At 38.1% G+C, this 144,179-nt stretch overlaps 1 protein-coding gene and 1 long non-coding RNA gene across 3 annotated transcripts; one reads left to right on the top strand and one right to left on the bottom strand.

Moving 5' to 3' along the window:
- Nucleotides 1-40,623: 40,623 nt before the first annotated feature.
- LOC145978606 (putative serine carboxypeptidase CPVL) lies at nucleotides 40,624-96,893 on the top strand. The gene is made up of 6 exons (XM_083111328.1): nucleotides 40,624-40,912; nucleotides 61,431-61,614; nucleotides 61,967-62,113; nucleotides 67,887-67,961; nucleotides 94,466-94,632; nucleotides 96,162-96,893. The coding sequence occupies exons 1-6, from the start codon at nucleotides 40,637-40,639 to the stop codon at nucleotides 96,711-96,713; spliced, it is 1,401 nt and encodes a 466-aa protein (XP_082967454.1). The 5' UTR covers nucleotides 40,624-40,636; the 3' UTR covers nucleotides 96,714-96,893.
- Nucleotides 96,894-120,216: 23,323 nt separating this feature from the next.
- Nucleotides 120,217-133,127, bottom strand: LOC145978701 (uncharacterized). Of its 2 annotated transcripts, none has more exons than XR_014440740.1 (3): nucleotides 132,969-133,127; nucleotides 126,310-126,405; nucleotides 120,217-120,475 (listed from the first exon to the last, which is right to left on the bottom strand). It is a non-coding gene; the product is annotated as an uncharacterized LOC145978701 (long non-coding RNA). The 2 variants fall into 2 exon arrangements; XR_014440739.1 differs by having other exon boundaries at nucleotides 126,306-126,405.
- Nucleotides 133,128-144,179: the final 11,052 nt, after the last annotated feature.

The following is a 144,179-nucleotide window of genomic DNA, read 5'->3' on the forward strand; positions in this document are numbered from 1 at the left end:
AATTGGCAGTTGTTGAAAATTTGCAACAAATTGTAGCTAATATCAAGCAACAGCTAGGGACCATGGAATCCAATCAAGCAAATGCTCTGTCTGTTTTTGCCACCCAGCTTCAAGAGATTGTGCAACAATACAAGAAACTTATTGTGGACATAAAAATCAAGCCAGGCCATGATGATGTTGTTAGGACCATCAATGAGCATCTTGAATCTGTAACAAGCAGATTGCTTACAGCAGAAAAAGAAATAACAGGCATAATTGAAAATCCTAAACATACAGTAATTCTTGAATTGTACAGCATCCCCAACAAAGAATATGATTCACCATTTACACCAGGTGGCAAAATATATATGCTGTCCCCTGCACAATTTTATTATCAATTTTTTGTTGGGGGCACATTGAGACCAATCAAGATCAAATATTGGCTTCAGCCACAGGTACACCACTACCCTACCTTATCAATAACAAATGCTGATAACAAAGTGACAATCACCAGTGTAGAATTAGAGGATTTTACAGACCCCAATACATTAGAAACAGCCTATACTGAAGATGATGGCTCTCTGGAATTTAAAATACAAATTGGAGACAAATTATATTTAGAAAATCCTGTAGTATCAGCTGCTGAACACCCCATAGTTGCAATATTCTTGTTTACATATTATGTCTAGACAAATTATTGTTGATGAATTACACAGACAAGCCAGGCATAATTTTAGAGACTGCCAGTAGTCACAAAGGGCATAGATGATTTATGGCAGAGCGACTTGATTGAAATGGCAAGTGGGCAGTTGAAAAACTTAGACAAAATCAACAAGGGCTACAAGTATCTACTCACTGTCATAGACACATTTTCAAAATTTGCCTGGGCTGTGCCACTCAAATCCAAGACTGGGGCATGTGTTACAGAAGCCATCAGGACAATCATTAATCAGAGTGGAAGATCACCGCGCTATTTGCAAACAGATAATGGCAAAGAATTTTATAATTCTGTGTTCCAACAATTTATTAAAAGCCAGGCAATACAACATTATTCGAGTTACAGTGATCTCAAGGCCTCAATTGTAGAGAGATTCAACAGAACCTTAAAAAATCTTATGTATAAACAATTTACACTTCAAGGTAATTATAAATGGCTTAATATTCTTCCAGAACTTCTACATAAATATAACAACTCGGTCCATTCCACAATCAACATGAAACCCTCTGAAGTAACTTCATCTGATGAGCAAAAATTGATCAGGACTGTTTATTATCCTAGATACCAGCCAACAACAAGAAAGGCCAAATACAGGGTGGGTGATCAAGTAAGAATCAGCAAATATAAGCACTTATTCAAAAGAGGCTTTACAAGAAATTGGAGCACTGAATTATTTACAGTGGTTCAAGTTAAACCCGGGACCCTTAACACATATATAATAAAGGATCACCGAGGAGAAATTCTCAAAGGCAGGTTTTATGAACAAGAGCTCAGCAAAACTAAACAGCCTGACACATATCTCATAGAAAAAATTATCCGCAGAAAAGGCAAAAAGTTACTTGTCAAATGGCTAGGACTTCCAGAACACAGCTGGATCGATGCAAACAAAATAATAATATGAGCACCTGGGATGTTATAAAAAGGCTGCCAGAACCTGAACAGCAGAATAAAAGAAATGGCAAATTGCTGCCTGATAATATTAGGTGTCTTATTGTTGGGCCATCTGCTTGTGGTAAAACTACACTAATGGTTGATAATTTTTTATTGGCACCCAACTGGTTAGACTGGAAAAACAGGCACTTGTATATCTTCTCTAAGAGCTTGGAACAATTAAAATATCAACAGCTGATGAACCTATATGATGGATTGGATATAGCCACTTTTGAACCAGATGTTAAGCCACTTGATGAATGTCTCGATAATTCTGTTGTTGTGTTTGATGACATTATATTGGATAATCAAAACAAGGTTAGAAATTTCTTTACACAGGGCCGGCACAAAAATATTGATTGCTTCTACCTGGCACAGACTTTTTCAAAAATACCCAAGCAACTGATCCGGGACAACAGCAATTTTATATGTGTGTTTCATCAAGACCATACCAACCTCAAACACATACATGATGAATATGTAGGTGGGGACTTGAGCTACAATGATTTTTCCAAATTTTGCAGTAGGTGCTGGAACCAGGACAGTTATGGGTTTGTCACAATTGATATGACAAGAACACCTAACAGTGGCAAATACAGAAATAAAATCAACAATTTTCTAGACATTGAAACATAAATAAATAACCATGAAAAGGCCAATCATTGATGATCTTAAGTTAAGAGATTATCTTGTAAAAAGATTTAAGGGATGGAAATCAGAGAACCGGGGAATTTATGAAAAACACAAACAAACAGAACAGCATATCATTGATGCTATTAGTGAATTAGGTAAAAATATCAAAACTGTTACAGAGCAAAATCAAAATTTGATCACAGAGCTTGTACCTGTAGCTGCTAGGAACATATTAGATTATCCATTCACCCCACTTTCCAGTATTCATACACCTAGTCCTATTGCTCCTAGAAGAATTGAAGCTACTCAGGATCCTATTGAATTGGGTCTTCTTGCTCAAAAATATTTAACCACACCTAAAGACAATAAAGATGAGGTTTTTGGCTTATATGCTGACACAGAGCGGGATGGTAGCATCATACATAGAATTGGCAATTTCAGAGTAACATTTATGGGAGATGATATAATTGTATATTCAGAATCTCGTCTCGGAGAAAAAGGTGGTTTTGATAAGTACCCCGGCACACCTGGATTGTGGGAATTGATGACTAGGAAAAGACCTGGCAGCTATACAGATCAAGATTATGAGGATTACAAAGAAATATTAATAAAATCAGATGCTCTATACCAGAACAATGATCCCACACAAAAAAGAGTCAAGTCTAGCAGTGGAGCAAAATACAACAATTTAATCAAGCCCATATGGTCTCAGATCAAGACTGGCAGTGGAATCAAACAATACAACACCCTGCCCAAAGAATTTGTGTGGGTTGATGATGTCAGGAAAGTTGTAGATAGGTTATTGGTGATAGCTGGGGAGGAAAATGCTGGAAACCACAATTTTTACAATGAAAAGGTTGGAATTATGGACATGATAAGCACCAAATTGTCTAATTTTATAGTGAATGACACTAAGGGGATTGGATATCTTATAAAAATTATTAACACTCTACCCCCCAAATTTTGGAATATTTCTGAGGGTCGGGGGTTGGTTAATGACATTATAAACAAGCTGCCATTTGAACTACATATTCCAGGTTATCAGTATTGTGGTCCAGGCACAAAATTGGATCATAGATTAAACAGAGGGGATCCTGGTGTAAATCCCCTAGATGCTGCTTGTAGAGACCATGACATAGCATACAACACACATTCTGATCTTGACAAGAGACATGTTGCAGACAAGAAATTAGAAGAGACTGCATTTGGCAGATTTGTAAGCAAATATGCTTCTTTGAGTGAAAAAATAGCAGCATTGGGAACCACCATAGCTATGAGCACCAAACAAAAATTGGGGTGGGGGTTGTGAATATGTATATAATAAACCTACAATGAAGGCCAAGGGTGTTATGTATCAAATACCTTATGCAGGTCTCAAATCTCTTAAAACTATTGACAGCCTTTTAACCAAAAAGCAGCGCAAGAAAAAAAATTCTTGTATTGCAAAGGGACATGGTATGAAATTGTTGCTTAGTACCCCCCAATTAAAAAAATTACAACAATCAAGAAAAAAATCACATGTGGGGGGTTTCATATTTACCATCCCTGCCATCTTAGCAGCACTTGGGGCTGTTGGGAGCTTGGCTGGGGGATCAGCTGCCATAGCAAAAACAGTAATAGATGCCAAGAAAAATAGGGCAGAATTAGATGAGCAGAGGCGCCATAACCTGGCCATGGAGAAACAAGGCAAAGGTGTTAAGAGAGCCATGAATAAGTTTAAAAAAAACAAGAGCCGCTTACAAACCAAGATATTGAAGCTTTAATCAAGCCACTGGGCATCAAAAATTTTAGAGGTGTGTACATGTCTGATTCTTTGCCAGAGCAACCACTCAACAAAGAGTGTGGCATTGTTAATTTGGATAAGTACAAAAATCAGGGCACTCACTGGATTTGTTATCTTAAATATTTAAACAATGAGGCATTTGTGTTTGATTCATTTGGAGGTGTTCCACCTGAAAATTTAGTAAAATATTTAAAATCACCTAATCTTTATTACAATAATGCCCGTGTTCAAAATTTCAAAGATGTTAATTGCGGACATTTGTGTTTATCAGTTCTTAGATATATGTCTCAAATAAATAAACCATCAATTGAAAATTTTCAAAAAGCCCTGTGGTATCTGAAACATCATGGGGGTATTCCATCTCACCAGCCAAAATTCAATATTGAAACTCAAATTACATGATGATATAGTATATCCCAAAACAATAGCTCTCAGAGCATTTTATGGCATGTACTTGATCCCTAATATTACACACCACAACAACAAAATTGCAGTTGGGGATCAAAAAATTGTCATCACTCCAGGGCAATATAATCTATCCACTCTAAATGCTCAATTACCCAGAGGTATAGTATTAACTCAAAATTCTGTCACTCACAGAGTAGAGATTGTATCTGCTACAGAAACAGTGGATCTGGACACTGTAGGAGAGCTGTTAGGCTTTGAGAACAACACAAAACTTGAACCAGGCATCAAACACACTGCTATGAATATACCTAAATTCTTAGCCATAGAGACTCTGAATATTCACTGTAATGTGGCTGAGGGTATGATCACCAAATCAAATGGCATAGGCACTCACAAACAAACTGGGATCATTGCAACATTTAAACCTAATTCTGAATTTATGGAGCCAATCATCTACACTCCATCCCCAACATTATATTTTCCTGTGTGCCATAATAGAATAGATAACATTGAATTGATGGTCACTAATGAAAAAGAAGAATTAGTTGATTTTGCTGGAGCCACAACAACTGCAATCATAGAGATTAACATTTAAATAAAAATACATACAATGGAAAATATTGAGAGTTATGAGCTACAATCATTCCCCCCAAACAGGAGGACATTTGCAAATTTAAATCAACCCAACACAGAGATTGAGGTTGATCTTGATGTAGGGGATGGTTTTATACACCCCCACAGAGCAGATCTATACATCAAATTTGATGTTGTAAAGCTCGATGGTACAGATTATCCGGCAAATTCAAATATAAGATTGGTAGATAATTTTGTGCCACATCTATTCTCTGAAATTGAGATCAGAAAGCATGGCGTTGTTATAAACAGAGTGGATTATCCCGGCATTACCTCCACAGCTTTGGCCACACTAAAATTATCCAAAACCGAGGCTACTTACTACAAAATAGGTGGATTTGAGGCTGGTGATAAAATATTATCTAAAAACCACACAGTGCTGTTCCCGATGCGCCTATTGCCAGGATTCTTCTCGGATTTCAAAGATATTATGTGGAAAGGTGGTTTAAGAATCACATTTAGAAGAGCTGCCAATGATAATAATGCTTTGATGAGGTACAGCACATTAAACTCTACAGGGGAAGCTCTGCCTAATACCCTACCTGATGAGGGCAAATGCATTATTCAGACTATGGAGTTAAGAATCCCTGTTGTTGAGTATGAGGCCAGTTATGCTCTTAAATACAAAGCAGATATAATAAAAAATCCACAGGTTCCTCTACAATTTTATACATATCAATGTGTACAGAAGCCCGCAACTGGTGCTTATTATGAATTTGATGCCACAAATTCATTCTCCAGCATACAATTTGACATGCCTGATTTTGTAGTGGTACTGTTTCAGACTGGAAGAAACAACAATCAGGAAAAAAATTCAAGTAAATTTGATAGCTGCAACATCAAGAACATATATCTTAAAAATGGCAGAAATGAGGTTTTTCCTAGAGAAAATTACAATTTAGACATGTCCAAGAATGATTTCCTTAAATTATATGAGGCTTTTACGGCTTTCAAAAGGGTCACTACTGGCAATACTGACATGTATTACACACCAGATGAATTCAAAGCACAGAGACCCATGTTTGTAATCAACACTTCAAAAAGGAAACAGGTTGTGGTGAATGACAGGACAAATATTAAAATTATCTGTGAATTCCATGAGGCATTACCTGATGACACCATATGTAGTGTTATTCTCATAGGTGAAAAATCATATGTTTATGATGTAAGAAATGAGAGGGTCACAGAGCAATTCTAGAAGATATTTGCTCTATTATCTTGTTGTACAACACACAAATCTCAACTGTATATCAGCTAGCAGTAAATATCTAATATGTGGGCATATTATTTTGTTGTATGTATTTCAATCTTATACATTTTATCAGAACTCAAACCCAGAGCCCCTGATTACAAGGCAGCAATATTAACACTTTTCCATATGGAATATATCCATATTTTACTGGGTTCTGAGACCCTTATACAGACAAAATTGGATTTTGAACTGTGATAATATTCTCCAAGTCTTGCCTATGTTCATATTATCAGAAAAGAATTGCTTTCAGCATGAAGGGCAGTTCATTGCCACTATGTCAGAAAATATGTATCTTTATCTCAATAATCTTTGTTATATTTTTACATGTTGCACAGAAAATGTGTATCTTTATCTCAATGATCTTTGTTACACTTTTTCCCCTGTCGCACAGAAAGATTAATGGCCCCTTCAGTGAATCGCACAGAAAAATCATTAATGCTCCCTTCTAGCTGTGTAGATTATATCTCTTGCGTGCCGGCATGACATGCAGGCAAAACATTAGTCTTTTGATAGATTAATATCAATTCATGCATTTCCGAGCTATAATTGCTTACCCCAAGCAATAGAATTGATCAGAACTATGGACAATATGCCAAAACAATTATAACAGCAGTTAGTGGCTGATCTGGTGATCCCCAATATAAAATAATTTTGTTCTTTTATGCTGTTGTACAACACTTTTTACCAGGTTTCAGATCTGGGGGCCATCAACTAGCAGTAATTATTCTCAAAATCTCACGCGTGGACATATTATTTTGCCACATGTATTTCAATCTTACACATTTTATCAGGACTCAAACCCGAGCCTTTTGTTTACAAGACAACAATATTAACACTTTGCCATCAGGGGAGGCTTCACATTTTATCAGGACTCAAACCCGAGCCTTTTGTTTACAAGACAACAATATTAACACTTTGCCATCAGGGGAGGCTTCACATTTTATCAGGACTCAAACCCGAGCCTTTTGTTTACAAGACAATAAAATCCATGGGGCTATGCACCACACTCCACTGGGTCTCAGAACCCAATAGATATGAGCTTTATATCAATTCAAGATTCCTGGGATTTTGACAGAAAAACACACTATAAACAATAAGATGATAAGAGAACTTGGCATAGTTTTAAGTATAGGCAAATCAATCTGAGGGGGCTCTTCCTTTCACAGAAAATTCCCGAGGGCATTTTTACAAAAATCTTGGATTAGGCAGGGTTCCACACTTGAGCAAAAAGCTCATATGGGCATGTTGAGCTAGTTTTAAGTATAGCCAAACCTGCTTGAGGGGGGCTCTTCCTTTCCTGGGTTTATAATACAGTCAATACAACTACTGTCCAACACACTTCCACGCGCCTGAACCCAGAACTCGGATTAGTTGGAGAGTAATTATTTGTGGGGCGTAATACAGCATAGTTTTTATTATAGAATAGTTATAGGAAATTTGCTATCAGATGTAGGCATATGTGTTGGTTTTAGATGTTGATAAGTATAGGGAAAGAGGAAAAAAAGGTTCTGAAAATGTGATTACATTAGTGATTTTAAATTGTATTCTTGGGGTTATATACACACTTGAATTTTGAATTTCTTCCCGAGAAAATTTATATATAAATACCAGAGCTGAAAAAATATTATAATTATAATTATTGTCTTTTAAGTTATATTTTATCAATTATCATAAGTTTAAAAGTGTTGTTTTTTCTAGTAAATAGAATTTTATTAAATTTTGACGATTGTGCGTTTTGTATTTTTCCCCGAGAAAATTTATATATAAATCTTCTATTTTAAATAACATCTTGTAAAAAATGACAACTTGTATAACTGACTTGCCACTTGAATTTGCTGTACAAGATTTTTCAGTATACAGGTGAGGATGTTGCGAGGCTCGTTGAGTTAAGCAAAATAGTGCCTGAATTTTATCCACCGTGCAAGATGATTTTTATGGATATTCTTCAAAAAATAAGTGGTATGAAAAACCTACAGAATCCCGAGAGTAGATCACAAATGTGACTCCCATGACAAATCTGATTTCTTGACCAAACGACCACCAAAACCTGAAAAACTCACTTTCTCTCCACGTTCCGCGCCTCATTTATTGCGCTAACGATGTTTCACAGCGTAGAAAAGCAGTGATGAGTGAATTTCACTCTCTCATCCTCTCATCCTTTGAAGGATGAGTGCACCTTATCGTAATTTTCCAAGTCCGGGACCAAATGTTTATATATCGTGACCTTTGTAAACCTCTCTCTCGGGGGAAACGATGTGCCACACACACACACACACACACATGCGCGCGCGTATGCCTCTCATTATTTTCCGTATTGTGACGCAAAACAAACAAATAATAATAATTGTTTTTTTTTTAGGATCCCCTGGCCCCTATATAACCTCGCCAGGGGTGCGTGGTGCCCAACCAAAAAAAAAAGTAAAAGGTTCTCTAACGGCTGCGGTTATAGATTACCACACCTCTATAGAGTTTCACGTGTTTGTTTTTTTTTCTCTCTCAAACTTCCATGAAACTCTACAGAGGACCTCCGTAATTGCATGTAACGTGTACTAACGACTCTAGTGTTATTTGATGTTGTAATATTTTTTGGATATAGAGTTTTATTGTGAGATAGATAAAAATAATTATGTTTATTATAATATTTTCTTGATGAAGATGGAGAATATGTGTGTGTTACAAATAAAGTTGCATGCTTTTTTTTTCTAGTTTGTGTATGTGTATGTGTTTTTTTTTTATGTTCGACAGCATCTGAAACGATAAAAAAAGAAAGAATTTTATTGTTAATTTTCTCGTGTAAAAAATAACAAAAATTTTGTGCAAATTTCTGATTGTCTCGTGCTATAGTGATGAAAAAAAAGATATTGTAACTGATAACTGATGAAATTGACATTGTAACTGATCTGAACTAGTGAAATTCGTATTGTGCCATTGTAACCAATTGTGCTAGTACAAAAAATTCCTTATTGTGCAAGAAAAGATGTTAAAAACCTGTTAAAACTGCTCTCTGACCCTCTCCTTCTTCACGTCGTGGACGAAGGACTTCTCTGCGAACAGGATGACGCTACATAGGGTATCGGCAGGCAACGGACTGTTGAACTCGCAGACGATCTTGATGTTGGTTCGATCGTTGACCACCACCTACTTTCTTTTCGTGGTATTGATGACGAACATGGGTCTGTGGGTTTTGAATTCGCTGGGCGTGTAATACATGTCCACGCTTCCCTCGGTCACGCGTTTGTAAGACGTGTAAGCTTCGTAAAGTTTGAGATAATCGTCTTTGGTCATGTCGAGGTTGTAATTCTCGCGCGGGAACACTTCGTTCCTACCGTTCTTCAGATAAACGTTCTTGATCTTGCAGTCGTCGAACTTGCTGGAATCTTTTTCCTGATCGTTATCGCGCCCGGTCTGAAAGAGCACCACGACGAAATCTGGCATGTCGAACTGTATGTTGTTGAACTGCGTCGTCACGTCGAATTCCATGTGACTTCCCGACGCCATCTTCTGCACGCACTGGTAACCGTGAAAGTGAATCGGCACCTGCGGACTTTTCAAGATCTCCGCTTTATACTTGAGGGCGTAATTTGTTTCGTATTCCACCACCGGCATTCTCAATTCCATGCTACGGATGACGCATTTCGCTGCTTCGGGTAAAGTGTTGGCTATCGGCGTGCCGTCGGCGTTCAAGTTGGTGTATCGCATCAGTGCGTCGTTGTCGTTGGCCGCTCTTCGAAACGTGATCCTCAGTCCTCCCTTCCACATGATCTCCTTGTAGTCGGAGAAGAATCCCGGAAGCAGACGCATGGGAAAGAGCACCGTGTGACTTCTCGTCGTTATTTTGGTTCCCGCTTCGAACCCCCCGGCCTGATAGTATGCTGCGTCCGTTTTGGATAATTTCAACGTTCCCACTGCCGTCGACGTGATGCCTGGATAATCGATTCTGTCGATGACGGTGTTGTGTTTCCTCACCTCCACCTGCGAGAACAGGTGAAGCACGAAGTTGTCCACGAGTATCAAATTTGCTGCTGCGGGAAACGCGTCTCCGCTTTCCTTCTTCACCACGTCGAATTGAAGGTAGAGGTCCGCTCTGTGAGGATGAACGAACCCGTCCCCTACGTCCACGTCGTATTCGATCTCCCGGTTCGCTTCGTTCAGATTGGCGAACGTGCGACGGTTGGGAGGAAAAGATTGCAACTCGTAACTTTCGATTTGTTCCATTTTCACTAGGTGTGTTATTTATTATACGTTGATCTCCACGATGGCAGTGGTCGTTGCACCTGCGAAATCCACCACCTCTCCTTTCTCGTTCGTCACCACCAACTCTATGTCGTCTATGCGGTTGCGACATACTGGAAAATAGATCGGCGAAGAGGGCGTGTAGATGATCGGTTCCATGAACTCGGAACTTGGTTTGAAAGTGGCTATGATTCCCGTCTGCTTGTGACTTCCTAATCCGTCCGAGGATTTCGTGATCATGCCTTCCGCCACGTTACAGTGTACGTTCAGAGTCTCGATGGCCAAGAATTTAGGAATGTTGGTTGCTACGTGCTTGATGCCAGCTTCGAGTTTTGGGTGGTTGTTCTCGAAACCTAAAAGTTCTCCCATGGTGCCCAGGTCCACGGTCTCCGTCGCCGATAGGATTTCGACTCTGTGCGTGACCGAATTTTGAGAAAGGTACGTGCCTTTGGGTAACTGAGCTTGCAAAGTAGAAAGATTGTATTGTCCTGGCGTGACGACGATGTGTTCGCTTCCGACGCTAATTTTGTTGTTGTGCTGCGTGACGTTAGGTATGAGGTACATGCTGTAGAATGCACGCAGAGCCACGGATTTAGGATAGACGATGTCGTCGTGCAGCGTGAGTTTCAAGATCGAAGATTCGCTCGTGAGATGGAACACGCCCATCGTGTTTAAGGTTCCACAATGCTTTCTGGAAATCTTCCACCTGTGGCTTATTTATTTTAGAGAGAAACGCGAGCACGGAGAGGCAGAGATGACCGCAGTTCTCGTCTCCGAAATTTTGAATGCGTTCGTCGTTGTAGTATATAGAGGTTTTGTTCCTTTTCAGATAATGGACTAAATTTGTAGGTGGAACACCTCCGAAAGAATCGAAAACGAATGCTTCGTTGTTGTCGTTTTTGTGGTAACATATCCAATGCGTGCCTGGATTTTCTTGACTGTCCAAGTTGACTACTCCACATTCTCTTCTTTTGACGGTTGAAGGTAACGAGTCGGACATGAAAACTCCTCTGAAGTGTTTGATTTGTAATGGTTCGATCAGAGATTCAATGTCTCGGTTGGTGAGTGCTGCTGTTTCTTTTTTTTAAACTTTTTCATCACGCCCTTCCCCCCTTTCTTCTCCATGGCCAGGTTGTGACGTTTCTGTTCTTCCAACTCGGCCTTGTTCTTCTTCGAGTCGATGACGGATTTCGCGATGGCGGCGCTTCCGCCGGCCAAACTTCCAACGGCCCCCAATGCTGCCAGGATGGCCGGGATGCTGAATATGAAACCTCCGATCTTTTGCTGTTTTCGCGAACGCTGCAAGCGTCTCAATTGAGGTGTGCTGAGAAGTAATTTCATTCCGTGTCCTTTGCTCAAGCAAGAACGTTTCTTCTCGCGTTGTTTCTTGGTGAGTAACCCATCGAGGGCACCTAGATTTTTCAGATTAGAGTATGGTATCTGGTACACGACACCCTTGGGCTTCATGTTGATGCTCTATATATTTTTTTTTCACGGTATGTTATTTATATATATAAATGTTCTGAGATTTTTTTTTTGTTTCGTGTAATTTTTTTTTCACGGTATGTTATTTATATATAAATGTTCTGAGATTTTTTTTTCCCCTCTCTCGTGTAATTTTTTTTCAAGGATATACTCCTCGCAGTCGTTACACAAATTCTATTACGTGCTTCGTTTTCTTACCAAGAAGTTCCTTTGTCCCCTTGTACACGATTCGAGTTTTGTTCTCGATTAAAATAGATAGCTTCTCGTCGGATAACATGTTAGCGTATCGATCTGGTAAAAATAGACTGTATTGTCCGTCGAGCAACAGACGCACCTTGGGACCATACTGGGTAGAAACGATTGAACCGAAAGTTATCGTGTAGGGTTTGTCGACTTCCAATTCCTGAATTTTTACCTACTCGACAGACAAATTTAGCATTTGTTTTAATGCTTGGAGATCAGTCATTTTTTTTTCAGTCATATCGAAGGAGAAAAATTTTCAGAATGTTAGAGAGAAATTTAATTGTTTTTTCACGATGTGTGTTATTTATATATACTTTTTTTCACGATGTGTGTTATTTATATATCAAGTTTTTTTTGACACGTATATATTATTATTTTTTTTTTAACAGAGGAAGAAAGTCCGTGCTTCGGAAAACGCGATGATGTGCGTAATGATATCTTCCGTCTCCTGCTTAGACTTGCGCCAATCTACTGTGTACCGTCTTCTTCCCTGCCTTGCCTCGTGCAATTCATCTGACCTATCGTTTAATTTTTCCCCTGCAGCCAAAAGAAGTGTGTCGAGATCACCGCACCTCAGGCCGCTGATCTCCCGAAGACGGTTCTTGACGGCCATTTCACACGGAATTCGAAATGCTGGCGTCGTTCTTGCTATTATCAAAAGTTTTCCTATATCTCCGTTTACTACCTTTTTGAATATTTTAGATAGTAGCTCGGGTGGCAAATCGGTTATATGAGCCATGTTGTTTTTTTTTACTGTATGTTATTTATTTATACACCCCACCCAAATTTTTGTTTCGTGTTCATGGCGATGGTGGTGCCCAGTGCTGCAACTCTTTCACCCAACGATGCGTCTCTGCTGACGAATCTTTCGAAAGCTGAGTGCTCTAACTTTCTGTCTGCTTCGTGACGTGCATCCAGATCCGTGCGAGTGGTGTTGTAAGCGATGTCGTGATCTTTGCATGCGGCGTCCAACGGATTCACATCCTTGTCTCCTCTCTCCAATCTTTTCTCGAGTTTGGTACCCGGTCCACAGTACTGGTAGCCAGGTAAATGCATCTCGAAAGGTAACTTGTTGATGATGTCGTTTACGAGTCCCTTTCCTTCGGCCACGTTCCAGAATCTCGGAGGCAGCGTGTTGATAATTTTGATGAGGTAACCTATGCCCTTGTCGTCGTTCACGATGAAGTTGGAAAGTTTCGTGCTGATCATGTCCACGATGCCAACCTTCTCGTAGAAATTACGATTGCCTGCATTCTCTTCACCGGCTATCACCAACAATCGGTCCACGAGTTTCCTAACGTCGTCCACCCAAACGAATTCTTTGGGTAACGTGTTGTAGCGTTTGACGCCGCTGCCTGTTTTGACCTGGTTCCAAATCGGTTTGATGAGATTCCTGTACTTCTCGCCGCTGCTCGATTTCACCCTATTCTGCGAGGCATCGTTGTTCTGGTACAAGGCATCCGTCATGATCAAAATTTCCTTGTAACTTTGGTAATCTTCGTCGGTGTAATCTTTCGGCTGCTTTTTTGCAACGAGTTCCCACAGTCCCACCGTACCCGGATACCTGGTCCAACTATCCTTCTCGCCTAAATTGACTTTAATGTCGTTGCCTTCGAAGGTCACCTTCGACTTTCCAATCTTCCACACCACACCACCGCCTTCGTTGCTCTCCATGGTGGGATACAATCCGAACACTTCATCCTTGTCGAACTTCCCCGTGCTCAGGTAGTCTCGTGCCAAAAGTCCCAACTCGATCTTATCCGAAGAAGACGACGTGCTACCTATGGCTCGACGTCGTGCCGGTACGTCCTTCAGTTCGAACGGCGTCGAAGGAATGCTCGAAATGGGCGTGGGTACAGCGTAACTTTTAGCTGCAAGTGGTACGAGTTCGTTGATCAAATTTTTATTTTGTTCCGTGACACTTTTAATTTCTTTACCTAGACCGCTGATGGCATCGATCACAGGTTGATCCTGACGTTTCTTCTCTTCGTAGGATCCGCGATTCTCGGATTTCCAACTTTTGAATCGTTTCACGAGGTATTTTCGCAAGTTGAGATTTTCGTCTTCTTGAAATTGACGTTTTGACATTTTTTTCTATATACGTTGAAACGTTTTTGAAACGTCGAATTCTCAGCCTATACGTTCGGTTCTCCTAGTTTTCTGCTGTCACCCGCTTGAGACTATCCATTTTTTCTAACACTCACTTTTTGTTGTAATGGTTATTTTATATATGCTTGTCAGACGTTTGAAAAAAAAGAACGTTTTTCAAATTTTATTTTTTTTAGATTCTCACGACCTTTGATTTTTTTTTTGGATTTTTTTCGTCTTGTTGCAAATCTGAAATTGTCCTCTTGTTAGCCTTTGAGACGTCTAGATAAACGTTTATTTTATTCCTATATTTTCCTTTCGTCTTCTTGAAATTGACGTTTTGACATTTTTCTATATACGTTGAAACGTTTCTGAAACGTTGAATTCTCAGCCTATACGTTCGGTTCTCGTAGTTTTCTTGCCGTCACCGCTTGAGACTATCCACTTTTCTAACACTCACTTTTTGTTGTATTGGTTATTTATATATGCTTGTCAGACGTTTGAAAAAAAAAAGAACATTTTTCAAATTTTATTTTTTTAGATTCTAACGACCTTTTGATTTTTTTTTTTGGATTTTCTACTTGTTGCAAATCTGAAATTGTCCTCTTGTTAGCCTTTGAGACGTCTAGATAAAAGTTTATTTTATTCCTATATTTTCCATGGTTTGCTTTTCGAGTCATGTCAATGGTCACGAATCCGAAATCACCTTGGTTCCAACAGTGGGAGCAGAATTTAGAAAATAGATTGTAATTTATGTCAGCCCCTACGTAATCATCGTGTGCGTGTTGTAAATTGGTGTGGTCTTGTCGAAACAAGCAAATGAAATTAGCGTTGTCGCGTAGCAGTTGTTTCGGAACCTTGGAAAAAGTTTGTGCCAGGTAGAAACAATCTAATCCTTTGTGACGACCTCGAGTGAAAAAATTACGAATCTCGTTTTGATTTTCCAAAATCATGTCGTCGAACACCACAACGGAATTCTCGAGACAATCGTCCAGTGGAATGATTTCAGTTGCGAAAGTTGCAATGCCCAGTCCCTCGTACAGTTTCATAAGTTGCTGGTATTTCGCTTGTTCGAGACTTTTCGAAAATACGTAGAGGTGTCTGTTTTCCCAGTCTAACCAATTGGGTGCGAGGATAAAATTATCAATGAGCAGTGTCGTTTTTCCGCACCCCGAAGGTCCTACGATCAGACATCGTATGCTGTCGGGGAGCAATTCGCCGTTCCTTTTCTTCGTTTGATTTTCCTAATCAGGTAAACGCTTCACGACATTCCACGTACTCATAGAATCACTTCGTTTGAATCGATCCATCTCGTGTCCGGAAGTCCCAGCCATTTCACCAAAAGTTTGTCGCCTCTCTTGCGCAAAACTTTTTCGATGAGGTACGTGTCGGAGTATTTAGTTTTAGAGAGATCCTCCTCGTAGAAGCGCCCCAATAAAATTTCACCGCCACTGTCCTTTATTATATACGTGTGACGGTTACCGGGTAAAACACGAACTACGGTAAAAAGTTCCGTGCTCCAGTTTCGTGTGAAACCCCTGTCGAACGATCGCTTCAATTTACTGACTCTCACCTGGTCTCCAATTTTGTATTTAGGTTTTTTTGTCGTGGGCGTGTACTTTGGACAGTAAACGCTGGAAATTAAGCGTTGCTCGTCGGACTTGGTAACGTCAGCTGGCTTCATGCCTATCGTTCCGTGCACCGTGTGATTATAGTTGTTAACGAGTTCCGGAAGAATGGCGACCCACTTGTAGTTTCCCTGAAGCGTGAAGCGTGACCACATGCGCGATATCAGAGTGCGATTGAATCTTTCCACGATGCTGGCCTTGACGTCACTGAAGGTCGAGTAATGTTGAACGTTGTGTTTCCGAATAAACTTTTGGAATACGGCATTGTAAAATTCCTTCCCCTTGTCCGTGTGCAGAAACCGAGGTCGTCTTCCGCCGCTTTCGCGAAAAATTGTCTTGAATGCTTCCGTGACGCATGTTCCTGTTTTCGCCTTCAAAGGTAGAGCCCATGCGAATTTCGAAAATGTGTCTATGACGGTGAGGAGGTACTTGTTGCCCTTGTTCAATTTATGTACGTTTTTCAACTTGCCGCTACTCATCTCCACGAGGTCGCTTTCCCAGAGGTCGTCGATTCCCTTGGTTACCACCGCCAAACGTTCGTAGTTGCGGCGTGCAGGTTTATGCAATTCTTCGACGATGGCTTGCCTAGACATTTTTTTTTTTAGAGATTACGTTTGAAGAGAAGCACCAGCGTGATGGGATTCAAAGAGGGTGGCACCTCGCTCGTGTTTTGAATGATCAGCTTATCGCCGGCACTCACGTCGAAAATGGTAAGATCTTCGTCTTCGTGTATTTCATATATGTTGCGCGTTTCGTTCCAACGTGCCAGAGGAATGTTTCCTGCTTTCTGGACGCCACGATTCGATATCAAAGTCATGGTGGGGACGCTGGCTTTTCTGCCGAGAGACCAGTACGAAAATTCGTTTATCTGAATCGTGCCATCGAGGAGAAACTTGTAGTACGGATGATAAGGATGCAACATGTACAGTTTGTTACCTTCGACGAACGTGGAGATTCTCTGCTGATTGGGAACGCTGTTGATTTCGATGGCTTGCAAGGTGAACAATTTGGCGAATTTAGTGTCGACGCCGAGCAGATTACTGTGAACGTGTCCAAGTTTATTTTCGATGGGCAACAAATGTCGATCATTTCCTCGGCCTCTATTCCACGCCCGGTCAGGGTGTGGTGTGTGAAACGGGCGACCCCCAGCACAAAACTCAACCGTGCCTGAAACGAAACATGTAGACGCCTCGTTTCCTGCTTGTGATTCGATTGTTATCGGGGGATGTGGTGGATTCTTTATTCATGACCGTGGAGGCGGAAAGGACGTGAATTCTACGATGCTTGCTGTGGTCATTCGATTATCGCACGCCGAGGCTAACGTGGGATGTACATCATCATTGTTATTTAGAAACACGATCGTCTGCAAAGGTTTCTACAAAAACGGGGGCGATTGCCGCATTTGCTAATTTGATCAAACTTTTCACGTCGATGCGGCGGGATGAAAAAGCGTCGTCTATCAATTCGGAAATATATTTTATATATGGTTGAGGTTGGTAATATGTATGACCAGTGATCGCAACGCCAGATGAATAAATCGACCAACTTGTTGATGGCCGAAACTAGATACGAATAAACGATCTATTTGATAGGCCGGTTCGTGTGTTCGTAGATGTTGCGAGTGGAGGATAGCCCAGATGAAAATTGTAAATCGTGTAGAATTTAATATCAAGTGAGGCCTTTCCAATTCTTCCAAGAGAATTATTCTCGCATCGGTTCTTCGTACTCTCAACGGTAAAGGATTGATTGCGATTCTTAAATTATTTTTATCGGATACTACAGTCGACAACATTCTCTCTCTACTCGCATTATATTATTTTTACGAAACAGCGGTGGTAATTTTTCTTGGATCGTTTTGTGATCGATATCGGCCAAACGATCTAATTCGAACAACATGATCAAATGCGGCACCCATTGACGTATAGGAAATTGATACGAACTTAAAGCATCGTACCATCTACGCAACGGACGAACGTGAAATTCTAAAACGATACGACGACCCAAAACACGTTGAAATTGGGAAGTAGATGTGGGTGAAAATTGAAAGTTAAATTGTGTAGTCTCGAAAAGAGTGCTGGTAGATTTTCGATTTGAGCCAAATCTGTTTTCACGAGCGTTTCAAAATAAATTCGATATTCTCTTGGAACACTATCATTTATTATTTTTTCGTTTGAATGTGTCGCTTCCAGACAATCTAAATTGAAATGATCTGAGATTACATTTCTAAGCAGCACGGGTGAATTTTTAAACGGCATAACTTTGGTGAGAAAAAACGCAGCCGTTAGAGAACCTTTTACTTTTTTTTTTGGTTGGGCACCACGCACCCCTGGCGAGGTTATATAGCGGCCAGGGGATCCTAAAAAAAAAAAACAATTATTATTATTATTTGTTTGTTTTGCGTCACAATACGGAAAATAATGAGAGGCATACGCGCGCGCATGTGTGTGTGTGTGTGTGTGTGGCACATCGTTTCCCCCGAGAGAGAGGTTTACAAAGGTCACGATATATAAACATTTGGTCCCGGACTTGGAAAATTACGATAAGGTGCACTCATCCTTCAAAGGATGAGAGGATGAGAGAGTGAATTTCACTCATCACTGCTTTTCTACGCTGTGAAACATCGTTAGCGCAATAAATGAGGCGCGGAACGTGGAGAGAAAGTGAGTTTTTCAGGTTTTGGTGGTCGTTTGGTCAAGAAATCAGATTTGTCATGGGAGTCACATTTGTGATCTACTTACGAGTCTCTTTTTCGGGCTGCAGGCAAAAAGTTAGCTGATAGGATGGACGAGCTTCATGAGGGGAGGGAAGGAAGGAGACGGTATACGGATGATTGTTATAAGTCAAATGCTGAAACAGACATAATTATCACACAACTTATCGCTTTGACTGAGGCACGAACTTTTTTTCTAACCTGACATGATATATAAATAAAATACTATTACTAAAAAGGAGATAAATGGATTAACTTTTGCAAGCAAATCTTATGAAATATTGATAAAAGATATTAACAAATGAAAATTATATTAAAGAGGAAATAAAAGGTAGGCCTATTTCAGGAAATGCATGTTATTTCTCTCTAAGAAATTAAAAGTTAAAATATACAAAACAGTAATTCTGTCTGTAGTATTATATGGATGTGAAATTTGGTCTATTATATTGAAAGAGAAATATAAATTGAGAGTATTTGAAAATAAGATTGTTAGGAAAATATTTGGACCTAAAAAAATAAGAAAACAGGTTAGTGGAGAAGGTTACATAATTTATATTTATGTTTAGATTATATTAGAACAATTAAATAAAGAAGATTTAAGTGGACAGGTTATGTGGTATAAAGCCCGAATGGAAGAGGAAAGAGGAGTTTACAGGATTCTTGTTGGGAGACCTGATGGTAAGAGGAGGCCAAGACGAAGATGGAAGGATAATATTGAGATAGACCTAAAGGAAATTGCTAGGGATGGTTAAGAATATATAAATGGATAGATGGAAGGCCTGTGTTGCTGCAGCTACAAACCTTTGGGTTTAAGAAGACTAGAGAGTTAGTTAGTTATGAAATCACATGGCACTATAAAAAAATACAATCCCTGGCAGTTAAGTTGAAGTTAAAGATGCTAAAAAGATAAATTATTCGAATTTAAAATACCTAAAAATCTTGTTAATATGTCTGACAAATATACAATTTATGAAATGTTATAAAACAAAGATGCATCATATTTATTGCTTTCTAATTTTGCCTTTAAACTAACGAAGTACTGTGATTCAACTGCAGATGATGTAAATACAATTAAGAATAATGCTAAAATATTTTTCAAAGCATCTAAGGAAGTTAGCACAGGCCGAAACCAAGTGATAATTACTCGATTTTTGAACCAGTTTCCAAATTCAAGTACTTAGGACTAATACTAACAAATGAAAAGTAGGATTAATTCGGAAAAATGCATGTTATTTTTCTCTTCATAAATTTTTGTATTTTCAGTTAATATCTAAGAAACGAAAAGTTGAAGTATACAAAACAGTAATTTTGTCTGTGGATGCGAAAACTTGATCCCTTGAAGATAAATTGGGGTGTATTTCAAAATAAGATTCTTAGGAAAATATTTTAGCCTAAAAGGGATAAAGAAACAAGTGAATGGTGAAGGTTTCATAATTTAGAAGTACATAATTTATATTTGTTTCCAAAATATTATTAGATTGATGATTAAATCACGAATATTTAGGTGGGCACGAATGAGAAAGGAATAAAGGAGATTTTACAGGAATATTGTTGGGGAAAACCTGATGGTAAGAGACCAAAACGAAGATGGAGGCAAACCTTAAAAGAAATCGGTAAACATGGAATGGAATATATAAATCTTGCTCAGGATAAGGACAAATGGAAAACCTATATTGCTGCAGCTATGAATTTTCGGATTCAAGAAGGCTAGAGAATTAGTTAGTTAATTGATATTCAATGTAATATAATTTAACATATTTCAGAAACCAAAAGGCAGCAACATGGTATTCATATTGACAAGGGAATTCCTACAAAACTTATTTTTTTGCTGTATTCGTCTAGAATCGCGTCTATCTCTCTCGTTCCTATATAAACGTTTCAACGTTCTATCGGATGCATCAACATCGTTTACCGAAACGTTTCAAAATGTTCGAACCATGTCTCAGCTCCTTGTAACTTATTTAATTACTTACACTTGTGCTTGTATTAGCTCTCTTCGAGTTTAAGATGTCTAGAGAGTTAGTTAGTTAGTTGTTTTTCACTGCACTATTTGAATTTTTGAATAATCACATGTTAGTTATGAATGCATTGTTGACATCCTGCCTACGTCAAGCAAGTTACATGATCCTCTATCTCTTTTTTATAGAGAAAAAGAAATGTCACAACCTTCCCAAGCTAAGAAGTTGACGTCACATCTACACACACGCACGCACACTCGGCGAATGTTTGGAATGCAAAACTATTGATTTTGTCAACAACTAGGTTAGATGAGAATTCTTGCCAACATTTCTGTGTTGCAGAAGTTTCTTTGGAAAAATAATTGCATTTAAGAAATTATTAGACCCGTCTAGTTCGATATACTTTTAGACATATTGTGGAATGCAATAGTAGAACTGTGTTTTTTTGAACTTCTGCAACTATAAAAGAATTCTTATGCAATAAAACTGGAATTTGAACTCTTGCGTAAAACAAATTTTCAGTTTTTAAACTTGTAAAATCAGCTAAAATCATGATTTACACTAAGAGAGCTCACTATGAAATTGTTAGATTTTGGGGAGGGGAGGATATTTACTCGTACCCCCTTCTCTGACTACTAAGGAGCACTAGAACAACACCTCTATACTCTTCAACTATTCTCACAATATTAACTCATCTGTAATACGAAAACTATTTAAATAGCCTAAGCGCGGCCCGCATCTGAAACAGTAAGCCAATCAGAAAACACCACAGTAACCCACAGGTGTCTGTCAAGTAAGCCGGAAGTAAACCAGAAGTAGACTAGAAGTGAACCGGAAGTGGACCGGAAGTGGACCGGAAGTAGACCGGAAGTGGACCGGAAGTGGACCGGAAGTAAATATGTGTAGGTAGGTAAGTGTTGGTGTGTGTGAGTGGGTGTGGGTGTGTGTGGGTGTAGCTCATAAGAGCATCTTGGATTAGTTTTTAGTGTAGTTAAAACAATATCGAGAAAAGCCATATTTTTAACAAATTTATAAACAGCAATTTTAGCAAATTTAGGTTTAACCACATCAATTTGAGGGGATCATCATTTCTCGGAAGCTTTTTTTTACAAAAATCGTAGGTTTTACACAGTAACAATGAAATTTTATAGACATTTTGCCTTAGTTTTAAGTATTTCTATTGAGTCAAAACACCTCATCATTTCTCGGGTTTATATTATCGTAAATCACACTACTTCACTATCATCGAAATTTTCTATATCTATTGATGCCCATTCGAATTCCCCGTAAGGAAGTTTCTGTACCATGGCATGTCCGTAGAGATTATTAACGTCGGCGTAGAAGATGTAATTCGATGCTCGATTTGAATCATAATCTTCTTTCATGTGCACGTTGTTGGCTTTTGCATATCTCTGTACACATTGTACCATCCCGCCCCGAATCCCCCTCTCGATGAAAAGTAACATGTCCACGTCCGATATCAGTTCCAGCTTGACCTTTGTCTGGAATAACATTGCCGACCACGCTAATCCCGGTAGGCTGTAGAAAAACGCTGGATCTAATTTATAAACATTCGTTGCCGTTTTCCTGAACGCTTCAAAAACATCCGCGAGTATCGTTACGTCTAATTTTAAGTAGGCATCGTGGTAGTCTCCGAGTGTCCTACATTCTAATTTCTCCCACATGAGTTGCGCGTGTTGGTATTCTTCGTCCGTAATTCCTTTCTCTCTGAGTCTGCTGTAAAATTCTCTTGGAAGTGGGAGAGCGTCGTCATTGAATTTAGAATTATCACTAACATATTCGTAAGGATGAATCCCTTTACGTCTAACGAGTTCGATGTCTACGTTGGGAAAACTAGCTTTTGTAATTTTGAATTGTTCGCAGGGACGTCGTTAGGGGGGGGCTGGGGGGGCTTTGGCCCCGGCAGTTGTAACTCTGGCCCCCGCAAACAAAATTTTGATCGATTAAAAATTATCCTAAATTAATACTACATATTATTTTCTGGTAAATTTGTAGCAGAGTTGGAAACACTGTTCCGAAGAAAGTCTTCGGAAGCAAATGGAGGACAGCAAAATTCCACCCTTTCCTTGCTTACCAGATTATAACCAAGGTCATAAAATTTGCCTGCTTCGAGGTTATTACCCTTGCCCTAAGTTCCTGGAAACCAGAGATCCGACCCTTTTGTTGCAAATGACCCTCCCAATGCAGATGGAATCAAAGACTCCGCCGTGGCCGAGCGGTCAACAGTAGGTGGTCGAGCGACATAGGCTATGGAGAGAGTTCTCCAGTACTGACATTGTTCTGAGAGTTAAAATTGCTGTATGCTTCAGCTTCAGAGCCACAGATTAACTTTGTAGTTCTTGCTTGCGAGGAAGGTCTGCTATCGGGTTCCTACGGTCACTGTGTATTTGTTCGTGTGTGGGAAGAGTTCTAGCGTTGTTGTGCATTTCCATCTTGAATGGATAAATTTATCAAAACCGGATATTTTAAAACTATCTCAAAACATGTGGAAGATGACGGCAATGAAGAGGGTGTTGGTCCAAGTTCTGACGTTCCAAAGTTAGACAAAGCAAGTGAATGTACTAATGTGAAAACAATTACTGATCTTGGGGTAGATAATCCTAGGCAACCTCTTTTGCAAAACTATCCAAATACTACGTTCGGAAAGCGAAAGCGGTCATTTCAAAAACACTGGTTTGCATCTGCGCCGTGGCTAGAATATAGTGTGGAACTTGACACATGCTTTTGTTTTCCATGACGTAAATTTGGCACAGATTCAGGATATGCAGAATCAACTTTCAGGAAAATAGGGATTCGCAACTGGAAGAAACCATGTGAAAAAATTAAGGAAAACGAGGAACGTCCTATCATCTAAAGTGCATGGAACTGTGGGCGAATTACAAAGTGAGTACCAATCAGTTTTGTAAAACAATTATATGTGTGTGTGTGTGTGTTCGTAGTTTAACTTAAATAATGAAATATGTATATGTCTGTATATCGAGTGTTCAAATTGAAAAAATGCTGAGGAGAAAAGTCATATCAGCTTCCCTTTTCAAATTTTGAGATTTGTACCTAAAACATACGGACTGATGGTTCAAAGTAAATAACACAAATTTTCCAATTAGGTAATGTACAAGAGTTCAGTAATCACAGATGTCGTCTCAGTGGACTTTTATTTCATATCAGAATTATTTTTCTTAGAGGAAGGCAAATTAATCAGGAAATATTTTCTCATCAAATACATATTGTAATTTGCAAACCAACAACAGTATTAATTTTAATGTAAAATTCAGTACAGAAACTGACAATTTATATGCTGATATTAATGTAATATTTACTTGAAGTTGAAAGAAATGATTACGTCAAATTCTTAGCAATAGCAAAATATGATCGAGAATATTTAAGAGGAAAATTCTTTACCTGGTCAGGAGTTAAATTAAAAATTTCAATTTGAACACTGGATGTACTTTGATTTTCGTTTCCTGATTTTACATTACTTTACTGACACTTCTAGCTAATGTCAAAGACATGCCTGGGTTCGATATCTACTGGACGCACATAGTGGTTTGGATCCAACTTTAAACTGTACGTCCAGTCCCGATTGGCCTATCTGTGCATGAAGAGGACTTAATACAAAAACTCACGGACTCGAACTTAGATCAATTTGGGACAAAATCGTAATTCGGTAGCTAACGTGCTCAGCCACTGAGGCGGGCGGCTAGAATTCAATAGGTTTTCATTTTGGCTATTTTACCTTTTTTCCTACCTCGCAGGTTAATTTTTACAAGTCGATGTGGATGGATGAATGATGGACGGGTGGAAAGGTGATGGGAGCATAGACAAACAGAATGAGTAACCAATGGCTGGTGGAGGTTTGAACATGGGATCTCTGATTCCGTAGCCCTTTACGCTTACCACTCCGCCACGAACACTGGAATAAATGAAATAAGTAATGCCATTGTTTAGAATGGATGTCGGGGAGAGTGGAAGCCTAGCTAATAACAATGTACACTAATGCATTGTTGGCATTGCTAGCAGATGTTAACGGTCTACTGATACCTCACACAACGGAGAAATAATCTTTACCTATATTTGCATTGTTTTAAAAATATATATAGCACTGACGAACGAAGGAACAAAGCTAATCTTTATGGTGTAGAGCAGGAATTTCCAAACTTTTTCGTTTCGCCGCGCCATTAGTGTTTCAAGATTTTTCCACGGCGTCCAAATCAGAATGTAGGCCTATCTAATACTTGCTTTTATTGATTGATTGATTGAATTGATGTTTTAAGTCCATTTCATGCACAATAAGGCTAATCGGAACTGAACCTACAGTTTAAAGTGGGATCCGAACCACTATGTGCCTGCACCGGGTAACGAACCGTGACCCCTTTATTACAAGGTGGTGACTCTAACACTACGCCACCGGGGAGGCCCTATCTAACACTTGTAACGCTCTGTTAGTGTGCATAGGTTGCTTTCCTTAAGTTAAAAAATAAACATACGGTATATTTCAAATTCCGAAACATTTTTTATGTAAAATGTTCTAAATAAGAACATGTATTTGGAACAATCATATCAATGACTGAATTTCAGTGAAAATATTGGAACATCTTGCGGCGGCCCCGTACGCCTACCAGGGCGCCCCAGGGTACACTTTTGGAACCACTGGTCTAGAGATTACAATTTCTGTAAAACTGAGTCTGAGGTTTGAATCCTGAAGGAGATATTATTTTCTTTCACTATTACAATAACTGATCCCATTGTCGTCGTAATCAAAAATAGTTTAAAGTCCATTTTATGCTCAAATAGATTAATTGGAACTGAATTTATGATTTAAATTTGACTCCGACCCATTGTGCAATGCGTCTCCATCGGGACTTGAACCTGGCACTCTTTGGTTACAAGGCAACGTGGTAAACCACACCGAGGAGGTCCGCCGTGGTAAACGTGACGTTATAATAAATATGCAATATAAAGCAAAAACATGAATTTATTCTTGAGAATGTTAAAAAACAACAACAACAAGAAACAGAACATTTGAGTCGCCAATAATATTCTGCATATCACATATCATAATTGTGATGGCGATTTGTAAGTTTTCCTTCATTAATTGCCATTTATGATCGTCAACATTGCGATTAACTAAAAGTAACAGAAAAGCGGCACAACATTTAAAAAAATATAATATACGTAGAATAAAAAAAAATAGGTGTGAAACTGAAAAAGAAAGGTAATAACAAGTTGATATTTACTACCTATTTTTTGTGCTTTTTGAAGTTGTCAAATTTTGTCATTTTTGGCGCCAATTTACCTGTCTATTTAGCATGCTTTGTGGCTATTATAAACCCTCTCCCTACTGATAACACGAACTCAAGACAGAAATAAACAAGTGTGAAAACACCTACTTCAGTATCTTTGTGCATGATACTTGCACAAACCATCAACGTTGTTTTGGGAGAATGCAGGGTGCAAGTTAAGAGGTGCACAATTTTCGAAATTGCCGCAAAAAAAGTGGCACGCATCTATTTTTCCTACTACATCTCGAGGCACTGGTGTACACATGGGGGAGCTGATGCGGCTATAACTCTCCCGAAATTTCTGTCTTTGAGCAACTTTCAAAAGGAAGCTTAAAAGTGGTTAATTATGAAATATGTTATACTGTCTCTTCCCCTCCCCTCTGAAAAAAAAACCTGCACACGTTAGTGTCTAGAGGAGAGTTACAAATCACTCGCATAATTTAAAGTGCTGTTTGCGCTGGAATACTACTAAATGTGCTAGAATTTAAATTTGACAATAATTTCAATGTTAAAAGCGTCATTATTATTATTATTATTATTAATGTTTTTATAACGTCCTATTATTGTTATAATTACGTCCCTGCCTAAATTCACAGCGATAAATAAGATTGATTGATTGATTGAGTTGTTTTAAGTCCACTTTGTGCACAGTAAGGTTAATCGGGACTGGACCTACAGTTTCAAGTGGGATCCGAACCACTATGTGCCTCCACCTGGTATCGAACCCGGTACCCCTTAATTACAAGGGAACGACGGTACCACTGCGCCATAGGGAAGGCCCAGAAATTAGAATAAAACGCGATCTTCTTTCTTCAGGAAAGCAACATCTTGACAGGCGGCCCTAAGACCAGCACAAAGCTTGAATGGAGACAATACAACAAGCTTGTTCAACAAATGTTGGCGAGATGGTTGCGGACAACCAAAGGCGGCACTGCGTCCCAAATACTCTCTGAACTGCCCGTCATAAAATGTTTCTGCGAGACCTATTTCTAATCTGTGGTCGTCACTGTATGACTAGACCCCTTTGTGTCGAACGTGACAAATTGCAGGGAGCGGTCTTTCTTGCTTTAAGGGATTAAGGGAAGGAAATGGCATTCAAATGGCAGGGAAGACTCATCCCTGGGTTGTGTTATTGTACCCCTGCTGTTTCAGTGCATCGTTTCTGTAAGGCAATACAGTAAACCTTTGTTTTCGATTCATTTTGTTCATTCTGCTAGATTTTGCTTCTATCCAGGGTGCCAAGTACCAGAACAGTCCAATGACCTCGCTGCCTTCGAGCAAGCAATAACTTTAATGAGGAGGTAGGAGGGCTTGGGGAGGGAGGAGGGGCAGATGCAAGAGGACGAAGAAAATGTAGCAGTTTACTTACATGATGACTCGTGAAAGTAAAATTGTTATTGCCTGTTTGAAAGAATGAAAGGTATGAAATTAGTAATATTTTTCTTGTTCGCTTCGCTTTCAATATAAGCATTTCTAATAAGTAACAAGTTATAATGGTTACCCCAAAAAACTGTGTATATGTGTGCGTGTGCGTGTATGTAATATGATTTGTTAATGATGACGTACTGGATACCAAATAATGAAAAGAGTAAAGTAATGTGCTCCCCTGTGCTTTTCGCTATGCCATGAAAGCGTATAGGGGTGTGTAGTTAGGGCTCCACACTTTCTTGATCACGGCCGAAGGTGGAGGTGATGTGATCAATCAGCACCACGTCCCTGGCCTCGTTTACCTGCCAGAGTTTCCTCCATGTACCCACTTTATACGTACGACGCTGGGTGGGCACCGGAGCCGCTCGAACAGGTGAAAAAAATTCCCGGTATCCTCCAGAATGAATAGGAAAGATCCTACACAGAATAATTTATCAGTTTAGCACTTCCACAGAGGATATAGTGTCGATAAAAAAGAAGAGGTTGTCATTGAGACAAGCAGAAAGTAAAATACATTAAGGAAAACTGTAAAGTAATAGTTTAATAGTAATTACATAAATTGATTTGCTTACTGAAAATTGTTGAACTCTAATTTTTATTTGACCTCCAGTATTCACATATACGTATATTATATACACTTCTTAGTAGTTAAATATACAAATGCACTATATATGTAGCAATATTATAATGTAATATAATATTATATATATATATAATATATAATGTACACACACACACACCACAGATATATATATATATATAAATATATATATATATATATATATATATATATATCTGTGGTGTGTGTGTGTGTACATTACACACGCAGAGTTTTTTACCTTTACTGTCTGGAAATATTTACATAGGAACAAATTTCATATTTGGCCCCCCCGAACTGATCAACCTAGCTACGTCCCTGATTGTTCGTCTAAAAGTTTGCTGGCAAGAGCGTCCAGGCTGGCAGAGAGAAATCTGTATGAATCCAGAAACCTCATCTCGATGGTATTTTTAGTCTCAGGAATCATAACTTTCTTACTTATAGAGATGTATCGTTCTTCGTTTTGAGCAAGAATATCTATTTTTTGAGCGTCGTATCCGAGTTTCCTGATTAAAGGATGGCTTCACCCAGCAACAGGGAGCAGCGCTCGGCAGGTAAGGGGACCCCAGCCCGGTACTTTCACTTCCTATGCATGGCTTTAATCTGTGGGGACATACAAGTGAATCCAGGACCTGTTAAAACGTTGGCAAATTTCTCTGTGTATTACCAAAATACACAGAGCATTAAGAACAAGCTTTCTGACTGTGCTGCTTTTGTGTGTGAGCTAATGACATACGATTGCTTGATATTTACGGAAACGTGGTTAACTGAAAATGTTAGTGACAGTGAACTACCATTCGCAAGCCATTTTAACATATATAGAAAAGATCGTGCGACTCGCGGTGGTGGTGTAATGATATGTGTTAGCACAAAATGGCCCAGTAAAGTACGCAATGACCTAAAGCGGAACTGTGAATTACTGTGGGTCGAGGTTTCAGTATCCAATGCAAATAATCTTCTCCTTGGTTCGTACTATAGACCGAAAAAAAATAGTCCACTGTACCTTCTCGAAGAATGTCGAGATTCGTTACTTGCAGCAATTGCCTTGGGGGACGTTGCACTTTTCGGAGACTTCAACCTGTCTATTGAGTGGCAAGATCCTGGTCATGGAATCGCGAAGTGTGGAAATGACCAATGGTTCATCGAAACTTTCATTTCTGGTTTAAAGCTAAGGCAGCATAATTTATTCAACACCAGGAAGGACAGTAATCTAGATTATGTTGTGTCCACATTGAACAATGTAAACATTACGCCGCGTAAGAATCTCCTCAGTTCTGACCACGATAGTTTGGACGTGTCCATTTCCATCCCCCCACCTACTAAAAGAGGTCATCGCCCATCGATCCAGAAGAAGCGCCACCTATGGAACCGAGCACCGTGGGAGGAGATAAGACGTACCCTCGAATGCTTCCCCTGGGGGCTTTTGGAAGACGGGACAGTCGACGACGCAGGTGAGCTATTTACAGCTGCCATTCATGCAACGGTGAACGACCTTGTTCCTTCGGAAAGAATAGCATCTCGCCGATTTCCAAGTTGGTTCGACTCCGAAGTGCGTGCTGTACTGGCTAACAAGAATCGAGCCTGGCAAGTTTGGAAGGACTTCCCGAGTGAACACACAATACTTTCGCTGTTCTTCGACGGCACTCAAAGTACCTTCTCCGAAACAAATACAAAGAATACATAAACAGTATCAATGCAACAATCCAGGAAAATCCAAAGAACTTCTTCAGTCTAATAAACTCGAGAAGAAACAACAGCAGAATTCTTCTTGAAATTACACACAATAGTGAAAGTGCGAAAGGTGACCGAAGGGCCGAACTCTTAAATGCTTATTTCCACGGCAACTTCTGTCCGCCTGCCCCCCTTGCAACGTTGCCAAACGTAAGATCAGTCTGTTCTTCCTCTCTAACAAAGCTTGCCACTACAACCGATGAAGTGAAAAGTCTATTGTCGTCTCTCCCAGCTCACCGTGCTCTAGCGCCGGACAATATCACCACCATGTCCATGAAGAAAACTGGGGAATCCCTTTCTTATCCCCTCTGCATTCTTCTGAATAGATGTTTCGCGGAGGGCGTCTTTCCTCACGCTTGGAAGCAAGCTAACATCACTCCCATTCACAAAAATGGCAACAAAAACCGTGCTTCTTCCTATAGGCCAATCTCGTTACTCTCTCCTCTGTCCATCATTTGTGAAAAAATCATCAAAGACAGGATATATAAATTTGTTTCTCCGTACCTTAGCTCAAATCAACATGGTTTTCTTTCTGGTAGTTCCTGTCTTACGAACCTGTCTGTTTTTCTCTCACATGCTATGAAATGTATTTCAAACAATTCACAACTGGACGTTATATATTTTGATCTAGCCAAAGCTTTCGATACTGTCAGTCATCGTCTTTTGATTCATAAATTATGCAATAGATTCAACATTCATGGCAACTTTCTAAACTTGCTCACAGATTACCTTAGCGATCGCCAACAACGTGTAGTCCTTCCAGGAACTCTATCTAACTTTCTTCCCGTCCTTTCTGGAGTACCACAGGGCAGTCTTCTAGGACCCCTATTGTTCATATTATTCGTCGATGACCTTACCGACCATCTCACAGCCGCCTCTAGTAATTACCTTCTCTTCGCAGATGACTGTAAGATCTTCAGAGAAATCTCCACTTCCAACGATGCTCATCTTCTCCAGAATGACATAACAACGTTTTTTTCATGGTGCCTGACATGGAAACTTACTTTAAATCCTGAAAAATGTACTACTCTCACCATCTCTCTCAAAAAGAACCTGTTAAAGTCATCTTACTCCATCTTTGGCAATAACATCAAAGCAGTATCCTCTCATAAAGACCTAGGCATTGTTTTCGACCAAAAGCTCACATTTGAAGAACATATTACAGGCACGACAAAAAAGGCTATGCGTCTCTTAGGTTTACTCTACCGTTTCACCGAAATTAGTGACATCTCAGCCCTCACCTTGTACTATAAATCATTCATCTCCCCAATAATAGAATACTGCTCTCCCGTCTGGTCCATGGCATGTCAGACTCAGCTCTCCAGAATTGATACTGTTCTTAACTTTTTCCTGGCTATAGTTCGTTACAGGGTTCCCTCATTACGCAACTTTCCAACACCACATCTCCTGGCCTTTCTAAACCTACAGACTCCCTATCAGCGCCGTTTACTGAACGATTTTAGGTATCTTTACAAAATTGTCAATGGCAAAATCCGTTCCAACACGCTCCTCCAGGAATTCCACTTTCGAGTGCCTATGCGCTCAACACGCAACACAAATCTATTTTACACAAAAAAGCCAAGACTGGAAATTCAAAAAAGATCGCTCTTCCACAGACTTCCCACTCAATATAACCACCTCCCATCAAGTGCTGATGTATTTTCCACAGAATATGCCTTTCGGTCAACCATCAGAAGATATGTTGCTAAATAATATTTAATTGTGCTATCTTGACTTATTTATATTAATATTTTGTCTTATTTTGCTATTTTTATTTTTGTTCTTTTTTGTTATTTTCATTGTTACTGATTTCAGTGTAAAATGGCTACGTGCTGTATCTGAATTTTTCTCAATAAATAAATAATAAAAAAAAATCGTAATTAGAACCGTTATGAAAGAATATGGGGACGAATTTTGGTTTTTGGATTTTGAGGTTGCATGCATTACAGATTCCGCTTATGAAGCGACCGTCCGTATGCGAATGGTGAAACACTTTACGATTGTCGTCTGTGAAGTGGTTATCGCACACAGGACACTTGACAGTGTCATAGTAATTTTGAAGTTCGATAGCAGATAACGGAAGCATCGGTTTCGATGTTCGCAGCATGCATCCAATTTTCCCAACCTCCTCGATCATCTTTTCGAAGAAGCGTTCGATTGCATCGGATCCTCGGTATACGTACGGTTCATCTATTTTATCCTGTCGCACGACAACGTAACCGAAACTGTTTGGTTCGTGAAGCTGGTAAGGTGTGGTGGAAGAAACTTCGGGATCCGGATCGCAGTATGAGAGTGGTTTGAGGAACGCCTCGAAATCAGCAACGATGATGGCCGGATGTTCCAACAATGCCTTGTGCATTTTGAATTCTTCCACTTCGTTCTTTTCGGGCATCAACATTCGAACCGGTCTGTTGTTGCCGCAATATAGTTTATGTTCGGCAAGTTTATGGATAGCAATCTGACGTCTGGTGTAATTTCGATAATCGACTTGTTTTATATCGTTGAATGTGGTTAGACATCTCGGGCAAACTTCGATGTTGTTTGCATGCTTGGTTGATTGACTTCTGACCAAACGTGATACAGAACGAATGAGACAGTAATGGTGAACACTGTCGTTTGAAATTAGAAGAAGATTAATCACACGAGCATCATCATCGTCGACATCGCTTATCCTGACGGGATGCACGACATGTTTATCCAACGTATAGGAATACACGTTGATGATTAAGCGTTTTCCTTCTGCATCTCGTGCTCGTGTTTCGAATTTTGATATATCAGAAATGGTCACCGGGTATTCGATGCCAGCCATTGCATTTTCCAGTTCAGGTTCATGCTGCTTGTAATGATAAACCTGTTCTGGATTATTTGACCAATGAATCGGCTGAAGTTCCGCCAACACACACCAAAGAAAACATTTATCATCTATTTTTTGAATATTCAGCACGGCTTTTTTATTTTTAATATCCACTGGAAGAGGAACGTAGCTGGATGCACGAAGAGGCGAGAATTGGTTTACGTAAACGATTAACGTGTGAGGACTACCACACAGAGACCATCCCGACCCTGTAGCCTCGAAATCGACATGTTTCTTAACCAGTTCATTTGAAAGATCAGAATAAAATTCGTCCAAATTATCGACGTCCGCCAAATGAAGAGCCTGGTTTTTTGTTCGATGATAAAAGACTCTTGTTGTACCATCGACTTTTTCGTATTCGGAAAATAGATCAACGTATACTTTTATGGAATTATTTTCCAATTAATTTTTTCGAAAATTTATCAGGTATGTTATTTTATAATAGAATTTCTTGGGGTGATTACAAAACTCAAAAATTCAATCTACTGTAAATAGAATTTCAGGTATGTTATTTATATAGAATTTCTTGTGTGCGAATACAAAAACTCAAGAATTCAATCTACTGTGAATACAATTTTCAGGTATGTTATTTTATATAGAATTTCTTGAGGTGATTACAAAACTCAAAAAAATCAATCTACTGTGAATATAATTTTCAGGTATGTTATTTTATATAGAATTTTCTCAGGGCGAATACAAAACTCAAAAATCCGAGACAGTTCAGTTTTAACGTGTTCATATTTGAAAAAAAAAAATGCAAAATACGCCTTGGAGATTTCTACCAATCCACACTTTACTAGATTGGAGAAACTCTAACTATTGTCATTTGGAACCTTTAATTGCCCCCCCATTGTTATTTTTGGATCAATTACCTTTTCCAAATTAACAACAGGACTGAGTCGGTTCCTAAATGACAATAGTTAAAGACATATTTTAGCGAATTACGCCGGCATAAGCTAAGTACGTGTTGCTAGAAGGCCTTCGTCGTTGCAAGTCACCTAACCCATTCACTAAGAAATAAGAAAAAAAAATATTGACGTACTGAAAAAAGTTGACTTGTGTTCACCGAGTTCGCAGATGTTTACTCATTGATGACTCCGTCGTTGTCGTCTATCAAAAACCTAAGTACCTTATCTGTTCTTAGATATCTGTCTCAAATAAATAAACCATCAATTGAAGATTTTAAAAAGGCCCTGTGGTATTTAAAACATCATGGGGTATTCCATCTCACCAGCCAAAATTCAATATTGAAACTTAGATTACATGATGATGTAGTGTATCCCAAAACAATAGCTCTCAGAGCATTTTATGGCATGTACTTGATCCCTAATATTACACACCACAACAACACAATTGCAGTTGGTGATCAAAAAATTGTTATCACTCCAGGGCAATATAATCTATCTACTTTAAATGCTCAGTTACCCAGAGGTATAGTATTAACTCAAAATTCTGTCACTCACAGAGTAGAGATTGTATCTGCTACAGAAACAGTGGATCTAGGTACTATAGGAGAGCTGTTAGGCTTTGAGAACAACAAAAAACTTGAACCAGCTATCAAACACACTGCTATTAATATACCTAAATTCTTAGCCATAGAGACTCTGAATATTCACTGTAATGTGGCTGAGGGTATGATCACCAAATCAAATGGCATAGGCACTCACAAACAAACTGGCATCATTGCAACATTTAAACCTAACTCTGAATTTATGGAACCGATCATCTATACTCCATAACCAACATTATATTTTCCTGTGTGCCATAATAGAATAGATAATATTGAGTTGATGGACACTAATGAAAAAGAAGAATTAGTTGATTTTGCTGGAGCCACAACAACTGCTATCATAGAGATTAATATTTAAATAAAAATACATACAAAAAAAATGGAAAATATTGAGAGTTATGAGCTACAATCATTCCCCCCAAACAGGAGTACCTTTGCAAATTTAAATCAACCCAACACAGAGATTGAGGTTGATCTTGATGTAGGGGATGGCTTTATACACCCCCACAGAGCAGATCTATACATCAAATTTGATGTTGTAAAGCTCGATGGTACAGATTATCCGGCAAATTCAAATATAAGATTGGTGGACAATTTTGTGCCGCATCTGTTCTCTGAAATTGAGATCAGAAAACATGGTGTTGTTATAAACAGAGTAGATTACCCTGGCATTACCTCTACAGCTTTGGCCACACTAAAATTATCCAAAACCGAGGCTTCTTACTACAAAATAGGTGGATTTGAGGCTGGTGATAAAATATTATACAAGAGCCACACAGTGCTGTTTCCCATGCGCCTGTTGCCAGGATTCTTCTCAGATTACAAAGATATTATGTGGAAGGGTGGTATAAGAATCACATTTAGAAGAGCTGCCAATGATAATAATGCTTTGATGAGGTACAGTACATTAAACTCTACAGGGGAAGCTCTGCCTAGTACCCTACCTGATGAAGGCAAGTGCCTTATTCAGACTATGGAGCAAAGAATTCCAGTTGTTGAATATGAAGCCAGTTATGCTCTTAAATACAAAGCAGATATCCTAAAAAATCCACAGGTGCCTTTACAATTTTATACATATCAATGTGTGCAGAAGCCTGCCACTGGTAGCTATTATGAGTTTGATGCTACAAATTCATTCTCCAGTATACAATATAACATGCCAGATTTTGTGGTGGTACTGTTTCAGACTGGAAGACACAATAATCAGGAAAAAAATTCAAGTAAATTTGATAACTGCAACATCAAGAACATATATCTTAAAAATGGCAGAAATGAGGTATTCCCTAGAGAAAATTATAATTTAGACATGTCCAAGGATGATTTTCTTAAATTATATGAAGCATTTACAGCATACAAAAGGGTCACTACTGGCAATACTGACATGTATTACACACCAGATGAATTCCAAGCACAGAGGCCCATTGTTTGTCATCAACACCTCAAAAAGGAAACAAGTTGTGGTTAATGACAGGACAAACATTAAAATTATCTGTGAATTCCACGATACACTCCCTCATGACACTATATGTAGTGTTATTCTTATAGGTGAAAAATCATATGTTTATGATGTAAGAAATGAGAGAGTCACAGAGCAATTCTAGAAGGCCTCTGCATATTACATTGTCTTAGTATTAGATATATGAGTTGAACCTGGTGTTCAATTGAACTTAAACCGGAAGTAAATATGTGTGGGTGTGGGTGGGTGTGGGTGTGCATGGGTATAGATGTAGCTAATAAGATTACATTTTACAGGGTATTACACTAAAAGCAATAAGCTCATATGAGCATTTTTGGCTTAGTTTTAGGTGTAGCCATAACAATATCAAGAGGGGCATATTTTTAACAAGCTTATGGACAACAATCTCACAGATGTGGCTTTTGTAAGTGTAGGCAAATCAATCTGAGGGGCCTCATCATTTCACGGGAAATTCCCGAGGGCATTTTTACAAAAATCTTGGATTAGATAGAGTACCACACTTGAGCAATAAGCTCATATGCACATCTTGAGCTAGTTTTAAGTGTAAGCAAATCTGCCTGAGGGGGGCTCATCATTTCTCGAGTTTATAATACCACAAATACAACTACTTACATGCCATATCATGATTAATTATTATTGATATTTTGATTTCGATATTGAACAATTATATATCGGTGTATAGGGATTTCATTACTTGATATTTGGGCACGCTATTATTTCATGTTGGAAAGCATAATTATTTTTGTTGACATCTTCAAACAACTGATAACATGAAATAAATAATGTTTGTGTTTGCAAACATATTATGCTATGTCATACTTAGGACAAATAATAGATATATGTTGCAATCAATTGGTCCCAGGTAAGATTCCTGTACTAGGTACAGGGCCTCCCTGGTGGCGCAGTGGTTGCCTCGCCACCTGGTAATAAAGTGGTCCCGAGTTCGATACCTGGTGAAGGCACATAGTGGTTCGGATTCCACTTTAAACTGTAGGTCCAGTCCCAATCTGATTAGCCTTACTGTGCATAAAGTGGACTTAAAACAACAATTCAATTCAATGTACTAGATACATTGCACACTAGTACTTAAAGATCCGAAAAGGAATGGTAATTTCAGTGCCGATTAGCCTGTCTGAGCATAAAATCAACGTTTGAAAAAGACCTCGAGAGCTCTTAGGGCTGCTGCAATTTTTTAATTAATACAAAGTAGTGAAAAACACAAAATGAAAGTGAAATCATGTATTCTTGAAAACAATCACACTGAATTTTCGTATTTTCATTTATTTATTAGCGTTTAGGTCATACGTCTAACAGGCTCATCTTTCTAATTTATTACCAAGAAAATATTTTAAATTTACTAGCATCTTTGACATGCTAATTTTTTATTCATTTTGAATTCGTTGTGTTACATATATCACTTTCAAGGAGAAATATAAGTAGTCAGATGCATATGTAAGATTTCGGTAACAGTTCGTTATCGCATGGTTCGTACTTACCAATTGTGTATTGCGTAACATAGTTTAAAGTGCCATTATGCTTTTTACACGAAAACAAACACAATTTTTCACATACAGTGTGTTCTTCGCTTCCGGAACATACATTATGGTGGGCATATTTTGACTCATGTTGTGGGTATGCAGTGTATCCAACCTTCTTCACAGAAAAATACCTACTCTCCTGTTCGTCACGTGAGAAAATTTTACATTATGCACGGGTAGCTGACAGACAGCCCCACGAACCATTCACGGATAGCCCCACAAACCATTCCCAGATAGCCCCACAAACCATTATGCACGGTAGCTGACGGTTATCCCCACGAACCATTTCCAATAAGGTTAGGTTAGGCAAGCATAGCGAAAAAAAGGGGGTTGGAAATACTGACGGGTGCTTACGTCAAACGTACACAGCATGCAGCTAACATAGAGAAAGCAATGGCAATTCTGCGTCGGTGAGATATTTCTCTTGACAAATACATGATTTCCCGGTCAAATATATTCCACGATGAAGGAAAATACCTTGACGAATGTTGGAAAGCTTGAAGAAACTAATTTCAGTAAGTAGTTTCTTCTGTAAAAATGGAGAAATGTGTCTCCGATATAACGAACTGTTACCAAGATTTCTCCTGCAAATTAAACATACAACTTATGAGCTATGCCCACATTTGCTACAAAACTATCCATTGCGTACAAATTCTGAATAAGAATTCACTAAATAAACTTCAATAAATTTTAGGAACATTTTTCTACAAGGTTTCTATAAATATTTTGAAGCCGCTGATTTGTTTCCTGAAAAAATGTACAAATAATTATGTACCATCTCACGATTTACATCGAAACTTGTAATCAATTGATTTCATTTACTAGGTGTCTTGGCATGGGAATTGCAAATTATTCAAATTTGCCAGAAGCAGACATTATTCCAGTAATTTACAGTACTACTCATTGATAAAATATTTACCATAAAATATTCCAAGTATATTTATGTTGCTTTCTCTCTCGCAGATAGAAAAATGAAACGCAAATCAAAGGACGTACAAGAATTATTTGAAAGCTTCACTAAGTTGGAAAATTTAAAGATTCATTTTACGATTTAAATGAATGGATTTTATTTTCTACTACCTACAGTTACCTTCCGATGAACGTACCATCAGAATAAAAATACGCATTTTCATTAAATTTTTAAAAAATAGTGTACATTTTACAATTCTCATTAGGCTACGTTTTCAACAAATACATCGTGTGGCTACAGAATACAGGTCTTGCTTTCAAAATACCAGCAGAAGACAAGTGTTGTTAAGTCACTTCCGCCAAGTCGACCAATCAGGAGCAAGTATTATTCCTCCTATGCTGAACTGAGTGGGATGCGCGAATATGCATCCGGAACTGGACGCTCGAAGCAGACGACAAACGAGCTCTCCCTAAGAAGTGACGTAGTAACATGGCGGCGGCGTGTTTTCAGCGCAACGCTAGCCTCGCAACTTTGGAAGTCTCGTTTCTGCCTTAAACTGGACGCAGAGAAACGCGAGAACTTGCAGGGGTAATTTTTTCAGGGTGTAGTATTTAAATATGCTGTAAAAAAATTGAGTGGAAATGTCCATTGTAACGTAGAACATAGTAACGTTTGGTAAAGTAAGTAGAATGTTCAATTGAAACAATGAGATATCCAGTGACTTTTTTTACTGTATTATTAGCATTTTACCAACTAGGACAACTTTTATAAACAATGAAGTCAGTGGCGGCTTGTAACTACACATTCGCAATTATCTCGAAAACGGCTCGTTTGCAGACCCATGTTTACTGAGTCTTTTTTCCTTCTATTATCGTGTACTTTCACCTGTGTCAGTTTGCGCTATTACTTATGATACACCCTGTATAAACGATGGTAATAATATAAATTATAAATATTAACGAATAAAATGTTTTCATAATCTACCTCTATGAGTTTGAAACGCTTACATTCTTCTCAAAAGCAGAGTTGACTCAAGTTTGAAGCTGCTTGATTACACTGAACATATCAAATCTGACATTAATAAAAAATCATTTACTATTCCAAAATGTTGTAAATATGTGTAGGTTTTCCTTTAAAAATAACAACTATTCACGTGTGCAGACAAAACTAATTTGTAGGACATAAGGTAGATTTATTCTTCAACTAAACTTAAATTTCATTCTAGTATATCAATTTAAATTACACACACACACAAATGTAGAGGTTTCTACCTTTGCTTAGAGCGTTCAAACTCAAACTGTCTGCTTTGAGACTTCTTAGAGGATGATATTTAATCAATATAAAAGGTAGAAAGATAAGCTAGCGTAATCTTACACGATAGTTAGTCCAAAACGGATGTAAAAGTTTTGAAATGAAATGTCTACGTTAAACACGAATACCTAATTCCTACTCTCTTCTATACTATGCTTGACATAAGCCATAACACATCTTTAACAGCACAAAGCTTAATCACAAAACCAATAACCACTGATTTCCTAAAGATACCGAGAATAGAATAAGGGGAATCGAAGAAGCTTAAAATTATCCGCAATGAATCCAAATTGTGGTTCATAAAGTAAAATACAGCTACACTAAATGGAAATGTACTTATAACAAGAAATATGTCCTTGCTCTCCGATGCGTCACCACAGGTTAGTCAATAACCAACTTTGAGAGTAGTGAAGTGCGTCACAATTTTCCATGAAAGTGTATAATCTTTACAACAGCTTTATTAAAAGTTCCAAGTGCTTGAATATACACGACGTAACGCAGTACCACAAAAAATGCTATACAAATATGCTTTATAGTGCAAATCTTGAATTTATGCGATCGTTTCATGAGTTAGCCTCTGGTCATGGACATACAGCAAATCTTGTCAGGGCAGATCCCATTAATTGTCCATCATTTTAGGGATGTTAGTTTTTGTCCAAACAGTTTGTGATGGCGCTAATCACTTCCGTCTCCAACGGAAATGCCATAAAGCTATAGCAACTTTCGTATCCTCTTAGTGATTTCCCCGTTCGCCATAGATTATGAGACTTTCTTATCCTCTTATATATTAAAGGTTTCAGATAAGGAGATTTTCTTCGCACACATTGAAGAGTGCAAAATGCCTATGCACCCATAAGTTATAAATCAATCGATCAATCTGTACATTCCGAATCCATATTAATGCATGCTTCTTGTATTCGTTGATTCTCCCCATCGTTCGCTTTTAGCAAAAATAAATAAATAAGAAAAAACAAATAAATGTGCTACTTCAAATATAAAGCTATCTTATCACCTGATACTAGGTATCAATGGCAATTATAAATCGAGACCTTACGTTTTCTAATTGTGAAGTTCAAGAAGGTATTCGAGTGCAATGAGAGATAAGGAATAGTTGGGCGAAGAAGTAAACACAATGGAAAAGGAGATAGCCATAATCAAATATACTCATTTGAAGATCAAGAGGTAGAATCGAAATTTGCAAGATAACCGTGATTCTCCTCTATTACATAAGAAAGACAATTACATGAGAATTTCTCTTTTCTGAAGTCTGTTTTATCTGAAGTAGAGCAGGAGACACCATGTACAGAGAAATATTTGCCCTCGTTTTGGCCTCCACTTTCTTCACTGGAGAATGCTACTGGAGAAACATATACCCGACTTGGGAACCTAAACTTGTGGAGGGAGAGGTGGGGGAACCTCTCATTCTCACCCCCTACCTGGAATCTGGAGACTTCCAAACGGCTCAGAACCTATCTCGTGTGGTTGACTTTTCTGAAGTGGAAAGCTATTCTGGATACTTCACCGTCAACAAAGAATTCAACTCAAATCTTTTCTTCTGGTTCTTTCCGGCTGAGGTAAGTTTTACCCACATACAATATGTACCCTTACTTGCATGTATCTTTTTGCTACTATGTTGAAAAGTGGCTAGTAATTTTCTATTTTCAACGTCTCATTTTCCTTTTTTACAGTGTAGTGATTCAACCTATTCATTACAAGCCCTTCAATGTTCATTACTTTAGGTATTAGAAATTGTATGTATGCAATATGGCGTGAAATGCAATAACTTAAATTTTTATTTGCTTTTTGGTGTTGTTGTCGTGGTAACTTATTGTTGTAGGTTTTGTTTGTTTCAAGTTCGTGTATGTTATAAATAGACTCGAGCATTTTTAACGAGTCCGTTGGTCACGTCTTGTTAGCTCACAGATTTGACCTCTCATGTTAGAGATGGGGTTGCTTTCATGGAAACGAATTCAATAGTGACACCAAACTGGGAAAGCAATATTTACTTCTTTTGGCATTTGCACAATTTTAAATTGATTTCCGTCATTCCCCGCAAATTCCTTCTTTGCCTAAGAAATTGTGAAGCTCATATTTTGAAATATGAAAATTCAAATATCACTCGCGACCTTAAAGTAAAAGGGTTTAATCTGCAATTTTATGCGAAAATGAGTTTGTGACCTTAAGCAGAAAACTGGGTTACATTCCTTGTATTCCCTAAAGATATATTGATTGATTGATTGATTGATTTGGTGTTTTTAAGTCCACTTTATGCACAGTAAGGCTAATTGGGATTGGACCTACAGTTTAAAGTGGGATCCGAACCACTATGTGCCTCCACCGGGTACGAACCCGAGACCCCTTGATTACAAGGCAATGACACTACCACTGCGTCATCGGGGAGGCCCTTGAACTCCGTAAAGATCATGCTTTGACTATGCTAGTTTCGAAGAAATCAACAGGGTAAGAAAGTACTATTTGCAAATGAGGTTTTAATTTGGGGTAAAAAAGTTATATCTGCTTTGTTTCCTGTCTTTATCATTACCAACAAATGGCACAACGTTCATCTCCTACCTATCCATTTATTGGAACCTCCAACGAAGAGAGGAAGCAATTGAGTAAAGAAAATGTGTCAGATCTCGCTTATATGATGAAGTGGATGCCGGCTGTGGACAGACGTTACTTTGCTACGGTGCTGAAGAGAAACATATAAGATACTTTTTTTTTCTATTTGTTAACAATCTTGTTGTCATTAAGCGATATCTACTCTCAATGAGTACAAATACTTTTCATTTTCTGATCAGAAGGATATGCCGTAGCATGTTATGTTAAAATGAACGTTTTGTGTTTCCGCTGGGATTATATACTGCAACACTATTTACAACATGGTTACTTTTTTCAACTGACTCACTTTTCAATAATTTCTATTAAACTTTATTTCAAAATCCAATCTTCACACTCTTACGTAATTGGTTTATACGTAATATTGGATGAAACAATTTGAATTAAGTTTGTACTCTGGAGCACCTTTTACATCTTATTTACTTTAACACATAGTTCATGCAGAATATAGAATAACTACCTAATATATAACTAATTTCTCACCTTTCTTTTTTTGCCAAAAGTTTGAATATTTAAGGGATAAAGGTTCTAACTACAACTTCGTCGTTGCAATAACTGAACATTAGTAATATTTTTTCATTAATTTTCCTCTATATATTCCAGTGGGAGGGATCACTATACAAATGCCAGAGGCACAACTTGTTGGAATAATTAGCTTTCCCTGTGCACATAGTCAAATCTTTAACTAGCTCTCCTGAGAATATTACGACTTGGCAGATAGAACCTTTTTACTTTAAGGTCGTTACTTTCTCACCGTAGTTTGCAGGGTGGAAATAATATTTTTTTTATGTTCTCTAGTAACGTCTGTTTCCAAGGTTAACAAGAAACATTGTAAAAACGATAGTTTTACATCTCTAAACATTTCATTAAAGAGGCATGGTGTAGATATTTTCCTATCTTCAGTGCTAAGTTATACATAAAGATTATGCAATCTGTGCACTGAATCTAATTAATTAGATGTCACTCTTGTTCTAGTCCATTTGTAATCTGTAATTGTAACATCTGCGCGTACATTAACCAGTGCCATTCACAAACATCGAAACATCTGGAATAGATTTTTCGTTATTTTAGATATGTAAATTAATAATTTTGCAAACTCTTTTGGCATCAGAAAAATATTTAAAGAAGTTATGCCAATTCCAAAATTTATTTATTTTTACGTCGAAGTTGTAAAAGCCTTGAGGAAAAAAGTTGGATTTTTAGCCCCTGGAAACGAACGTTAGTATGGACGTGAAGAAGATAATTTTCACCCATTAAAAAGGGCTACGTAAACGATTTATGAATTTTCTGGGTTTCTTGGGACAATTTCCTAGGGGCTTCCTTTAGAGAGAATCTTTATGTTAGTGAATGAGTGAGTTAGTGGTGGGATTATGGATTAAAGTATATTATATTCGCACACTTTCGAGGTGGTCAATGCCAACGTCTTGTCCGCTCGCAGACGTGACTTCCCATGTTAGAGATGGCGTTCATTTTATGGAAACGAATTCAATAGTGAAACCAAAGTGAAAAAGAAAGAAAGAACCGAACAATACAAAATTAGCACTAAAATTGATTAACATCGTAAAAATAACGTTTTCATAATGATGACAATAGTTTTGTACTGTGTGAGTTAATCATAATTTTTATATTTTTGGGGGGAGGCAACATTTGTTGCACTTGTCGAATCTGTATATTTGTAAAATGTCATTGTAACATCTGCCCCGTAAATTAATCAGAACCATTCACAAAAATCGAAACATCTGGAAGAGATTTGTTTGTATCTTATACTGATAATTAATTATTTTGTAAATTCGTTTGGCATTAGAAAAATATTTAAACAAGATATTCCAATTTCAAATTTAATTATTTTATTTAGAAATTGAAAAGCATTGAGGAAAAAAATGTCGAATTTTCAGCCCTGGAAACGAACATTGCTAGGGATGTATGAGAATTACATTTTCAACCTTAACCCGGGAGAACACGCGTGGCTGGGATTTGACAGATTTTTTTTCTTTGCTTGCCTTTTTGCGCACGCGTGTTTCGTTCCACACCCCACGTTATCCATGATGGACATGTAAAAGACGCGCTGGCCGGCCAACAATATTTAGAGTGACCTTATACCATTCAAGACACTGAGTTTACTTTCTTGTGCTGTGTTTTTTACCGCACGCGCCTTCTCGTGTTATAGATTTAACAACAAATCTTTATTGGATTTTCCGTTTTCATTATGAAGAAGATTATTGAATTGATAGACTTCTTGGAAGAGTTGGGGAGAAGGAGAAACGTGATAAAGTGCTTGAAAGGCAATTGGAATGACGCCTTTTTGGCGACGAAGAATGTGAATCAGAAAAAGAAGGAACATACAAGCTGACCGCTCAGGAGAAGATCCCTGACGGAAGTGGAGTGACGTAGCAGCAGGCGACTCCACAATTAGTCGGGGGTGTGCATCCTGAGTGAAAAACACATGTGGGCTCGCTGCAGTCGGTGCAGCGACGCAAGTCGTTTAGGGTTACCAGAAGTTCTCTTTTACCCGGACAAATCGTGTTTTTCGGGTACTGAAAATACTCCGGGCGGGTTTTTAAAAATTTGGAAATAGCGTATTTTTTGTGGTATAGACAACTGCTTAACTTTAAGATTAGTAACAAAATGTTATTTGTAAACAATTGTTAATATTCTTTCCGTTTTCAATTTCAAAGCAAAGAAATACAACACTCTCAGTTGCAAGCGCAAAGAAAATAAACTTTTCTTGCAACAAAGAAAAATTCTTGGACCTTTACGTCTCTTCTGTTGTTACCGCCGCGCCACGTGAGGTTTTGATTTCAAAGCATTTGTGACATAATATTTACCACGGCTCTTGGTGAGCAGCAAGTTTCTAACAATAAGTAAGAATGTGCAATTCGCCGCGGCTTACTTTGATTTGAGTTTCATGCCAGAATTCAGAAATAAACAGTATTTTTTAACTGCCGTACTCTTAGTTGTTACATGGCAGTGGAGAAGTGAAATTCTGTCGATCAGCTATCTGAACCATGTCAGAAAGCAAATGTGTTTTTAGTAACGTCTTAAAAAACGGTTTCCTGACTTTAGGCCTGGAAGAAAAAAGATTCGAGGCAGAATGTCAATTTATGTTATTCTTTTAAAGTAAGAGACCAAGCTTCACAACCGTATAATATTAGGAGCATAGTGAATAAATATTAGAATATTAACTCATTTGCCTACAATGAGGCCTATTATTAGTTATACGGAAAAGGTGTAACATTATTTTACAGGGGTCTGTGATCTATAAGCCCATCAAAACACTAGTAAGCACAAAACGTGTGTCTTCGTCTAAAGTTAACAACATTTTACAATCTAAAAATGCCTTCTTTTTTAAAGTTTGTCATGTGGTAACCCTAAAGTCGTTGCCGTATATTCTTCTTAAAAGTCTTTGAAATGCAGTCTACATAATGCACAAGATAAGCAATACAAAGTATTCTGGCCACTGAAAGAAAAGCAGGAAACTGCTGTTGCGGACACACGCTCTGCGTAATTTACACAAATCAACTCCTACGAGTAGAATTGGCCGGAGATCTGACCAAACAATAGACCCTTTAATTGACATTAATGGCTTTTTTTTTCATTTTCGAGGGGTGACGCTATTGTTAATTAATCTAGTGCCACGTGTCGGGGATGGAGGAGGAGATGAGTCATCGATGACTCATGCACACGTGTGAGTTTGAAATTAATGGTTTTCCATTAGTGCACAAAAGATACTATTATTTATTCCGTTTTTACCCTAACCTAACCCTATTGTTGTATTTTATATATGCGTTTCTGCCGGATACGAGTCATGGGTGCTTTATGCACACGTGGGAACTTGGAATTAATGGTTTTTCCATTAATGTACAAAAGACACTATTATGGAGTTCGTTTTTTTACCCTAACCTAACACTATTGTTGCACTTTATATATGCGTTTTAGCCGGATATGAGTCACAGATGATTTATACTGACGTTGGAGTTTGGAATTAATGGTTTTTCCATTAATGTACAAAAGACACTATTATGGAGTTCGTTTTCGGACTATTCTAACTCTATTGTTGTACTTTATATATGTGTTTCATCCGGATATGAGTCACGGATGATTTATACAGTCGGGGTACTTGAAGTTAATGGTTTTTCCATTAATGTACAAGCCATTTGATGGCGTCAGGCAAGGTTTCCAGGCGTCGATGACGTCATGTGGCGACGGTGGTGGATTATATTAGCTATAATTAAGGATCTGGATTTACCCGAATTCAACCGGTGCCGATGCGATCGGAGGTAGAAGATATTATAACACAATATATGGCGTTATTCTATGTTCGCTTTAAAGGCGAAGAAATTGAACGATGTAGCCTATATGAAAACCAAGTATACGGGCAGAATGCATGTTATTAATAATAATTGCTTTTAAAAAAAGGGATTCAGTAAACAAATAAAAACAAACAATAAAGTTAAAAAAGGATAGCACTGACGTCAAACAACCTAACTCAGATAACAAGCAGCAACAAGGATAAACAGAAACCAACATGGAATTCAGAAAGGGACATCAAAGCCACAGTCATAGCAAAAATTATAGGTAGTCGAACAACCTAACTCAGATAACAAGCAGCAACAAGGATAAATAGAAACCAAGATGGAATACAGAAAGGAACATCAATACCCACAGCCATAGCAAAAATAATAGCTAGTCAAACAAGGTAACTCAGATATGAACCAGCAACATACCTCAGATATCTAGCAGCAACAACATAGAATAGAGTAAAACAGGGCATGCTTATGGAGAAACTCAACAACATAAGAATAAAAGGGACAGCCAAGGCTATTTACAGTACAGAATTATAATTACCCAAATACGCTACATCATACATAGCACCTGCGAATAGGAAATTAACAACATCAGCTGTAACTACTTATACCTGCTAGAACAACTAAGCGACTATAGTTAATCAGAAAAATACATATTTTCACGAACTGATTTACCTCTACGTTAATAATACTGTACTAGCAGAATGCTAAGGCTTCAAAAGATAGCTCCCAGAACAAAGTACAGCGTGGAGTATAGGGCCCCATGCAAATGATTATTCAAAGGAGCTTCGTAGATCAATAAGACAATAGCGATTATTCTAAGTACTGCAACTTGACCGAAAATAGGAAACCTACACAAGAACATCAACGCAAGAAGGAAAGATACTTACTACCATTACAGCAGCCACTCAATATTACAAAAGACCATGCAAAATATTCTACAACAATCTGCTTCATAACATAAAAAACTGCTAAGTTCCCAAAAAGTATCCAATCAATGAAAGAAAACTGCTTGAAAAGGGAGAACTCTCTACAGTCTCGCAGAATTATAGGAAAATAACAGCAAAACTTGGAAGCATACACACTCAATAATGCTCAATATGCATACACTTCACATGCAATCCACTGCAAAAGGCACATAGCAGACTCTCATCTGAACTTGGACACCAAAAAAACAGCACTTTGGGATTACTAATACTCATAAATACTACATTGCCTGCCCTTGTTTGAATAGTGTCGATGCAAACTTCATAGCAAAATATTGAAAAACGTCAGATGTATGTTCGTATAAGTGAGTAAATTAGTGTGTGTGTAGCGTGCGTGTGTGTGTGTGTATAAAAGAGAATATATGTGTATTTACCAGAGTGTGGTCTTACATAAATTGATAAAAACAGCAATATAGAACCTAATAGAATAGGAAATAGTAAAAAATAATGTTTTTAACATGCCAAAGTAATTAGTTTAGTTTGTTAATTATAAGAAACATAAGTTAATTACAAGAAATATAAATGAAATGCGCTAAATAAGTACAATTGTTTGGTTTGAAGGTGGTGAACATATCGAATTTGTGCAAAGATTGCATTATAACCAGTAAATTAAACAACGTTTGCCTTAGAATAGCACAAAATAGCATACTTATTAGATTAATAACAAACTTTCTGATGCAGTAAAGTATTGACTAGGGTTGAATGATTCAATTACTGTAAAATATTAGTCTCAGATTTAAGTAAATAAAGTGCAAACAATACCATTTGTTTGTAAAATTGGGTTGTTAATTCCTCTCATAGCAGAAATATCAACTTGTACACAGTAAATTTGAGAGTTTTAGCAATATTTGTCCTGAAATGAATATAAGTGTAACTTGTTAAGCGTGCCAAATACAAAATATTTAAGAAACAGTCCAGTATAACCTCAATTTTGAAAGCTAACAGTACCTTAGTGTTTCTACATAGGCGTCTGTAGTGGTAAAATACATCCAGTCCTTAAGATTTTTGGCCATCCATTCATCCTCAGCGTCACGATTTGTCACAAAAGCAAAAAAAGCGAAATCTTGTGGTTGTTATAATTTCTACTTTTCAAGCAATCACCTACACTATAGTACTAAGTTTAGTGAGTAAATTTGGTCGTCTTCCTGATTGGACTGTTAAATTTAGTAATCAATAAAAATATACTTACATAGAAAAAATCCTGATATAGTTGGATTCTCAAAAGTATGTACAATCAGTGTTCTTGCTACATTTAGCACCTAATAAAGTATAAATTGAAGTCTAGTTAGTGTTGGGCTGTAAAATGTTCTGGTACATGTAGTTACTTGAAATAGCAAATATTGGCTGTGTAACTGGTAAAGCACTCAAAAAAAATCAACTTCGTTTCCTCGTAGTACTCCCTGAAAGTTCTTTTTGCACGCCAATAAGGCTCTGGCGTGTGTTCCTATGCCTCCTACTAGCCTCTGTAAAATTCATATTGACCAGTGCTTAACCATTCAACATGCTATAGAGCCTAAGCTTTAAGCCTCAGTCAGTGGAATTTAGTTCTCAGGGACATATAGTGATTGTAGAATAAAAAATAGAAGCCTCGAATAATACAGCATAACAGATACAAATAATCCCTGGTATTACTAAACACTCAAAAAAGTCAATAGTACTTGCAACGTACCCCGAATAAAAGACTATAAGGGTAAATAGCATGGTAAGAAAAGTTTGGCAGGTGGACTTAAGAGCCACGTAGTCATCTGCTAACATCGACTTGTCCTGTGATTTGTCATTATATTGTTAAATAGTTATATTAAAGGGATGAATAAAACAATATTAATAAACATGCAGTTATAGTACTCTTGGTAAAGGGGTTTCAGTGCCTAGAGACATAATAATTTTAGTAACAATAAAAATTTGGCCTCTTATAAGTGCAAAAAAGTACAAATATTAAACATTTCATACAGTTTATCTAAAATGCAAAAGCAAAAATACAATAACTGCGCAACATACTTAAAAATTAACCAAGCCGTGATATTCTACTGGCCCATAATAAGTCTAAAATATACTCAAAAATACTCTGACATAAGGTTGACGGTTATCTGAGATCGAAATTTTAAAACTTTCTCTCATGCATAAAGTGGCTCTAGGAATAACTAAGCCTCAATAAAATGGAAACATGCAGTAAAAGCACTTGGAGAGTTGTGGTGATCACATCATATGAAAAACATGCAAGAACAAGAATATATGGAACCCTACTCATATATTTAGGAAACTTTACCTACCCTAGCAGTAAGAAAATACCGAGGAAACTCTAAAATAAACAAACTTTCCTACGAAGCAAACCAAAAATAGCGTAGTGGAAGTCAATAAACCCTAACAACAACAACAAGATTCAACAACTACATCAAAACAAAAACAACAACAATAATAATAATAATAATAATAATAATAATAATAATACAGTTTGTGGGTACAGTTTTATTTAAAAGAACTTCTTCCTTAGTGAATAGAGATTTTTTTTTAAATAAAGTACAAAACTCAAAGTTAAGAATTAAAAAATATAAGATACAAAAGGCAATAAATAAAAAAATTAATAAAAGAAGTTGAAAAAATTATCTTTGCAAGTCTAAACTGGAATAAACACTCCTGCCAGAATAGATGAAATTGTGATATTAGAGTAAAAAATGGAAATAAACTTTTAAAATAGCAAGTTAAAAGTTGAAAAATGTCTTTGTGAGTCCAAAATTTAATAAAAAATGTTGCCTGAATAGATGAAATTGTGATATTAGAGTAAAAAATAAACCTAAACTTCAGCTAAAGTTGAAGAAACACAGTTTGTGTGTCTAAATTGCCATGCAAACTCTTGCTTGAATCGTTCAAATAGCGTTTTATGAGTAAAAATACACAAAAAATGCGAAATATTGGCCCTAACAGTAAAAACATCTGGTCAATTTTACGTGAATCCTAATGTTTATAAGTCAATAATCGAAGGGTCCGTGGTTTGCAACCTAGAAATAAGGGCAAATAGTGGTTCGCATCCACTTTAACCTGTAGATACTGGAACTGATTGTTCCTAGTTCAGCCAAATTCCTTACGCCTTAGGTCAAATAGTCTTTGCAATGTTACGAAAGGCGGAAGAAAAAAGAAATTACTTCCACAAAATAAAATTGGAACCTCAAAGAAAATCAATACATGCGTGTAAAAAATTGGCGGCACCTGTCTGCCTACCATTCAGCTCCGGAAAAAGACCGATGGGGGACATAACAATAGAGTCGTTTCTCCCCTCACGCGTCAATGAACGCTCGCGGTTTGGGGTGACGATGAGTGCAAGCTCGTAACAGGTTCTTGCGGTATTGTTCCCTTTTTTTTAAAACAATTATTATTAATAACATGCATTCTGCCCGTATACTTGGTTTTCATATAGGCTACATCGTTCAATTTCTTCGCCTTTAAAGCGAACATAGAATAACGCCATATATTGTGTTATAATATCTTCTACCTCCGATCGCATCGGCACCGGTTGAATTCGGGTAAATCCAGATCCTTAATTATAGCTAATATAATCCACCACCGTCGCCACATGACGTCATCGACGCCTGGAAACCTTGCCTGACGCCATCAAATGGCTTGTACATTAATGGAAAAACCATTAACTTCAAGTACCCCGACTGTATAAATCATCCGTGACTCATATCCGGATGAAACACATATATAAAGTACAACAATAGAGTTAGAATAGTCCGAAAACGAACTCCATAATAGTGTCTTTTGTACATTAATGGAAAAACCATTAATTCCAAACTCCAACGTCAGTATAAATCATCTGTGACTCATATCCGGCTGAAACACATATATAAAGTGCAACAATAGTGTTAGGTTAGGGTAAAAAAACGAACTCCATAATAGTGTCTTTTGTACATTAATGGAAAACCATTAATTCCAAGTTCCCACGTGTGCATAAAGCACCCATGACTCGTATCCGGCAGAAACGCATATATAAAATACAACAATAGGGTTAGGTTAGGGTAAAAACGGAATACATAATAGTATCTTTTGTGCACTAATGGAAAACCATTAATTTCAAATTCACACGTGTGAATGTGTCATCGATGACTCATCTCCTCCTCCACCCCAGACACGTGGCGCTAGATTAATTAATAATAGCGTCACCCCTCGAAAATGAATGAAAAAGCCATTAATGTCAATTAAAGGGTCTATTGTTTGGTCAGATCTCGGGCCAATTCTACTCCTACGCACTTCTAAAAGCCATAGCGGAAGGCTTTCTGCTACCCTAAAATCTGTAAATGGACCGGTCCTTTCCTTCACACCCGCTCACCGTCTACCCTCGTTTGGGGATCTTCTCGTAAGCGGTGAGCTGTACATCCACTATTCATTCTGTATCTACGGTGAGCACATGTTTTTTTAATGTACGGAATTTGCAAATGGAAATCTTGATTGCAATGAAGAAGATGTGTAGTAAAGAGGTGAAATAAGTAAAAAATAGTAGAAGTAAACGTAGAAAACATATAATTGTAAATACCATTTAGTATCACAATTGTCTTCTTTCTAAAACCTTTGCATCAAGGGTATGTACAATTATCATTTTTTCATAATTATATTGTATTCTTACAATAAAAATAAATAGAAACAAAATAAATTTTGGTAAAATCGTGTTTTCTTTGCCTATTATATTTTTACAGAAGGAACAAAACTTTTTTAAAAGTGTGAAAATTCATACTAGTTTTCCTATATTGTATTAAAGAATGAAAGTTAATGTAAAAGATACAAGGAAACAAAAAAATATATAAAAAACTCATTAAAAATATGAAACTAGCCCAATAGACCTAAATATTCGATTGCAGTCATTTTGACCGCGCGCGCCTCCTCCCGTAAGATGTCGCCGCGCGCGTGCTCCCTGGTTAAAAGAGGGTTTAGTATTTTTTTTAATTTTCTCTGTATTTTGGGACAATTTCGTGTGGTGGTCGTAATGAAGCATTTTTTTTACCTATCGGGCTTCTTTCATCCAGAAAATTTATTTATTTATTTAATTATTTACATACATGAAACTACAGGCAAATGCCCAATTACAGTGTTATGTGTTATCACATTGAGTGTTACCCAGAATATACAATCAATAGAATCAATGAGGTACAACAATATGATAATATGTGTTAAAGTAATATAAAAAGTTATATAAAATTACGTCAAATCTTGTTTTGAAAGTAAGTTTCAATTTCCCTTTTGAACTTTCGTATTCTTTCGAAGATGCTCAGCATATGATTTTGCAAGTTCGTTTTACAACGTACACAATTTGCGAGTGGGTGCCGCATTGGCTGACTTTGTTAGAGCTCTCGGTACTTGAAAAAGCTCTCTCCGCGATCTTACCTTTCTATATGCTATATAAAAAAGATTTCTTAGAGCAGTTGAGAGGAGTATAATGAGTCGTTCAGAAGTTTATGTAAAATTAGTAACTGATGTACATATATTCTATCATATAGGGATTGTACGTGGAAGTATTTTTTAAGGGTGTCATAAGGAGTATACTTAGGGTAAACACCGTCTATTTTCAGTTTTAGGAATCGAAGGAACTTGTTTTTAACATTCTAAATTCTGTTGGTATTGTTTATATTTTGTGGGAATCAGACGATAGACACGTATTCTAATTTCGGCCTTACGTAGGTATTGCACAGCATTTGGAATGTTTCTGTCTTCTTGAAGTCGTTTCCAATTCTCAATATAAACCTAAGGTTTCTGTGCCCTTTTGCCACAATGCGTTGATGTGGCTTCAGAAACTGTTATTTTCTTTAAACTGAACACCTAGATCTTTGTAGCTTGAGACTTTGTCTAATGTGTGGTCACTGTTTGTGTAAGTGTGCATATAGGTTTTTTTCGAGTGAGTCATAATTTTACCTTTGCTAAAATTGAATTTTAGCTTGCTTTCAGTGAACCATTCTACGAGATTTCCTCTTGCAATTCCCAGGCATCGTTATCGTTCGTTATAGCCTTAAATTATTTTCAAATCGTCTGCGTACAGGAGTTCTTTTGGATTACAGCATTCATTCTGCGAGATCGTTAGCGATCACAATAAATAGCAGGGGTCAAAGGTTTGATGCTTGCGGGACACCCGAGGAGATCTCAAATACAGTAGACACGCTATAATCGTATCTAACATACGGATTCTGATCTTTAATTGATTGATTGATTGATTTGCTTTATTTTACTACGCTTTTTGTGCCACTTATGGCTAATTTGCAAAGATGAGGATGAGTGATGACATGATGAAATTGATGAATTGACACTCACAAAGATCCATGCCAAGTCGAGATTCGAACCCGAGACTCCTGGCGTCGTAGAGAGATGTGCTAACCGCTCCTCCACAGGGGCCGGCTTCTGATCTTTGAGATCGGAGCAGAGGTATTAGGAAGTCTTCCAGGCTGGTAGTAGCTAATTTGTTTCGTCACTTGTTAAATAATCTACGAAAACCTGTAGAGTTCTTTATTAGCTAATTAGCTTTATTCGTTAGAGGAGGGTAACATTTCTCGTCGCACACCTTCATTGAATTGATCGGTTGGAGAAATTTGATCAAGTTTATTCAGTGTTACTAGTTTAACCTCTATCCGCCAGACCTCTCGAGCTCCTGTATTTTCATTTACGCCAGAGCCCTTTCAAGCGCGGGCGTTTCAAACTTTCCACGAAATAAAAAAAAAAAAAAATCGTAACTCGATAACATATTCACATTGAAGTAGACAGATGACATTGGTCTTGTTTTCTTTGTTAAACACAGCACTTTTAGCTAAGGTAAAGTTTATACACATTGTTCTCCTAATAATTAGTGTTAAATGAAGAAGAAGAAGAAGAAAGTTGATTTAAAAGTAATTCTTGAAGCTTTCCTAGCGGCGAATGATGAAGTTCTCTTGGGATTCAATCCCTGAAGATGAGAGTGACGTTAGCTCTCGAGAGCTCGGAAGGCTATCCAGAAATCACCTGGCTGATATCCTGAGAGAACTTCTTCATCAAAGTTCATTTTCTTTAACGGCATGAGTGTACCCTCCTCAATAAACCGAATGGAATGTAAAAAGATCGGGATATAGTACATTTCTACAACCTTGCAAGATTTCGTTGAAATGAGACTGATAATTCTTGAGTGAAAAATAAAAACATTATATAAAGCGGAAGTGTTGCTAGCTTCGTGATAATGTTCTGAATTTTGCATTTAGCGTCGGCCCAATGGAAGCTGGATAAACCAATTTTCGAGAGACGCACGAAAGAAGACCACTCTATGAGAATATGTAATGCACGTGCCCCAAATTTGAGTAATACTAGAAATTACGATGTTTAAAATTTTTGAGTAATTACGGGAAATTTATAATTTTGATCTTTTATCCCCGCTTCTACCTGGACCCTTTATGGTGCTTTTTAACTCATTCTTGCGTTTATATTTCAAATTGTTCAAAAGAATGCAGAGGATGAGAAATTACAGTCACTTATATTTAATTTATCTCATCGTAGCAAAAAGGGAATCTAAGTGCTTTTCCGAAAAACGGTCGATAATTATGGTTACAATATTAAATGTATTGTTTTGTAATTCATAATACCTTTAGGCGTAAACTAATGAACAAAAAAGACGGAATTGGAATGTAGTGTATAGTTTTAAAGAGGTCGCGCTTTAATTGATGCCGTGTGCTAAAATGTGGTCGGAGGAAATTTCGACAATCGGACTTTTGCCCCGGGTAACCCCTGAATCCTTAATTGACGGACGTTTTTTAAAATGTTGGTTTTTCTTCATTCTTGTTGCTGAAACTTCTTTCTTTAAAATACGAAGTAGTTTTGAATATATAGAGTCATTCCATGCGAAATCAACACAGGCCCCAACCTGACCATCTCCGATTTTCATGAAATTCGGGGAGTTGAAACTATGCATGGAACTTAGTAACAATGACATTTTTTTGTCTCGTGCGTCTTGTAATTGTTAAGTTATTCAAGGTTAAAGTTCACATAAATTTGCCCTTTTCGAGCCCGCTTAAATATACTAAATGTGCTGTAACTCCGCCACTATTTTGCCTAGGAAGCTCAAATAAAGCTTATTGTACAGGGAATTGAACATGCTTTCCAGTGATATATAACAAGCCTACCTTTGGATACAAATATAAGTTTGTCACGTGACCTTGACCTTTGACCTTGAATATCTCAAAACATGTCATCACCGAAACTGGTGAAAAAAATATATTTGGTCCCTCATGCCATACTATAAAACATATCAAAAAATCGTTCTGGGACTGCAATGGGATCAGAAGGTACAAAATAATATGTGTAACTATGTGACTGATAAAAGCCTCATTACATGAACTATGACGAGTTAAATGTCCTTTAAAACCCCCTACAAAATGTAAAGGAGTTAACCTGGTGGTGAAAGAAATAGGTTAGGCACAGGGAGATCGCTAGCTGTGTGTGTCAAGCACAGGTCCGGCATATTGTTGACCGCCATATTGAATTGGACGCAAAAATTTCAAAGGGAAGGGGGTGATGGAACATATCAAATCAGGCTAGAATTTCACGAGAAATGAAGCGGCGAAAGTATTTCTAACTTATCTTGAGCCAGCAAAAAGTTATTACTGCATTCTTGTAACCATTTTTTCCTTTTCGAGGTGTTAAAAGCAAAGTATTATGAATGCTCCTAACGTGTTAGGAACTCGTCGAGATCACGCTGACATCTCGAGAGAGAAAGAAGCATACGCTCCATTGCATATGATTTTAATCAGCAACATTCATCAAATTCTTGAATAGTGAAGAATGTTGGGAAAAGTATCTCAAACAATTACGTGACACTTCCTTTGGAATGAAAAATTCTTCAGTGACGAGGCTAATTTTTTATTTTCACGGTAAAGTTAATAAAAATTATGTGCAATACCTGTGATTTGATAATCTACAGTAGACAGATCCCAGCCGAATGGTTGTTGCTGGTAAGCTAATGATGTGGTATAGTGTATGGAGAACGGGAATGGTTGGGCCATATTCAACAACGGAACCTTAAATGGTGAGGGCTTCTTGGATGTGTTAAGTAAACAGGTTTTTCATCCTTGCTTGCAAGATATGTCACTTTTCCAGAGTTTTGAAGCCGGACAGTGTGTGACCACACTATGTGAACATTTTGGAAATTTCTTCATGGTAAATTTCTAGGTAGATTGATGGGCAGACGGGGATCTATTAAGAGGCCTGCACATTCTCAAGATCTAATATCTTAAAAGGACCTTTACCGTCAGAAACATTTGAAGAGAATGGTGCATGCACTAAAAGTCCCTGATATTGACCATCTGAGAGAAGGCATAGTTGCTGCTTGCGATGATGTTGCACCTGCTACATGGCCAAATGTTCTATGAGAGTGTGAGAGACGTCAACGAGTGTGCTCACACGAATATCGACAACACTATAATGTGCATATATCGTAAGTGAAAGATATGCGTATAAGGTTTTGCTGCCTAAAAATAAGTTGGAAAAACCTTCGCTGCTTCATTTCTCGTGAAATTCTAGCCTGATTTGATATATCACATCACCCCTTTTCCTTTGAAATTTTTGCTTTGAATTCAATATGGTGGTCAAAATATGCCGGATCTGCGCTTGACACACACAGCTAGGGATCTCCCTGTGCCTAACCTATTTCTTTCATGACCAGGATAACTCCTTTACATTTTGTAGGTGGTGTTAAAGGACTTTTGACTCGTCATAGTTAGCCCCCCCGATGGCGCAGTGGTAGCGTTGTCGCCTTGTAATCAAGGGGTCCCAGGTTCGATACCCGGTGGAGGCACAAGTGGTTCGGATCCCACTTTAAACTGTAGGTCCAGTCCCGATTATCCTCACTGTGCATAAAGTGGACTTAAAACAACAAATTAACAACAACAACTCGTCATAGTTCATGTAATGGGGCTTTCATCAGTCACATAGTTACACATATTATTTTGTACCTTCTGATCCCATTGCAGTACCAGAACGATTTTTTGGTATGTTTTATAGTATAGCATGAGGGACCAAATATATTTTTTTCACGAATTTCGGTGATGACATGTTTTGAGATATTCAAGGTCAAAGGTCAAGATCAAGTGACAAAATTACATTTGTATCCAAAGGTAGACTTGTTATATATCACTGGAAAGTTTGTTTAATTCTCTGTGCAATAAGCTTTATTTGAGCTTCCTAGGCGAAATAGTGGCGGAGTTACAGCACTTTTAGTATAGCTATGCAGGCTCAAAAAGGGCAATTTATGCGAACTTTGACCTTGAATAATTTAACAATTACAAGACGCACGAAACTAAAAATTTTTATAGTTACTAAGTTCCATGCATAGTTTCAACTCCCCAAATTTCATGAAAATCGGAGATGGTCGGGTTGGAAATTGCACATATCTGTGTTGATTTGGCATGGAATGACTCTATAGCAACTTTTAGAAATATATCCCATAACAATATGGTGGTTACGATAACAAGCAAAGGGAAACAAAGGACTTTTTCAAACTTCGCTTGTTAATAGTAGTAACAATGGGTATATTGTTTTGTAAGTCGAGCATGTTATACCTTGAAAGATATACTAAACATGAAAGAGATAGATCTGAAATATAATGTATAGTTCTCAAGAACTGGCACATTAATTGTGCTGGTGAAAATATACACCATCCTGCAATAAGGGGATCATATGTGGTGGTCGAAGTTTCTACTGTCAGACGTCTAATGGTCAATAGCTCTTTTTGTACATAAGTTTGAGTTTTCGTTTTCTTAGAATGTGAACATACTAAGTGTTTATAAGTCACTTGTCAATATTACGATAATTATCTTATGTTAGAAACACTATTCTAAGGTACAGTCATAGGCAATGAAAATGGAACACCTAGATCCTGAAACACTCGTTTCCTGCAAGGCGTTATGTGTGTTGCCTAACTCTGCGGCGGTAGTAATAGTTGCCATTAAAAATTTGCTATTAAAAATCCACTTATCGCTCTAGAGTTAGGCAATACACATAACGTATTGCAGGGAAGAGAGCATTTTAGGATTTATGTGTCCCATTTTTAATGTCGGTGACTGTAAATAGAACCGCAAGGGAGGGTTTAGTTTACTAACATAGGTCGTAGCATGTACCAATTTGCATACACACGAAAAACCTACCTCCGAATTGAAATCACAATACACCACTGTGTGTACATCCCCACCAAAGCGAAAAGCTTAATTCCCACACTAAATTTAGGTATCTACACTTTTGGTTAGATTCAAATATTGCCAATTTCCGCAAAAAAAAATCGTGAAACTTCTAGCTGCACCATTAGCAAACTGACGCCTCAGTGGTAAAATGGGTTGGGTAGTGAGAGTGCTGATAAATGGGATTCATTTATCAATTTCATGAAAGTATCATTGTATTCTGACTTACGACTGGAGGAAAGTGTAAATATCCGCCATGCAAAGTACAAAAAATACAACGTCTAATTACATCTAAGTATCTCATTCCGATATAAACTATTTCAAATTCACTGCATGCTCATGTAGACAAATCGTCACTAAGCCTAGAGTATAATAGTCGAGGAATGATAATGTCGTCTGGGAAAATAAACAACAGAAATAAAAAGAAATGCCCTTATAGTACAGTATAGGTAAGGAATCCGATTTTATTATTATTATTATTATTTGTTATCTCAATAGGGTTACAATTAATCCATACAACATTTCATTTAGAAGAATATTAATACAAATAATGACTTGATGCCTCGTACCTGGGTACAACTGGAATTTTTCATTACACTTGTTTTCGGAATAATAGTGACACAATTTACCCCTTCATGGTCTACGAGTCTCTTGTAACGAATAATAGGTAATCTTTACAATGATGTTCGTCACACATTAGCCAACCTGTTTCTTTACCTTGTGGTTTAATATGAGAGAATACTCTTTCATAATTCAGTTCCTATTGGATGAAAAAGCGTGCGAACGTTGTTTACACTAAATTAGTAAGGCATGATATGAAGAGTCTACCACTGTCTGACCTGTAGGTTTGCCACCATCTTGAAAATATGACGCCTTAATTCACATTGAAATGTAAAAAAGAAATCTTCAAAACCTGCGCATTGTACACCATACGTTAAGATATCCAAAATCAAAGAACAGAAAATTTCCCAATGTTCACCTCCGTAGCCAACTGCAGAGCATTGTCGTTTACGGCTGTTGGTCTTCCAGCATGTGAATCTCCCAGAGATTCATCGCCGACCTTGAGTTATGAAACCAACCAACTTTGCACTGCCTGCTCATTTTCAAAAGCCTGGCATATTTTCTTTCCGCGGGCTGTCGCGTTTGTTCCAATTTTAAACTCATAGAGAATACAGGCTCCTATCATGTTGTTAGAAGTAGGCCTACCCATGCTTCATCTGTACTTACTGGTGTTAACATTGAACTTTACTGACCATAATAACCCGCTGTTGGAATGTGTATATGGCCAACCAACAACCGACAGTCCGGCCTTAAAATTTGTAACATTCAGAGTGTGTGAAGATTGACCTCATCAGAAGCCGACAGATTTTTATTTATATATCTAATAGTTCGTAACCACTTTCGAATGTACTTAAAAAATAACTCAATCCATAACTTGTATTAAATATCTCTTCGCTAAGGAAAACTTTGAGCGTACGCCCACCGCATAATACGAGGGGCGTATCATGAAGAATTACACTGTATTGTATTCGATACATACAGACATAGATACATTTAATCGGCTATATGCACTTTCTCAACATAGTCCCCCTGGAGCTGTAGACACTTACGCCAGCGGTGTGGAAGTCGTTCGAGACCATTTTGAAACCAGTTCTTTGGAGTTGTGTGCACCCATCGTTGGACAGCCTCATGGAGTTCCTCACAATTGTTAAAATGGTGACCACGCAGGGGCTTCTTCATAGCGCAAAACAAGTGAAAATCGGACGGTGCCAAATCGGGAGAGTATGCTGGATGTGGTAACACCTTGAAACTCGGTCGGTCAATAGCAGCTGTTGTTTCACGACTGGTGTGCGGCCGGGCATTGTCATGTTGGAGAAGCACACCTTTGCCCCATTTGCCTTGCCTCTTCTTTTGAATTGCACGACGCAATCGCGTCAGTGTTGTCACGTAGACTGCACTGTTAACGGTGGTTCCCCTCGGTAGCCAATCAATGAGGATGATGCCATCACTATCCCAAAACACAGTGGTCATTTGTTTCCCAGCCGTGGGCGCTGTTTTGAATTTCTTAGGTGGGGGCTACCCTTGTGTTTCCACTGCATGGATTGGGATTTGGTTTCCGGTTCGTGGTAATGCAGCCACACTTCATCACCTGTCACAAGCTTCCCCGTGAAATCAGCTGGATTCTGGTCGTAAAGTTCCAAAAGCTCCCTGGAAATGTGTACGCGTTGTTGTTTGTGGCATGCGTTAAGACATTTCGGTACCCACCGAGCTGACACTTTACCCATTTTCAAGTTACTTTGCATAATGCGTTGCAGGGTTCGTCTGCTTAATCCCGTAATCCTCTCCAGTTCCGTAAACGTCACACGTCTGTTCTCCAGTATGACATTTTTCACACGCGCGATGTTTGCGTCTGTTTTCACACTCACATGTCGCCCTGGACTCTTTCCCTTCTCCGTCGACGTTTGACCGTTTTTCCAGCCAGTTACCCAATTATACACCGTTTTCCGTGACATTGCATACTCGCCACACACGGCCACTAACCGTCTATGGATACGTGCCGTTGTTTCCCCTTCCTTCCACAAAAACCAACTCGTCCATCGTTGACCACGTTCATCTTGTTCCATGTTGTCCGCAACAGCACTCGTGACGTTGTGCTTCGACGGCTGTACAGGCCACAGACTACGCACTGTCACATGGTGCTGCCACCTGGCGGTAGATAAGGTACCTATGCGCCCATCCTGCGCAGTGCGTGGAATTGCGCCATTTCATTTTGCATTGAAACAATAAAGTGTATTTCTTTATGATACGCGCCTCGTACAACTTTACTATCCCAAATATGTATTACATGCGCCTGCCTCTATGTCCTGGTTTCCTCCAGTCTATAATATGTTCCGCCATAAATGTAGTTGTTTTTCAAACAAACCTTGTGCCATCCTCTACACATCATGCGTTTAGAAATATATGGAAAACATACTTACACGTGCGTTTATGTATACATGAAATTGTTATTTTCAGAAAGATCCTGAAAATGCACCTGTTCTACTGTGGCTACAAGGTGGCCCTGGCTCCTCCTCAACCTACGGCTTATTCATGGAAAACGGGCCTTTCTTCGTGAATGCGGATCTGACCCTCTCACCCAGGGAATACTCGTGGACTAAGGTTTTCTCCATGCTGTACATAGACAACCCTGCTGGCACAGGTGAGCATTAAGTTTCTAAAAAACAATGATTTGAAACATATATTAAATGGAATTATCAAAAGTATTTTGCGACATGAATTATTTCTCGTACCTGGATACAACTGGAAATGTTCATTGCACTTGTTTTCGGAATAATATTGACACAATTTACCCCTTCATGGTCTACGAATCTCTTGTAACGAATTAATAGGTAATCTATACAATGATGTTCGTCACACATTAACCAACCTGTTTCTTTCCCGTGTGGTTTAATATGAGATAATATTCTTTCATAATTCAGTTCCTATTGGATGAAAAAGCGTGCGAACGTTGTTTACACTAAATTAGTAAGGCATGATATTTCTGTTTTCAGGATTCAGCTTCACGGACAGCGAGGAAGGTTATGCTAGAAATGAGACTCAGGTTGGGGTCGATCTTTACGCGGCTCTGCAACAGTTCTTCACTTTATTCCCAAATCTTCAGGACAATGGATTTTATGTCACCGGTGAATCCTATGCAGGTAAACAGTTGAGAGAAGCTTTGTAGAAATTAAAATTCTTTTCACTTTTATCAATTCTTAATGCCCATTTCTTGGCAAAGTTATCAACGTCAAATTTGCGTAAGTGTGCAAGTAAATTTATCTTGTTTCTCAGTAGAGCGTGCACTTTATCCCTAGAACACTCCCGTACGTAAAATTTACGTATGCCTTGAGATCAAATCCCTCCCCCACGTCCCACCTTGCACCCACTCACCCCTCCACCTAAATGCCTCGGGCACTCTGTCAGACTTGAGGCAGCACTGTGGTAAGGAGGGTGCAGGCGCTGATCGTCTTGATTTGGTTTCTTATCCATTTTACGGAGCTGTAGTAAAACGAGAGGAATCTTTCACGTAATTTTGACATTCGTAAATTCGATTTGGATAGTTAAATTTTGAAAACAGAGGTTTAGAAGCATGCACTATTTTATTGTAAGACTTTAAAATTACAATCGATCTTTATTTACAGCGTTATGAATATTATTATTGTTTGTTTTTCATTGTTCGAACTTTTCGCCTTCATTCTTAATGTACGTACGGGCTTGTCAATCAAGATATTCTTCTAAAATATTCAATGTTAAATTAAACCATGTTTATACATTTTAAAATGGAGAATAAAATTCCAATATAAGGAAATTAAAGAAAATAATGTTCACAATGAATCGTCATTTTTTTCATGATGTAGAAGTTGTGTTAAAAATGGATTCCTTCATGTACGTAAAATTTATGTAGCGCTAGTTACACTGTAATATTGGAACACGATAGTGTTCGAGTGTTAAGAGACCGATAAACTTTTACGGCGCGTAGAAAACCCAGGAAGAGTTTTCTTGCAACGCTCCATTCATTGAAAAATAACATTTTGTGTCCTGTGTATGTGCTATCAGATTCGTGCATTTCATAGACATCTTTTGTCTCTGTGGGAAAACCTTCTAAAGGGAATTAGGTTTTGTTGGAAAATCATGATTCCAAGAAATAAGCCGCCAGAGCGTAGGTTCAAATTTCATGCCCCTTCCCTTAAATGATTCGTGCAAATACCCATAAAAAAGTTGCATATATAAAATATTGTATTTGCATTAATCCGCGAAAAGTGATGCTTAGTTGGTCCCTGACGATTTTTGACCAGAAACGTTTTCTTTGTTTCACCCATTCATGACGCATTTACGTATTCCACACTAGTTGGCTAAGGTCGGAAATAGCCCTTTCTTAAAATTCAAAATCATAGCTGCCTACCGTGATGGACTGGTCTGGTGATCACAACGCGCTCCGACGCCAGTAGTTCCGGACCCAAATCTCAGTCTTGACATGTATATTCTTTGAAAGTGTCCTTCCAACAATTCATAATATTAACACTCATGCTCATCGCCACGATTAGCCAAAAGTGGCAGAAAAGCTAAGCAAATTATAAAAAAAATCAACATACGCACACACGCGCTCGCGCGTAAATACACATACATTTAACTTTACACGAAAATGAATCGTTTATTTCAGGAAACCCTATTGACCACTTCTGGCGAAAACAATATTGTACAGCTTCACATAGCTCTTGTCAAGACGCATTCTTTGATGCAGAAACCGCTCATATAACAGCGTACCAAACAGTGGTTTTTAAATATACATTTACTGCAAAAACCTCTCAAGCGCTGCCACATAGAGGCTTTCTGAAATAAATACCTAATTTCGGTTGGTACCAACTGATTAATCGCACGATCCGAACAGTTGGCAATATTGTGTTTTATCCAAGAACGACCTACGTAGAACTCAAGCATTCCATTGTTTATATTCGGTGGTGTTCTCCCATGGAGTGGTGTGTTTAGCATTGTCGTGAATTGTTGCCTGTACTACAGCCAGGAAGGAATAACCTGGAAGTGACGTCACTCCCTGCTAAATCAGCGTTGCCAACTTCTATGGCACGAGTAAGAGTACGAGGAGTAAAGATCGCGGTGCAAACTACCAATCTTCAATGTAATGTTAGCACTGCTAGATGTTTATTTTATGTTTGTTTATTTTAATTATTTCATATAATTCGGCTTTCAGCAAACGTTCTGCATGCGGAATTTTGTGAGATGACAGCCACGACTTCATTTCATTCTTCTTGCTGTTTGATGTTGGAATTTCTTCCATTAGTTTGTTTTGGTACGGAGCATTGTCACACACAATAACAGAGTTTGGGGCAGATTGGGAAAGCTGTTCTTCGTACCACAACATAAAATTGTTAGTCCTCAGAAGTTGTTTTTGAAAGGAACACTAACTTCGCCCATCCACAAATCCACTTTCACCACCGGCATGCACAATAATAAGCCTGGGACCCTTACCTGTTGGCACTTTTAACCCCCCCCCCGACTCTTTGGAATCCAGCCAAACTTTGGGGACAGTGTGGTGTATGTTCACGAAACATTCATTCATGTAAATGAAAGATCGGTGTGGTTACTCTCTGCGCAGTTCTTCAACTTCACGCAAGAATGGTCGCCACAACGCAACGATCCTATTTCGTTCAAGGAGTAGCTTCCTGCTACTTACACTGTGCTTTTTAAATCTGAACCCTAATTTTCTGATGATCATACGCAACGACCAGCGCGAACCCTTAAAATTAATATTTTCTTGCAGTTCATTCGTCAGTTTATGTACGGTGACAACAATGCTTTTCGTCTATAAATCATGGATTGTTCGGCACACGACTGCTTCATCAAAAGAATCCAGATTTGTGACACGTTGCTGGGCATTCGGTCGGTTTTTGCCCGACGTTTAAAAAGGTTTCCCGCTCGTACTCGCAATACTTTTGTCTTTGGCCTTCAAAATTCTCCACACAGAACTTTCACTAACACCTGTCGTCACAGACGTTCTGTGAACAGCTGTGGTTTTGTTTTTCATCGCAATCAAAGTACTTGTAAACATTGAAAACTATTTATCTTGCAACCTTTCTTTACGCTACTGCTCATTTGTACAACAATGACAAAACCAGCAAAAAAAAAATTACTAACAAAGAAACAAAATAGCCTGCAATCACTCGCTCGTAGCTGCGGTTTGTTTCGAAAGACTAATGTAGCAGTGTGGGGGTTTGCACGCCTGCATCATCCCTCTCGGAATGATTTCGATTGGTTTGCACGTCACCTTGTCGTCCGCTCTAGCGAATGCGCCTTCGCATCAGGAAGGAGAGGGGAAGGTGGGAGATGACGTCACTGCCAAGTTATTCCTTCTGCGCTGTAAGTTCCTCCTGAGCTACCCTCAACAAAAGCTTACCCAGCAGGAAAGGTTCTCATAAACAGGAAGAAAGTAGACGATATTCTTAAGTTGATGGATTACACACGCGGATATGAGAACATTATGCTCTGGCCAACAACAGATGCTGAATGCTTCAACTCGGGCTATGAGGAAGATTAGGAAGACCGTTAATATACTACTTATTTTGTTATTTGAAAATTATTTTTTTTAAATTTTTTAAAGTAGAAGATTTTTGTATTTTTCCCCCTGAAGTTTAGCTCAAATATTTAAAATAATTATTATTCGAAAGAAAACAATGCATTTCTGTTCTCAACCGTTATCATTTTCTTTTCTTCACGCTCGATGGCATGTATTATATTTAAAAAAATGAAGAAAAGTCTTATTTCTGATTCGTTTCGATTTTCCTCTTCCGTAAAGAAAATAATAATATTATTAAATCGCGCAGATAATGGCTGAAAACAAATGTACAAAAGCAGGTTGCGAAAATTGGAAAAATAATATTCCCCAGTACTAGATATCGGAAACTCTCAAAAGCCACGAAAAAATGTTTGTACAATGGGACGTAAGTTTGGCCAATTTCTTTTACTGCGCTCAAATATTATGTGGGGCAAGAGCACATCGTTTTTTGTTGTTTGCTCATAAACGATATTTTTGGAAATAGAGCTTTCTGAAATAAACGAATCAAATGTTTTTATTTTTTAAAAAAGATTTATAAACGACGTGCATTGACGTTGAATATTCATAATCCTTGATAATATTGCGGACACAAAATAAAAATAAATGATTTCAGGTGAATTCAAACAAAAAGTAGAATCACAAACGATTCATTATATGATGCCATAACATTTTACTATATCGTAATTTTCTTAAAATGAAGTTTAGCTTATGTGCATTGCCTAAACTACATCGCATGATACAGTGTGTGGCAAAATGGGATACTTTAAAATTTATGTCTAGTATAAATACGATCGAGAAGCATACTGAAACACGGAGTCAGTGGTGTATCCTGGATTTTCATAAAGGACATGCTGTACACATTTCTTTAAAACATATATAATTTGGAATGCAGGATAGCATTATACTTATTCAATAGTTGACGATTTGCGCATTAACATTACTAAATATTGCATAACGTATAAAGTAATGAAATATGGATAATAAAATTTTGAAACTTCAAAGTTTCAACACCAAACAATAGATAAGGCTAACAGAATAACCTCGCAACCTGCTAACCAGCTAGTTTCCTTGTATTGCGTAGCTTGCAATTGTCATACATACTCCTGTTTCTTATCCTTGTGATTACTACACAGGCCTGTTAAAGAAGGGCAAGGTCTAGCATTTTTAACTATTGTTTTTCAGAGAAAGAGCGAAAGTTGAATGGTTTTTTAATTGGGTCCTGTATCACACCCTCTTTTTCATGTTACATTATTTTTTAAAAATATTTCAGGAAAATACTGCACTAAGTCATGTAGAGCTTTGAAAGAAGCATAGAAATAAAAATAAACTAAAGTTTAAACTAAATGTGCATTGCACTGCACCTCCAAGGAGAAAAATCATTCCCTGCCACTGCTCTTTGTTCAACGAAACAACAAGCACACTCTTCTCTGTAGCTGTCACCTCACCGCATGCAGCCAACGCGATATTCACGCATTGTGAGGGGGAAGAAGCGGAGAGGGGAGGGAAGGAGCACGTGAGCAGCACTTGCCCACGTTAAAATCTTCCTTCTCTGATATGGTACATTCGATAGCTTGCTATGCGACGACATTAATGATCATTTCTACATTCTAATTTCTTCATATAGGATTGATTGATTTGGTGTTTTAAGTCCACGTTATACACAGTAAGGCTAATCTTAGTTATTTCAACGGCAGACCTACTGAATCCAGATTAAATACCAGTAATAAAATGAGCCTTAATACTTTGCTGCGCAACTCACGGTGGCTGGTTAATAAACATTAAATCAAAAATGACATAATACGGAACATTTATTGAAGGTGACCAACTGTCCTGAAGGAAAAGGAAGTACTGGCAATACTTCGAGATAATATGGAAACAGTGAAACCACAGAGCACATTTGACAGTCGGACTAGACTGCCGGACTACGCAGGTTGTGCAGGACATAAATCTCAGATTTTGACTGTTTTGGAAGTGATGTGATCTGTACAAACGTATATTCGCCATTTTAAAATGAATATGTCTTGGTCACAAAGGGAAACTTTGCTGAAACACTGCTAAACTTACCCTTACTAATTTTAAAGAACAGTTTCCTGAAACGTAAATCTTCCATGACTACGTGATATTACAAATTGCGATAGATATTATTTTAATTGATTTAAATATTTTTTTCTCATATCAGCTCAACGAGTTAATATGATTAATATATGCATTTACACATTAGAGTAACAGTAGATATTCTTATAATTAAATCAATCAGTTCTTTATAATAGATGTGCATGTTTACATTTTATGTTGTTTGTTATGTACACATAAATGTTCATTCCTGAACTAAAATACTTCTCTAATAAATAATCGTTTTCCAGGTAAATACGTTCCTGCCATAGCATATAGGATTAATTTAGAAAACCCAAGTGCAGAGCTAAGAATCAACATGAAAGGTATGTAACTATTAGTGGAATTGTTGTAAAGGTAAAAACATTTACTGTAAATTACTTTCGTTCCCTTCTCTGAATTCATTAAAATATAAATTACATCCTTAAGATCTTAGTTGATCTTTGAGCTGTGAGATAATTCAAATCAATTAATTCATATTTAAGTGTGATGAGTAAAAGTTTATATTTTGAATTTTCGAAGTGAACACGCACAAAATAATATTTCGTTGAAACATTAGGTCTCTGGAATTTCCTTTTCAAAGAATTATAATGTTAAGATATTGAGAAACGAAATCATACTCAGATACTGATTCATAGCTATGCAGTATAAGTTTTCCTTAGATTAAAATTAGTTCAAATACGTTATAAATGGATTAACATCTTATAGGAAATAAACACTTCATTATGTCATTAAAGCAACCTGTCTTCAATTTTCTAATATCCTTAAATAAATATTTACATATTTTTGTTTTTTAGTAATTTAGAAAAAAATACATTTACAAATCATTTATACAAACGCACATCATTAACTTGAGGTTTGTAGTATATCTAACCAGAAAGTTAAACCTATATCTCTGGGCATATATGTAAGCCTAAATAGTCATTGACGAAGAAACAAACAACTTACCTATAAAAGATTTAAAGCAGTTTTCATCATACATATTCTAAGAAATTTTTAAATAGACCATTGAATATTTTTGCTTGCCACAAGAACAATAGTCGGATATCCGCCGACAACCAGAGATTATCAAATAGAAACTTGTCGTTGCTACAGTAGTCAGTTCGTTAAAATATTCAAAATATGAAATATAAAATTGATAAGTTCTGAGTAAGATAAAATTTACACACTGAAGACATCTCGAACATATCGTAACGAACCTAGAAGTTCGTGGGATCTTATGAATACCTAAACTGTTAATCAATTAATCAAAGGGTGTTTCTGACTACTCATCATTGATCCTCTTGATGAGACCACTCGTCATTAGCATGGCGAGTTATCGCTTGGCAATGCGAAAGGTACAAAGTTACACTAAGGAACTAGACTACAAAAAATACAATGGTCACTCGTTGGGTTTTGCGAACCGTTGAACCTGAATCATGGCTGGGTGTAGGATAATTACCTGTCTATCTGAAATCTTTAGCTGAATCAAAATAACGAAGTCCTCTGTAAGCTTCTCTCCTATGCTGACCAAAGCGTCCTTCCACTTCTCACCTACTGCCTTGCTGACCACCTTCCTCTCTCAACTCAATCCCAAAAAGTCAGTCCTCCCTCAGCTTGTCTCACCTCTATATTCCTAGGCCATCGAGCTCTTCCTCAATGCCGAATCGTGTTTATTATAATTGCTACCATGCAAATCGCCGACTCCATAACCAGAAGTATTACCTGTTTCCCGAATGCTCAGGAGGTTTGCATGGCACAACACAATGCATTGTAAACATGCCTAAGAGGCTTGAGACAGCTGAGAAAAACAAGTGAATGCCCTGGTCAACATGAAGCGTTCAGAGAGACTTAATAAAATAACATACAATCTTAGGGATTGTTACGTTCGCCCGCGCGGAGAAAAAATTTCCCTTTTGAAATTTTAAAAGTTAAATCGCAAAGCTTGACATGACCCAGGTTCGCCAATTCCATGTATTTTCTTAGAAAAACACACACACAAAATATATAAAAACAACACCAACAACACATAGCTTTCTTTTGATTCCCTAAACATTACAATCAATAAAACAAGTACGCACGTCGATATAATATAAAAAAAGCAATATTATGTATGTAGGTGGCCGCGGTGGCTCAGTCGGTAACGCGTCTGACTACCATACTAAAGTTCCCGGGTTCGATCCCCGGCCGGTTCAAATCCGGGAACTTTTCTAACGATGGAAGCGGCCCCGGCGCCCACCCAGCGTCGAATAACATGGGTACCTGGGGGAAACCCTGGGGGGTAAAGGCGGTCAGGGGCGTGATGCTGATCACATCACCTCCACTCACGACCGGTTCAAGAAAGTGTGGGGCGTTACCCCCACACCCCCTATACGCCTTCATGGGGTGGTGCTATGCACAGGGGAACGCTTTACCTTTTTTATATTATGTATGATTTTATGATTAATAATTACAAAATTTATGTCGTTAAGTAATATAACTTGCGATTGAACGCAATTGTTCGTGCGTAAATTGTTTTGATGTAGAATTGCTCGTTTTTACAAATCACAAGCGCGTGGTCAATAGTCTGTGCAAGGCGTGGCTTGCCTTGTAAACAAAACCTGAAATGGCTGCTGTTCTTACCAGGAGAGCTGGTTCCCAATGTTTCTATACATTGGAGCCCGTACAGGACCCTTCAAAGAAACTACAAAACCTTAAAAAGGTGCACAAGTAAGTAGAAACGTAAGTAGGCATGTAGAACATTGTCACAAAATACACATCTCACTGTTTTGCCTGTGTGAAAGCCTGGTGATACCAAAGTGTAATATGTTTTGCTGACTGCATAGCCACTTCACTCCTGACGGCGTCAAATATATGAACTTTCACTGGCTATGTTGCACATTCCGATGTATTATTATACAATATTCGATGCATATAATTAGTTACACTGAAAACTGTCGCTGGTAAAGACGTAAATATAGCGTTCAATTTTCTTCTCTACGTTAATCTGTACACTGTATACATATATATGGCTTGGTGAATACCTTTGTATGACTGCACACACACAAAAAAATAATAACCTTGCAAGTATCTTACCAACTGTCTACTCTGATTGTAAATATCAGAAAATGTCCGGTGTACAATTGTATTATTTACTATGTACCATGTTGGTGAAATACAAGTAACTGTTTGGAAGAAACATTTGCATAAAACATTGGCACTAAAGCATGCTTTCTAAAATGTTCGAAAGTGCTGTAGTTATGTTTATTATTGCTTGCATGTCTGTTTGTTCATCCAAATTGCAAATTTCTTCTTAAAATTTTTACACTAGTCGTTGCTAGCGCTAGTTAATGGACACAACTGGCGCTTGTCGCCTCCTTGTAGTAAGATAAAACCATAATGCATGTACAAAACTGGCTAACATGCATGGTACTGCACTGAACATTGGAAGAAGGGCTATGGAAAACTATTCTTTCCCATAATCCATGTGTATATGTTGAAAACCACTGTAGAACAACTGGAATAATAACTCTGTAGTTGTTGTTGTTTTAACAAAACTGCTGCTTGTGGGATATATCTTCTTGCTGCTTCTCTTCTTGTATTAGTGTAGGGCAATGTAAAAAATGTAGGAAATTACCCGTAGAACTTGGGAAATGGGAAAATTTATCCCAACTGAAAACAGTATGGAGGGAAATTTTTATTTAATTCCTTCACTAGGTGTCGTTGATAGTCTGGAATACATTGAACTGGAAAATTCTTGGTTGAATATAGCTTTCTGGGAAAAATGTAGTCCTCGTAGAGTAGAAAATGTCTGCATGTCTCCCTCGTAGAATGGTGATGAATCTTTCTGTGTAGTAATAGCCTGTCTGCGAATTGTCCGTCATCAAAATATCCATGGATGGTGTAGGCATTGCTTGTCCACGTCGTTCCGTATAGACAGGTTAGGTTAAAAGAAGGGAAAATTATAATAAAGAAAGGAAATTGCAAAGGATGGGTAGATATAATTCACGTTTTTGCACAGAAAACCAAACTCATTTCCATTGCCTTTTCTTAAAATTAAATTAAATTGCCTCATCAAAATAAAATAAATTAAAATAAATTGATTAAATAATTGCCACAACTCTTTGAAAATAAATAAGGAAAATACACAAAATATACAACCGTAATTAAAATATTAATATCCATGATTGATGTGTTGCCTTATATTATTAATTATTACTGTGCTGCTCTGAATGAACCTGTTTAGAAAGCTGATGATGCTTATAAAAATAATACGCAAGTGCTGATGTTAATAAAACATTCCAAATAACAAAAACTAATATAGACATGGGCAAAGGATTTAAAACTAATTCCTGAAATGAAATGCCCTTACTAAATGATTAATTAAGTTGCTTTAAAGCAAGTTCAAGCGGAGTCCATTGGGGAATAGTGAAATCAGATAAATTCTTGGGGATATTAAGTAATAACTCAATTTCCTTCATTTTTACTTGTTCGAAAGCTAAAATTCTTGTATGTAAAATTTGTTGATCCACAATAATCTGAGAAAAATCCTGATAATTAAAAAATATAGATTGCCCTTCGTTAATCTGAATTGATCTGTGGGTGTTCAAATTATTATTTAAATTTTGAATAACAATAAATTGACCTGAACCTGATATTAAAATACCATTACGTGTTCTAATAAACTGAAATAATTTATTGTCAGTAATAGATTTCACTTCAAAATTACAAAATGTAGAATTAATAAACAAAAGTAAGTGTTGCAAGCATGTTCTAAATTCTGTTTAAATTTAAAAAATTATGTTGTGAACCCTTAAAATAAATATATAAAATTTGCGTTGCGCAAAGCAAGCTATTAGTGCCCTAAAAGGTTGCTTTGGCAAGCCTCTAATGGCCTCCTAATAAATAAAAGGCCGTGGTTCAATATTATGCAATAAAAAGCAATAAATTCAGTAAATGCTACTTCTGACTTTCGTTAAAACTCCAGGTGATAACAAATATAGCATCAGGAAATTAAAAGGGTGAACTTCAAATTTTAAACACAATAAAAATAATAAAAAAACTTTCTCAATTTCAAATTTTCTTTAAACAAAATAAATTTTACAACTCGGTGCGTCAATCCCTTAGGTTTGTCCAAACAAAATAGATCGAGAATAGTTATGCAATATATTAGAATATAAATACAAATTACTAATATTACATACTGTACTAAAATTAACATGAAGTTAATCAGTAAGAAGTAATGAAGTTCATTGCTGCATCCTCGAATAAGGTGCAAATTGGGTAGATAAACTAAATTTCCTAATAATAAATATTAATAATAATAATAAATTCTCAAATTCTAACATTTGTGGTAAACCACACTGTTTAAATGTGGAAAGGCTAACGATGCCGTGGCGACTTTTGCTGCACATGCCTGTGCCAATCACCGAGGCTTAGCCTTGGCATGTTGCTGATAAATTTGATTACTCTATGTGCATAAAGTACTAAAATTGCCCTTTTGTAAAAAAATTCCTGATTTTATCGAAATTTCATATGGCTTTATCCTGATTTAAACCAAATGTACGTCGATTTCCCAAAAAAATTACTTACTATAAATATCTCTATAAAAAACGGGAAAATTTGCGAGAAAAACACAAAAAAAAATCGTCTTGTTGTTCCTTTGTAAAACTTATTGGTCCTGATTAACCTGAAGTACATAAATGCGATGTTTTATGGCAAAAAAATTACTTATGTAAAACAAAATATCCCTAACATTGTTTACAAGAAATTCTATCGTGAAAATCAAATTCGGATGGCTATATGCTTAGCTAAACTGGTACCCTGAAAATTTTAATGAGCGAACGCCACTGGTTCGTTGTAATTCCATGTTAAGTGTTTCTGAGCTTCCAACGTGCTCAAAGTACTCGGGAGAGCTACAGTTCGGAAAAAGGAATTCGCTGACAAAGTTCCTGCAAAGTTGCATTTTCGTGGTCGCTTGGAAGGACTGAACTAATTTCTCTACATCGAAGAAAATCGTAGGCTCGCTCGTCGGCGTGTTCGGGCGACATCTTCGGGTACGTTCGGGTGCCGTCGGAGAGGTGGAGGGGGAAAAAATTGTTGCTTCGAGCAGCGGGCAGAGGAACGGAGGAAGAAAATGCAATGCAATGATTCGCTGACTAGCAGCATGACGCGTTAATGTTTACAAAACTTTAACTTACTACGAACAAGGTTTAGTAAGACCTGCGAGAATCTAAATAAAGTCAAGGACTTTTAAAATTACGTCATAGGCGGAATGGAAAGAGAAAAAATATCGTCGCGCTTGCGACAGCGTGTTTACTTGAACACTTCCGTGCTCGTACAATAAGAAAACTTGGGAAGCTGCTAACAAAATAAATGACTAATAAACCTTGCATAAAGTATACTCAAACCTAAAAAATGAATTATACTTAAAATTTGAATCGTAATGAATATAAAAAATTCTAGGCGAACGTGTAGTCGTAAAAAATATGATCTAGGAAAGATACAACAGGTTCGGAAACTTGAGAATTTGGCTTACTTTCTGCTTTTGAAGTGACATTTAAAACTTTCTCGACTTTTGCTGGTGACTGATTTACAAATAAATCTTTAACTTTTTACAACTGGCTGAACACAGGGTGAAATAGGCAAATCAATTTCCATTATGCGGCTGTTTTGAACAAAATTAGGACCCTTGCTTGCGGCAAATTTCTGAACTCTATCTTTAACGGATACAATATTCTTCGGCAAATCTAAAATGTCGTCTTTAGTGACTAAAATATTTCTGGATACATCTTGAACTCCTTTTTGTACACTATGTTGAATAATAACAGACGGAGGAAGGGTTGGGGGAATTGGCGGGTGACTCGTTTTCAATGGTACTACTTCAACCATCGGTACAACATCGTCGTAAATCTGGTCTATGGACGGTGAATCATTATTAAGTTTGCTTAACGGTAATTCGTTGGTACACTCATGGTCATAAATAATAGATTTCTTGCGTTGACATTGACAGTTACAAATTATGAAAATTATAAAAATACTAATAATAAATGTTGTTAATAATAAAATTTTAATTATATTATAAGGATAGTTAAAGGACTTGTTCAACAGATAAATAAAATTAGAAGCTTTTACGTATGGAAGAAATCCGTTTAAAATAGCTAAAATCGCAATACGTACTTTAAGCCTGCCTAGTCTAATTAGTAGATATTTTAACTCAACTTTTAATTATTTCTGACTCTAGGCTCAAATTATCTGCGTAATTTATTTATTTGATATAATTTATTTATTCTCTAAATTTATTAGCACTGTTTAACTTATCATATTTTAAATTTTACTGCAAACTTATCTTATTTAATTTCAGGTGTTAACTTTATGTTTAAATACTTAAAATCAATCGAACCGTACTGAGGTACAAGGTAAAGGAAAAATTGAGACTGATTTACTCCTGACTACCTGAAATAAAATAATAATTATTATTTATGCGATCTTTAAATGCATTAAAATACTAACATCACTAAAACTTGAAGAATCTTTAATTCTCTCAACTCATTCTAAAATATGCTTAGCATATTATTGTGGCAAAGTTAGAAACTAAAACCGTTGTGGTTTAATCATTATCATTCTGCGATGGCAGAATAGATTTCCAGGATTATCGGTTGCAATCCAATATCCGCAGGAAAATACTTGTTATTGGGGCGCAAAAAAATCTTCACGTCGACGTATACATATTCATATAATATAAATATTCTCATAATTGGCGCTTAAAATAAACTTTGCTAATATAATTATATACCTTCTTCTGAAGAGTAACTATTAAAATTCTAGTGATGTACTCGCTGAGCTAGTATTATTACATACTGCAAAAACTTTTGTGCCTAAGGCACATTATTAAATAAAAAGTCTGCTCTTAATCTTTAATATTATTAGTGCCATTTGATGATAAATTATTATTATGTCACGCGAGTGGATTTAAAATATTAGACCTGTTTCACTTTAATAAATGCCATAACTTGGAGCAAAAATATTAATACTTATAAAAATTTAAAACAAACTACATTTTAAAGTTTTTAACGTTCGAAGCTACAACGTGCTAAGGATAAATATTCAACTGTCAAACAAAACATTGTTTCGGACAAGAAAAAAATATATAAATATATACTAACAAAAAAAAATTCGTTAATATGTGAGAAACGTCCACGCCATGTGATGCTCTCCTAATCCTCTTCTAGTTATTCAAAATAAGTTGGCTGTGCCTAACTTTGCTTAAAGCATATAAGTATATGTATATATGTGTACGGATTCATTCTCGTCACAACTGCTTACCTGTGTACGGACATCTCTCGTCACTGCAGCCTAATTATACATCTATTACTTCTCAACTAGAACTTTTAATTAATCGGGCGGTTTATATCCTAAATCACGGTACGAACATTGTACAGCGTGTCGAGGAATATAATTAGCGTTTCGTCTCTTTACATATTAACATGGATTAAAATTTTCAGGCAATGTATGCGTAAGTTAAGGTGACGTAAGGCAAGTGACTATCTCTTATAAACTTGACTATCTCCTTAATCTAAGCTCCCTTCATGAGGTGCTAGGAGACTTCAGTCATTAAGAATATAAATGAGTGGTCCTCGGGGCCTTATTCGTTCCCAAAACTATATATATATATATATATATATATATATATATATATATATATATATATATAAATGTAATATCCTCGTTGCAATTATCTTAGCAGTTATAGTTCAAGCATTCTAAATCAACAAGTTACGGTCAGTTTTAAACCAAATTTAAATTAAACTTTTAAGGAAATTCAATTAATAATAATAACAAAAACAAAATATTGACTCAAACAAGCATACTCTGTGCCATGACTCGTTAAAATGCACCATAGTGCTACTGAGTCAGAGTCAATAAACTCTAATTTATTTTCCTCATTCATGATATAACTTTAAAATCCACTTTTAATCCACGTTGTTAATTAAATAAAATGTTAAGGATAAAAAATCGTTTACTGTTTACTCTAGCTTACTGCATCCTCATAACCAACGTTGTAATAATTTTCGTATCCAAGATCATATAAAAAAATCTACCTTTTACGTTCTAAAATCACTGTCAATGCAAGAAATCATCAAATCTAAATGCCTTATCCTTATTTAAAATTCTGGATGGTAAAAAATTTCCCAGGTGGGAATTTGTCGTAGCCATGGTTCTACCAGGAGCGGATTGATAGGGAAACGTCAGTAGTGCAATTTAGCCGGTTCTGCAACCGAAAGTGAGGCTCGGTGAGGCTCACAGTGTTGCCAACTCCATACTCGAAAAAATCACCAAGGTTTTTGTCGGTCTAACCTAACCTAAAGCAAGGAGCTGGTAATCTTGCTTGAGAGTTCACAAACCGGAAGTGAGGCTCGGTGAGGCTCGCAGTGTTGCCAACTTCTTACTCGAAAAAATCACCAAGGTTTTTTTTGGTCTAATCTAACCTAAAGCAAGGAGCTGGCAACCTTGCTTGAGAGTTCTGCAACCGAAAGTGGGACTCGCAGTGTTGCCAACATCTTACTCGAAAAAAATCACCAAGGTTTTTATCTTGGTCTAACCTAACCTAAAGCAAGGAGCTGGCAACCTTGCTGGAGGCTTGTTTTACAGTGCATAAAGCAAGGTTGCCAACCTTCTGGTACTTTTACCATGGCTTTTTACAAAAGAGAGAGGAGAGAGAGGGAAGAGTTAAACAACCGACAACCTACCTACAGCTTTTTTTGGTCTAACCTAACCTAAAGCAAGGAGCTGGCAACCTTGCTTGAGGCTTGTCTTACAGTGCATAAAGCAAGGTTGCCAACCTACTGGTACTTTTACCATGGCCTTTTACAAAAGAGAGAGGAGAGAGAGGGAAGAGTTAAACAACCGACAACCTACCTACAGTTTTTTTTTCTGGTCTAACCTAGCCTAAAGCAAGGTTGCCAACCTTCTGGTACTTTTACCATGGCTTTTTACAAAAGAGAGAGGAGAGAAAGGGAAGAGTTAAACAACCGACAACCTACCTACAGCTTTTTTTTCTGGTCTAACCTAGCCTAAAGCAAGGAGCTGGCAACCTTGCTTGAGGCTTGCCTTACAGTGCATAAAGCAAAGTTGCCAACCTACTGGTACTTTTACCATGGCTTTTTACAAAAGAGAGAGAGGAGAGAGAGGGAAGAGTTAAACAGCCGACAACCTACCTACAGCTTTTTTTACTTAGCAAAAACTACTATTTTTTTTTTTAGGCTTAGCCAATTTATATACTGGCGTAATATACACACACTAAACAAGGAGAGCCGGCACTGCCGTAAAAGAGAGAGAGATTTACGGCTGGCAACAGTGACGAGCGAATGCGCCATATCGTAATTTTCCAACTCCGTATATCGTGATCTTTGTAAACCTCTCTCTCTCTTGGGGGAACGACGTGCCACACACACACACACACACGCACACACACGTACGCGCGCATATGTATTGTAACACAAACAAACAAACAAAATAATAATTGTTGTTTTTTTAGGAGGCCTGGCCCCTATAACCTCGCCAGGGTGCGTGGTGCCCAACCAAAAATGTAAAAGTTTTCTAATGGCTGCGGTTATAGATTACCGCACCTCTGTAGAGTTTCACGTGTTTTTTTTTTCTCAAACTTCTTATATATTTTTTTAAATTTTTTTACAGGGTTTATTAAAGCACATATTTGAGGAAAACAACGCCACCCATATATAAATAAACCCCTCAAACTAACACTAATTAGAATTAGCCTACAAAATTTTTCTCGTAAGGCATTTTTTTTGTAAACACTCTACCACCAACAGATCACATATAAATAAACATACCCCCAAAAAAATGCGCTCCATGAAAAGTTGTCCTGTGTGCAAAATAAGCATATCAAGCCAAAATTTTGCAAGACATTGTCGTACCTGCGTGCCAGGCAAGCATTTGGCTGCCACTGAACTGTGTTCCGGATGCAATAAACGCTTCACAATTGCGTATGTCAAGAATCATAAGCTTACTTGTCTAAGCAAAAATACATCTGGGGCCCAGCCTTCGACCTCCACCAAGAGGAAGGCAGAAGCAGCCTCCATCAATGCACCATCCGCCAAACGTGTCAAGTCTGTGGCGAAAGCGAGCCAGACTGCTTTCGAGCGGCTGTTAGAGGACTTTGTCCTCACTTCGGAGGGCTCATGCGACGTGCGTAGCTTTTTGGAGAACGTGCGAGCCAAAATCATTTCCATCCTCGGCGATGCACTGGCTACGCACTCCACCAAATTCTACGCATCGCTACGTTGCCAGTACAAGAAGCCGTCCGATGAAATTTACAGCTTCTGCCACAACACCAAGGCGAAGACGCTGCATCTGGCGGATGTCGACAACCTCGAGGTCATCTACAACCAGTTTGCTGATGAGCTGGTGGCAAAACAGGAGGAACATCAAGCTAAAGGCTCGGGGGGTTCGCTGTGTGGCGAGCCTCACGAACTGTGCGTCAAACTTTGTAAGTTCGCGCCTCTCTCCGCCTCCAGCTACGTCCCCTTACCACCCACCATTGTGGCAAAGAAGGCTGTCCTGAACATTCAGAACAATGACGCCAAGTGCTTCGTATGGTGTGTTCTGGCAGCGTTGCACCCTGTCGACCGGAAAAACCAACCACATCGGGTTAACCACTACCTACCCTACGAGGCAGAGCTGGAAGTTGCGATGGCTGGGATCAACTACCCGGTGGCGCTTTCGGACATTCGAAAGTTTGAGGTTCGTGCGCGGTTGGCTATCAACGTTTACGGTCTCACTGACGAAAATGCGGTGTACCCCATCAGGGTGAGCGACGTAAACGTTGATGGTACGCAGGAAATTCACCTTCTGCTCATCAAGGACGAGACCCATCACCACTACACCCTTATCCGTTCCCTCTCCCGGTTGGTGTCGAGCCAAACAAGCAAACACGAACACCACATAGAAGTTTGTCGCAGGTGCCTGTCAACTTTTGACAATCAAAAACAGCAGGATTATCAGCACATCAAAGGTTCCAACATCGCTGTCGAGAAGCTTGCCAGCCACAAGTTCTACTGTAGTAACAACGAGCCTGGTGTGGCAGTCTTGCCCAAACCTGGCACCGTGGAGCGTTTCCACATGCACGGTGTCATGGTGGAGCATCCCGCTATCATCATCGCGGATTTCGAGGCCTTCCTCAAACCCCTGTCCACTTGCAATCCTGACCCTGAAGTTTCTTCCACCACCCCTTACCAACTCCACGAGGCATCCAGTTTCGCATACGTTGTGGTGCGACGAGACCAGCATATCGCCCCCGAGCCCTATGTGTACCGTGGTCCCGACGCAGCCAAACACTTCCTCGAGAGGATGGTTGTCGAGGCCAACGAGATAGGGAAGGTACTGTTGACCCCCAAGTCTATGCTCCCACTGTCTCCCGACGATCAGCGTAGACACGACGAGGCCATCGCTTGCCCTGTCTGCGTCAAGGAGTACACCGCCAACAACCGTAAAGTCCAACACCACGATCACTTTACCGGTAGGTATGTTGGTCCATGGTGCAACGGATGCAACCTCATGGCCCGGGACCCGCGCTTCATCCCTGTGTTTTTTCATAATGGCTCGGGATACGACTTCCACCACCTCGTCAAGCATCTTGGGTACGACGACATGCGAATCAACGTCCTGGCGCAGAACGAGGAGCGTTATATTAGCTTGAGCAAGTGGGTGCGAATCTCAGGAACACACTCTACCGTCGAGCTTCGCTTCCTCGACTCTCTGAGGTTCCTCCCGGCCAGCCTCGATGCTCTCGCAGGGAAGCTTAGCGACGAGCAAATGCTCATCACCTCCGCGAACTTTCCGAACTTGGACGCAGGTCTCTTCAGGCGTAAGGGTGTCTACCCCTACGAATACGTCACAGACCCTACCAAGTTCGCGGAGACGACGCTACCTCCTCGAGCAAACTTCTACAGTCAGCTGCGAGGCTCGAACATCACCGACGAGGAATATCACCACGCCCAGTCCATGTGGCGCGAGCTGGGCTGTCGAACTCTCGGGGACTACCACGACGCGTACCTCAGACTTGATGTGACGCTCCTCGCCGACGTGTTCCAGACGTTCCGTGCGACCGCAATGAAGATCTACCAGCTGGACCCTGCCTACTTCTACAGTCTTCCTGGACTGGCATGGTCAGCCATGTTTCTGGTGACGAAGATCGAGCTGGAGCTTCTTTCGGACGTGAACATGATGCTGTTTGTGGAACGTGCCGTGCGGGGTGGAATGGTCCAGGTGTCGCAGCGACACTCGCGCGCCAACAATCACCACATGTCCACCGGCTACGACCCCTCACAACCGTCCAGCTACATCATGTACACGGACGTCAATAACCTCTACGGACACTCCATGATGCAGCCACTCCCCTTTAAAAACTTCGAGAGGGCTGACCCTTCCAACTTCGACATCGAAAGCTTCGACGATTCGAAACATGGGTTCTTCGCCGAGGTGGACCTTGAGTTCTCCGAGAAGCTGCAGGATTTGTTCTGCGATCTTCCCCCTGCACCCGAGTTCAAGTGTCCACCCGATTCCAACCAGAAGAAGCTCGTCATGGATTTCGAGCCCAAGAAGAATTACGTCCTGCACTACCAGAATCTCCGGTGGTTGATGCAGCGAGGGGTCGTGGTCCACGAAGTTCACCACATCCTCAAGTTCGAGCATTCTCCATGGTTGCGTCCATATATTGAAGTCAACACCAAACACCGCACCGCAGCCACGTCCGAGCTTGATAAGGATTTCTTCAAGCTTATGAACAATGCGGTGTTTGGGAAACCATGGAGAATGTACGGAATCGCATGGACATAAAATTGGTAACGAGGAAAGCACAATGTCGCAGGCTCGTAGCAAACCCATTATTTAAATCGAGGACTATTTATAATGAGCAGCTTGCTCTGGTGCATATGAGGAAGAGTGAGGTGAGGCTCGACAAGCCAATTTATGTTGGTGCCTCAGTATTAGACCTGAGCAAGCTGCACATGTTCGAGACGTACTACGACATATTACGTCCACATTATAGCCACAACATCTCGCTTCTCTACACGGACACGGACAGCTTGGTGTACCACGTCCACTCAGCCGATGCATACAGGGATATAGCCACAGTTCCATCTTTGGTTAACCTCTTCGACACCTCGGGCTATCCCCAGCAAAACAAGTATGGTATCCTGGCCCGCAACAAAAAGGTGCCTGGCAAACTCAAAGACGAGAAGGACGGTGATGTAATTCTCGAGTTTGCAGGTCTTCGCGCCAAGGCCTATGCCATCAAAGCCGAGGGCAGCGTTACCAAGAAGGCCAAGGGTGTCGGCAGACAGGTGGTTCGGGAGCATCTCGCATTCGAGGACTTCGTCGATTGCCTCAAGACCAGGTCGTCGGTTCTAAGAGAAGAACAGCGCATCCAGAGCGTCGACCATGTGTTGACCACAAACAAAGTTAGAAAAATTGCCCTGGATCCCAACGACGATAAGAGGTGCGTTCTCGAGTGTGGTATTCACACATTGCCGTGGGGGCACTATCGCTTAGCAGAAAGCAAAACCTGCAACATATGCCCAACTTCAACAGAAGATTCATAAAAACAAAACAAAACAAAAAAACAAAAAAAAAAAAAACACTGACTGTCATTACAAAAAAAAAACTTTGACTGTATTCTTAAATAACCAGCATGCCTATGAATTTGTTCGGTTTCAAAAAACAGATCATTATGGAAACCATACCAGATCATGAAGTCTTACCTTCCGTGTTACCTAAACTCAACGGTCTGTTGATCATTCACCTCAACAGCATTTGGACGAAACTGAATGACGATGTGGGCAAGATGTTTTATGTTTTTAATAACAATTTACATTTCTACGAAATTCCGATCGACGGGAAACTTCAAATCACCGTGAATCCGGAAAACGCAGGCGAAATCAAAATTTCTACCGGCAAGAACATTTTTCGAATCAAGCACGACAAGATGCTTTCTAACATTGCGTACGATGTGTCTGCAGGAGATTACCTGTACGTGGAACTCCTCGGAGATTACGACAAACTTATTCCTCTTTTTGTAGAATTACGAATCGTCTATCCTATTATAAATAACCGTTAACCAAAATGCCTAACGACATTTTCGGCAACACCAAGCGTGTAGACCACGCAGAAGAGATTCTCATGTTGGACGTTCGTGTTAAGAAGTTGAGGACCGATTTGATCGCTTTGCAGGAGACCTTAAACAAAAGTTTAGAGTCGGAAATCGCTACGCTCCAAACGCAATGTCTCGACCCCATTCTGAAAATCGATTCCGAACTGAAAACACTGATAAAAAATTATGTCGACGTACCTTCTTACGACAGCGTTCAAAATATACAGTTGAGTGTGGATTCGCTTCAAAATGATTTGGCCAAATTACAGCAATTTCAAGCGAAAAATGAAGATTTGGAAAAACTGAAACTCGAAATCGAAGAACGAACTTCCGCAATCGAAAAGAATTTCTCCGAACTTCAAACCGTGGTGAACGATATTGACGTAGAACGCTTGCACGTCGTCGTTTCCAAATTACAAGAAGAATTCACCGGCACGTTGGAAGAAATTAAATCCAAGTTGCAGACTTTGGAAGATACAATGACGAACCTACCATCGTCGGACGAACTGCAGGTCATCGGTAAAAGCGTCGCGAACATAAAAATTCAATTGGAGGCGTATCAAGATTTCGAACACATTCAAACCACCATCGCTACGCTTCAGGCGTTTTTGGAATTGATCAACGAAGAAATTAAAAATATTCACGCTGAAGCGAGAGCGTTGACGAGCATTCAAGACGCATTGAGCACGGTTCAGCATAAAATCGAATATTTAGAAAATTTAAACGTCGAAACGAATCTCGCTCATTTTCATCACGTACTGGACAACATACAGGGTGACTTGGAATCGTTACGGACAAGCGTGCCTTCGAGCGAAGATTTGGAAAAATTGAAAACGGCGGTGACGGCACTATCCGATTCGAACGACATCAAAAGCTCATTGAGCGATCTCGAGAGTAAAGTGGCCAATCTCCCCACCTCCAAAGAATTGCACGCTTTGAAAAGAAACATATCTCGAATGCTGAAACGACTAGAAACGGAAACGGCGAACGTGGAAGAGATTCGAGACGAAATTAGTTCGCTGGTGTCGACGCTGCCCACTTCGCAGAGCGTCGCAGACCTTCACACGCAGTTTACAGAGATGCGAAGCATCGTGAACGATCTTACCGAGAAAAGCTCGAAATTGAATCAAGTCCAGAACCTTCAGAACATCGTCGTCAACATCAGAGATCAAGTCGGAGTGCTGGAATCCACGCAGGAATCGACGCTGGCTTCTTTCGGTGCCAAGTTGCAAGAACTCAACGAAAACTATAAGCAGTTGAACGTGGAAGTGAAAATCAAACCGTCGTTGTCTGCCGTAACGGATACCATAATCGAGCATTTGCTACCCATCGAAAATAAACTCGGACACGTTCACAGTAATCTGCTCGGCGTCGACACTAAATTCGCTAAACTGCATTCTCTGCAAGCCATCGAAATCAACAGCGTACCCAATCAACAGAGAATCTCCACGTTCGTCGAAGGTAACAAACTGTACATGTTACATCCTTATCATCCGTATTACAAGTTTCTCCTCGATGGCACGATTCAGATAAACGAATTTTCATACTGGTCTCACGGTAGAAAAGCTAGCGTTCCCACCATGACTTTGATATCGAATCGTGGTGTCCAGAAAGCAGGAAACATTCCTCTGGCACGTTGGAACGAAACGCGCAACATATATGAAATACACGAAGACGAAGATCTCACCGTTTTCGACGTGAGTGCCGGCGATAAGCTGATCATTCAAAACACGAGCGAAGTGCCATCCTCTTTGAATCCCATCACGCTTGTGCTTCTCTTGAAACGTAATCTCTAAAATAATAAAATGTCTAGGCAAGCCATCGTCGAAGAATTGCATAAACCTGCACGCCGTAACTACGAACGTTTGGCTGTGGTAACCAAGGGCATCGACGACCTCTGGCAAAGTGACCTCGTGGAGATGAGTAGCGGCAATTTGAAAAACGTACATAAATTGAACAAGGGCAACAAGTACCTTCTCACCATCATAGACACGTTTTCGAAATTCGCATGGGCTCTACCTTTGAAGGCGAAAACGGGAACGTGCGTCACGGAAGCATTCAAATTAATTTTTCGCGAAAGCGGCGGCAGACGACCACGGTTTCTGCAAACGGACAACGGTAAAGAATTTTACAACGCCGTATTCCAAAAATTTATTCAAAAACACAAGATTCGACATTATTCGACCTTCAGTCACATCAAAGCCAGCATCGTGGAAAGATTCAATTGAACCTTGAAAACACACATGTGGAAACGATTCACGCTTCGTGGAAATTACAAATGGGTCGACATCCTGCCGGAACTCGTCGACACCTATAATGATATGGTACACAGAACGATAGGCATGAAGCCAGCCGACGTTACCAAGTCCGACGAGCAGCGTTTAATTTCTACAGTTTACTGTCCAAAGTACACACCCACGGCAAAGAAAGCTAAATACAAAATTGGAGACCAGGTGAGGATCAGCAAATTCAAACGCACCTTCGAGAAGGGGTTCACAAAAAATTGGAGCACGGAACTCTTTACGGTGGTTCGAGTTCTACCTGGAAACCGACACACGTATATAATAAAAGATAGTAGCGGCGAGATTTTGAAAGGAAGATTTTACGAAGAGGAACTCTCTAAAACGAAACACCCCGACACGTACCTCATCGAGAAAGTATTGCGTAGGAAAGGTGACAAACTGTTTGTCAAATGGCTGGGACTTCCAGAAAAGAGTTGGATCGACGTGAACGAAGTGATCTTGTGAGTACGTGGAACGTGGTGAAGCGTCTACCGGATCCGGAAAGTCAAACGAGAAAAAAAAAGAACGGCGAGTTGCTTCCCGACAGCATCCGCTGTCTGATCGTAGGTCCTTCGGGGTGTGGGAAAACAACACTGCTCGTGGACAATTTTCTCCTCGCACCGAATTGGTTAGATTGGAAGAACAGGCACCTGTACGTGTTCTCGAAAAGTTTGGAGCAATCCAAATACCAGCAACTGATGAAACTGTACGATGGTCTGGACATTGCAACATTCGCCTCGGAAATAAAACCACTCGACGATTGTCGTGAAAATTCAGTCGTTGTGTTCGACGACGCCATCCTGGAAAATCAAAATGAAATTCGCAACTTTTTCACGCAAGGTCGTCACAAAGGAATGGATTCCTTTTACCTAGCTCAAACGTTTTCCAAAATTCCAAAACAGTTAGTGCGCGACAACGCTAATTTCATATGTTTGTTTCGTCAAGATCACACCAACCTCAAGCATGCGTACGATGACTACGTAGGCGGAGACATGAACTACAATCAATTTTCGGAAGGCTGCTCTACTTGCTGGAACGGTGACGATTTCGGATTTGTGACGATCGACATGACGAGAAAACCTAACGATGGAAAATACAGAAACAAAATCAACGACTTTCTAAACGTTGCAACGTTGTGAGAAACGACGTGTATAAATAACGTCATGACGAAACGAAAAATCGAAGACGAAAATCTCAAGCTTCGCGATTACCTCGCGAAACGCTTCAAAGGTTGGAAATCCGAGAATCGCGGATTCTACGAAGAGAAGAAACGTCAGGATCAACCTGTGATCGATGCCATCAGCGGTCTAGGTAAAGAAATTAAAAGTGTCACGGAACAAAATAAAAATTTGATTAATGAACTCGTACCGCTCGCAGCTAAAAGTTACGCCGTACCCACGCCTATTTCGAGCATTCCTTCGACGCCGTTCGAACTGAAGGATGCACCGGCACGACGTCGAGCCATTGGTAGCACGTCTTCGGATAAAATCGATTTGGGACCTTTGGCACGAGACTACCTGAGCACGGGGAAATTCGACAAGGATGAAGTGTTCGGATTGTATCCCAGCATGGAAACCAGCGAAGGCGGCGGTGTGGTGTGGAAGATTCGGAAATCGAAGGTGACCTTCGAAGGCAACGACATTAAAGTCAATTTAGGCGACAAGGATAGTTGGAACAGGTATCCGGGTACGGTGGGACTGTGGGAACTCGTCGCCAAAAAGCAGCCGAAAGATTACACCGACGAAGATTACCAAAGTTACAAGAAAATTCTGATCATGACGGATGCCTTGTACCAGAACAACGACGCCTCGCAGAATAGGGTGAAATCGAGCAGCGGCGAGAAGTACAGGAATCTCATCAAACCGATTTGGAACCAGGTCAAAACGGGCAGCGGCGTCAAACGCTACAACACGTTACCCAAAGAATTCGTTTGGGTGGACGACGTTAGGAAACTCGTGGACCGATTGTTGGTGATAGCCGGCGAAGAGAATGCAGGCAACCGTAATTTCTACAACGAGAAGGTTGGCATCGTGGACATGATCAGCACGAAACTTTCCAACTTCATCGTGAACGATGACAAGGGCATAGGTTACCTGATCAAAATCATCAACACGCTGCCTCCGAAATTTTGGAACGTGGCCGAAGGAAAGGGACTCGTGAACGACATCATCAACAAGTTACCTTTCGAGATGCATCTACCTGGCTACCAGTACTGCGGACCGGGTACCAAACTCGAGAAAAGATTGGAGAGAGGAGACAAGGGTGTGAATCCGTTGGACGCGGCATACAAAGATCACGACATCGCTTACAACACCACGCAGACGGATCTGGATGCACGTCACGAAGCAGACAGAAAATTGGAACATGTAGCTTTCGAAAGGTTCGTGAGCAGAGACGCATCGCTGGGTGAACGGGTCGCCGCACTAGGCACCACCATCGCCATGAACACGAAACAAAAATTGGGGTGGGGTATATAAATAACATACCGTAAAAATAATAATAATAACAACATGTCTCGTATAACTGATTTGCCATCCGAGCTACTATCTAAAATATTCAAAAAGATAGTAAACGGAGATGTTAATAAACTTCTAATCATAGCAAGAACAACGCCGGAATTTCGCATCCCTTGTGAAATGGTTCTCAAGGACCATCTTCGGGAGATCAGCGGCCTGAGGTGCAGTGATCTCAACATTCTGCTTTCGGCTGCAGGGGAAAAATTGAACGAGAGGTCGGACGAACTGGACGAGGCAAGGCAGGGAAGAAGATGGTACACAGTAGATTAGTACAAGTCTGAGCAGGAGACGGAAGATATCATTACGCACATCATCGCGTTTTCCGAAGCACGGACTTTCTTCCTCTGTTAAAAAAATAATAATATATATACGTGTCAAAAAAACTTGATATATTAATAACACACGTCGTGAAAAAAATAATCTTCGGTATATATAAATAACACACATCGTGAAAAAAACAATTAAATTTCTCTCTAACACTCTGAAATTTTTTTGATATGACGACTGAAAAAATGAGTGATCTCCAAGCATTAAAACAAATGCTAAATTTGTCAGTCGAGTATGTAAAAATTCAGGAATTGGAAATCGACAAACCTTACACGATAACTTCCGGTTCAATCGTTTCTACCCAGTATGGTCCCAAGGTACGTCTGTTGCTCAACGCACAATACAGTCTATTTTTACCAGATCGATACGCTAACATGTTATCCGACGAGAAGCTATCTATTTTAATCGAGAACAAAACTCGAATCGTGTACAAGGGGACAAAAGAACTTCTTGGCAAGAAAACAAAGCACGTAATGGAATTTGAGTAACGACTGCGAGGCCTTGAAAATATATAAATAACATACCGTAAAAAACTACACAAGAAAAAATCTCAGAATATATATATAAATAACATATCGTGAAAATAACACATAGAGCATCAACATGAAGCCCAAGGGTGTCGTGTACCAGATACCATATTCGAATCTAAAAAATCTAGGTGCTCTCGATGGGTTACTCACCAAGAAACAACGCGAGAAGAAACGTTCTTGCTTGTCGAAAGGACACCGAATGAAATTACTGCTCAGCACACCTCAATTGAGACGCTTGCAGCGTTCACGGAAACAGCAAAAGATCGGAGGTTTTATATTCAGCATCCCGGCCATCCTGGCAGCATTGGGGGCCGTTGGAAGTTTGGCCGGCGGAAGTGCCGCCATCGCGAAAACCGTCATCGACTCGAAGAAGAGCAAGGCAGAGTTGGAAGAACAGAAACGTCACAACCTGGCCATGGAGAAGAAGGGGAAAGGTATAACCAAAAAACAAAAAAGCAACCTCGATGCTTTGAAGAAATATAAAAAAAAGAAGAAGCCCTGTCCAACTTCGATATTGAATCTCTGATCGAACCGTTGGGAATAAAAAACTTCAGAGGTGTTTTCATGTCCGATTCTCTACCCTCTGCTGTGAAGAAAAAGGAGTATGGCGTGGTCAACCTGGACAGTTACAAAAATCCTGGTACACATTGGATATGCTACCTCAAAATTGACGATAACAATGCATTTGTTTTCGATTCGTTCGGTGGCACACCACCTGCCAGGTTGGTGAAGTATCTCAGTGTTGCCAACCTCTACTACAATGACAAACGCATCCAGGGTTTCACCGATGTTAACTGCGGCCACCTATGCCTTTCCGTTCTCGCATACATGTCTAAAATAAATAACCCGTCGGTGGAACATTTTCAGAAAGCATTGTGGAATCTTAAACACGATGGGCGTGTTCCATCTCACGAGCGAATCTTCGATCTTGAAACTCACGCTGCACGACGACATCGTCTATCCTAAATCCGTAGCTCTGCGTGCATTCTACAGCATGTACCTCATACCTAATGTTACGCAGCACAACAACAAAATTAGCGTCGGAAGCGAACACATCGTCGTCACGCCAGGACAATACAATCTTTCCACTTTGCAAGCTCAATTACCCAAAGGCACATACCTTTCTCAAAATTCGATCACGCACAGAGTGGAAATCCTATCCGCGACGGAGACCGTGGACCTGGGCTCCATGGGAGAACTTTTAGGTTTCGAGAACGACACCAAACTCGAAGCTGGCATCAAGCACGTGGCAACCAACATTCCTAAATTCTTAGCCATAGAGACTCTGAACGTACACTGTAACGTGGCGGAAGGCATGATCACGAAATCTTCGGACGGATTGTTAGGAAGTCACAAGCAGACGGGAATCATAGCCACTTTCAAACCAAGTTCCGAGTTCATGGAACCGATCATCTACACGCCCTCTTCACCGATCTATTTTCCAGTATGTCGCAACCGCATAGACGACATAGAGTTGGTGGTGACGAACGAGAAAGGAGAGGTGGTGGATTTCGCAGGTGCCACTACGACGGCCATCGTGGAGATCAACATATAATAAATAACCATACATGTAAAATGGAGCAAATCGAAAGTTACGAATTGCAATCTTTCCCTCCCAACCGTCGCACGTTCGCCAATCTGAACGAAGCGAACAGGGTCCGGACGGCACCACGCCGATAGCCAACACTTTACCCGAAGCAGCCAAGTGCGTCATCCGGAGCATGGAAGTGAGAATGCCGGTGGTGGAATACGAAACGAACTACGCCCTCAAGTACAAAGCGGAGATCTTGAAAAATCCGCAGGTGCCGATTCACTTTCACGGTTACCAGTGCGTGCAGAAGATGGCGTCGGGAAGTCACATGGAATTCGACGTGACGACGCAGTTTAACAACATACAGTTCGACATGCCAGATTTCGTCGTAGTGCTTTTTCAGACCGGGAGGGACAAGAATCAGGAAAAAGATTCCAGCAAGTTCGACGACTGCAAGATCAAGAACGTTTATCTGAAGAATGGACGCAACGAAGTGTTCCCGCGCGAGAATTACAACCTCGACGTGACCAAAAACGATTACCTCAAACTTTACGAAGCTTACACAGCTTACAAACGCGTGACCGAGGGAAGCGTGGACATGTACTACACGCCCAGCGAGTTCAAAATCCGCAGGCCGATGTTCGTCATCAACACATCTAAGAGAAAGAAGGTTGTGGTCAACGATCGAACCAACATCAAGGTCGTCTGCGAGTTCCACGATGCCTTGCCCGAGGATACCCTATGCAGTGTCATCCTGATTGCAGAGAAGTCCTTCGCCTACGACGTGAAGAACGAGAGGGTTACAGAGCAGTTTTAACAAGTTTTTAACATCTTTTCTTGCACAATAAGAAATTTTCTGCACTAGCACAATCAGTTACAATGGCACAATACGAATTTCACTAGTTCAGATCAGTTACAAATGTCAATTTCATCAGTTATCAGTTACAATATCTTTTTTGCACTATAGCACGAGAGACAATCAGAATTTGCACAAAAAAATTTGTTGTTGTTTTTACATGAGAAAATTAACAATAAAATTTCTTTTTATCGTTTCAGATGCTGTCGAAACATCAAAAAACACATACACACACACTAGAAAAAAAGCATGCAACTTTATTTGTAACACACACATACATTCTCCATCTTCATCAAGAAAATATTATAATAAACATAATTATTTTTATCTATATCTCACAATAAAACTCTATATCCAAAAATATCACAACATCAAATAACACTAGAGTCGTTAGTACACGTTGCATGCATTACGGAGGTCCTCTGTAGGGTTTCATGGAAGTTTGGGGAAAAAAAAAAAAAACACGTGAAACTCTACAGAGGTATTGGTAATCTATAACCGCAGCCATTAGAAAACTTTTACATTTTTGGTTGGGCACCACGCACCCTGGCGAGGTTATAGGGGCCAAGCATCCTAAAAACAACAATTATTATTTTGTTTGTTTGTTTGTGTTACAATACATATGCCCGCGCGCGCGCGTGTGTGTGTGTGTGTGTGTGTGTGTGTGTGTGTGTGTGTGTGTGGCACATCGTTCCCCCGAGAGAGGTAGGTTTACAAAGGTCGCGATATACGGAGTTGGAAAATTACGATATGGCGCATTCGTTCGTCACTGTTGCCAGCCATAAATCTCTCTCTCTTTTACGGCAGTATATATTTGTTGCCGGCTCTCCTTGTTTAGTGCGTGTATATTACGCCAGTATATAAATTGGCTAAGCCTCAAAAAAAAATAGTAGTTTTAGGCTAGGTTAGACCAAGAAGAAAAAGGTTGTAGGTAGGCTGTCAGTTGTTTAATTCTCTCTCTTTCTCTCTCTCTCTTCTCTCTTTTTTTTTGTAAAAAACCATGGTAAAAGTACCAGTAGGTTACCAAAAATTGCTTTATGCACTGTAACTCAAGCCTCAAGCAAAGTTGCCAGCTCCTTGCTTTAGGCAAGGTTAGACCAAAAAAAAAGGCTGTAGGTAGGCTGTCGGTTGTTTAATTCTCTCTCTATCTCTCTCTCTCTCTCCTCTCTCCTCTCTCTTTTGTAAAAGGCCATGGTAAAAGTACCAGTAGGTTACCAAAAATTGCTTTATGCACTGTAAAACAAGCCTCAAGCAAAATTGCCAACTCCTTGCCTTAGGTTAGGTTAGACCAAAAACCTTGGTGATTTTTTTCGAGTAGATGTTGGCAACACTGCGAGTTTTACTTTCGGTTGCAGAACTCTCAAGCAAAGTTGCCAGCTCCTTGCTTTAGGTTAGATTAGACCAAAAACCTTGGTGATTTTTTCGAGTGAAAAGTTGGCAACACTGCGAGCCTCACCGAGCCTCACTTCCGGTTTTCTGAACTCTCAAGCAAAATTGCCAACTCCTTTGCTTTTTAGGTTAGATTAGACCAAGAACCTTGGTGATTTTTTCGAATAATAGGTTGCCAACACAGCGAGCCTCACCGAGCCTCACTTTCTGACGTTGAACCGGCTAACCTGCACTACTAACGTCCTCGGACGTCCCTGGCCGACCGCATTTTTGGCAAAATGTGACTGCCTAAAACCCGACATCGAACCTTCCGCCACGCGGAATGCCGGACGCTCCTGATACCAAAGCGCCAGCCCGACGCGGGTAACCGCGACGGAGCTAGGGCGCAGGTTCCTCCGCATTCTACATTTCGCTGATTACCGACCCAAACATGAGGTCGATAAATTTCATCGCATTCATCCTCATGTTAGACTAAACATCTATCATGGCATATAAATTCTTCTCCCCCCATGAATGTAAAAAAACTTTAATCCCTATGTATTTTCAAAATCAAATATGGCAAGGACATACTACAAAAAAACTAAACAAATGAGCAAAATTTTTGGGGTGGGTAACGAACTTAGGGGTGGTATTGAATTCTAAACTGGTTAACAAACTCTTTTCATTTCAAAAGAAAAAATGAAAAAGCCTCAAGCACTCCACTACGTGTCTAAATTTGGTGTGGGGTTAAATTTAATTAAAAACTGGTTAACAATTTCTTTCCATTTCTGGAAAAAAAAATGAAAAGACCCGCTAATCTTCACCACGTGTCAAGCTTAGGGGTGGGATTGATTTAAACTGCTTAACAATTAACTGCAATTCCACTACGTAACGAGCTATTTTCTCATCGCATTTCCGAAAAAAATGCATGAGAAGCCCCAGCAAATCCACCACGTGTCATTCTAAAGAATGAAGGGATCTGAACCAGTTGTTTATGCAATTAATTGCTGGGGTGATGTAAATTGGTCGTCATTCATTCTTGATGAAACCACTCGTCATTAGCATGGCGAGTTATCGCTTGGCAATGCGAAAGGTACAAAGTTACACTAAGGAACTAAACTGCAGAAAAGGCAATGGTCACTCGTTGGGTTTTATGAACCGTTGAACCTGAATCATGGCTGGGTGTAGGATAATTACCTGTCTATCTGAAATCCTTAGCTGAATCAAAATAACGAAGTCCTCTGTAAGCTTCTCTCCTATGCTGACCAAAGCGTCCTTCCACTTCTCACCTACTGCCTTGCTGACCACCTTCCTCTCTCAACTCAATCCCAAAAAGTCAGTCCTCCCTCAGCTTGTCTCACCTCTATATTCATAGGCCATCGAGCTCTTCCTCAATGCCGAATCGTGTTTATTATAATTGCTACCATGCAAATCGCCGACTCCATAACCAGAAGTATTACCTGTTTCCTGAATGCTCAGGAGGTTTGCATGGCTCAACACAATGCATTGTAAACATGCCTAAGAGGCTTGAGACAGCTGAGAAAAACAAGTGAATGCCCTGGTCAACATGAAGCGTTCAGAGAGACTTAATAAAATAACATACAATCTTAGGGATTGTTACGATATTTGTTTACAGTGCAGTTGTATAAGCATTATTTGGTATAATTGGATATACACAAATATATAATAGTTTGTAAAATTATAATGTGACACTACTTACAGTGAAATTGTTAATTATGAAGAGAAGTGTAATAATTTAATATCAATGTGTGATTGTGGATTACCCTGTATTTAGTGGCAGAAAGTGGTAGCTCGTATAAACTTTGTTAGAAGTATCGTGTTAAAAAGTAATTTCTTATATAAAGATTCAATTGTTCAAATTCGTAACTCATGGGTGCTGGTTAAAAAGCACGTAAAGTCAAATAATGCAATTTTATAGCAGACAGTTAATTATGTTTATTCTCTTAATAGATAACAATATAGACACCATATGCGTGTTGGATCTTCACTGTCTATAATTTGTACTAATGCCCAATATAAAAATATACGTACAACATTTTAATTAATTTTATCAGTGTGATTTAAATAACAGCAAACAAAAATTGCAGTTTCTGACTTATGTGTTTATTTCCGAACCCGCTAGAATAATATCCAATATTTAAAAAAGGGGTTCATTATTTTGACTGAACTTAAATAACGATGTCATATCAACACACAGAAGAGCATAATTATATATGTTGATGGTTTCCATTGTGTTTGAATCGAATATGATAATTATTTGTTTTGTCAACAGGTGTTGTAATAGGTAATGGCTTGTCCGACCCCGTCAGCATGATGAATTACTCAGCCTTGTTGTATCAAATTGGGTTGTTGGACATGAATGCTAGGGACTACTTCCAGGAGAAGGAACATCAGATCATAGACCTCATCAATGCAGAAAGTTACAATGAAGCCTATCAGGTATAATATAGCAACTGTGCTTATTTAACGAATCGCTTCTGTTACTTTGATATTGTGTTTATGTGGATGAATGATGAATAGGTTAAATGGAGGAAGATAAATCACTAACCCACATTAACAAGGTCGAGAAGAGGGTCGAAAGTCATCTTCCCTTACATCCTATGTGTGTATGTTGTGGGCAAATGTGTGGATAATCATATATTCAAAGGGTAATTTTTCTAGTTTGAGGCAGTCGACTCTTCTCGATTAGATCAACATTTCGAATTTTTAAAGCATATGTAACTTTCCTTTGCGGTATTTGTTATGTCTGGTGGTTGCAGCCCCGCAGGAGAACTTGACCTCACAAGGGAGTCAAAGCCTGTCTGTCTGGTAGTTGAACTGTCTGCGAACCAAGTGCACTAGAGCTAGGAGCCGTGGTAAAGGAAACATGTCCTTCATCAAATAACTGTGTTTATTCTATTATATTAGTCCCCGAATAGATTAAAATTGGAGATGGAGAAATACGTAACATTCAGCCAAATCTTTGGAGTACCAGGTCCAATCCTCTTCTGCAATGGTCAGACGGATATAATCGTAGCTTACGTGCACACTGAAGGAGTTCCTGTAAATTCTGAAGTGGAGCGGAGCTCAAACTCAAGAGACATTTCCACCCTCTAATTACTCTGCTCTCGGAAAACTGGCACTTTTCCATTAAACGCTCTGTTTTTTGACTTTACTGTCCTATTACACCTCATATATTAGTATTGCTGACTGCTTTGCACTTTAATTTCTCTCGAAACTATACTCCGAATATGCCATTATCTACCTAATGTTCACAACATATACATACACTAAACAAATATGCACACATATGTCACATTCCCAAATAAAGTTCCTATCTATAAATCCATGCTTCCACCATGGATCCTTGAAAACCCTTCTATCCCGAATGTATGCAAAACTTCAGCCAAAAATGAAGTGTTCAGAACATTTGTTTTTCTTTGGCAACATGCTAAAACCATTAATAAGCTGCAGAGACATCTTTTAAAAATATCCTGGGTCACTCACATATCTTTGTTAGAAAGATCTTCAATTTCATGCTTCCAGTTACACCATGATTTCGTAATATTGGTGCACGCTCCTTTCATCCCTTACATTCGTTCTTAAGTATTTCTGTACTTTAGTATCAAGTATCACGCACAAACTTGAAACTTATGGTTTATATATTTTGCTCCATTAACATAAGATAATAAAGGTTGTACGATTAGTTATGGTGCCTTATTTAAATTCCATTCTTCAAATGTTATATATTTCTCGTACAGAAGGGTAAGTAACTGATAAAATAAAACTATTATACGTACATATAATGTATTTTAATGTGTTTATTGTCAGAGCCGCCTAGATTACCGAGAGAAAAGTACTGTAATTAGAAAATTCTAGGTATACTAATACTATTTTACACTCTACTTATGTATAAGTTAAACGTTCTGAACATGAATTACAGTAATCAAATATACCCCATAACAACTTAATTTATTTCCTAATTGCAGATACTTGACGAATTGATAATGGGAGACTTAACACCGTATGCAACATACTTCTACAACCAAACTCATTTCCATCAATACTTCAATTACCTTCGAGCAAACTCGGACGACAACGAGAACAACCATGTTGAACTGATTCAGCAAGAGAATTCTCGAATAGCGTTGCATGTTGGGAACACCAGTCTGGGCAACGGAGCGTTGGTGGAGAGGTATCTGTACGACGATATGCTGAGATCCGTAAAACCATGGATTGAAGAGTTGCTGGAGAATTATTCAATCCTCTTCTACAATGGTCAGATGGATATTATCGTGGCTTACGTGCACACTGAGGAGTTCCTGCAGACTCTGAACTGGAGCGGAGCTCAAGCGTTCAGAAACGCTTCCAGGCAAATATGGCGGTCTGCAGACGATGACGTAGCTGGTTACAGGAAGTCTGCAGGCTTTCTTACCGAAGTAATTGTCAGAAATGCTGGTCACATGGTGCCAACTGACCAACCACAACGGGCCTTCGAGCTTATATCAGACTTCGTTAACAGTATCGAGGGAAGCCGGTAAGTGTGGGCGATACATCAGACATCGCACTGCCCAGATATTTATGCATGAAGGTAGTGAAAATGAAGAACTCATTCACCAAATATAAAATTGATAATAAATAATAAATGCATTTTATGCTTTGATTCATTGTTAAAATTTTCACATTGTTCTGGTCACGTAATATCAAAACTAAGAAATCTTAATTTAGTTGTGTGCATGCGTTGTATTCACTGTGTATCCATTGTTAAATGTTTCTGTGGATGCTCATATGTACAGCCAATAGCAAATAAAATAGAATGCAAATTCTCCATTGCAGTTATCTTTGTGTTTATTCTAATTCCTCTGCTACTTTAAAGGGATATATCATTATTTTGAATCGAAGCAGGTGTTGGCCTATACTTGCTGACGAACTTGCCATCACAGTATGGACAACAAACGGAATGAAAATTTTGATGGACAATTTGCTTATTGTTTCATTGCCGCTGGGTGTACAAGAAAATAATACCATTAAGAAGCTGATTGCCTTATGTGGCAAGAGTGAAGTATTGTTCTATAATGGAAATTTATTCCATTTTGGATTAATCTTTAGTAAAGACAACAGCTGATTTTTACAGTAACTAATAATATAGAGGAAGCTTATTACTTTTAAAATGGGCAAACCACTTTTCAAGTTATTGGAGTCACTTCACGTTATTTCAGGTGACGACTCTAGAGACGATATTTTGAACTTAGGTTCTATGGGGTAAGGAGCATTCCTTGGAAAATGTTCAGCAATAAAACAGAGGAGTCGCGTGACATTGAAGTTTGATGGGATCATTAATTTATATAAAAATAAAAAATTAACGTTTTTCATATTTACTTCGCCGCATCTAATGAGTGTAAAAAATATGATTTTGTAAGGAAGGAACAATATTATTTAAATTTCATGAAGTCACTGGGATTATAAATGATCGAAAATTATATTTTATACATTGTCTTTTTCAGACCCAAATTCAATGTTACATGAGGTATGCAACAAAAACTCAAATAAGGTTTAGGGGTGTTAATTTTTATATGGTGATATAGCTTTGAAAATCATTGCTTAACATACTAGAAATCTATACACTTATCCATCGACATCATTCAATAGTTTGAATATTTCCAATACACATCGTACACTTAAATTTTAGACATGGACATTTTAAACGCAAGGTATTGGAGGGTTGAGTTTAAGTCAGGCTTAATTTCGGGATTGAAACATAATAGATATGTGTGCAATACGCGAAAGGAATCAAACTAAGCATTATATTTTTAATTTTCAGAACATAATTATTTTTATATCGTAAATCTGAAAATACTTAATGAAAGAAAAAGAGTTCCTTAATTTAAAGGAAATCCATTATTTCATCGCCACTGAGTCAATACAAGGAGAAGATTAGAGGAAAAACAAGGAGAGGGGAGAAAATGAGAGGAAATGATAGCAGGGGAGGCAATAGCAGAAGAGAAAAAGCAAAGGAGGGTAGAACGAATAGCATAGAATAGAATAGAAGAGAAGAAGTAATGAGAGGAAGGGACAAAGGATGTGAAGAAGAGATAAGGAAAAGGGTGAAAAGACAACAGAGGAGAATTAACGAGATGAGAGGAGACGAATTGAGAGTAAAGTAAAATAGAAGATAGGAATAGGATGAAGAGGAGGGGGAGAAGAGTGCAGTGTAGTTGGGAATTAAAGACAGGAGAGGAGATATGAGGAGTGGGGAATAGCGGGGTGAAGTCAAAAAGCAAGAACAGGAGGCGGTATGAGATAGAAGCAGAGGAGAAGGAGAAGAGAGAAGGAGATGAGAATATGATAATACAGTGGAGACGAGAGGAGAAAAGAGATATATTCAGAAAGTATCGTTTGTGCGTTCGGAATTGATGCATTGGTCAAATTAAATTAACAACGTGAAGCAACAAACAGCATTTGTATATGGTGATCTAATATATTCTCAGAGCGAAATGTATCCTAGTCGAATTCAGAGTAAGATAATATAATCCGTGCCAGATTTTTAATTTGACGTGCAATGCACCACTAAAAACCTTAATTTTCATTTACATATTTACAAGGAGTATCCAATTTTTCCTCTGTTCAGTTCGTTGAAATGGAGATTTTTATTCTTTAGTATTTCATCGTTAATGACAAAATCATTCCATTTCGCATGGCGTGGACATTGAACACTATGGCCATAAAATGGACGTAAATTTTGAACCTACGACCATTAGGTTGACTATACTGAACAGTAGTCACTACCCTATCAGCTATCGTTTCTTTCGCTAATGCTTCAAAAATAGAAAGAGTTGACTAATGTAAAATGTGAATGCAACTCGCCTCCGACATGTATTCTATGAAGAATACTTTATTGTAAAAAAGAAAACGAAGGTAGTATGAAATGACGTAATCGGTTAATGGAAATTCGAAGATCGTGAAAACTATTCATTCGGTATTTGCATTTAACTCGATTGGAGAAAGGGGTTAAATTAATATGATTAAATTACAACAAACCTAAATTCTTAATTCATTAATTTGTGTCAATAACTTTGAATGCGAATACAATTATCATCAAAGTGTCATAATCACACAAAGTGCCCATGGATACGATCTTTTCAACTTGTATCAATTCATTATTTTATTTTAAGGAAATGCCAGATGCAGAACATTGTGGTCATTTTGCTCTGCGCTTATATATAATGTTATAATGCTCGTTTTAATAAAAGGAGACATATTAAAGAAGAAATAAAAATCTCCGATCGAGGATAGAATCTGGAATCCATGTTCGATCCTCGATAGGAGATGTTTTATTTTAAAATATTTCTCCTTTTATTAAACGAGAGCATTATATCATTACATATGACAGGAATGTTATGTTCCATTTGCAACTTTACAATAGAAGTTCTGCTATATGTGGTATAGTTCGGAGAAGCACAAGGAGAAACAAGATTTCAGGATCTAGGTTTCGAAACAATTAAAAAAAGCTTCCCAAAAAAAATAGCCTGACAAGTTATGTCCCGATATGCGCAAATCCCTGCGGAGCACTTCCTATTACGTCATCCTCCCCACCACTCTTCTACGTACTGGTCTGGCTTTGAGACTACGAGTGGTGCCAACTCATCAAAATTAAGCTAAAACAAATATGACAAACTATTTTCACTGTTTAGCGTGACGGTGCCGGCTCATATTATATCAGTGCTTCATTTGATTTAATCCGGTCTTTGAAAATGTGTGCGGTGCGCGGATCGTAAACTTTAGTATTACGTACGCGCGTTAACGTTTATAACAAAGATAAACTACTGGGCTAATGACTTCATTTTCTGAAGCAGTGGCCTGTTTTGTTTTGTTTGTTTTTTTAAAGCTGAGTGGGGTGGGGTTATTTTGTTTATCATACATCAATCACTACGAGAAGGCAATCTGATAACACGCTTGCCTGTGTTGTTTTTTTAAAGCACTGAAATGTTCTTGCTCTTTACTCTTGGCTGCATATTTTTGAAATGCAAAAATCAAATCATGCCGGGTCCAACGAAATCCACAATCTGCTCTGGAAAGCCTCTTAGATGACAGGCCAGAGAAATTGTTTACAATGTTGCAACATATTTGCAAAATCAGAAGGAGTTACATAAACTTAAGTATAATGTTGTCGATTCCACAAGCACCGCCACGGGAGTATCTCAATATATGGTTTCTCAAGTTTTAAAAGAATTGGATTTGATTGATTTGTTGTTTTAAGTCCACTTTATGCACAGTAAGGCTAATCGATACTGGACGTACAGTTTAAACCACTATGTGCCTCCACCTTGAATCGAACCCGCGATCCCTTGATTACAAGGCGACGACGCTACCACTGCGCCATCGGGAAGATCAAATTTTAAAAGAAGGAAAAGAGTCGTTGGCGAAAGATTAGCTGAAGTTCTGTACTCCGACAGGTAGAAAACAGCCCAGGAAAAAACGAATACAAATTTCGTTAAAAATCCTCAGACCATTCTGCTCCCTCCAGGTTGCAACACTGCGAACCAACGTCGCTCCGAAAAGTGGAGTGGGGAAATGTGGTGTGAGCTGCGCAACAGCTATTTGCAGCGTATAGTTTTTAAACTTGTCAAGTTATAGTGTAAAGACGTTTCTTTTTATTTACGTTCTATTGAATGTTATTCATTATAGCCATGAGGGTCTTTTTTATATAACTTCTGATATTTGCAGAGTGAACGTTGATGCATCAATTACTTCGTACTTTAACTTCCTGCTTCTGTTTGACTTTTACATTCCTAGAATATTTCGTTTCGCCAATACAGTGCAAATCAAATAACTAATTTATGACAGTTACTCTAGACTTAGAAAATCAAGAAATATGAGGTTGGAAAACTAACTGCGCAATTTACAAAAAAAATATGCAGAGGATATTTAATTTATTATCTTGAGTGGAAATTATTTTAAAGTTAGCAATATAATTAGCTCAGTTGGTTGAGTTAAAAATAGTTTCCAGCAATACGTAGTAAGAACTGAATTCATTATTTTTTGGAAAGAAATAAGCTGTATCTTGCTTGTATATGTCTCCGTTTCTAATAAACCTCTATATTAGTCTATAGAGAACTTTTTCCAAATTATTTTGAACATAATTACCAGCAGGATTAATTTCCTACTTGCGAAGTAAAATGCCAGAAAGAAAAATCGATGAGAAACCGACAAAACTTGGTCAACTTAACCCACTCAAGTAAGTCTATATTAGGAGAATTCCCACACAAGTAAACTTTATTGGTGTGTCATAAATTTAATTGTGGTGATTAACTAAATAATTGCTAGTTATGAAAACTACGTATATTTAACTACTTAAAAACAGGACGAAACAGCATGCTTGTGTTTCCTATTTGTGCAAATGCATGGCTAAGCAAGAGACGTGATTGTTTTAGGTCAGCAGGCAAATATTCATCAGCCTTAGTTGTTGAACAAAGATGTATTAAATATAATTAGAAAGAGTATTATGTGATATCGTAGTGCATAATGTGTGAATACTGAGTGTAGCTCAGGTGAATTTTTGGAAAAAATGTTTTGAACAAAATCCCGCCAAATGACATAAGAATGAAATAGAGACTGATTGTCACAAGCAAGGAAACATGGAATGAGTTTATTGAGAAATGTTCACACCGAAAGTACCCCTGAGGGGCATTGGTGTGTATATATTATAAAATACAACATGTTCACATCGTACATAATATATATCTGTACATCATTTGGGCAGTATGTTTTTATAATAATATAACATAATATAATAGTAAAATCATACAATGACAAATTATATATTTAAGTGGATTAGTGCTGTAAATGTACAAGATTATATAGTGTATATAATATAAATTTATTTTATAAAGTTATTTAGTTCCTGAAATTCTTTAACTGAATATAATTTATGTTCCAATAGATATTTTTTCACCTTACTTTAAAGACCATGTTTTTTTTAATTTTAAAATTATTTTCACTATTTGGTAACATATTGTATAACTGAATACCTGTATAAAACGGTCTTCTTTGGTATGCAGTTAGCCACACTTTGGGAATATGGAAGTTATTATCTTGTCTGGTATTATAATTGTGAGTATCTGTGTTCTTTGGATAGTTCGATTTTGTTTCGTGTATGAAAGTAAGTGTTTCAAGTACGTACAAACTTGGAAGTGTTAATATGCGAAATTGTTTAAAAGGAGGTTTACATGTTTCAGTTTTTGTGTGCTTTTGCCAAAATACACAATGCTCTTTTTTTAATTTTAAAAATCCTCTGCGAATGTGCCGAGCTCACCCAAAATTGGATACCATATCTCAAAATACTTTCGGATTTTTGAGAAATAGATATTTACTGTAACATACATACCGTATTTAAACTATTTTTGAGAGTTTTTAATTTGTAATATACGGTGTTTAGGCTCTTTCATAAATGATCTATGTGAACTTTCTAGTTTAGACACTAGTTTATAATCACTCCAAGAAATTTTGTATTGCAAGTAGATGTTATAACGGCATGCCCTTCTGTGAAATTATCTTGCTTACTCGTAGAAGAGTCTTTGGCTATAGATACACCAAATTTTATTATATTAGTTTCTTTCATTGTTCATAGAAAGTTTGTTTGCTGAGATCCAGCTTTGTAGTTTAGTAAGAGCTTTTGACATTTTTTGAATTTACATCCTTAAGAGAATCTACTAAAGCTGATGTATCATCAGCGAAAAGAGTAACTTTTGCGGTTTCAAAGTTTACTGAAAGGTGATTTATGAACAATAAGAAAAATAAAGGTCCTAGTATCTATCCTCGGTGTATTCCAATAACAACATCTTTCAATTCCGAGAAATATGTTGTTTGTGTCCCATTATTGGATAAGCTATTTATTACTACCCTCTGTTTTCTATTCGTGAAATAGGATTCTATTAATTTGTTTGATAGCCCGCGGAGTCCGTATTATTTTAATTTCTCTAGTAGTATGTGATGATTCACAGTCAAACGCTTTGATAAATCGCAGAAAATTCCAACAACAGAATACACTTTGTTTATGACGGAAAGAATATTATCAATTACATTTAAAATGACATTTTTTTGTTGTTTTCGATTTCACAAACCAATTTTTTCTTGCTTTATGGGTATCTTTTTATATTCTACATGCCCTATCATCCTATTATAAATTAATTGTTCGAAAAGTTTTGAAAAAATTACAATAAGATTGGTCTAAAGTTTTAAATTTTTCCTTATTTCCTTCTCTATCTAAGGGTATTACATTTCATACTTTTACACAGTCTGGAAAGCAGCTATTTTCTATACACTCGTTACATAATTTAGACAAAGGCTCGTAATGTATGTGCAAATATCTTTGATGACGTTAATCGGAATTGAATCTAGTCTCGTTGACTTTTTGTTTTTATATTGCAAATCATGTTGGAAATTACTTCGTCTGTGGTAGGGGTCATACGCGTATATAAAGAATGTGTGAAAGATCCTTTCATGTAATTTAACTTTTCTTTGTAGCTGTGTGTCCGTTACGCTGATGCTTCGCTGCCGGTTTAGTGATACATTAACAAAATAATTATTAAAAGTAATAGATATTTTTTGCGGATCTGTCTCTATTAAATTACCTGATTCTAATATAATATCTTGATTCGTATACCTTGTTTCACCTGTTATATGATTAACTATTTTCCAGAGTTCTGCACCTTTATTTTCTTCATTATTCAACTTTTTATCTATATATGACTGTCTGCAATGTTTTAATGTTTTCTTGTAATTTTTGTTGAACTGTTTGTAATAATCTTTAATAATCTTTAATGGTATGACTGATTCATATTTACACCGTTTATGCAATGATCGTTTAAATTTGCTAAGACTTTTAATTTCCTTGGTTATCCATGGACAATTGGTTTTGCTGTGAACTCGTGATATTTTAATGACAAAACATTTATTTAAGTGTTATCTTATAGTATCAAGAAATTTTCCAACATTTCTTCCTGATTAATAACTTTACCAAAATCTAGTATTGAATTGCAGTCGTGCCAGAATAATATTATACGAACTACTTGGAAGACATGGGGGCATGAGGTGGGGAGGCGCCCAAGTCTGTAACGTAAGAGAGGAGTGAAGTGAGATTGCACTCGGTAATTAACTGGAAGCGGCACGCGGCAACTCACCTTTAAAAAAAAAGGTTCGAGACCCGCTCTTCACGTACAAGTTATATTCCTCCCCTTTGTGAGTCGTACTTCCCGCACAGTGACGCAGGAGTTTACGGGCAACGGGTACAGGAAGCACGAGACAAAAAAAGGAAGGAAACCTGAAAACAAAGAAACTCACGTGCAGCACGCAACGTGCACCAAATTGTTTCAAAAGGGTCCAACAGCGAATAGCAACTTTAGCCTTCTTCACTGTAATCAATATCAAAGGAGTATTCCTCCAACGTAACCACCTTTCTCGTTCCTCTAGCTACTGTAACCTATGCAAAAAAATCAAATACATGTACGTCCGCCCCCTTTTTTTTTTGTTATGTTAAATGTAGGATTGTTTCGTAACCATTTCTTTATCGGGCAATTCTTACTGTTCAGAACGTGTCACCAGAAATTAAGATACCACACAATTCAATTAATAAATATAATTGTATTCAAGATTGTTACCAAGTACATTATTTGAATACTACAACAAACCCAAAGTATTTATTCTGGGAGTGATTTCAATAACACATTAATTAATTAACAGTTCGGGCGACCGGCGCTCCACTTTACTATATTACATAAATTCCCCATTCAATTTTAACAAACAAGCGGGAATTTAAATGAAGGCTTCCGCTTAACAATCTTGTCTCTTTACCAACTGACACTATGTAATGAATTTACTTGTAGGAGAATTCATCTCCTAAAAATAGTGTACATTGTATATTCAAGTAAGAACGTCCCGTTCTTCTTTACTCAATCAAACAAAAGACCAAAACGGCCCTAATTTTTAACTTACTCCACGTATTTTTATTTCTATCGCGTGTCCCCCATTTCTTAATGCATCATTTAGTGCTACCTCTACGCGGACAGGATTGCTATTGGGATATAAAAGGCAGGGGATCGCGATTATTCCATGTCCTTTTGTTTCATTTGATTCAGGTACGAATGCGCCCACATTTGCCGTCACTTAAAAAAAGGGTAGTCCCACTTAGAACAACGAGTTCCACTGTAAGGGTTCAAGTTCCTATTTTTGCCCAATGGCACTTTACCAAAAAGGGTTCATTAACAATTGCCCCACGATCTTCTTTGTAACTTTCACAAACGCCAAATTTAACCCAAAAAGGCTGGTTCGCGTAAGTTATACTAAGTCCACACTAGCACGAAAACGTACGCTGATTTACGGCGCTACAAAAATGTTCACCGTGCAACAAGCCAAAAAAAGAAAGTGGGCAAGTCATGGGCACAAATAAATGGGGGAGGAATATATTGATCTTCTCGCAATTTCACTTATTTCAAAAGGTTGTGCCAAGAGAACGTAGTAACCAAAACTTTCGCAGCGAACGGTAAGGAAATGACCTTATTCCCACTTTCACGATCTAGAGATTGTTTGTACATACCTCCCCACGAATATTCTCATCACGTAGAGCTGCAATGCCTTCCTTTCGCTAGAGTCACTGTACTCATTCCATTCACCTTCTCCCCATTCAGCGGTCAGCGTGGCAGACGTCAGTTCAACAGGTCGTGGTTCGGGTACTCTCTTGCCGGCGGGGACTAGATGACGAGCACCGTACTGGATGCGAGCTGTTGGAAGCGGGCGTGCGAGGTTGAGAACGAAGGACGAACTGAACTGCCTGGTGCAGCGGAATTTACGAGCGGGGGTAAGCGGCAAAAATATGTCGCCAGGGGCAGCACCAGAGAGCAATCGTGAGGCGTAACGCCCTCGATGGCTAAAAATTGAACTTGCAATTTTTAATTATGTAAGGTTTGTAAACACGCAAAAGAGACAAACGTTACAAATACCCCCAACAAGCGAAAACCAAAACCCCCCATTAACCAAAATAAGGCAAGGCTCTGATCCCAAGAAAATAAGGGCACCAATATAAGCCCATTATAATCAACCACATTATAATATCCAAAACACATTAAACTATTGGTACAACCCCCAAAAATTCATCAATACACCAGAAAGACATACACGTAATCCAAACCACAGAGCAGAGATTGACTCTAATAATTTTCGAATAACACACTAAGTCTCTATAAAAACCAAAGCTGTTGTCGTTGAGCACGTAGGTCACAGGACATCGTGTACGCCTCCCGGTCGATACACCTGGACTCCTGATAAATGTCGACACTGCTTGTAGAAAAACGATCACACCACTGAATTATGTCACCTACATGGTCTTTGCAATAGATATGAATCTTATGGCTACGCTGAGTGTAATGGAAGTTGTAAACCATTGACTTTTCGGAAAACGCACTCGTAGCACATCCATCCTCGCAGAAGTAAAAACATAGAAAGAAAGAAAAAAACAAGAATCAAAAAACGAGAAAAGTAAGAAGGAAGATGTAAGAAATAGGAAAGGAGAGGAGGAAAATTACTACGAAGAGGAAAAGGAAGGTAGCACTATTACAAAAAAATGCAAAATCAGGGATAACCATAGGATGCATGACATAAACAGCGTCAATTCTCAATAAAGCATAATGAGAAATATTAACAAATAACTGGACAAGGGTATGTACAAAACTACCCATAACTAGAAAAAAAACTGATTTTAAAAAAAATTGATACATAAATACAAATAATACACTTGCAAAAAAGGTACATAATATGTATATACAATGACAATGTAAGGAGGAGAGCCAGGAATTACGTTGGATGAAGTAGACCTTACATGTAACAATATAAAAAAAATATCATGAACGATTTACAGGGGAAGACTGAAGCGTAACTGCAACCTCAGAATCCGATAAATCAACCGGTTGGGGATCAACTTCCATATCTCGAATGATGTATGGCTTGACGTGAGAGACATGGGCTTTTCGGACCATTTGCTGGGTATCTGGGTCAACCAACATAACGGTAACCGGACCCAGCATTTTAAACACCTGGGCCGGACCCGACCAACGCTCCTGAAGTTTAGAAGATATATGAAGCAAGGCATTACTATGGGGAAAGGTACGGTAAAGTACCATATCTCCCGGCTTCAGAGAAACCTGGGATCTGGAGGGGTCGTATTTAAGTTGGCGAGAGCGCCAAGACTTTAATAGATGTTGATAAGCCTCACCCCAGCGATGTGCTCGCTCCGGCGAAGGAGGAGCAGCCAATTCAGAGTCGGTTTGTAGTTCCCAAAAAATATTCATCGGGCCATCTATATCTCGACCAAAAATAATTTTAGATGGGGATGTATGAGTGCTGTCATGATGGGCGGTATTGAAGGCAAAGGCTATGCTTTCCAGATGAGCGTCCCATTTGGAGTTATCCTTAGAATGGTAACAAATCAACGAAGCCTTAAGGTTCCGTATGTATCTCTCCGCTAAGGAAGGATTGGGATAATAGGCACTAGTGTAAATATGGCGAATATTTGACTCAAATAAAAAATTATTGAAGAGGTTAGAACGAAAATAGGAGGCATTGTCCGAAACCAACTCACATGGGGCACCAAACAATAAAAACAAGGTACGTAGTTTGTCAAGAATATGATGGGACGTCGCCGACCGAAGCGGAAACAAGGATACCCACTTGGAAAAGGCATCCACCACCACCAAGATATACACATTACCCTTAGTGAAACGAACGAGAGGACCGACCAAATCGATATATAAACGTCGAAAAGGGTGTCGTATAACCTCAGAAGACAATAAGCCCGGAGGCTTACGGATAGCAAGTTTGGCCCTCTGACAAATGTCACAAGAACGGACATAATGGCGGATATCTGAGAGATAAGTAGGCCACCAGAAAAGCGACGCTATTTTCTTGATGGTTTTATTTACGCCTAAATGCGCACCACCGACAGGGGTGTCGTGATAATAACGACATATTAAATGTCTAAGCACTTGAGGAACAACAACTAAAGAAGTGGAACGAGGCGGCTGCCAAATCAAAAGATCCTGATGTAAATGATAATGTTTAACCTGTTGATTATTCTTCAAATGCGTAATAATAGGTGACAACTCTGAGTCCTGAACCTGAAGAACCGCAATATCTGATTTATTAAAAGGAATGATATTGAACTTTGGAGCCGCACAAGCCGAACTGGTACAAGGAGGTGACGTTACCGCAAAATCATCTGAAGAATGCATGCGGGAAAGACAGTCGGCCACAGGATTTTTAGCGGAAGAAATATGTTCCACATGGTAAGAAAAACGAGACAAATACAAAAGCCATCGACCAAACTTACCAAATTGTTCAGGATATTTTAGAAGCCAAGACAATGCCTGATTATCTGTTTGAAGAACAAAATGTTTGGAGGTTAAATATGTTTCAAATTTCTTGAATCCAAACACCACTGCGCAACACTCCGCTTCATATATAGATTGCTTACGCTCCAAAGTTGTACGCTTCCTCGAGGCAAACGCAATAGGACGCAATGAGCCATCCAGTTCTCGTTGGTTTAAGGTAGCGCCTAGTGCTAGACTTGAAGCATCCGTTTGAAGAACAAACTCTTTTGTAAAATCTGGCAAGGCAAGAACCGTATGTTCAATGAATGCAGCTTTTAAATTATCAAACCGAGTTTGATCTTCGGGAGTCCATACAAAGGGGGTGTCTATCTTACGTTTATCTGTTAGAAAAGACGTTCGATCAGCGAATTGGGGTTGAAACCGGGAATAGTACGAGAGTAAACCCATGACGTGAGAAACACCCTTCTGGCTCTTAGGAGCGGGAATATCCTGTATAGCTGAAATCCGATCCGGATCCATAACCATCTGGCCTTTACGAATGATATAGCCGAGGTACTTAATCTCCGGCACCATCCAAATAGATTTTTCCGGGTTGACAGTAAGGCCAGCCGATCGCAAAACTTGAAGAACCTCTTTAAGATGTTCCATATGGAACGACTTATCGGGTCAATAGATCAATAAATCATCTGCATAGTTCAAAAGGAACTTGTATTTAAACTTTCCCAATACCTCGTCAAGAACCCTTGACAATATCTGAGTTCCAAGATTGATTCCAAACGGAACGCGAGTATATCTATACTGGCCAAAAGAAGTGACAAATGCTGTCAAATCTTTACTCCTCTCATCTAACCGTATCTGATGGAACGATTGGCATAAATCCAAGCAAGAAAATACCGCCGCCGATTGAAGATGTTGAAACAATAAGTCAATGCGCGGTTGCGGAAATTGATCGTACGCTATCAGGCGATTAAGGTTCTTATAGGAGAATACTAAACGGTGTACCGTTCTTTTTAGGAACCAGAAAGGCCGGGCTAGAATAAGGTGACCGGCAGGGCTCTATAATGTGCTGAGCCTGTAAATCTTCAATCTGTTTCCTCATAATATCAGTTTGAAGTGGATTAAGTTGGAAGGGTTTTGATCGAAAAGGGATATCTGACACGACAGGTATCGAAACCTGATCCAAGGTACAAGTACCAACCTTTTCCGTAACCACATCCTGAAATTGAAGCAAAAAGGATTGTAAGGATTGGTTATCTAAGGGAAAGGGAAGGGGATCGTTAATAACTGAGACATGAGAAGTTTCCGGCAAACTCGGCGGGGAACCAGGGGGGACCTCAGGGATATATATCTGGGTGGATTCAGGGAAAGCAATAGGTACACCTTCCTGATGAAAAGGAAAAGATAAAAGGTTCGTCTCAAAAGAAATAGTCGCTCTGGCATGAACCAAAAAATCCGTACCCAAAATTAAGGAAAAGGGGAGAGCATCCGACACCCAAAAGCGCCATTTCCAAGAAAGTCGATCAAGTCGCAAAGATAGGTAACAAAAGGAGGATAAACAAAATGAAGGATTAGTAACATCTCGCAATTCAATGGATTGGTCAGAAAAAATGGGAAAGGAACCTTTAAGAGTATGTAACAAAGAGGAAGAAATTATAGATACCGAGGAAGCGGTATCAAGTAATGCCAAAACGGGATATTGATTAAGAAGCACGCGCAGCGTGGGTGTCGAGTGACCTTCAAACAAAAAGGGATATTCGGCATGCAGGAAAAGGGGAGGGGTGTCCACCTGCGTTGTACCAGAAGCCAAAGGTAAATTGGAATCCTGCCCCGACCGCATTGATGACGCTACTGCTGGCATGCATGATGGAATAGAAACTGGTTGATGGGGCAAATTGTCGGATACTGATGAATCGTCTGCCAAAGGCAAATGTGCCGAAATGTCCACAGTGTCCGGTTTGCGCTGAAGATTCCATTTCAATTCCGACTGCCAGATATTTTGGGCCATGAGGAGTAAATCCCCAATAGTTTGTGGACGGGAATGCCCCAAAAGTAATGCACGAGCTGGAAAATTAATACCCTCAATGATCGTACCTATTAATTGTGACTCCGACCATTCTACCGGGAGAATTTGGGAAGCGTCATAGATATCGCGAACAAATGAATATAAACTTTCACCCGGTTGTTGCACCCGATGTAAAACCTCGTTCTGAAAGGGCAACAATAAGGAATATGGAACCAGCCGATTCCAAACCATTAACTTAAATAAATTCCAGGGCAACTTTTGTAAAAGGCCTTCCAGCCAAATCTCTGTAAGGGGGGTCAAGGTATACTTCAAGGCCCATAGCAAAACCGACTCAACGTCGAGCAATTCTAAAGTAACTATCTTATGAAGTCGAAGTAAAAAGTTAAATAAAAGAGGGATATCTTGTCCCTGTAACAATGGCACATCCTGAAAAAGAAATTTGAAAGCGTTGAAGCGTACAAGGTCACGCACGGGCGTTTGTGGCTGAGGTAACAATAAACCACTTACAAAATCCAAGGTTGAAGGGGAGGGTGGAGGTAAAGGGGACGGAGCATAGGGAGGAGTAATATTGAATGTCATATTGCTAGCACAAAAGAACAAGGAAATCTTTAAATATGTAAACACCCTGTACAAATGAAAAGTAAGAAAAAAAACTATGCAACAATTGGAAAAAAGGAAGGGGCAAGGATTAATTGAAGGGCTACCAAAACCAACGAATGGCAAAAGCTGTAAATGGGGGGAAAAATACACGAAAAAAGGGGGGATTAATGGGAGGGAAAAAAAATTTCGTGTCAATTATTACAAAAAAAAATAAAGTTAATTGATGGATCAAAAGAAACCAAAGCTCTGCTGCCAAAATTTGTAACGTAAGAGAGGGGTCAAGTGAGATTGCACTCGGTAATTAACTGGAAGCGGCACGCGGCAACTCACCTTTAAAAAAAAAGGTTCGAGACCCGCTCTTCACGTACAAGTTATATTCCTCCCCTTTGTGCGTCGTACTTCCAGCACAGTGACGCAGGAGTTTACGGGCGACGGGTACAGGAAGCACGAGACAAAAAAAAGGAAGGAAACCTGAAAACAAAGAAACTCACGTGCAGCACGCAACGTGCACCAAATTGTTTCAAAAGGGTCCAACAGCGAATAGCAACATTAGCCTTCTTCACTGTAATCAATATCAAAGGAGTATTCCTCCAACGTAACCACCTTTCTCGTTCCTCTAGCTACTGTAACCTATGCAAAAAAATCAAATACATGTACGTCCGCCCCCTTTTTTTTTTGTTATGTTAAATGTAGGATTGTTTCGTAACCATTTCTTTATCGGGCAATTCTTACTGTTCAGAACGTGTCACCAGAAATTAAGATACCACACAATTCAATTAATAAATATAATTGTATTCAAGATTGTTACCAAGTACATTATTTGAATACTACAACAAACCCAAAGTATTTATTCTGGGAGTGATTTCAATAACACATTAATTAATTAACAGTTCGGGCGATCGGCGCTCCACTTTACTATATTACATAAATTCCCCATTCAATTTTAACAAACAAGCGGGAATTTAAATGAAGGCTTCCGCTTAACAATCTTGTCTCTTTACCAACTGACACTATGTAATGAATTTACTTGTAGGAGAATTCATCTCCTAAAAATAGTGTACATTGTATATTCAAGTAAGAACGTCCCGTTCTTCTTTACTCAATCAAACAAAAGACCAAAACGGCCCTAATTTTTAACTTACTCCACGTATTTTTATTTCTATCGCGTGTCCCCCATTTCTTAATGCATCATTTAGTGCTACCTCTACGCGGACAGGATTGCTATTGGGATATAAAAGGCAGGGGATCGCGATTATTCCATGTCCTTTTGTTTCATTTGATTCAGGTACGAATGCGCCCACATTTGCCGTCACTTAAAAAAAGGGTAGTCCCACTTAGAACAACGAGTTCCACTGTAAGGGTTCAAGTTCCTATTTTTGCCCAATGGCACTTTACCAAAAAGGGTTCATTAACAATTGCCCCACGATCTTCTTTGTAACTTTCACAAACGCCAAATTTAACCCAAAAAGGCTGGTTCGCGTAAGTTATACTAAGTCCACACTAGCACGAAAACGTACGCTGATTTACGGCGCTACAAAAATGTTCACCGTGCAACAAGCCAAAAAAAGAAAGTGGGCAAGTCATGGGCACAAATAAATGGGGGAGGAATATATTGATCTTCTCGCAATTTCACTTATTTCAAAAGGTTGTGCCAAGAGAACGTAGTAACCAAAACTTTCGCAGCGAACGGTAAGGAAATGACCTTATTCCCACTTTCACGATCTAGAGATTGTTTGTACATACCTCCCCACGAATATTCTCATCACGTAGAGCTGCAATGCCTCCTTTCGCTAGAGTCACTGTACTCATTCCATTCACCTTCTCCCCATTCAGCGGTCGGCGTGGCAGACGTCAGTTCAACAGGTCGTGGTTCGGGTACTCTCTTGCCGGCGGGGACTAGATGACGAGCACCGTACTGGATGCGAGCTGTTGGAAGCGGGCGTGCGAGGTTGAGAACGAAGGACGAACTGAACTGCCTGGTGCAGCGGAATTTACGAGCGGGGGTAAGCGGCAAAAATATGTCGCCAGGGGCAGCACCAGAGAGCAATCGTGAGGCGTAACGCCCTCGATGGCTAAAAATTGAACTTGCAATTTTTAATTATGTAAGGTTTGTAAACACGCAAAAGGGACAAACGTTACAAGTCTTACGGCTCCTTCCTTAAATGTCCTACTGATAACAGGTAACTCTTTTAAAAATCTCACGCCACGCCACTGTAATCACATAAACTCCAAAATAGCCGAGATCAAGAATGTGTGGTGTCCTAAACGCACATTCCCTAAATGTGCTTTCATGGCACGGTGCTATATGCAAGGGAACTTTACCGTTTTTGAAAGTGGCCACTCCCTTGTTTGCCTCTTCCAAGTATAGGCTCGCTATTTCTATCCAGTGAAACTCAGAACTTGATTCACACAGATATAGATATTTATGCCATGCATTTAACCAGTAAACTCAAACAACCATATGCGAGAAATAGATTCGACCAAACTCATGTATCGGAGAAAATATAAAACCGTATTTTGCGCTGGCCCCCGGGGAGGAGTGGTTTGCACATCACAATTTATGCCAGACCAATTCTAGAATTATTTTACTTCGCTTTTTGTGCCACTTTTGGCTAATTTGCGACTATGGGGATGAGTGATGATATGATGAAATCAATGAATGTACACTCACTAACATCCATGCCCAGGCCAGGATTTGAACCCAGGTCGACTGGGGTCGTTGCTTGTTGTGCTAACCACTCCGCCACAGAGGTCATCCAAATATATTCTGAATCCTTTGAATCAATACTTAGTTATATTACATCCTAAGTTCCAATGATGTTCTGTATATTAAATTCTAGAATTGGTCTGACAAGAATTAAGAACATTAACAACATAAATTGTAAATGAATACAACTCCATTTTTAAATATTGTTAGTACGTCTTGATTTTGCTTTCGTTGCAATATGTTGTAACTTTTGATAAATTTTCCAATGTCTATTCAGCAATATTCCAGAATTCTAAATGAATTTAACATTAGGGCTGAGCCGATACCATTTTGAACTGATACCGATACCGATACTCTTACCAATGCTGATACTATGCCGATACCGATATATGTGCCATTCCAGTTTAAAATAAGAAAGGCTAGTTATAAAGTCATACTAACTCATCACAACACATCCATTTAATGTCATTAAATAACTCCGAAGTTATTCTCATGCAGAATTATAACACTTTAAAATGTCTTGTCACAATTGGTAAAATAAAATGTGTGTGAAGTTTGGTCTAGTCCCAGAAAATGCAAAGAAATAATTTCTTGAAACATTGCAAAATTTTTAAAGTGTTAGAGTTACACAAAATACCGGATGATTGTATCCCTTCTTCAATTTCATGCAAATACTATTCTTGTCGTTTTAATTGATAAGAAAGGGAGAAATGTGACAGTTATTAAAATAACGCTCATCTGGCTGGCTCTCTTTCTGTCCTGCTCTCCCTTATTCTTTGACATTTGAAATAAAAGTAAGTCACTGCGAAATCTGCTGATAACATTACATAAAACACTTACACAAAAGGAAAGATCACAAGAAAATGGTGTTGAATCCACAACCACCCCTCCCCGCTTGAACGTAGATAAACCAAAATGAATTCTACATCGACGTTGTACCGTCCCCGGCGTTCAGCTTGGTCTTTAAGGTTGGTAGTTATGAAGGTTGTATTTTCATTAGTTGATTTTGTAATGGCACTTCTCTGTAATATGGTGGAATTTGTGATCTGTATAATAATTAATGCCCTAAGTTAGTAACATTGGCTGTACTCGTATTATATACCTTAAGCACCGAGTTCTTATGTATGTCGGTAGAGGCGCCTCGGTAGAAGTTATTACTGTGCGGAGCTGGCCAGCGCAACCTTCGTAGTCTAAACAGTTCTGAAGATCGCCACCTGCTTACGCTGCGATCGGGGGTCAAGATGCTATAAAAGAAGCCGTTGGTGGGTGGATACCGATTACAATACATTTAAGGCTAGCTCATCAGCTTAGGCTGAGAGATCCACCTCCAGCCCCAATCAGCCTGGTCTGATTCCAGTTAAATCTTCGGACGGGTATCCGAACCCAGAATCGATCCCGGCTTCGTGCTGCAAGGAGGTACCCAGCCATTCCGACTGGTTCACACTTGCATACAGTGGGAAGACACCCGAACGCGTGTTCCTACCGAGTGTATATACTGAGTGTGAAAGTGCCCGAACTTCTCACATTTAGTTCATATACCCTCCTCGCTCCGAGAGAGGCAAGGTGTTAAAGAAATGGGCATTCTAATAATCGAGATAAATTAATGTTAGCACGTTAAATGTTAGTAGCTCAGATTAAAATAATTGTTAGTCCCACATGTGCTGAGGGACGATAATTGCGCTTTTAAGAATACATGTCAGTAGCACCAATGTAGAAGAAAATTAGAATTAAAAAGAGAGAAATTTTTATAATACTAATAAATTGTCTAAGAATTATAATCAATTATTGTACATGCAACATTATGATATTTCTCATTCTTGCCATTGTAAAGGAAAGAAGTGTAGTTTATACGAAGGAATTTTTATTGTAAAAGGGACATTCAAATTTAGTTTTGAGTAAGTTTCAACGGGCCATTTATTCAAATAATTGTTTATGTAAATTTTCATCATCGAGCTTCCCATAATTTTCAACCCTGCAAACCCTGAGTGTAAAAGGAGTTTTCATACTTCCGGCAGATGTGAGCAGCAAAATGGGTAAAGCTACAGCCATCGCTCCGCCGCACGTGTGTAGTATCTGCAGCAGCTTTGTAGAGTATTATGATACAACTGTCCGATACTCACGCGCGAGGGAGCGCATTTAGCATGTGGTAAATGACTACATACATACATACATATGTGATGACGGATGTTGGTGGCGAATCAGTGGCGAAGCGTCATAAGAGACCCGGAGGCACGGAGGACCGGCCTACCCTAATATACTTGGCTATTACGGATTATTTTATTACTTGTAATTTGATTAGACGACACCATAATACACGAAAACTGAAATTCTAGGCCTTACGATAATTTCCACAAATTTCCATCCCTGCCAGGGGCTCTATCTTCGCATGTCGAGTCAATTCTCCTAGTGCCTCAGCTGGTCCCTTAACATTCTATGTGATTCATGCGGGGCGTTCGCCCGAAATTGGCACACTGACAAGGGAGGTTATCTAAGTGTCCCCTTCCGATTTCCATGAAACTTGGCAGGTGTATAGAAGGGCCCAAAGGAAGAAATACGTGTTTTTTGTTTCGGCTAGAAAACTGTTTTAGGGGGCAAACCCCCCCTAACTAACCAGTTCACTGCACTCTTCAGCTTTGCTACATCAAGCTTTCGCATTGGAAGTATTTTGACTACAAACCACTCTTTCGAAAGAGCATACAAGTTAACAAACGTGACTCATAATTGCAAACTGAGGATTCGAAACTTATGAATTTGCAGCACAGCTTTTACACCTCCAATCACTCGATCATAATTTATTTGGATCATGCTGCGCAGAGAATGCCTAAATATTACACCACGTAATCAGCTCCAGTGATTTATCCATACACCCCTAAACCTCCCGCCCAACACTCTCTCAAATTTTGACGAATACCCCTCCAAGCAGAAGAGTGAAACACCACCCCTGTAGGGGGTGTAAACATGGATTAGAATGACAATACTTCAGCATTAACAGAAATGAACCATTTGTAGCTCTACAAGAAGCGTAGTCGATTGGACCTTTTGCTCAACTAAAACCTAAGTCTCAAGGAAGGAGGGTGGAATGTGCAGCATTTTCTGGAAACATCAGCTCCCTTGACAGGGCTTCGGTCAGCTCGAGGGAAGGTATATCTGGAAAATGTCAACTGACCTCTTACCCTCCTTCCTGGGAGCACATGATACCGAACACAGTTTAGGGTTTGAATAACTCAATATGCTACAGATTCGTAAATTCAACCCCTGAGTCAATGAAATTTTCATTTTGTAACATTTTCCTTCTGATTCTTTCATGTGAAAAATGTACGATAAAAATAAGGGAAGAAATTCAAAGATATAGTTTTGACTCCTTGTAGTGAATTGTGCTGCTATAGTTAGCAACACTATTTTCTGTAACTTGGGCCAGATGGATGATTTTCTGGAGTGGTAGAGAAGACAACAGTCAAATGCCTTAGGCCTTGGGCCAGTCTCGGCACTCGGTGTAGCATCTCAGTTTGTGTGTTGTCGTTCTGTTTAGAGTAACAATGTCTGAAACTTTACTGCAAAACTGGTTATAGGAGACAGAGAAATGAAAGCAGACAGAAAGAAACTGAAAGTGATGAGTTGAATAGCGGTGACACTATATGTAGGTATAATTTCTTCCAACGGATATTCATAATTAAGAATATAAAATTTGCAGAGTAATCCATATAAAATGGCAAGGTTTTTATGAAGAACCTAAGTGATTCATTCACGTCTGTAGTTTATGTATGTGACCATTTTCGTGGCTCTAAGAGTTCTTATCTTTGTAAAAGAATTTATATATTAGAAAGTTACTTGTCAAATGGAGGGGGGGGTCCACGCAGTGTGGTTGCCTGTATGATAAGGGCCAATGGGGTGCCGAACAAGAAAAACATAAAAATAGAAAAGCGTTAACGTTAGTGTTCTGCGAAATTACTGGCACCCTATTAAATAGCGTCTTCCCGATGGCGCAGTTGTAGCGTCGTCGCCTTGTAATCAAGGTGTCCTGGGTTCGATACCCGGTGGAGGCACATAGTGGTTCGCATTCCACTTTAAACTGTAGGTCCAGTCCCGATTAGCCTTACCGTGCATAAAGTGGACTAAAAATACCAAATCAATCAATCAAAAAACTATTAAATTAAAGTTATTGTAAGTTTGCATAGATATGGATTAAGTAAACATTTTCTTCCTCTTTTTATCTAGTCGGTTCCTTGACATAATGGCATATTTCATATTTTTCAACTTTTCAGAGGAAGCAAGGGAAGTATAAGGAATTAAACATAAAAATAAATTGAATTTACATTAAGTCCCAAATTTATATCTGACTACTAGCGCACCAGTGGGGGGCACGACGGCGCTTGCTACTGCCTGCTGGAAAACGTGGAGAGAGAAATTTCGTTTGGTTCATTGTGCTCATTGTGTTGGAAAGTGAAAAAAATTATATTAAATTTTTAAGTAATTGAAAATAAAGCATTACGTCAATTTAAAATTGAAAATTCCTTCCCTTCCCTTTGCAGTTAACATGCCATGCGTTTATTTGTACATCTTTTGTTTTAAGGCAAAGAGGCACATGACTCTTATTCTTCCTTAGAGTCTCTTCTGCAGTATTTGGAAGATACACACTCAAGAGCGCCAAGAGTACGCTGGGGTAGGGTTACACCAGATGGGGCTAGTGTGTATCATGCCGGCCATCTTGATAGCCGCCATCTTGGAATTACATCCAGTTTTTAAACGGGAAGGGGGTCATTGTAACATATCATTTTACATGTGCGTTTTCTCAGAAATAAGGATATGCAGTTTTTCTTCCCCTAACTTTATTTGGTGAGGTTATTTTCACAGTTGATGTTCACATTTGGCATCCTACAAGATGTGCTCTATGTGTTGCCCGTTCTGTGCTCCACACAACGTAAGACGTTTCAGCCAGTCCTCATGGACACGCAATAGCACTGCAGGGTCGACAGAGTCACATGCTTGTTGGATCTGGTGCTGGAGATGTCGGAGATCAGTCATTTTCTCTTGATAAACTATGGCTCTAAGATTACCCCAATAGTAAAAGTCAATAGACGTAAGGTTCGGAGAACCGGGGGCCATTCAGTGGTATCCGGACAATCCAGTGACCCGGGAGCTGTTCATCCAACCACTGCCTGACACTTAACGCGTAGTGCGGAGGCGCGCCGTCCTGCTAGAAATGGGCTCGTAATTCGCCGTTTGGGTTCATCAGTGAGGGGAACACATCTTCCTGGAGAATATTCAGATTTCTATTCCTATTCAGGTTGCCATGGATGAAGACAGATCCAGCAATTCTGGTGTTCCATATCCCACACTACAACATTACCTTTGCCACACCGACTTCTTTACGAGGATATGTCCACGATGGGTTGGTATCTGACCAATAACGATGATTCTGCTTATTTACCTCACCGTTCACGAAGAATATGGCCTCATCGCTAAACAGAACACTTTTCGGGAACTGGGGATCCCCGTTGAAACGAGTCAAAGTACAGTCTGCACACTATATCCGCCTGTCTGGGTCATCCTGAGTTAAGAACTGTAGCATTTGAATTTTGTAGGGATGCCACTTGTTAGTATGAAACACACGGAGTATGGATCTCTGGCTTTCTCCTGACACTGATGCCATATGCCGGGTACTGCATTTCGGGCTCTTGACCAAGAATGCCACGATTGCCGTTGCTTTTTCTTCGTAGGTAGCTGTCTCGGCCGTCCACTACGTTCTTTGTCGCACACAAATCAAGTCTCCCTAAACTTCTGCATTACACGCAACACAGTGCTATGTGAGATATCATCTCTCTCTGGATGCCGGACATTGAAATCTTCTGCAATGACCCTGGCACTGCGCTCCCCACTTATAACAACAATTTTGACCCTTTCTTTGAAGTATAGAGCCATGTTAGATCACCTGGAACAAATAAATACCAACCCATTACATTACGCCAAATGTGAACTTCAACTGTCAAAATATCCTCACCAAATAAAGTTAGGGGAAAATAACTGTATATTCTTATTTCTGAGAAAACGCACATGTAAAATGATATGCTACATGATGCCCTTCCCATTTGAAAATCTGGATATAATTCCAAGATGGCGGCTATCAAGATGGCCGTCATGATACACACTAGCTCTATCTAATGTGCCCCCACCCCAATTACCCATATCCAATTCTTCGCTCTTCGTCAAGTCGTTTTCAAATTAAGAAAGTGGGGCCGGACTTTTGCCTCAACCTGTTTAATATTAAGTTTCCAAGTTACCAGTTTGATGTGTACAATTCAACGTGACGATAAGTAATAATTATGAATGATTTGTTTACATTGTTTTCATATATTTATAGGTGTACATCAATACTGAAACATTAGAATATTATTCTAGAATATACATATTGCAATTCATTCAAATTATAACAAATCCATGTGGATCAGGCACTTTCCTTCATTGGACTGTGCAACTTACAAATTACATACAACGATGGTCAAAGACTCAACGCTCCAATTTCCTTCCTGTGCCATTTCTTGACGTAGAAGTCTTTCGGTTTCTTCAAAACTTCTTCGTCTGATTCGATGTCGTTTATATCTGGAATATGAATTGCAAATTATATTACAGCAACTGCTTGTATAGTATTTTATATAACGAAGCGTTACACCCTTATTATGACAGATATCTCAGTGTTATGCCAAGTCACCGGCAATACAAATGGGACACCTACATCCTAAATACCCGCTTCCCTGAGATGCGTTAGGTGTGTTGCTGAGCTCTACGGCGATAGAAGCACTTCATACAGAATAGTTGCCATTGATGTCGGCTCGTCGCCCTACAGGTAGGCAACACACATAATGCATATGTAAAGCCCACACAAAAAAAGACAACGTGAAATTCTATTTTTGCCTCAAAACACAGGGATCCTTCCTTGAACCGATCAGGTTTGTCCAGTTGCCATGGTTAAATGAAATTCTTGTTGTATATTGCATTGCCAAACGTATGCATCGGAACAACAGTTTCAGATCTAAAGCCTTGTTTTAAAGCCTAACGACGGCCGCCTCTCCCTGAAGTGCGAGCCAAGAGTGTATGTTGACAGCAGAAGGTGTTACGTACCACTAGATAAAAATTAGGCATGTGGCAACACCATGTTGCGAATTAATGGGGGCGGGTAACAGGGATAATTATTTTTGTAATTGCGAAGTATGCTTTTAACCCCCTGAAAGAAAATGGAATTGAAATCACATATTCTTGAGTATGTAACATACATAATATGGAAAAATCATTTGTGTCCGTTAATGTTCCAATAGTCAAAGATTTCCCTGTCGAGAAGTATAGATATTTTGTCAAGTTTTCGGTGTCATTAGTTCTATAGTTGTTTCGTGTATGAGTTTCGGTTTTCTTAGAATGTAAATATAGTAAGTGCTTCTAAAGTCACGTGGAAATGGTATCATAAGATTCAATGACAGAACAAATGTTCTAACGTACTTTTTAACGCAACGGAATAGTTTAGGTTACTGACTCATAACATATATTAAAAAAAATGCGTACATGACAGAAACCCTACCTCCACAAATGAAATCATAAATACACGATCTCTCTCCAAAGCTGAAGGCTTATTTCTCATAGTGGGCAACATCGCCATTCTCACCCCTCAGTTTCAGCATCTGGAGACTAAATGTCTGGGTATGTTCTTCGATAATGATATCAGCAAGTAATACGTACATTTGTTAACACCTTAACATTTCACACATACATGCAATCTGGACACCAGCTATCTGGATACTGAAGCACTGACGCGTCCAGTGCCAAGGTTAGTGTGCTGCTGTTGGCCTAAATGCCCGGCGCACTAGCCGTCACTGCACGGACAACTCCACCGTGAAAAGCACTCCAGTAATAGTTACATTCTTTGAAAATTTGATTTTAAACGTAACCGAGTTACATCTACGTTCATTGTGTTCACAATTAGCTCAGTTCGGGTTTTTCTTATTGGGATCTTTGCAACACGTCACTTATCCATTACTTTCTGCCATCCATGAGGTACAGCAACTGATGAAGCTAGCTTTACATACTTGCTTTTGATCTCAGATTATATTGGCTACTACATACGTGCATATTTAAAATTGTCACAACACAATAACAAATTCAGAAAGGCAATACATAATTAATCACATAAGCAACCACATTGCTTATATACTTGTATCTATTTATAACCACCACGATGCGGGTCCACGGACTATTGTGATACGTAATATGACTTCGCAAACGAATTACATCACTCCAATTAGCTATTGTTTCATAAATAATTCTAAAAACACTAAAGCAAATATGTTACTTTTCTGGGCTATACTTATTACAATAAAACAATGCAAAGTGCGGTGTTTCCCATCGCATAACCTGATGTTGATAATTTGTTTATTTTCATTGTCATAGCATTGGCAAATTTCAACGTGGCTTTGCAAAATGTGAAACATAATCTGTAATCAACCTTGTGTAATAGTAATTACCATACATTTTTTACATTTCATTGGGATATTTTCTGACATGAATTGATAATATCTATGAATACATAACCATATTGTGAGAATACGAGGGTCACTATTTATATTTTGAGGCTAACAATAAAAAACAGGAATTTGGCATTGAAAACTGCTTTATTGTTTTTCGAAGTATTCTCCTTTATGGTCAATACACTTTTGCATTCGTTCGAAACATTTGTCAAAGCACTTTTTCCAATCTTCTTGAGACACCTCCATAATATGGTTTTTTAACGCATCAACGGCGTCTTCCGCCGACGAAAATCGTTGTCCACGCAATTTATTCTTGACATTCGGAAACAAGAAGAAGTCATTGGATGCCAAATCAGGACTGTACGGCGGATGACCCATCAATTCGATTTTTTGACTGTTCATAAAGTCAGTTGTTAGACGAGATGTGTGACAGCTGGCATTGTCTTGATGAAGAATGATCCGACGGCGTTTGTTTGTTTTCCGTATTTCACCGAAGGCCTCTGGCAAATAAATTGTTGTGTACCATTCAGAGTTGACCGTTCTACGTTCCTCTAAAGGCACAGTTGCCACATGACCAGTTTTCCCGAAAAAACAGGCGACCATTTGTTTCGATGTGATTCGAGCGCGAACAACTTTTGTTGGATTGGGTTCATCTTGAAACACCCATACAGTCGACTGCTGTTTAAGTTCCGGCTCATATTTATATATCCATGATTCGTCACCTGTTACAATCTTATATACGTCTTTTGAAGCACCATGATTGTATTTATTGAGCATTTGTTTGCACCAATTGACGCGAGCGTCTTTTTGAGTTTTTGTCATATTGTGTGGGATCCAACAAGAACATAGCTTTCTCACAGCTAAATGATCATGTAATATTTTATATATGCTGGTGGAACTAATGCCTAGGGTTGCCTCAATATCACAGTATGTCACATGACGATCTTGCAGTATTAGGTTTTGCACAGCATGAATGTTTTCTTGAACAACAACTGATTTTGGACGACCTTCGCGAATCTCGTCGGTGAGCGAATGGCTGCCACGATTAAATTAGTTATACCAGCGTTTCGCAGTGGCAAAGGATGGGGTTTTATCGCCAAATGTGGAAGTAAGTTGATCGATGCACTCTTGTCTTGATAACACTGGGGAACAAAAAAAAGATTTTATTTTGTGGCATAAAGTTTAATAACAGTTTCAGCACACAAAACAGCTGTAATTGTCAATTGTATGATTGGTTCAGTTGAATTGACTCCAGTTATAAAAATAAACACACCATGGAAAATGTAGGAAGTAAAATTACTCCAAGCTTTTCTCGGTAATATATTAAAATTTGATAATGGGCTGACATTCCCATTAAGAAACTTATTTATTTATTTGTAAATTGTTGCTAGGCAACTTACAAAGCATTGCTAGGCAATATATCTCTTACTGGTGAATTTTGTAGTATAACTAAGCGAAATGCGTTTAATGTGAATACATTGGAAATATGAGTTCCTCGCGTAGTGTTTCAATAACCCAAATGTTTTTTGCTATATATGTGGAATATATTGTCTGCCATCACAGAGAAGAAATATCACGGATGTAGTGAGAGATTTGCATCAGGCTTATTTTGCCAAAAATCTGGGACAACAGAATAAAAAATGGGTCCCACATATAGTTTGCAAAACTTGTTTGGAATCACTTCGTTATTGGGGCCAAGGCGGACGAAAGGGAATCAAATTTGGAGTGCCCATGACATGGAGTGAATCAAAAAATCATGTTAATGATTGCTATTTTTGTGCTGTGAATGTTAAAGGCATGAATAGATTCAAAAAGCGTAATTGGGTGTACCCTAATGTAGAGTCAGCAAAGCCGCCAATACTGCACAGTGAAAATTTACCTTTACCAGTATGTACCTTTTCGCAAAATATCGACGATGACGTTGAGATATCAGATGAAAGTGCTAGTGACAATAAAAACGAAAGTGATTTTGATGGATGTAGTTCTACACCGCAAGCATTCTCCCAAAGCCAACTGAATGGTTTGATTCGTGACCTAAATTTGTCAAAAAAATCATCTGAGATTCTAGCATCGCGACTAAGAGAAAAACATTGTCTTCAGCCTGGTGTTACTGTAACATCATATAGAACGAGAGAACACAAAATGCTTCCTTACTTTAGCGAAGACAATGATCTTGTGTATTGTAACAATATTCCTCAGCTTTTGCTGCTGTTAGGTCTATCAACATATCGCTCAGAGGATTGGCGTTTATTTCTGGACAGTTCTAAAAGAAGTTTGAAATGTGTTTTACTACACAATGGTAATAAACATCCTTCAGTTCCTATCGGACACTCAACAAAGCTTAAGGAAGAATACCAAAACATAAAAATGGTTTTAGAAACAATTGAATATGCTGAACATAAGTGGCTCGTGTGTGTGGATTTGAAGATGGTGATTTTTTTTACTAGGACAGCAAAGTGGGTACACAACGTATCCCTGTTTCCTATGTTTGTGGGATAGTCGTGCTAGAGAAAAACATTGGACGATAAAAGTTTGGCCCACAAGGAAAAATATTAGTGGGAAAAGCTAATATCATTCATGAACCGCTGATAGATAGGGACAAAATCATCTTTCCGCCACTGCATATTAAACTTGGGTTGATAAAACAGTTTGTCAAGGCCTTAGATACAAGTGGTGATTGTTTCAAATATATATGCCAGACATTTCCCGGACTAAGTATTGAAAAATTGAAGGCAGGAATCTTTGACGGACCACCACAAATTCGTACACTCATAAATGATGCCAATTTTACAACTTACATGTCTTACATCGAATCTGAGGCCTGCTGAGCTTTGTGTCCGTCGTCAAAAACTTTTTGGGGAATCACAGAGCAGAAAATTACCGCGATATAGTTGGAAATATGTTGAAAAATTTTCAGAAATTGGAAGCTAATATGAGTGTGAAGACACATTTTCTACATAGCCACATTGACAGATTTCCTGAGAACCTTGGTGATTTTAGTGAAGAACAGGGAGAAAGGTTCCATCAGGATATAAGGATAATGGAAGAAAGGTACCAAGGACGGTGGGATCGCCACATGATGGCCGACTACTGTTGGAGCTTACAGAGGGATTGTCCTAAAACGCAATACAGCAGGAAATCGTATAGAAAACGTTTCACATAGTTTGTTACTTCATTGTGTACATATTTTCTTAATTATTATGATCATAGGCCTATATAAATTTATTATTATAATAATGATTGTAATCACAAAAAGAAATATTAAATTGTTGTTGAAAGTTCATTTATATGTATGTCTTGTTTCCGCCATTTTGGTTTAGTTGCATTTATTTCATAAATTAGAGCCAATTCAGGAAATATATTATTATATCATTATTCAGCAGCATGAAATCACCCTAAATTAGCTCTCAAACACTGTGCCGCAATTTCACTGTTCCCCAGTGTAATCCACGTCGAAAATCGTAAAAAATCATCGCACGAAAATGTTCACGAGTTAATTCCATTTTATTGTTGTCGCGCAATCTCCAAGGCAACATAAACAACACAAATGAAGCTATTGACAAAACATGTGAAGTACGTTATGGTCAATAATGCCAGACGATTCCGTGCAAACGTCAAATCGCGCCTAACTTCAATCAGTGTTGCCAAGGCTCAAAATATAAATAGTGACCCTCGTATATAACACGTTCACAAACTCGAGACGGCATATTACATGTATTACGATATGGAAAATAACGCATTCAATGAACTTATATCTTTTTCATTGTTGATAATATCCAATTCTATCTTTTATTGGTTTACTTTCTGTGACTTGTCTAACAAGAACATAACAATAAAACAATGTATATATGCAATGTTAAATTACTATTATTTAATTATCAATAAAAGAAGGTATAATAATTTAGGCCATTACAAACCAACCGTTCGTTGAGTTTCCTGAGAAATTTCATTATACTCCTCGTCGCTCTCTTTGAGAAATTTCTCTGGTATCTTCCGTTTCCATGATCCGCCCTCAGTCTGAGAAAAAGTAACGAATAATGATCATTTATATATGACAATAAATGACTTGATAACAATTTATGGTATCGCACATCGCGCTACGACGCCAGGGGTCCCGGGTTCGAATCTCGGCCTGGGCAAGTATTTTTGTCATTTCCCATTCATGAATTTCATCATGTCACTCATCTCCATCTTCGCAAATTAACCAAAAGTGGCACAAAAAAGTGAAGTAAAATAAAGTAAATCAATTAATCAATTTAATTGTATTAATTACATATTACTTTTCATCTAACATTTTAGAGGATTTTAATTCGGTCCCTATTTGTCCCAAAACTAGACTGCACAAAATTTAGGAAATAAATGTGAAACGGGAAAGTAGAATAATGAAAGAGTATACAAATTTTCATTACTTATGTTGTTGTGGTTGTTTCACTAATTCTTGTTTATTTCTGTTTGTAATTTGATCGTCTAATGATAAACATACATGGCCACATTTAATTTACGTAGCGCTGACATACATAATCTGATTTGGATTTTTCCTGTTCGGTCCTCTTTCCCAGTTGACCCTTTAAATGTATTGTGAGCAATAATGTACTGGCGGCAAAATTAATGTATCACTGAAATGCGAAGCGATAAGACGACAGTGTATAAATATGCAGATACTTGACTCGAGTCAACTTTCTTCCGGTGAGAGGTCTGTCTTTCTGGCAGAGCCGCGCTGTTGTCTTGATTTTCTTTGGCGACTTTAGTTTAATGCCGATTTAAAATTTTCCTTACGGAAGTGTTACAAGAACAAGTATGATTCTTTTTTTTTTTTTTAAAAGAAAACGATCAGTCAATCACTTATTATTATTTTCGTTACCATTTGATATGGACTGACCCATTCAAGGTACTGTATTGTTAAGGAAATATGACAGAAAGTATTTTAAAAGGCGTAGGGATGTGACGACCTCATCGCCCAGTGACTTGTTCACTGCAGTTAGTCAACCAACAGAGAGAAATGGTCAACATTTTGCTCTCTTGGGATTTACAGAGCTGTCCTGTCATTGCTCTATGAGCGTCCCACAATCGGCAGAAGTGGGGTATGGTTGGTGGACTACAATGTGATCCTCCCAGCTAGATCCGAGGGATCCGCTGACCAACGACAGGTGCGGTCCTCCATTAATATTGGGGGTTATGCGTAGAGTTGACAACTCAGCACTGTAAAAAGACATGTCAAAAAACAGCAATATGTGGCCATGGACATTCGGATCTCCGGGCGGGAACTACTTTGGGAGGTCCCTGGACTAAGGATAAGATCTACATTAGGAATAAGGATATTAAATTAGGCACCTGGAATGTTCTGAGCCTTTACCGGCCTGGGGCATTTCAGTGTATAGTTAATGACATAGTTAAGTATAAATTAGATGTAGCAGCTGTCCAGGAAGTTAGGTGGCCAGGAGAAGGGAATTGTAAAACTAAAAGTTATACTTTTTTCTATGGCGGTACTGAAAATCATAATTTTGGAATAGGCTTTTTCATAAATAATAGAATTATCTCTGCTCTTAAAACAGTAGAATTTATTAATGATAGTATATCATATGCAGTTTTACAGGGTAGGTGGTGTAAAATTATTTTAATTAACATACATGCACCAACGAAAGATAAATATGATAATACGAAAGATGATTTATATGCAGAGTTAGAACAGGCCTTTGATAAATTTTCTCAGTATGATGTGAAAGTTCTGCTAGGTTACTGTAATGCACAGATTGGCAAAGAAGAGACATTTAAACCCACGATTGGTAAAGAATTAAGTAATGATAATGGTATAAGATTGATTACTTTTGCAACCTCAAAGAATTTAATTGTGAAAAGTACCACTTTTCAACATAAAGATATCCATAAATATACCTGGTCTTCTCCAGATGGTAAAACTCATAATCAGATAGATCATATTCTCATTGATAAGAGAAGGCATACTAGTATAATTGACGTTCGTACACATAGAGGTGCTGACTGTGCCAGTGACCATTATTTAGTAATTGTTAAATTAAGAGAAAGACTCGCAGTGATAAATCATAAACAACAAAATCTAAAAGTTATAAAATTTAATACAGGAAAATTTGCAGATGAAAGAATTAAGAAAGATTACCAAATTAACTGTCAAATAGATTTGATGTTTTGCAGGATTTAAATGATGACGAAAATATAAATGAAACACACATAAATAAGAATTGGGACCACATACGTAATGCAATAGAATCAGCAGCTAAAGAAAGTATAGGATACCATAAACCAATAAAAAGTAAGCCATGTTTTAATAATGAATGTCATAATCTAATAGAAATAAGAAATCAGGCTAGACTTAAGTGGTTAATAACTCTGATGATACAAATCTAAGCAATTATAATAGAATAAAGCGAGAAGTTAACCGCACGTTGAGAAGTAAAAAAAGAGATTACTTGAAAAGCAAAATTAACGAAATTGAAACAAACAGCAAAGATAAAAATATCAGAGATTTATATAAAGGTGTAAATGAGTTTAGAAAGGGGTGGCAACCTAAAGTAAACTTGATAAAAGATAGACGGTGATTTTCTAGCTGACCCAAGCGATATTCTAGATAGATGGAAGAACTACTTTAATGGCCTTTGAAATGTTCATGTAGGAGATAAACCAGAAGTAAATGAAGTGCACACAGCAGAATCTTTAGTTCTAGAACATAACTTGACTGAAGTTAAAGATGCTATTAAAAGGCTAAAGAATAACAAAGCACCGGGCATTGATTTAATACCAGCTGAGTTAATTAAATGTGGTGGAAATTCGTTAATATGTCAAATTTATAAATTAATTTGTTTAATATGGAAAAAGAAGAAATCCCTCAACAGTGGAAATAATCCATAATTGTTCCTGTGTTTAGAAAAGGTGATAAAATGAACTGCAATAATTACCGTGGTTTTTCTCTACTCTCAACAACATATAAAGTATTTTCTAACATTCTTTTAACAAGACTAACACCATATGCTAATGAAATTATAGGTGATTATCAATGTGGATTTAAACGTAACAGATCAACTACACTAAAAAAAATACACTTTCTGCACACTTTTGGAACACTTCCTAGAAACTACTTTTGATCACTTCTTGTACACATTAAATGTGCACAAGAAGTGTACAGGAAGTGCTTCAAAAGTGTACAGGAAGTGTACAAAAAGTGCAGCAAAAGAAGTGTACAGGAAGTGTGCAAGAAGTGCTTCCAATATAAAGGTGTCCCAAAAGTGTGTAAGAAGTGTGCTGCAGAAACTACTTTTGATCACTTCTGGTACACTTTACACATTTGGAACACTTGTGAAAATACTTGAGCGACACTTCTTGCACACATGACATATATCGCAATTCAGTACTCATATTTAGTTTCTAGAATAAAAATACAGTTGACTCACATTTAACTTGACAATTGAAGGAGAAAAAAGCAACAACTTTCAACTGTGTAACCTTAAATTTTGTGATGCGTGTTTGTTTTTCTTCGACGCACGTACCTTCTACTTATATAGTCCAGAATCAAAAGGTTGCTCATGGGAGATTCACTTTTATTCACTGCAGTACATTTTCTTCTTTAATTTGTATCTTCTATGTTCACATATTTTTCGAAGAGTGTTAAAGCACAATTTTTCACTATGATTACTATCAAACGTATCATTATTTGTTGTACAAAAACTTATGTTTCTTGTACACATTTTGACAGAACCATCTAGCGGCCGGTGTAGGAAACTCAGTATAAAGTAAGTATATTCTGAGCTTTTTTCAGAATATTATGTTACACAACAACATAAAGACTCGCTTCGAGTAATTATCTATATACATGAGTTTCAATTTTCGACAAAGTATTTTCATACTACACTCGACGAAACTGGACAATCGTTATTTCAAATTCAGAAGCACGCTCACGCACATATAGTAAATTTAACCAAACGTTTTGTTTCTCTTTACTTACATATGTATCATTTTGTTTACGAGTACCAAATTTCGTCTGACTAAATTTTTTGGTATTCTTAAAGAAAATTATTTAGTAATTACAAGCAACATTTGGTTACCGGAAACAAAAAGCATAACCAAACAGCTCAACCAAACTTTTTTGGTAATTCCAAAAAAAAACAGTTTTTTCTGTGTAAGGCGAAGTAAGTGGCGTTACATAATAATGATGATGACAAGTTTCCAGCAACAACCAGCCCCCCGAAGTTAACGATCTGTTTTGGTGTGCTTTTAAGATGAATAGTTCGATTTAAGAAAATCTATTAATTTCCTCGGAACATTCAACTTGCTCCTTCTTCAATTTTAATGAGATTTATCCAATTATCAAATTGGTACATTAAACAAAAAAGTATTGATAGTTTCATGATGCAATGCGATTTCCATGTGTTCCAGGAAAAAAATAGTTATATTTTGTTATTGTTTAATGGTGCTTGCTTTCAAGTGTGTTACTGCTTTATATAATGAAATTGATTTATGTTCATAAGATATTCATTCGTCAAAAAAGTATGAAATAACAATCGATATGACCAACAACACAAAATGAAATCATGTGCTACAAAAGTGTACAAGAAGTGTACAGACTTACTTTAAACAAAAGTGTACAGAAAGCGTTGAAGAAGTGCACACAACTTTGAATGTGTCCCCAAAGTGTGCAACAAGTGTACAAAATTTCGTCATTTCGGGTCGCACACATCTAGAACACTTTAAGTACACTTTGCAACACCTTCAGTACACTTCTTGTGCATATTATATACAAGAAAGTGTACCAAAAGTGTACAAGAAGTGTATTTTTTTTTACAGTGTACAAATAAAATTTTTCACATTAGACAAACACTTGAAAAGAAGTTTGGATATAATCAAAATGTCCATCAGCTATTCATTGATTTCAAAAAGCATATGATCCGATCAAAAGAGATAAATTATATAATATATTAGTCGAGTTTGGAATACCTGAGAAGCTTGTTACTATAATAAAAATGTTCACCAGTGAAACAGAAAGTAAAATTCGTGTGGGTATTAATGTGTCTGACAAATTTACAATTCATGATGGGTTAAAACAAGGAGATGCATTATCTCCATTGCTCTTTAATTTTGCCTTAGAATATGCTGTTAGGAAGGTAAAAGAAACTAAAGAAGGACTAAAATTAAATGGTGTGATTCAGTTGTTAGCAAATGCAGATGATGTAGACTTATTAAAAGATGATATAAATACAATAAAGAATAAAGCTAAAATATTTTTCCAAACTGCTAAAGAGATGGGTTTGGAAGTTAGCAAAGAGAAAGCTAAATATATGCTTACAGGCCGAAACCAAGTGTTAGGTAATAATCAAAATCTAATTATTGATAACAACTCGTTTGAACCAGTTTCCAAATTCAAATACTTAGGAGTAATATTAACAAATGAAAATTATATTAAAGAGGAAATAAAAAGTAGGCTTAATTCAGGAAATATATGTTATTTCCCTCTTCATAAACGTTTGTCTTCTCTTTTAATATCTAAGGAACTAAAAGTTAAAATATACAAAACAGTAATTTGCTGATAAAAGGCAAATATGGGTGTGAAACTTGGTCCCTTACATTGAAAGAGGATCATAAATTGAGAGTATTTGAAAATAAGATCCCTAGGAAAACATTTGGACCTAAAAGGGATGAGGAGACAGGTGAGTGGAGAAGGTTACATAATTTAGAACTACATAATTTGTATTCTTGTCCAGATATTATTAGAATAATTAAATCAAGAAGACTTAGGTGGGCAGGCCATGTGGCACGAATGGGAGAGGAAAGAGGAGTTTACAGGATTCTTGTTGGGAATCCTGATGGTAAGAGACATGTAGAAAGGCCAAGACGAAGATGGAGAGACAACGTTGAGATAGACCTAAAGGAAATCGGTAGGAACGGAAAGGAGTATATAGATCTTGCTCAAGATAGGAACAGATGAAAGGTCTGTGTTGCTGCAGCCATGAACCTCCGGGTTAGAGTTAGTTAGTATTTTTTAAACTTGATTCGCTCTCACTTCAACTCCGCATACATCCTTCTTACATCTCCATGTACACTGATGAATGACTCATTTCTTCAAATTATAAATAGTCAGACTCCCCCAATTCATTAGCTTACCAAGATTGACTATACATAATTTTGGTATAATTTTCTCATTTTGTAAAGTACATAATTAATATGTTCATATAATATTTATTCAATTACTATCAACGTTCATCAAATATATTATAACAAAGAGTATAGTGACCAAAACTTAATTTGAAATTAACGTGCTCGTTTATTAACATAGGCTCGATTGTAGATGTTTCATGTATCACTGAAACTATGAGCATAATTCTAGAAGAAATGTAAATTTATATTATATTTGTACTTTCAGTACTTACGATGCATTTTTCTTTCAGAACACAATACAGAAAAGATAATTGGATATAATAATTCATATAATGAAAAGTATTCCTAAATAATAAAAAGGAAATTTTTATCAATATATTTAAAAAGAAATCACTGTGTTCCTCTTAAATTGTAGAAAATACGTTAATATAATCCAGAAATTTGAAGTTCTATCGCCATACCTGTACAATCAACAAAACTATGAAACAAATTCCAAACGCTTGCCTCATGATCGACACAACAGCTCAACACATCAGCTTTTCAGCACTTCAAATGGAATTGTAACTACAAGTTCACAATTACATGCTGGCGTTAATGTCCAACAGACGAAACCGATTTATTATTTCAGCCAACGCAACGGCATGTCATTCCCATTTAACTATGGTGTAATAAAAATACATCGAGTTTTATGACATAAGACTCATTAAATCGTAGAAGCATATGACGGAAAAAAAACTATTGAGAGAATGATAAGTCATACAACCTATCAACATATCTGCTTAACTATTCCGTTACAGCCATTGCATTCTCATTGCTGTGAAGGCTAAATGACGATTCTTGAAGACGATGTGATGTGTAAATCATATCTTTCCTTTACAACCAGAAAATTTTACCCAACTGCACTGTTCAGTAAATAAAATATTGTACTGATATATCTCCTCGGATTCTCATGTTGGTACTAGAGTACTAAAGAATCTCAGTGCACATTGTGCATTCGACATATAAACGATTCCTTTGAATTGGAAATGTTATTTCATGAAGATAATTTTAGTTTGTCAGAGCTAACAGGTTTTATTCACATATGAGACTTGCGTAAAATATCGAAATACTTTGGATTTAGTAGCAGCGGTTTCAACGTCTAATTTGTAACGATATGACCATTGACCGTCTCTTGCATGATGAGTAGTATAGTTTCCAAGTAATATACTGGTATCACAATATTTTCATCTTCTTTTTTTAAAGATTACAATATGTAGTTTAGTCATTAACCAGGTGCTCCTAAAATATATCGTATTACTGAAATTTTTATGTTTGTTGTTAAAGTTGTTACATGTTACCTCCTTTTACTTAAAATGAAATTTTATGTAAGGGACAGAGTCTATTCTCTTTGTAGCATCCAAATATCTAGGCACAATATTTTATTTCTTTTTCTTGGAAGCGTTAAGGCGATATTCTTCCTTCATCGTTGGATATCGTGTATATCTTTAAAGTTCACTACCTCTTGAAATTCTACAGGAACTGGTCACATTTAATAGGTAGCTTGCTTTTCAACTACATGTTTCTGGGTAACAGTGAAGTAATCAACTTATATGGCTGAAAAATCTTTCCAACTTCGCTATTTCATAAATAATTGTGACATTATAATTACTTGAGATTTCTTTAAGTTCGTTTCCAACTTCATCATTTAGTGGCTCTGCAATAATCAAACAATTCTGCTCCCATAATTTATCCAAGAAGAATGCAAGTTGATATAATACTTTTAGTTTGCACTTAGGTTATAGACGTATTTTCTTTTTTGTCCTTTTTAATCTTTGTCTCTATCTCTCTATCTCACTCCCTCACTCACTTTCTGCTCTTCTCATGTTTTCTCTTCTAACCTGTTCGTCTGCTCCCTCATACTTTTCTCGAAACCATTCACTTGCTGAAGCACTTGATCTTTGTTATAAATACAGTTTTCCTTAATACCTCAATTTCATCATTAATTTTTATTATTTCTTCCTTTTCATCTTTCAGTAATTCTTCAATTACGTTTATCGTTAACATCTCACTTTCACTGTCTATCTTACGGACCAACTCTACATGATTTATTCTGTTAGTCAGAAGCTTGAACCTTCCCACCAGTTTCTCTTTATCCTCCTTCCTTAAACATTCAAGTTTTTCATCAATGCATATATTCGCTGTTATTTTTTTCTTTCTTAATCTTTAAAGATGTTCATCTTTCTCAATTTCTTGTCTTTGCTTGTCGTCTTGGCCTTCTATTCTCAGGTTTTAAAGTTTTTCATATATCCCGCTTCCTGTTTTTGCTGCTCTTATTTCCAACTTCTGGAACAGCTTATCATAATAATTTCATTTTAATACTCCAAGAACTATATTTATGCTTACACTGCAGGTAGTATAATTCTCCTGGCTTTATTCTCCAAATTTGTAAATGGTTTACATCCTTCATAAAAATATTTCTCTGTACTTTGAGCACTGATGCATGATGTCATCATTTTATATTTTTTTATTTTTTTATTTTTTATTTATTATTTTTGGCTTGGCAGCAGATTTGAATTTTAAACTTTCGTTTCTTCCTTTCATTACGAAGAACTTCTTTGCATTGCTATTTGATTTCAACGTTACTTTCGTCTTTCTTATTACTCGAAGAACTAGCGAAGTTTAATCTTCGGATCATTATACATTCGCAAATGTTTACTCTGACACGCAGCTAACGGTATTTATAAAGGGTCTATAAATTTTGGTCAATTGTATTACTACCCTTCATTTGGACTTCTTTAGGTTTGTAGGTGAGAAGCTACAGAAGCACCATTTATATAACCTTTCAAGTTTGCCGTAAACTATATGATTGGTGTTAAAATATGTCACCTCGTGATGAGTTCTCATCTACGTAGTTACTTCTCAAACATAATGAACCAGTATAGTGGCCATGTTTTTCACCTAGGTCACGAACTGTTGAAATGTGGCTTCGAACAGCCATGATTGAGACCAGTTCTTGTAAGCACACGGAATTCAAAACAGCGGGCGGGGGATACTAACACAAATATTCGTGTTTTAAAACACGAACGAATAATCTTAGATACGTTCCTTCCAAACGACAAATAAAATGGACCGCCAAATCGGCAGCTGTGCGCATCCTGACGTCACATGAAACCCACATATACTTACGTCCATCACAAATCATATATAACTTTCAAATTTGTAAAGAATTTTGAACGTATTTATGCTCAATAATAAAAAAAACATTCTCATCATACTAAACACAGTAACTAATACTATAACAATGTTATTTTTCACAGTGGATAGTTACTGAATTAATATGAAATTACATTTTTCTCCCAATTATTTATACGTGCCAAAACGAAAGACCGATCAAAATCATTTCTATATTACAATATGCTGGTTAGTCGTTAATCAGGCGTTCCTAAAAATATATGCATGAGAACTCGGCACAATTAATCATGTAGTTTTCCAGCACGCTTAAGGGGGCATAGGCCCTAATTTCAATGGATAAGCGTACAACAAATATAGATTCGGTAAGGAAGAAATGTTCCGTTATAAAATATTGTTTTATTCACTAGAACTTGTGAGCCTTATAATTTTGTTACGATTAAAGTTATTTAAGTAAATAACAGAAAATAAAGGTCTCCGTCATGTTCAAACTTCTACATACAGATGGCGCTGAAGTGGTAGTTTTGTCAATACCGGTGCATATTTTTTTCTTTTATGACTACTATGGAAGATTTCGTGGTGAAACAAAGATCACATTCTCTTCCCGCAAGTATCTGAAATACTAAGTGAAAAAATGAAAACATTTCGTACCTTCAGAGAGTAGTGCTTATCATTAAAATTTTTGAAGTGGCGTTTCGTCGCAATATACTCCGTGGCGCAGATTTTAGCCAACACTGTTGCAAAGATTTCACCCCTTGTTTTCTAACGATATGATCACAGATTAACAAGATCGCTTACTTCCTATCTCTCCTTTGTAATCTGTGCGTATACCGAAAATGGCATGTGGAGCCACCCTACGGCGCCTTCGAAACTTAAAGCGTTGTCATAGCAACCTCTCCGCCAATCACGTCTTACTCTTGGCAGTGACAGTTGAATGCATCTCAGCGCAATGATCCGCTCACCCCACCCTTCCATTCCTGCTTTTATTTTCTGCTAATAATTCGGGACATATCTCGTAAGGTGGAATTAATTATTTTATTTAAGTGCATAAAAATGTTCTACAAGGATAAATACCATTGTTCAGTTAATACATGTTACGTTTGAATGATTTCTACATACGAGTATAAGTTACGAGATATACAGAATTTGTAGCCCAGAAGCACAACATAGGAAAATAATTTCAAGTTCCTGAAATTCCAGCACGTAAATCATTCCGTTGTGCATGAAAAATGGTCCGTGTATTATCTGTGGTAATAAGTATTTTTATTTCGTATTCTCCCTATTATGCGTTTGCTTTACTGACATTTTGGGCAAATCGCGAATGTATCTTGTGTAAACTCTACGGCGATTACTTTGTTCGTAGATCAATGCGTTTTACCCCTCCCTCGTCGTTGTTTGTTATTTAGAGACGCATTTTTCCACTTTTAGGCTAATCGCGACGATCCTATGAAAAATTGATGACCCAAAGAAAGCTCAAACAGGGATTCGAACTCAGGCAGGACCCCTGCATTAACTGAACAATGGTATTTATCCTTGTAGAACATTTTTATGCAGTTAAATAAAATAAATACTATGACCTTACGAGATATGTCCGAATTATTAGCAGAAAATAAAAGCAGGAATAGAAGGGTGGGGTGAGCGGATCATTGCGCTACCCAAAGTGTTCTAAAGGGAGCTCGAGCCATGTTGCTACATTTCCCAAATTGTATCTTTCTCTTCATAACAATTGCTGCACAGTTTAACGTGGGTGGTAATCTGGATACAGCACACTTAATATCAGCATCTGTTTATGGTGCCGTCACTGAGTGTCTAGTATTATAGGGGGATCGGCTGTAATTGTGTACCATATTCAATCGCAAGATGTAGACACTTCTGATTTACCAACGTAGAAAATTCCATTCATCTGTCTATGGCCTCATAAAACGAAAGACAAATGCATTCACTTTCTCTGCAATTGATATCAGTGAAGTACCCTGAGAGGGGGGAGATTTGATGCTGAAAATGCCAGGGAAACAAAAGACAGGATTCGAAGGTTTTGTCTCAGGAAATAAGAATAAAACATAAAACGTTTTATTAAAAACTACTGATGGAACATTAGCGCTATTCATCTAACAAAACCATTACAAATCGGCTGTGGGCTTGTAGGTATGAAATATACTGGAATAAAATATATAGTATACGTATAGTCAGTATTTGCTTTCCAAACTTAAAATGTGATGTAATATATTATCACACATCACACAGTTTTTTTCTTATGGGCTTGAGTCCACCTTGATTCATTCTCTGGGTTTTCAGTCTGTGTATAGGACTGGTGGCAACCCACCATCCTTAGAAAATTGGGGACCTACAAGTGAGTAGCGTAACCCAGTCTGGGATATCTCCTATACCAGCTGAGGTTTCGATGTGCTGACCGCACGTCACCCCATTACTGGTTGAAGATCTCCACGCCTCTAGGTAGGGTTGTGGGAGGCAGACTGGAGGAGATAGGCCAAAGTCCTTCCACTGTTGTAAAGCAGTGCATCTCAACCTTTGTCAGTCAGGGACCCACCTTCAGGGATATTACACTTCATGGGACCCATAAGATGAGAAACCAGCGGAATTACTTTGTAGGGGTGTGCACCCAGTTTATAATCATATATTTGCTCTTTTACAACAACAAGGCCTGAATTTAAATTGTTAAAACAATATATCTAAGTAATTTAATGTAATAGGTTTTTAAGACCCAGTTAACAAAGTATCGAGCCCAACTTCCCGACCCACCAAATTTCCTTCAGGAACCAGGAGTGGGTCGCACCCTATAGGTTGAGAAACGATTCTGTAGAACCATGGGTTATGTTATGCTGTACATAAAAGTAAATATTTTACACTACAGTTAATTTCTATCACAACTTACATTCAGTGTTCTGTCGATGAAATAATATTTTGGAAAATACAACATAGAAACTAGTTCAGTGCCATCTACCATGAGAGAATAGAATAAAATAATAGCTATGAGTGACACAGCTCATTGGGGAAGTTATCAAACAAAATAATTTCTGGAATAAAATTGTAATTGTTTTAATTCTATCAGTCTATTTCTCTGTAAAAACTACTATGACGATGATAATGAATAGTTATAGGAAAATAGAGTAAGAAAAGGTCACACCTTACACAAGTTAACCTAGAATGCCTATCTAGCAACCACCTCATCTCGAAGTTGTATATGAGGACGCATAGTGGTTCGGATCCCACTTTAAACTGTTGGTTCAACCCAATTAGCCTTTATGTGCATAAAGTAGACCTAAAAGAACAGTTCAAACTCAAGTAACGATATTAGATAAGAGGATTCTTCCTCACATACCTTGAATGTGGCCATATATGCCTAAAAGTCCCAAAATTCATTTCAAGCATCTTACTTCCAATTACATTTATAAATCATATTGTTAGCATTAAACATATGGAATATAGAGTAAAAGACTGTAAGAAATCCTTAAAACACTGCATCAATTAATTTCCACTGTATTGAATATTATCAAAATGTTGTTAATGAAATTCCATTAGTCATTGATAGTCATACTGATAGGTTTCTTGGTCGGACACTCACTATGGTGACATGTTATACTTCACCAAGAATGAATTTACATGTTGAAATACTCCAGAAGAAGAAAACAGTTTCAGAGTAAGTACATTACACTTAATGTTTTAGTACTCATAATGTGAAATTGTAAAACATTATATTCTATTGCTAATAACAAATGTAAGGGAAAATAAACAAACATATTTTTATTCAGGTATACATATATTTATTGAATCACTAGTAATTAATATATTTTGCATAAGGTATGGTGATCTCATTGAGGTCCTACAGACTTTCACTGGAATAAAAGTTACTGAAATTATTAAAGCATCCTTAACACACTCAACAAATATTTCCATAGTAGGTTCACATATGTACAGTCTCAAACAGAAAAATGTGTGCATTTTATTTCATTTAATCAAACTGTTCAAATATTTTACAGGACTGTTTAGCTGAAAATCATATCATCGTTTTTCATCCACCCTGCTTGGAATATTTAGTGAAACATTAAATACATTTGTTTCTAACATCCTCAAGCCATGTATTGTGTTGTTAGGTGTTATGTACTTTAAGCAAAATTTATCTCTAAAGCATATATTTTTTTTAATCCAGAAAAGGGAGAATACCATTTATTATGCATGAGCCATAACTGATGACAATGTTATTACTAGAGCCCGGAAGTTTAGGCACTTATTTTCGTCAAAATAGGCAGGCAAAAAGGCATTTATAATGTTGAAAATAGGCACTAAAAATGGGAAAAAAGGCAAAATAAACTGAAAAAGGCACATTTGAAATTCACTTACTTTTATCTATAATTTATGGCAAAATGTTAATGAAGCATACATAAAACAAGCAAATGTAGCTGGACTCATTTCGATAACAGCATTTTCACCTTTTAGAATATCACAAGTTGTTTTCAATTGTTTCAAGTCATCATTTGCACTCACTACCCATTTGCACTTTTCCACAGCAGCTGACCCCTTTTCTCCTGACACTTCCATCATGTGCTGCATTAATTCCTCGGCTAGCTTTGTAATTGTCCCTGGCAATGCACCATAATGTGCAAAAATAAACGACAGTTCATTCTTCAGTTCTGAATAGCACAGGAGTTTTTTTCACTTCACGAATTGAAGCCGCTTCATTTTCTGGAAGAGCATCGATCACCTCACTGATTTTTTCAAGGTGGTTAGCATAATATATAGCTGCTGATATCAAGGTTCCCCATCTCGTCAAGACTGGTTGCGGAGGTAAACTAAGCTCAGGTGCAACTTCCTGAAATGTTCAGAAATATCTTCTTTGTGTTCGAAATCAACCTGTCCACTTCTGGGTGCAACACTCTAACTTTTTCGGCGATTCTGTGCATTGCGTGGGCTACACATGTGATATGAAGCATGTTCGGGAAGAGAATTTTCAATGCTATGGCAGCCTTCTTTATATATGGAGCTGCATCACTGATAAAAAGTAGCATGTCATCATGATGTATAACATCTGGCCAGAGCAGAAGTAGGGAATTTGAGAATAACTGAGCTATTGACGAACCATTGGCTCTCTCTAGTTGTTCTGACGTGAGAAGAAATGACGAGGATTCTCCGCATGTTGGTTCCATAGTTCATATGATGACGTTGGCTATTCAGCGTCCCATAACGTCAGTACTTTCATCTGTTTAAATCCAAACCTTCTTTCCACCAACTTCAGCACGAATTCCTTGCAGAGCTTCTTCGTAGCAGATGCTTAAATATGTTTTCCGCAGCGTAGATTCCGACGGCACCGTTTCTTTAGTGTATTTCTCCAGGAATTTCCTCAGTGACTTGTTTTCCACTTTCCAGAAAGGTATCCCTGCTTCCATGAAAGATTTGCACAGTTCAAGAGAAAACTGAGATTGCCTGTTGGATGAAGTGCCCACTGTTGAAATTAGGGATATCTTCTTCTGTCCAACCTTTTTGGCAACTGCAGATTTATGTTTTGCTGTTGGCACATGCTGAGATATAAAGTATTTTTTCTCATGGTTGAATGTTTTTTCACATATCTTGCAGAGAAGAATAGTACCATCTGTCAAAAATGTGCTTTCACCAAATTCATGCACGTAACCATGTAACTTACCACTTAATAGCACACTAAATTTCGGCATGATGACAACTACACGATCCTTTAAGTGCAGAACTAAACTAAAAATAGAGAACTTGATTTTGGAATCCATGCAAAGGCCCTTGGGCATTAGTGCTGTTTCTTGTCAATAACCTCCTGACACGGACGCTGGACGTGATGACGTAATTGTGCAGGTGTTCTGCAACAGGTTTTCAGCAGTCAATCATTCACAAGGACATGTTAAGGGAAAGGCAATATCTTAACTCAGCATGAAATACTATTTTTTTTTAAACACACTTTTCTCCTTCAGCAATGTTGAAACATACGTGAGTTCAATATTACTTAAATAAGGCGAAAATTATTCACATAATAAACGGAAGAAAAATAAATGCCAACAACGTATTTTGGGAGAAAAATTATTTATTTACACATTTTTTAAAAAGTGTTCAAATTTCATTGAAAAAGGCAAAAGAAGGCATTATAATTAAAAATAGGCAGTGGGGTCCCAAATAGGCAAAATAGGCAAAATGAAAAGGCTTCAAAAACATTCGAAACAACATAAAAAACGTATATCCGGAAAAATTTTATCAATATATGCAGTAGATAAAAAGAGGCATTTTGCCAAACTTCCGGGCTCTAGTTATTACATAAGAAATGCAATATACTTACTTCGTTCTACATCTGGGTATGCATCATGCACTAACTTATTTCTATTAGAATTCATAAACATTTTCTCTGAAAAATTGTCTCCACAAACTCTGTATTTTTTGTATGTTTTGTGCCTCAAGTCCTTTCGCCATATTTTAACCAACCATATCTCAGCTCTACGAGAAAAATAAGAGATGAAAAATTATTTTAGAAACATATAACTATGCAAGACAAAGCATTCTGCATTTTATGTCACTCAAGAAAGATAAATTCCATGATGCAAGAGTTGTTTGTGAGCTAAGGTCAAAGCGTGTCATCACCAAGAAAAGTTACTGAAAATGAATATGTAGATCACTATCTGTATCTGTTGAATAATAGTGTCAAATGTATAAGGGTCCATTCTATGATAGCTCCTTCAACTATTGCGGAAAATCTTATGAGCTTTTCACCATTCAATTCATTCATTTTTACTCAATTTTCACAATATTTCTCATCGTAACAAATTCTTATGGCACTATACAGTGTGTTGCAATGCAAATAAAAAAATATTATAGATATTTCACTAAACTTCCTAACATATGAAGCAAAGTTTTACAACATTATCTTTTAGAAAGAGTCCCTCAAGATTACTGCCTAACCTACAACTGGCTAACAATGCAATTCTTGTCATTGAATGGATTGCTTCCAAGAAAAATGTTATGACACAACATATTTCTGAAGAAGATTAACTACAGATATAATTAGATGATTCCATTAACAAAATTTATTATTATTAATAATAGGAGTAACATCAATAATTCTGTAGTGTTGGACTAAAGCACATAGATTAAAATGTGATTTGAAACACAAAATCTCCCTTCCGTGGCACCAGTGAGAAAGGATTGTTCTTTACAGTAACACATGTGTAAATGTTGGTAAAATATTTTAGGTATTTTAAATATATATAAAAGGTTCAAATTTCGTGTGACAATGATTGCTAAAATTCTACGATAATTAGTATTCCTGCTTAGAGAATTTTATAACAAATCATAGAACGATAGGAACCGTTACCTTAGGTTTCATCGCTTTAATATTTACACGCTTTTATTCATCTTCTGTACATGTTGACAAAGTTTTATATGCTACAAGAAATAAACTTCATGCAGTAGCGAATAGGAGCGCGATAACTTGCAACTTTCTGCATTATAACATGCACAAATGAGCTTTTCTGAACTTCAAGCAAACTTCAAGTTATTCCCACTATTCTCGTTGGCTTCCTATCCTCCTATGTTACGTATAAATAGCATTAAGTTACAAAATCGAACCTTTACCTTTCAGACTTTGTCTTAACACATGACCTTTTATTTAAATTAAGCAAAATACAGAATACGAAGACACGCTAGGAATTATTCTCCGTGGAAATCATAGGTGGAAACTAACTTCATGTAAATTATTTTTACATAAAGAGCGAGCAGAATTCATAAATAACTAACCTTTCAGGATTTGACGCAACACGAAAAAAAGACAGCTCTGGGTTCCTCTTCTGACAGTTCGTACAATAAAAATCTGCACAATAAGCCATGTTGTTCTATTTATTTTCTTGTTGTTCTATCCTTATAGTCAGTCAGTGCACGTCCATCACAGATCATATGGAACGATGTTACGTCACAGGTTTCGTCATGTAGAAGTAGTGACTTTAAAAGTACGATTTTTCTTATACATGTTTAAGAAGAAAAAGGCGTTTAATAAAATATAAAATCATGTTCAATTGATTATTATTGATTAATAGAGACTTAAACTAAATTTTTAACGAGAAATTTAGGATTTGGCATCGATGGTCGCGCCGACTGGTGGCGACTTCGTTCATGCAGAGACAAATGAATTCTGAAATTTACCTTATTCGGCTTTTTGCCGCCGGTGCAACGGGCCTGATATGATCATTGCGAGTGAGTCGAAATCGTGAAAGTTAAACCAAGTTACTAGAGAATAACGAATCCAGTACATGTTGGAAGAAGGAAACATCGGAAAAAACTGAAAGGTAAGTCTTATATTTAAAAGGTTGTTGCTTAATCCATCAAAAGCAAAACATTTGCAATATGCAAGAGTGATGAAGAATATATGATTTATTTATATGTTGAGGAAATACCTTCCGATATAATTTCTGTGAGAATATCGCTTCAACGTGTCTACCTTTTCAACGCAGCACGCATTTTTCCTTACAAACGAAGTTGATAAT

Source organism: Lepisma saccharinum, chromosome 25, assembly GCF_977018435.1.
Source record: "Lepisma saccharinum chromosome 25, izLepSacc3.1, whole genome shotgun sequence".
NCBI lineage: Eukaryota > Metazoa > Arthropoda > Insecta > Zygentoma > Lepismatidae > Lepisma > Lepisma saccharinum.

What these genes read in the sequence shown, in the direction of transcription:
- LOC145978606 (XM_083111328.1), top strand. Translation starts at nt 40,637, where the DNA reads ATGTACAGAGAAATATTTGCCCTCGTTTTGGCCTCCACTTTCTTCACT. An exon ending in AGACAACCCTGCTGGCACAG is followed by an intron (nt 61,615 to 61,966) that starts GTGAGCATTAAG and finishes TTCTGTTTTCAG; the next exon opens with GATTCAGCTTCACGGACAGC. An exon ending in CACCGGTGAATCCTATGCAG is followed by an intron (nt 62,114 to 67,886) that starts GTAAACAGTTGA and finishes ATCGTTTTCCAG; the next exon opens with GTAAATACGTTCCTGCCATA.